The sequence below is a fragment of the Mixophyes fleayi genome, chromosome 7, assembly GCF_038048845.1.
Source record: "Mixophyes fleayi isolate aMixFle1 chromosome 7, aMixFle1.hap1, whole genome shotgun sequence".
NCBI classification, from domain to species: Eukaryota; Metazoa; Chordata; class Amphibia; order Anura; family Limnodynastidae; genus Mixophyes; species Mixophyes fleayi.
This window is the reverse complement of record NC_134408.1, coordinates 15,668,027-15,811,197: the sequence shown is the minus strand read 5'-3', so window position 1 is coordinate 15,811,197 and position 143,171 is coordinate 15,668,027. Positions and strand designations below refer to the sequence as shown.

The 143,171-nt window shown below is 43.6% G+C and overlaps 6 protein-coding genes across 14 annotated transcripts in view; 4 read left to right on the top strand and 2 right to left on the bottom strand.

The window, feature by feature from the left end:
- The window catches only part of WDR90 (WD repeat domain 90), a 28,653-nt gene extending 12,547 nt beyond the window's left edge, over positions 1 to 16,106 (top strand). For both annotated transcript variants that reach the window (XM_075179128.1, XM_075179129.1), the window contains exons 13-43: positions 380 to 525; positions 1,086 to 1,143; positions 1,241 to 1,359; positions 1,922 to 2,083; positions 2,196 to 2,326; positions 2,830 to 2,946; positions 3,112 to 3,347; positions 4,311 to 4,450; positions 4,676 to 4,806; positions 5,248 to 5,378; positions 5,647 to 5,808; positions 6,037 to 6,165; positions 6,323 to 6,456; positions 6,634 to 6,704; positions 6,779 to 6,907; positions 7,014 to 7,208; positions 7,453 to 7,529; positions 8,141 to 8,243; positions 8,875 to 8,996; positions 9,123 to 9,282; positions 9,961 to 10,151; positions 10,805 to 10,973; positions 11,057 to 11,168; positions 11,255 to 11,426; positions 11,508 to 11,630; positions 11,708 to 11,873; positions 11,956 to 12,086; positions 13,254 to 13,397; positions 13,860 to 13,979; positions 14,581 to 14,665; positions 15,604 to 16,106. In XM_075179128.1, the coding sequence (XP_075035229.1) occupies positions 380 to 525; positions 1,086 to 1,143; positions 1,241 to 1,359; positions 1,922 to 2,083; positions 2,196 to 2,326; positions 2,830 to 2,946; positions 3,112 to 3,347; positions 4,311 to 4,450; positions 4,676 to 4,806; positions 5,248 to 5,378; positions 5,647 to 5,808; positions 6,037 to 6,165; positions 6,323 to 6,456; positions 6,634 to 6,704; positions 6,779 to 6,907; positions 7,014 to 7,208; positions 7,453 to 7,529; positions 8,141 to 8,243; positions 8,875 to 8,996; positions 9,123 to 9,282; positions 9,961 to 10,151; positions 10,805 to 10,973; positions 11,057 to 11,168; positions 11,255 to 11,426; positions 11,508 to 11,630; positions 11,708 to 11,873; positions 11,956 to 12,086; positions 13,254 to 13,397; positions 13,860 to 13,979; positions 14,581 to 14,665; positions 15,604 to 15,758 (4,221 nt within the window). In that variant the 3' untranslated portion in view covers positions 15,759 to 16,106. The remainder of the gene's footprint in view (positions 1 to 379; positions 526 to 1,085; positions 1,144 to 1,240; positions 1,360 to 1,921; positions 2,084 to 2,195; positions 2,327 to 2,829; positions 2,947 to 3,111; positions 3,348 to 4,310; positions 4,451 to 4,675; positions 4,807 to 5,247; positions 5,379 to 5,646; positions 5,809 to 6,036; positions 6,166 to 6,322; positions 6,457 to 6,633; positions 6,705 to 6,778; positions 6,908 to 7,013; positions 7,209 to 7,452; positions 7,530 to 8,140; positions 8,244 to 8,874; positions 8,997 to 9,122; positions 9,283 to 9,960; positions 10,152 to 10,804; positions 10,974 to 11,056; positions 11,169 to 11,254; positions 11,427 to 11,507; positions 11,631 to 11,707; positions 11,874 to 11,955; positions 12,087 to 13,253; positions 13,398 to 13,859; positions 13,980 to 14,580; positions 14,666 to 15,603) is intronic.
- Positions 16,107 to 20,240: 4,134 nt separating this feature from the next.
- On the top strand, positions 20,241 to 43,005 carry RHOT2 (ras homolog family member T2). Of its 4 annotated transcripts, none has more exons than XM_075179124.1 (19): positions 20,241 to 20,365; positions 24,259 to 24,317; positions 24,768 to 24,849; positions 26,014 to 26,057; positions 26,530 to 26,583; positions 27,332 to 27,384; positions 27,467 to 27,575; positions 28,631 to 28,732; positions 28,923 to 29,021; positions 29,394 to 29,502; positions 32,314 to 32,434; positions 32,998 to 33,082; positions 33,261 to 33,406; positions 34,237 to 34,337; positions 35,579 to 35,709; positions 36,341 to 36,421; positions 38,744 to 38,866; positions 39,412 to 39,608; positions 41,713 to 43,005. In XM_075179124.1, the coding sequence occupies exons 1-19, from the start codon at positions 20,329 to 20,331 to the stop codon at positions 41,828 to 41,830; spliced, it is 1,851 nt and encodes a 616-aa protein (XP_075035225.1). In that variant the 5' UTR covers positions 20,241 to 20,328; the 3' UTR covers positions 41,831 to 43,005. The 4 variants fall into 4 exon arrangements, with proteins under 4 accessions (XP_075035225.1, XP_075035227.1, XP_075035228.1 ...); XM_075179126.1 differs by lacking the exon at positions 20,241 to 20,365 and adding an exon at positions 20,412 to 20,434; XM_075179127.1 differs by lacking the exon at positions 20,241 to 20,365 and adding an exon at positions 20,440 to 20,462.
- Positions 43,006 to 66,755: 23,750 nt separating this feature from the next.
- Positions 66,756 to 112,576, top strand: RHBDL1 (rhomboid like 1). The gene is made up of 8 exons (XM_075179118.1): positions 66,756 to 67,415; positions 82,378 to 82,536; positions 85,369 to 85,593; positions 88,630 to 88,778; positions 106,945 to 107,057; positions 108,568 to 108,668; positions 110,280 to 110,340; positions 111,764 to 112,576. The coding sequence occupies exons 1-8, from the start codon at positions 67,377 to 67,379 to the stop codon at positions 112,033 to 112,035; spliced, it is 1,119 nt and encodes a 372-aa protein (XP_075035219.1). The 5' UTR covers positions 66,756 to 67,376; the 3' UTR covers positions 112,036 to 112,576.
- A 1,842-nt stretch (positions 112,577 to 114,418) lies between these two features.
- Positions 114,419 to 120,726, bottom strand: LOC142097362 (uncharacterized). 4 transcript variants are annotated; one of them, XM_075179121.1, is made up of 6 exons: positions 120,404 to 120,726; positions 118,962 to 119,111; positions 118,033 to 118,126; positions 117,735 to 117,894; positions 116,876 to 117,028; positions 114,419 to 116,076 (listed from the first exon to the last, which is right to left on the bottom strand). In XM_075179121.1, exons 2-6 carry the CDS (start codon positions 119,087 to 119,089, stop codon positions 115,934 to 115,936), a joined length of 678 nt encoding a protein of 225 aa, XP_075035222.1. In that variant the 5' UTR covers positions 119,090 to 119,111; positions 120,404 to 120,726; the 3' UTR covers positions 114,419 to 115,933. The 4 variants fall into 4 exon arrangements, with proteins under 4 accessions (XP_075035222.1, XP_075035221.1, XP_075035223.1 ...); XM_075179120.1 differs by having other exon boundaries at positions 120,376 to 120,410; XM_075179122.1 differs by lacking the exon at positions 120,404 to 120,726 and adding an exon at positions 120,380 to 120,399.
- STUB1 (STIP1 homology and U-box containing protein 1) lies at positions 120,648 to 131,954 on the top strand. The gene is made up of 7 exons (XM_075179119.1): positions 120,648 to 121,720; positions 123,218 to 123,416; positions 126,046 to 126,211; positions 126,533 to 126,623; positions 127,511 to 127,567; positions 129,118 to 129,234; positions 130,672 to 131,954. The coding sequence occupies exons 1-7, from the start codon at positions 121,550 to 121,552 to the stop codon at positions 130,795 to 130,797; spliced, it is 927 nt and encodes a 308-aa protein (XP_075035220.1). The 5' UTR covers positions 120,648 to 121,549; the 3' UTR covers positions 130,798 to 131,954.
- Positions 131,955 to 133,564: 1,610 nt separating this feature from the next.
- JMJD8 (jumonji domain containing 8) lies at positions 133,565 to 139,917 on the bottom strand. 2 transcript variants are annotated; one of them, XM_075179116.1, is made up of 10 exons: positions 139,815 to 139,917; positions 139,021 to 139,165; positions 138,621 to 138,713; positions 137,612 to 137,660; positions 137,424 to 137,520; positions 137,193 to 137,261; positions 135,944 to 136,063; positions 135,402 to 135,469; positions 134,997 to 135,131; positions 133,565 to 133,895 (listed from the first exon to the last, which is right to left on the bottom strand). In XM_075179116.1, exons 2-10 carry the CDS (start codon positions 139,110 to 139,112, stop codon positions 133,815 to 133,817), a joined length of 804 nt encoding a protein of 267 aa, XP_075035217.1. In that variant the 5' UTR covers positions 139,113 to 139,165; positions 139,815 to 139,917; the 3' UTR covers positions 133,565 to 133,814. The 2 variants fall into 2 exon arrangements, with proteins under 2 accessions (XP_075035217.1, XP_075035218.1); XM_075179117.1 differs by lacking the exon at positions 139,815 to 139,917 and adding an exon at positions 139,735 to 139,752.
- Positions 139,918 to 143,171: the final 3,254 nt, after the last annotated feature.

The following is a 143,171-nucleotide window of genomic DNA, read 5'->3' as shown; positions in this document are numbered from 1 at the left end:
CTTCAGTCCATGTTCTGTCCTGCTTAGTGACACCTACTGGTAAATATATGTATTGCACTGACAGGTGCTACCGATAGAGTAATGGGGCCTGTGATGTGGAGTGATGGATCATTGGATCAGCGCTGTCTGTACCATCACTACTCCTGATACCTCCAGCATATACCACCTAGTTACACATCTCGTGCTGTCTCTGAGGGATGCATTGTAATGACTTTTCTATGCAGCTAGGTGGTAAGACCCCGTCTTGGTTTACTTCCTGCACAGCTCAGTATGATGTGAAAATTATACAACCTTGTAAAATTTACTGCGGCTGTCGCTTGTTCAACAGGCTGAGGCCGCTGACTGGGGATGACTCCTTCTCGCTGTGCTATTCTTACAGGTATCTGCCCTGGCATTTAATGGCAGCTGCACCCTCTTGGCATCTGCACAGACTGGCACACTGAGCATGGTGCGGCTTTGGCACTTCCAGAAAGGCAGCTGTCTCGCCATGTTCAAGACTCATGCTCACTCTGTGTCGTACCTGAGGTAAGAACTGGCGCTCTCGTGGAAGGAACACTTCCTAATACCTAGTTCTGGAACTACACTCAAATGAATAAAAATATTGGAGTAAGAGTCTTTGATTTACTGCTTTAAAAGTGGTGGACAGGTTATATAGGTTTACATCATTGCTAGAATCCCAATCCTAGTGTGATCTGTCTTACAATGGGTGAACATTAGCTGATATTAAGAAGTGTGTGTGTATATATATAAACTGGTAAATAAGGCACAGAAAGTCTGCAGTATATTTATGATCCATATCAGAGTCTTGGGGTAGACTTGCACAGAAATATGGCCGCGTAGAGAGAGCAACTCCTAAATCCACTATGGAAGTGTAAAGAGAGCAACTTCTAAATCCTTTTTAACTAAACAAAATATCTTGCATCCAAATAATGGCAAGACCGTTCAGTTCACCCTTCTCTAAAATATATAATGCTACTTAAGCATATAATGTCACTAAGTGGTCATTTCTTCAACCAATGTTTCCTGGAGTTTTCTAGTGTTTGCATTATACTGTCAGACTCATGTTCATATGACGTCTCTTCCAGTTTCTCACACACCGGCTCTATTCTGTGTGGCGTCGGGAAGGACGGACATGGGAAAACGGTGAGTATTTTTCCGATCTCGTAGACTGGACGTAGGTTAAGGTGATGGTTCTCTGGGACGGGGTCTACAGTCGCTTGCTCTTGGTTGTCCTCTGCAGATGGTGGTTGTGTGGAACACATCTCAGGCCAGCCGCGGTGGAGAGGTCGTGGTCCTGGCGAAGGCTCATACGGACGTGGACATCCACACCATGAAGATTGCCTTTTTTGACGACACCAGGTATTTAGTATTTCAGATACATAAAGGCGGAGGAATGATTGTTGTTATCGCAGCTTGTTGACGTACGGTGAGATGGTGTTAGAGAACTGTAGCTTTGTCACACAGCTGTCGTAACAGAAAAATACTTATAGATATACCAAAAGTAATATACAAATGTCTAGTTAATGTCGGCATGTTAACTCAACAAACACAAGCCTATATTACAGAATGGAAGACCATTTGTTGTACTCTACCTGTTGTTGAGCTGAGCATGCTGGGAGATATAGCAAATGCACCTACATCCGTTTCGAATCTTGTCTGGGGGGGTCTGTTATCTTTATATTAAACGTAGACACATCTGTTGCTCTACAGGGAAACACCTGACTCGCTAACAAAGAGGATTCTAGTCCCCACAGATCATTTGTGTGATATCTTCCAGGAACGTGTTTATAGCCAGCCTATATATACCTTTATTGGCATGTAGAGGCTGACACTGTGACTACTGGGTTGTTCTAGTTCTCCTGGCATGTTGTTATTAGGGATCCTACAGGACTAACCTAAGCACTGTCTGCTCACTCTGCAGGATGGTATCGTGCGGGAGGGACAATGTTCGCCTGTGGCGGGTGCGCGGTGGGTCACTACGGTCCTGCCCAGTTAATTTGGGGGAGTTCCACAATTTGGAGTTTACAGACCTGGCGTTTGAAGTTGGACACAGTCCCGATAGGGAGCCAGAAGATCGGACTCTGTAAGTAGCGCTATGTAGAGAGAACAGGCTGATCGCGTATCAGAGCCGGCTGTTGCTCACCTGTTCTCGAGTCCTGACCGCTTGCAAGTTACTCCCTCCTTTATTTCCTCAGCTACGTGTGCAGCCGCAGCGGGCACATCCTGGAAATAGACTACAAGAACGTGGTGCTGTGTAATGTGCGCCGTCTGCAGCCGAATCCGCTCCAGCACAGCGAGCGCCGGGAGAAACAGACCTTCAGTTCCGGTGAGAACACTTTGCTGTTGTGGATCTCTCTAATGCATTATGGGACTGTGTCCGTGAGAGTGGCCCTTAATGTACAGTCTTGCTGCATGTAGTTGACCGACTAGTATTTTTCACTCCACTCTGTGGAAGAGTGCTTTATTGATGAATATATACATCATCCAATCGACTGTTGTCTTCTACACCCCTTTGACATCCTACTTTCTCATGGCCGAGTTGCCAAATCTGCCTAGGTCTCTAGTGGTTCAATGGCTGTATGGTGGGGCCACCTTCCTCCTCGCATACAGAAGCACAGCTCATGGGAGTTGTATCTCTGTCTGTTAGACGTGTATATTGTGCCTGGTGTTCTATAGTCCCTCTATCATTACAATCCACCAGCCGTTCTGTGGCACTTTCTCTCTGTCTGGTTACGATGTCCTCTCACCCAGTGCCTCTGATGGAGGTGACACATACGCAATATAGAGTGTGTAATACCATCATTATCACCATCTTTCTTCTGCTCTCAGGTCCTGGCATTGCAATAAACAGCCTCTGTGTTTCTGCCACCTACTGTGCTACCGGATCAGAAGACGGCTACTTGCGTCTGTGGCCCTTAGACTTTTCTGCTGTCTTCCTGGAGGCTGGTGAGTTGTTGCTTTGGTGAACATCAGCGTTTCTCACCTTCAGTGTATTTATAGTACCTAATTATATATCAGAAAGGGCTGCAGCGATGACTGAGGATGTGAGAAGTGTGTGATAGTTACTGTGTTACAGTCTAGTCTCTACATAACCATTCACTTCCCCTGCAGAACATGAGGGTCCGGTGAGCTGTGTGTCCATCAGTCCGGAAGGTCTGCGTGTCCTATCCTGTACTAGGAGTGGAGAGCTGGGGGTCCTGGATGTCCCCTCCCGGGGTTACCAGACTCTAATGCGCTCACACACAGACTCTGTCCTGGCCTTCTCTGCCCACCCATCCCAGCCTCATCTTGCCACTGTGTCCACCGACAACACCATCCGAATCTGGGACTTGTGTTCCCTACAGCAGGTAATGTGACGCTCCGCACGGATCTGTTCGCGTTGTGAGACTTTTTACTGCATTGATTTTTCATGATCAGTATTGATTGGAAGTGTTAGGTTATGGCAGCGACGTTACTTATATGTTGTTTATACCACTGCAATTAGGTTTTAATGTCCCAGCAGGATAGCCATTGGCACTGAGACGTTAATGCCAGTGACCTCAGGCGCTGTATGACCAGACATGATGTGAGCCTCACATACATATCAGAGTGTATTAAGTCATGTCACAACATAACTCCTGGAGATTATGGGACAGAGACATAAACAATGGCCATCTAGGCAGCTAAACTCTGCAGGCAGACTTAGTATCCCCTTTATAGAGGCAAGAAATGTTTCTGCAACATGAATATAGTTCTATGTTTATTGTTATTGCCATTAGAAAACTAAAAGGGATAATAAACATTAGTCGATGTACTTGTCACACTTTTGTGTATTAATAATGATCGTCATATACACTTATACGTTTTAGTTTGTGGAAACCTCTTAGTTCAGCACTGCTTTCTACATGGTAAAGGGGGTGGGTATCTCGTAAGCGTGATCTGAACTGTCAGTCCAAATAAACATTTTCTGTTCTTCATCTGGCTTTTAGTATCCAATGAGGTCAATTTATGTCATCAAACTTCATTGACACAAAACGCGTTTGAGTGAGTTGTAGTAAAACACCGCTCCCTCTGGATTTAGCACAAAGCCTAATAATTTGTCACTGAAAGGGTTAAACCCGTAAACGGCTTGTTGTTGACATTCGCTATGTAGTGAGGTTATTGGAGCAGTCGGCCCCTGTCACCCGGGCCCTGCACAGATAAGGTGGTGCCCAGGAGGTGCACACTAGTGTGCCCCAGTGATGTCACTAGTTCCAGGTGAATTCATAGCCCACAGTCTGTCTCTATGTATAGGCGAGGGTGTACCACTTATTGTTTCTGTGTCTTTGCAGTTGTATGACTTCACAGCCAATGAGGAGACTCCGTGCACCGTGACCTTTCACCCCACCCGGCAGGCCCTGGCCTGTGGCTTCAGCAGTGGGGTGGTCAGGTATTTTGATGTCACCACTACAAGCCTGCAATCTGAACACAAGTAAGCACAATGTACTCTCATCCTGGGGGTAGTATCAGTGGATGGAAGAGACTGGGGTACTGGGATTCTCATCACCCGTCTATATGTGTAGGAACATCCATCTCATGTTGTTTGCAGTTTAGGTTTAGTGGCTCATTAAATAGTCCTGTAGCAGAACAGAGAGTGGGCAGCTGTCAGTGACTCCATCATTCTATTGTTCTGTACGACTGACGTGTCTCCTAACAGGCAGCACCGAGGCTCCATCACCGGCCTCCTCTTCTCTCCTGATGGAGGCCTCATGTACAGTGCGTGCTCTCTGGGATCCCTGGCCCTGTACAGCATCGGACACAAAGAACAGCACGTTGTGCGGGTGCTCGGTGAGTGAAGACATGTAATCCTGGCTGGATTAATCATTTTATTTATTATTGTTTATTTACATAGTGCCACCATATTAGGAATCAGTCCCTGCCCCATTGGAGCCTACAATGTAAATCCTCTAACATATACACACACATACACTAAGATCCATTTTTGTCACAAGCCGATTAACTTCCCTGTATATCTGTGGACTGTGGAAGGTAACCGGAGAACATACAAACGCCATACATATAGAGCCATGCTCTGAATTGAACCAATGACCCCAGTGCTGTGAGGCAACCAGGCTATTATTGGAGACAGATGATTTTCATTTTACCCTTCATCTGTTAAATCCATATTCTAAATTATTACCCTACCCTTATGTTCCCTTCCTGGTCTTTTCTTTACTCAAATCAATTGCCCAGGTCGTAAACTCTGAACCCGTTTAATCTCCTGTGCAGGTAATGTGGTGTGCAAGGACACTGAGCGGGGACCTCAGGCTTTATCACTGAGCAGGGATGGTTGTCTCTTGGCCTTTGTTGGACCCAACGAGTACACCGTGACCGTCATGCATGGCCGGTCATTAGATGAGGTAATGCGGTAATATTCGATGTTCAGAAAAGTGCGCTCCTGAGCGGATATCTTGTGGAGGCAATAGTGGGAAACAAACATCATAATATAGATTATTCTGGGATTTTATACCTAGCTTAGATCACCTGGGAGAAAGCTAATAAAAACCAAAGTGTGTGTCACCTTTTTTCTGCCTTACACCTCATCATCTTCGGTGACTACCTCAGGAACTCTCCTGGATCTGATTTCTTTTACTTCTACTCACTCTCCCTCATCACTTGTTCCTTCAGCTCTTGCGCATTGATGTCAGCATACTGGATCTAGAGAGCACTAAGCTAGACTGTGCCGTGAGCCTCACGTTCAGCCCTCATCGCCCTTATCACTTGCTGGTGTCTACCTCCGGCAACAAGATCCTGTGGCTGGACTCCAAGACCGGGCGTCTGACTAGAGAGGTGAGGCTCTATACACATTACTAGACATGTCAATACAGCAGCTTACATCTTTCACCAATAGATAGGGTGAATATCTCCTAAGCTGCAGATTGAGGGGGCATCTCTATCTTTCAGCGTTTTGATTGGTAAATTGAGAACTAGATTTACTGGTGGTTGGTGACACCATTGTTTACCACGTCATTGTCGCAGATGTGTCAGTTTTGTAGTGACGCATCTGATCTTCCTCAGGTGACACAAGTACACAAACCCTACTGCTGCTCACTAGGCGTGAGTGACGATAACCGCTACCTGCTGACAGCTGGAGACCGAATCATCAAAGTGTGGGACAATGGCCTGGCTGGAATCGCCCGCCCACAGGTAATGTTGAAGGGTTCGATGACCAAGTCCCAATGACTGGTTTCTCCTTTCCTTCCATTTCTGGGACATTTTAAGTGGCTCATTCAGTTTGTCTTATTTTACGTGACTGTGTCTTTCTGCATTCACGTTGCAGTATTCTGGCTCCTCCTACTTTCAGGTGTTCATCGGACACTCCGAACCTGTGCAACAAGTGGACTTCTCCCCAGATCAGCAGAGTGTGATCACTGCCGGAGACGCTGTTTTTATTTGGGACTTTGAAGCAGCTCCAGACCCCGATGCTCTAAGTGTCAGGTGGATTGTGTTTTTAGCTCCTTTTACTTATTCAGTTCCTTTACGTGCTCCTTTTTTATTTTGTATGTTTAGAAATGTTGCTACTAATTTATTATTTTTGTTACTTTTGTCAGCCTGCTGTTTCCTTTACTCTTATAGACTAACAGAGCCAATTTTTTTTTTTTCCCCTGTCTTCAGCCTTGCGGGGGGTCTACCCTCTGTCCGTCAGTCCGGCTCAACTGGGCCATCCATGGTCCGTTCCAGCTCTGGTAAGTGGGATCATTACGGTGGTAATAGGTGATTTGGTTGAATATCATGAACCTAAACTTGTCTCGCATAACAGATCCCGTAGATCAGAGGAGAGATTCCACATTCATCTCTAGTGGGATGCCACGAGGCACAGCGCCTCGCCCCTGTATCTCCTCCCCTCCTCGTCTGGATATAAGCCCTGTGCAGCATGCAGTTGGTGCAGGTGGGAGGATCATTCAGTATCCTATGGCAAGGTGTGATCTAGAAAGCACAGTGAGGTCTTATTATTCCGTTCTTTCATGGTTGTCCTGCGTACTTGCTTCTTGCAGGCCTCCTTTCAGAGTCGGATGATGGAGATGTGGTGGTGGGCACATCTGGTCACGTAGAGTCCGTGGTGGAAGAGGTTGACTTACAGGATCCACTGGAAAGTGATGGGCAGTCCTCTCTGGTCATTATAGAGAGCCAGCCCAACAGGACCAAGCTGTCCTGGGCCACCAGGAACATCAACACCAGTCTAGGAGATGGTAAATGTCAACCCAAAATTTCCATAATGAACTTAACCCAGCGCAGCCAGGATGAAGATTAGTTTTCCTGCCTCCTTATGTATTTGTCACTCATGGAGCTCCAGGAAGTCGTTTGTTCTAAACACCCGTCAGAAGTAGCTGATCACTGGTGGGGGCTTCTGATCGGATCTGCAACATACCTTTCCATACATTTTAATTTGTGTGTTCATACCATATGACTTACTAACTCCTACATTTATTTTAGATGTGAAGCAGGTCCCACCACGTCCCGATGCCTACACACATTTCAACCCTCGATTCAAATCCCCCTGCTTGGCTAAGGTACGGAGACCCCAAAATTGAGTGATAAAGAGAAGATGTGACTCCAACATCTTGTTGTTTTGCAAAACTGTCAGTCTGTTTTAGATTGGATTACTTTAATGAACTCTAAGAATGCCTGTCTTTATTTGATCTTATTTTTACAGTTTAACTTTGTGTAAATTATCACTAATTATTTTCTTCTCTCGTTTTCTGGTTCTTTGAAGATCATTCTTGGTTCATTCACTTTGATATGTTACTTAAAATATATGATTGTGTCTTACAAATGGATCAAGGAAATAGTTTGATTATCTAGTAATCAAGTTAATCAAACAAGTTAATCCCACAGATATTATGGTTTTGTGTCTTTGGGAAATATTTATGTCATGTTGTGTATTTATTTAATAGTATAAGTTTCTTTTCGCACAATCCATGAACCTGGGACTATTTAAACACGGCTGGGAAAAGAGAAATAGTTACTTATCTATTTATATGTCATTTATTCGTTGTTCTTGTTTTTAGACTTTTATTGTACTTGCTTTCTGGGTATTTAAATGTCCTATAAGTTAATAAAATGAAATATAGAAGATTTAGATCTTTCGGAGAGTCCTGAACGTGTTCCTTGTGTTGTACAGGGGATGTGCCAGCCTTCAGCCAGCCAGGAAATGTTGCATCTAAAAGCAGTGATTGGGTACAATGGTAACGGCAGAGGGAACATGGTGTGGAACCCAGATACAGGTAAATGTCTGTAGTAAATATAATGGCTTCATGCCAGGACTATTCACTATTTCAATCTGTGCTGCACACTTATACACCTTCATTATGTAGTAGTTAGAGCAAAGCAAGCTGAAATATGACATTAATGTGTATTACTGAGATGAACAGTATGAGCCTGATTCATTAAGGAAAGTAATGTAAAATAGTCCCTTTGCACCTTGGCAAAACCATGTCATATTGGAGGGGGAGGTAAACTTTTAAATTTGGGGACATATACTTATATAATTGGGGTAGGGCATGTCCTAGATCAGCTTTACATGTCAGTGTACAAATAAGCTATCAAGTATTTGTGTGCTACATGAAAAAACAGCCAGTATTTTCCTTATGTGCAAAATAATAAACTCATTTGCACCCCTTGCATTGTAATGTGGTTTTGCCAAGGTTCAAAGTTACTCTTTTTCTTGCTTTACTTTCCGTAATGAATCAGGCCCTATGTCTATAGAGGAAATACTTTTTAACAGAGCTTAGATGGAAAGTTGGGTTATTAATTTCTTCTTAAAAACATTTCTGTTTTAGGGTTTAGTGATCCTTTACTTAAGTAATCAGTTCTTATATAGTTGAGGATTGTCACTGACCCCAACGTATTGCACAGGGTTCTTTGCATACACTTGCGGCTGTGTGATTGTGGTGGAGGATCTGCATTCTGGGATGCAGCACCACTATCTGGGACATCCTGAGGAGATCTCTACCCTGGCACTCGCCCATGATGCTATGGTGAGTAGGTGCCATCCACTCGTATTCTCATCTTCTCTTCGTATTTGTTTCACACTTCTTGTCCATCATAGTTGTGTTACCCCAATACTCCCCCCTACTGTAGCATTGTGTGTGATCTATGTCTAGATCCTGGCCTCATCCTCTGGTTCTGGAGACGGACTCTCTATGTGTCAGATTAGAATCTGGGACACACAAGAAGGTTCCTGTATGAAGATCCTGCAGTATCATCACACGGAGGTCCAGGCCATGAGCTTCTCCCGAGATGACCGACTTCTTGTCACCGTTGGTCAGTATGCCACTCGTGTTATTGTTGAGGAGAGCAGAAGACCTGATCTTTCTAAACAACTAAACCGCAAACAATAAATACAGCTTAGACTCTCAATGTTGCATCTTTTCCCTGTATTGCTCATACACGTTCATGAGCTTATTTCCTTACATTCATACAGAATTAAATGGACACCATTTATTTTGGAGCACAGATCATTTCTGTAGTATTGCTTTACTATAGGTGCAGACTACATGGAACCGTGGATATATACTTACCTTGGTGGGAAGGATTCTTCTTTCAGAGAACATAAAAGTGAACACACAAATATTATGACTTTTTGAATGGTCACTCCAGAATATATTAAACTTAATTGTCTCTAGTCCACCATTCTTCCCTTCTGGTGGGTCCACCAATGATTATTCGCTCTGAACAGAAGATCCTCTCTCCTGCTTGGGGTGGGTGGTTTTCAGAATCTTAGCACTGTTTTCAGTATCCTCCCATGTGCGCTCCCCATTTATCCAAAAGGGAGTTGAGGTGACAACACAGCTAGGAAAAACAGCCACATTAGCAGGAGAAGTTACAGCCGTCAGTGAAGCAGGTGTAAGCCAATTTATTTATCTTGACAACCTTTACCCAATTTCTGTGGTTTTTGGTGTTGTATTCTGTAAATCATGTGACTGATTTGTCGGCTGCCAGGTGATTACAGAGACGGGAAGCTTGCCTTGTGGAGCACCAGGACGTATGAGATGTTGGCGAGCAGCAAGTTCAGCCAGCCCATGCACGCCGTCACCTTCAACCCTACAAACGCTGACACCTTTTCCTGCGTGGGCACCGGAGCTGTGAATTTCTGCCGAATAGATGAAAACGGCACATCCACTCAGTTGAAGGTAAGTGACCTCGTGTTTGTCAAGCTTAGTGTAATGCATGTGGCCTTAATCACAAGTATATACGTGGTCTTCTACTAATGGCTTGGTGGCTGAACTGTATTGTGGTCTGTTTCTAGCCTGTTACTGTTTGCCGATAACTTTCCATATCTGTGTTGGGATAATCTTAGCTCTAGTAAACCCAGAATTGGAATAAGTAAATAGCTTAAATCTTGAAACCAAATCAGGAGAGAAAGCTACTATATCACATGGACAGCGCGACGTCAGAATTTAATAGACAGCGGGATCCGAAAGGCCAATTGGACATAGCTATTATTATATATTTAAAAAAAAAAAAAAAGTTGGAAAATCGCCATTTAGTAGATAACCCCCTTAATATTCAGATGCGAAAAATGGTTCTTTACAGTAAGAGCAGTGGTACTAGGAATGCTTTGCCATGAATTGTTATTGAGAGATACTGACCAAGAAGGGATTGGACACCTTTACAAAACAGAATATACAGAGTTGTGGGCAGTTTGCCATTATCTAGTCGTCATCTGGATAAACTGCTGCAGCTTGAGGATGGAGTGTTGCACTTGTTCAACAAATGTCTTTTTCCCCAACCTAACGAACTATAACGCTGCGCTCCCCTCTGATTACTCCTTCCTGCACCACAGGTATACAGAGCCTCTGTCCCAGATGAGGTTGGCTCGGCAGAGCTGACATCCCTCACCTATAACCCGACCTCTCTGCTGTATACGGGCTGCAGCACAGGGCAGGTATGTGTGTGGGACGCTCAGACTCATCGCTGCTTTATGACGTGGGAAGCGGACCAGGGCGAGATTGGTGAGTGTCAGCTCTTCTGCCATCCTACAAGAACTACAACCCAATTATATGGAAGGCAATGTATTACTTTAATCTCCCCTAAGGTGTTCTGCTGTGCCGAGGTAACAGACTGGTGACTGGTAGTAACACTCGCAGGATAAGACTGTGGTCCGTGGCTGCTGTACAAGAGCTGAGAGAAAAGGGCTCTGAGGCCAGGTAGGTCCCCCGTCCCATGTACTTTGTGCAAAGAAATTCTGTCCGTAAATGATGCCTTGATGGTAAACTGGATGGTTTCCCTTTAGCTCCTCTTCTGTCCTGATGGAACACGAGATGACACTAGATGGCGCTGTTGTCAGTGCAACCTTTGACGATGCCTTAGAGATGGGCATTGTGGGTACCACGGCCAGCACGTTATGGTACATCAACTGGGTGGAGAATACCAGCATCCGTCTCATCAGCGGGCACAGGAACAAGGTGCGAGCAGATTATTCTGGGGCAGCAGATGATATATTGGTAACTACTTGTAATTAATCAGAATCCTTTATGTTTCTATAGGTGACTGATTTGGTAGTGGGTCCAGGGGAGACTCACTGTGCAACATGTGGGGAAGATGGCAGCGTACGGGTCTGGTCCCTTCACAGCTGCGAGCTGCTCCTTCAATTCCAAGTCCTCAACCAGGTAATACCAGACTCATCATGTGTGTTGTAGCGGCTCCTGTCCATCACGTCCTTCTGTAACCTGGTAATATGTCACAGAGCTGCCTATGTCTGGACTGGAGCCTCCAGCCCACCTCGGGGCAGAAGATTGCTGCAGGTTACAGTGACGGGACCATCCGACTCTTCAGTGTGTCTAAAACAGAGATGGAGATGAAGATTCACCCGCACCCTTGTGCAGTGACCGCCATCGCCTTCTCCCTGACCGGTTAGTGACTCTGCCGGGCAGAGACGTGTAACTCTGGCTGTGGTTGCTGTGTCGGTGATTGTCATGTTTTATAATAACACAGGTGACGTGCTGCTGTCCGGAGGGAAGGACGGTCTGATGGCAATCAGCAGCCCACGTACAGGGATGACTGTCCGAGTACTGAGTGACCACAAGGGGTCCCCCATCACTACCATCCAGTGCTCACGCAGAAAGGTAATAGATCATCATCATCATTTATTTATATAGCGCCAGCAAATTCGGTAGCGCTTTACAATTGGGAACAAACATTAATAAAACAATACTGGGTAATACATACAGACAGACAGAGAGGAAAGAGAGCCCTGCTCACAAACTTACAATCTATGGGACAATGGGAGTATGAAACACAAGGGCACGTGCTACATCATATTGCACATTGGACCAGCTAAATATATATATATATATAGGGCTGTGTGTCGGGACATCACCAAAGCTCAGAGATTTATACTTTCCTCACGGTTCAGAGGTTAATGATGATCAGATTCATCCAGAATTAACACTAGTTGTTTCTTTCTGTAATATCTTGGTTCCCGCTCCACCTCAAAAGCTGAATCCTTCCCGAAGTTGTTACCCTGATCCAGAACTAGATGACTGTGGTGTTTAATTATTAGCCCCTAGTATTGTATAATGTGGAGTATTTAATCCACAGATATCCAATATCTATTGTCCTTTACTGAAAGGAATTTTACTTATTTAAAGATTTTAAATGTTTGTATTTGTTCTTCTACAGAATTAATCCTCAGACCAGTTGTTTTACTGCAGTTTTGCAGTGCATAAAAGAGGATTTTTTACTTTAAATCCATTTCTCAGTTTCCATCCGAAGGACACAGCGTTACCCTTTGTGCTCATCGGTTCAGTTTTCTGTTGGTCCTTTTTTACCCCATGCTTTGGGGCTTTGTAAGCTATGAACTAGAGATCGGGTAATAAGGACTTATACAGGTGAGGAGCTTCATACTTTAATTTGTGAACCCCTAAGTGCCCAGCTCATGTGAACCAGCTCTACACCTATTGGTAGCAGTGTCCTTCAGATGGAATCGGAGATACTGATTTAACATAAGTACAGACATTTTTAAGATTGTGGGAGGACCCTGTGTTTTAAGTTGGAGGCAACTTACAACACAAGTGTGACTGTTCTGGGACCCCAAATAGGTGATTACTTATAGAATGTATTGCATACTTGGCAATTGGGAACTCAAACAGATTCCGGGGGCCTGATTCAGAAGTTCTGTGCCTCTGTATTATGTGACCCGCCTCTCTGACCTTAAAGTTGGATGGGGCAGTAATTTCAGCGTCAGACATGGCTTTGTATCTGATTTAAATATTATTTTTCTATTTTTACAGGCTGAGGAACTAGGCCTGCAGGGAGGAGAAATCTGGTTGGCTGCCAGTATGGACAGACGTGTAAGTGTCTGGGCCTCTGATTGGCTAAAGGATAAGTGCGAGCTCTTGGATTGGTTGAGCTTCCCAGCTCCAGACAGTGAAAAGGTAAGTACTGAGACTGCGGCAGTGACTGTAATTATACAGACACCTTGTCCTATCGCACTGCATTGTACAAATGTATTCTACAGCAAGAGGACTGACCTTTACAATAACGTAATGTGATAACCTCTGGCACATTTATTATGTGGCTGAATCACAAATAAACCCCTATACAAAACACACAGATCTTATAATATGCATATATACTGTGCTAGGGAGCAGACCCATTGAACATATACCCACAATACAGTCACACATGTATTGTCAGGCTCCTGTATTGTACACATTGCCTGTGCTACTATATGTTGGTGTGATATGGAATTGGTACGGCTCATGTTCTCACATAGTACCAATAAAGGTTATGTTATACTTAGACCCAAGTGGTCTTATATTGAGAAACACCACAGTCGTGGCTTGAAATGAAAGTCGTGCTGTACACAGTAACCTAAACTTTATTTCCTATTGCAGGAAGCAGAATCCCCCATTCCTACCCTGGCAGCGTTCTGCCCATGGCAGCCAGGCACGGTGGTGTATACCGGATTCGGGATGGAGAAAGAAGCTCTGTTTTATAGCCTGGCACAGAAGCAGGTACCATGTCTCATCAGCTGTTTGTGTAACTGCTCTCTTACATACTGCCCCCAGCTACTCTTGTAGCCCCAACCACATGCTCTGATTACCCTCCTCCTTGGGGTTCCTGTAAACTGGCCAAGCTTTGGCTGTTCTTATCTCTCTTTCAATCTGACCATTGGCGGATCAGCACTGCTGAGAACCAGGAATAGTGGGTTCCGATGCCCAGATCGTGTAACACTTTCAGATTCATCCTCGAAGCCCCCAAATGTCATCACTGACCATGTTAGTAACATTGGTGGTCAATGGACCGTCCCCCTGATGACTGACACATGACTTCTGAAGTGTTATTACCAGCCCCCTTCAGTGTAAGATGCAGTGATCTCTGGGGGAACAGAGAGGGATTGTCAGCAGAACATCCCTGGCCTCAGGCTTGTGCACATCTATCACCGGGGCTCAAGGTACCCACTGGCTCCTTTTCCTACCATTAGTTACATATATTAGATATTACAGATATTTCCCATCTGTAAATAACCTGTGTGTGTGTCTGTTTCCTTGTACTCTGCTTACTATGTCTCTCACGTAGCCGTTATGGAGGATTATATCTGTCTGTCTCATGCAGGTACTGCTGAGGATCCCACTAGCGCATTTCGCCACCTCTCTCTCCATGTCTCCAGCGGCTTCACTCCTTGCCCTGGGTAGCAGCGGTAAGTCCTGTGCGGTCATAGGAATTATCCTGGATGCTGCATGTTATATGGAGAAAAATAATGTTCACTTCACCCTTCTCTCACCTTACTATAAACCCCCTAATTCCACTTCATACTCAGTTCACACCAAACAGAGTAAATCAGCACTTAAACAAAAAATTAGATTTGGTGATACAAATAGAAGTGTTCAAGGTGGAATAAGCAGACCAAATCCTAATAATAATTGTACAATGCAGTCTGATGATACACTAACCATAATGGAACATAATACAAATTCATAGTATCCTTTAATCTATACAGAGGAAAAAGAAAATAAAAACATGATGCAATAGAACAAAATTAAGAAAAAACACAAAAAATGCAAATGGGGTGTGTAAAATTCTATATATCATGGACTCACTTGAAAACAAAATATCAAATCAAATAAACAGCAATTCATTATGTAAATGTCACATCAATTGAGGATATAAGCTAGCAATCAATTTATTAATAGTAAAACTGATGCGTTTCACCATGCTGAGTAGTTTCTGCAAAGAAGCACGACCTGCAATCTGTTAGTTCACCCTTTCTTAATTGGGCAATAAGCAATGCAATCCTATTTTATCCTACACTTAACATATGTTTACCCTTGCGAGTATAAACGGTGTCATCATTATCAAGCCATTCAGTGTATTACCTCCATAGTACTCCTTGGATAGATAAAGTGTTACATCAGTTTATTACAGAAATTATTAATTTAACACCATGTATAAATAAATATAATAGCAACTGTGAGTTTCCAGCAAGACAACAATGTAATATAAATCCATCTAATTAAAATTAACTACTATTTATCAACGATATAAACTAAAATATGATTGTAATAATAAAAAAAAAACTTAACTTTTTTTATGTTCCTTGTTCTCCCTCTGACTCTAACCTGCGTTTCTTCTCCACAGAGCGATTCCTGCGCGTTATCGACTCCTCCACGGGCACACAACAAGACTTCTCAGCTCACGACGACTGTGTACACCTCTGCCGAGTATCACCATCCGGCAACCTTCTCTTCACCGCATCCTACAACCAAGTGCTTGTCTGGGACATACAGAATTAATAATCCAGGGCCCATGGCTAATCTCGCAACAGTCCAAACAGTTGCTCCAATTACTGGCCTCTAATGCCTGAGCTAGATAATAAAGTGCCTGTTGTACATATAGGTTGTAAAATATCAGTCTGTTACTTTACCAGAATGTCAGCTTTTATTTGAAATCTGAATTTAGTTTTAATAAAAAAAAAAAAAAAAAAAAGTTTAACGGTCACATAATGCCCATTACATATGGGGGCAATAACAAGCTGCATTTTATGTACAGTTTTTTTTTAAATTTTTGTAAACATTTTAAAAAGTGTTATTTTTATGGCCTTTTTGATAAAATATTTTAATAAATTGTTGTCATTGTTTTCAGTAAGTGTTGGTGTTTGTGCTATGAGACTGTTGTGCTTGGAGCTCCACTCGTTGTTTTACGATCAGGTCTTTTCTACCTGTTCCTGTCGACACTAAATACTGTGCAGGATCAATGTGACTATATAATTGGAGGTAACAAAAATTCAATACACACTCAGGCGCATACCAACAAGTAGAAATAAAACACAACATAAGAGTTCTTAAAAGATTATTAACAATATATAATTGGAGGTGTCTAGATGCATTCATAAATGTAAAGGATATATGTTTATACCAAAAACCACCTGTGGACACCTTTTTTATAGGAATGTTTATTTCAAAATAAGATCACACAGTAGGTATTCTGTGTGGTACACAAACCCAGAAGATCGTAACAGGGGGTGTCTTTGGGCAAACCCCCTTCCCTCGGCATGGGTGGGACCTCTTTCCACAGTAGGAAGACGTAGACATGTGCCTATGTTCCATCGCATAGGTGCCAGGTAACACCGCTCACACTGACACTAAGGTTGGGGACACGGGATGCCCACTGGAGACTTCTGTCTGAAAGGTGAAGGACCAATTGGTTCCTGTACTGAACAATTGATCTTGTGCTTTCAGGAGTCCATCCTGCTCTAGATATGGTCACTGAATCCTGCACTTCATGGACCACCTATATTTCAGGGAAGTGCTTCTTTTCTTACTAGGCTCTGCTTTATCTTGTTGGCCTAGAGTGTAGTTCTGCAGTTCACCGCTAGTGCTTTACTTTTTGTCTACTCTGCTGCGTTCTGTAAAGTGTTCATATCCCACTTTTAAGGCCCTCTTGGGTCAGAATTCCAGAAGTCAGAGCCTAAAATGATGGGTGCTGAATTGCTCACCTTTTGGTGATTAAACATTTACATTTGTGCAAAATGCCAGACTAGATTACCTGCAGGAAATCCAGGCTTCCTGTTTCATCTGCCTGACCCTGCAACTCCTGACAAGACCCTCAAACGAGAGACACTGCAGTCCACGTAGAGCCCATGTGGGTCCTATCACAGTGCTTGGTTTTCTTTTCAGATCGCCCAATTCCAGCATGGAAGGACCCAGCACATTCTGTGTTCCCAACTTAATCTAATGATCTATTTCTGACCTTTCTAGGATGAGGCCTTCAGAGCCCAGGCTCCCTAACTCCATGTGTTGTCCTTCCTTGCTGCTTATGGTAGATGGACAAATGTGTAGTAGACCTTTCCTCAGAGAATGAGGATGTGTTGCAGCCCAACACATTTTGACTGCCTTCAGACAGACTATGATTCCACTCCCTTCTCAATCTCTACAAAAAAAGCTTTTAAAAAGCCATTTTCTACCTTTCGTTTTGCACTTGTGCCACATTTTGTTGACCATTCAATTGCAAAGTGACTTTCAAATAAGCAGTTTCCAGAGGTGGAGGAGGACTTTCCGAGTTGATAGCACCTAGAGTCTAGCAAGTGGTCTCTTAATCCAGATATCTCTAGATCCAGATGATCAACTAGACTTACGACTAAATTACAGACTTTACCTTAATGGCACAAGATCCTGGGTACTGGAGCAAATCGTACGGACACAATGATGGTAGTTCCAGTTTATCTACCAGTGTCCCTGATGCCTTGATCTTAATCTCACTGTATAGATAGTAGTAGAATAAGTGCATACAGGTAGCAGTGCTGTAGCCCATTACCACCAGTTAGCAATGTGGTGTAGATCATTACCATATCAGTCAGTCCTAATTTCCACAAGAGGCCGTGTACTGTATAGTGAAAATGAGTGTCAGATTAGTGGGTGGGGGTCAGGTGAGAGGGGGGGATGGTGAGTGGATGGGGGACAGGTATCTGCATGTCAGGTGAGAGGGTGGGACAGGTATCTGGGAAACAGGTATTTGGGTGTCAGGTGAGAGGGTGGGACAGGTATCTGGGTGTCAGGTGGGGACAGGTATCTAGGTGTCAGGTGAGAGGGGGGGACAGGTATCTGGGTGTCAGGTGAGAGGGGGGGACACAGGTATCTGGGTGTCAGGTAAGAGGGGGGGACAGGTATCTGGGTGTCAGTTGAGAGAGGGGGACAGGTATCTGGGTGTCAGTTGAGAGAGGGGGACAGGTATCTGCGTGTCAGGTGAGAGAGGGGGACAGGTATCTGGGTGTCAGATGAGAGAGGTGGGGACAGGTATCTGGGTGTCAGATGAGAGAGGTGGGGACAGGTATCTGGGTGTCAGGTAAGGGGGGGGGGACAGGTATCTGTGTGTCAGGTAAGGGGGGGGACAGGTATCTGGGTGTCAGGTAAGAGGGGGGGACAGGTATCTGGGTGTCAGGTAAGAGGGGGGACAGGTATCTGGGTGTCAGGTGAGAGGGGGGGCAGGTATCTGGGTGTCAGGTGAGAGAGGGGGGGCAGGTATCTGGGTGTCAGGTGAGAGGGGGGGGCAGGTATCTGGGTGTCAGGTGAGAGGGGGGGACAGGTATCTGGGTGTCAGGTGAGAGGGGGGGGCAGGTATCTGGGTGTCAGGTGAGAGAGGGGGGGCAGGTATCTGGGTGTCAGGTGAGAGGGGGAGGGACATGTATCTGGGTGTCAGGTGAGGGGGGGGGACATGTATCTGGGTGTCAGGTGAGAGGGGGGGACAGGTATCTGGGTGTCAGGTGAGAGGGGGGGGCAGGTATCTGGGTGTCAGGTGAGAGAGGGGGGGCAGGTATCTGGGTGTCAGGTGAGAGAGGGGGGGGCAGGTATCTGGGTGTCAGGTGAGAGAGGGGGGGCAGGTATCTGGGTGTCAGGTGAGAGGGGGAGGGACATGTATCTGGGTGTCAGGTGAGGGGGGGGGGACAGGTATCTGGGTGTCAGGTGAGGGGGGGGGGACAGGTATCTGGGTGTCAGGTGAGAGGGGGGGCAGGTATCTGGGTGTCAGGTGAGAGAGGGGGGGCAGGTATCTGGGTGTCAGGTGAGAGGGGGAGGGACAGGTATCTGGGTGTCAGGTGAGAGGGGGGGACAGGTATCTGGGTGTCAGGTGAGAGGGGGGGGGGCAGGTATCTGGGTGTCAGGTGAGAGAGGGGGGGCAGGTATCTGGGTGTCAGGTGAGAGGGGGAGGGACATGTATCTGGGTGTCAGGTGAGAGGGGGAGGGACAGGTATCTGGGTGTCAGGTGAGAGGGGGGGGGACATGTATCTGGGTGTCAGGTGAGGGGGGGGCAGGTATCTGGGTGTCAGGTGAGAGGGGGAGGGACAGGTATCTGGGTGTCAGGTGAGAGGGGGGGGACATGTATCTGGGTGTCAGGTGAGGGGGGGGGACAGGTATCTGGGTGTCAGGTGAGAGGGGGAGGGACAGGTATCTGGGTGTCAGGTGAGAGGGGGGGGGACATGTATCTGGGTGTCAGGTGAGGGGGGGCAGGTATCGGTGTCAGGTGAGAGGGGGGGGGACATGTATCTGGGTGAGAGAGGGGGGGCAGGTATCTGGGTGTCAGGTGAGAGGGGGAGGGACATGTATCTGGGTGTCAGGTGAGAGGGGGGGACAGGTATCTGGGTGTCAGGTGAGAGGGGGGGGCAGGTATCTGGGTGTCAGGTGAGAGAGGGGGGGCAGGTATCTGGGTGTCAGGTGAGAGAGGGGGGGGCAGGTATCTGGGTGTCAGGTGAGAGAGGGGGGGCAGGTATCTGGGTGTCAGGTGAGAGGGGGAGGGACAGGTATCTGGGTGTCAGGTGAGAGGGGGAGGGACAGGTATCTGGGTGTCAGGTGAGAGAGGGGGGGGCAGGTATCTGGGTGTCAGGTGAGAGGGGGAGGGACAGGTATCTGGGTGTCAGGTGAGAGGGGGGGGACAGGTATCTGGGTGTCAGGTGAGAGAGGGGGGGCAGGTATCTGGGTGTCAGGTGAGAGAGGGGGGGCAGGTATCTGGGTGTCAGGTGAGAGGGGGAGGGACAGGTATCTGGGTGTCAGGTGAGAGGGGGAGGGACAGGTATCTGGGTGTCAGGTGAGAGGGGGAGGGACAGGTATCTGGGTGTCAGGTGAGAGGGGGGGGCAGGTATCTGGGTGTCAGGCTATCACACTGCTATGTGGGTGTCGCAGGTCACGTGATAGGGTGTACGTGCTACTTACCAGGTGCCAGCTCCGCCCCTCCCTCTCGTCACTATGGAAACATGAAGCTTCTTGCATGGACCGGAAGTGACGTATGTACTGGCAATGGGACGCCGGAAGTGGAGGATCTGTCACCTGTGGTCCGTCTATACACCCGGAAGTTGGTGTTGGCGGCACCGGTGCCATGAAGCAAGACGTGAGGATCCTCCTCCTGGGGGAGGGTGAGATAAGGGTCACATGGGACGGGTGTTATGGGGGACACACAGAAGGGGGCGTCTATTCTGCGAGAGGTCGGGCAGTCCTGTCAGTGACATCTATGTAATAATACAAGATGTGTATCAGCTCTGTGCGTGACACAGGGGGCTCACACTGCCTGCATGACTGTAAGGGGTCCCCCTGCCTGCATGACTATAAGGGGGCTCACAGTCCCTCAAACTGCTGCATGACTATAAGGGGTCCCACTGCCTGCATGACTATAAGGGGGCACACACCTGTATGGAATATAAGGGGCCCCCCTGCCTGTGTGACAATATGGGGTCCCACTGTCTGCATGGTTATAAGGGGGCTCACAGTCCCTCACACTGCCTGCATGACTATAAGGGATCCCACTGCCTGCATGACTATAAGGGGTCCCCCTGCCTGCATGGTTATAAGGGGTCCCCCTGCCTGTGTGACAATATGGGGTCCCACTGTCTGCATGGTTATAAGGGGGCTCACAGTCCCTCACACTGCCTGCATGACTATAGGGTCCCACTGTCTGTATGACTATAACGGGTCCCACTGCCTGCATGGCTATAAGGGGTCCCACTGCATGCATGACAATAAGGGGGCACACACTGCCTTCATGGTTATAAGGGGTCCCCCTGCCTGACAATACGGGGGCAAACACTTCATGACTATAAGGGGGCACACACTGCCTGTCTGAAAATATTGGGTTACACAGCCTGCATGGTAATAAGGGGGCACTATGTCTGCCTAATAATAATGTGTATCATGGAGATTACTGTCTGAAATCATTTCAACAGAGTGAAAGCCTGATTTATACTCTAGTTATGTTAATATGGACATTTAAAGTATATTTATATTATGCAGTGCTTATATAGTGCGCTGACCTACGCTTCAGTTGTAGTAAATGGTTTGTTTGCATATGGCATAAGTGATACACAAGTTTGTACAACTGTGTCTAAAGTAAAATTGTAGAAATGTATAAAGTTTAACGTTTACTTAGTGCAAGCTGCTCAAGGTTGTTAAGATGCATTTCTGAAAATTGTTGCACAGGGAAACCTTTGTTTTTTTCACTACCAACCAATCAGATGTTTTCTTTCATATAGTAACATGAGCTACAAAAACAATTATTAGAATCTGATTGGTTGGTAAGTCAGGGCAATGCTGTGGTTTTCCTGTGCGCTCATTTTCATCAAAAGTAATTAAATGTCCTTATTTGTTAAATAGAAGAAATAAGAGAAAAAACTTTCAGGACATTCTGGTACCAATGTATCACGCACAGCTAAAAACATACTTTCTTGTATACAAGCAAGCAGTGCTGTGAGCCTTCTATTTATTGCATTAAATCCATAGCCAGATATTTCTCTGATTTGATACACAGTTGCAGGAGGTAACAGTGCTAAGAGTTATAGCCTCAGGAACAGTAACTTTGAAAAATCTGAGACATATGAAATTCTAATTTTTATGGTTTCCCATTATTGCTGTATTTATAATATCACAAATAAAACAATTTCATTGTATGAAAAGCATATGAGTAACAGCTTCTTATTTCAGAATGTGTAACATTATACACTGACGTGGGACGACACAAACAACAAACTGTACCCTATACACCGATCAGCCACAACATTGATACCACTGACAAGTTTAGTGTAGGGATGTGCACCGGCCACTTTTGGTGTCTCGTGTTTTGTGTTTTGTATTCGGATTTGCTTGAGGTTTTGGGTTTGGATTTGTTTTGCAAAACACCTGACGAAAGGTTTTGGTTCGGATTTAAGGTTTTGGATTCGGATTTATTTACGCTAATATTAACCTCAATAACATTCAATAACAATCATTTCCACTAATTCCCAGTCTATTCTGCAAAATCAGTGAACTTTGTAATATTGCAGTACCAATGGACTTATACTGCAGGATTGTTTTTGGATATTTTTTTTTTATTTATTTTTTTTATAATTATTTTTTTTTTTTTTTTTTCGTGCTGTGTTCTGCTCAGTCCAGTGGTGCTGTGTCCTGTGGTCTGTCCTTCTGAGTTCAGTGGTGCTGCTGGGTCCTGGGCATTGTTATTTCCCCAGCACAGCACAGCACAGCACGAGATATAGCAGGACAGAGGACCACCTAACACAACCTCCGTCTACCCTGATCAATGCCCGAGTGAAGATGGCGGCAGCTAGCGGGGAATTTATAGGATCCGAGTATCGCGAGATCCGACAGCGGGATTATGACTCAGAGCCTCGGTTTCAGTTTTGCAATTGGCGGGAATACCCGGATCTGTCTCGGATCGGCAACGTTCGGGTGGGCTCGGATTTCAGATATCCGAGCCCGCTCATCTCTAGTTTAGTGAATAACATTATCTCGTTACAATGGCACCTGTGAAGAGGTGGGATATATTAAGCAGCGCGTGAACAGTCAGTTGTTGAAGTTGATGTGTTGGAAGCAGGAAAAATGGGCAAGTGTAGGGATCTGAGCGACTTTGACAAGAGCCAGATTGTGATGGCTAGACGGGGTCAGAGCATCTCCAAAACGGCAGGTCTTGTGGGGTGTTCCTGGTATGCAGTGGTTAGTACCTACCAAAAATGGTCTAAGGAAGGACAACCGGTGAAGCGGCGACAGGGTCATGGGCGCCCAAGGCTCATTGATGCGGGCGGGGAGCGAAGGCGCCCGTCTGGTCCAATCCCACAGTAGAGCTACTGTAGAACAAACTGCTGAAAAAGTTAATGCTGGCTATGATACGCTGTGTGTTTGGACACCTTTCTATCATAGCTTGCTGCATATGGGTCTGCGTAGCTGCAGACTGGTCAGAGTGCCCATGCTGACTCCTGTCCACCATTGAAAGCACCTACAATGGGCACATGAGTGCCAGAAGGTGGCCTGGTCTGATGAATCATGTTTTTATTTTTACATCAGGTCTCCAGCTGAGTGCGTGTGCATCGTTTTCCTGAGATGGCACCAGGATGCACTATGGGAAGAAGGCAAGCTGGCAGAGGCAGTGTGATGCTCTGGACAATGTACTGCTGAGAAAACCTGGGTCCTGGCATTCATGTAGATGTTACTTTGACACGTACCACCTACCTAAACATTGTTGCAGACCAAGTACACCCCTTCATGGCAACGGTATTCCCTGATCGCAGTGGGCTCTTTCAGCAAGATAATGCACCTGCCGCACTGCAAAAGTTGTTCAGGAATGGTTTGAGGAACATGACAGAGGGATCAACGTGTTGACTTGGCCTCCAAATTCCCCAGATCTCAATCTCGAGCATCTGTGGAATGTTCTGGAAAAACAAGTCTGAGCCATGGAGGCCTCACCTCACAGCTTACAGGACTTAAAGACTCTGCTGCCAACATCTTGGTGCCAGATACCACAGGACACCTTCAGAGGTGTTGTGGGGTCCACGCCTCGATGGGTCAGAGCTGTTTTGGCGGCACGAGGGGGACCTACACAATAATAGGTAGGAGGTGTTAATGTTGTGGCTGATCAGTGTATACTGTGGGTGCAGTCTGCCAGGAGTTTATTTTTGAGGCCCACTCATATTGTCCTTGTAGCCCAGTCCATTCTAAGCATCACTCTTTAAGGAATAAGGAAAGGAATCCTCTTCTGTGTGCTGACCAATGAACAGTTAGTGAGGTGCTCAGGTTAGCTAGTGCTGGTTAGTGGGCGATGGGTTTCACTACACCATAGCGGGCTGTGGAAGCTGGCCGAGCTCTATGGCCAGCATACATCAGTTTAAAATCTGTGATAACTTGTGACCAATCGTTAATAAGTTAAGTTGTCAATAGCTTGGGACATTCAAGGTCTCAAAAAAGAAAAATGGTGGCATTCACTGCAATTAACTATACTCCATCTATAGATGTCCATTATTAACGCACTAATTTCACTTTCTTCCTGCAGCCCAAGTGGGGAAGACGTCTCTTATAATGGCTCTGGTGGGAGAGGAATTCCCAGATGAGGTATGTGGATAAGGGTATATGGCCATCTTCCATGGAATGGAAGACTTTGGCTTTTGCAAAGGGTTCTGGGAAATTCAGAAGAGCAGCACATGTGATGAGAGTTACCTGTCTATTATTTCCTGTTTTCGACCCATTCATCTTTTCTGTAATAACACCCACACTGATACAGTGAATGCATAACATGTGCTAAATAATACAGCATCTCACTAGGTCACTGACTAGTGTCTCGCCATCATTTTCTTCCAGTATATTTAATTTGTATTTATGTCCCACACATCCATTCATTTACACTGTGCTTTACAGCAAAACACTGATGACGATGAACTTAATACATAGCTTATTCCACCTAGGCCTGTGCTTGTATTAGTTTTACTTTTCAATTAAACCTACATAAGATCTGTAACCAATAGCTTGTGTTTTTTATAAATGATTGTCTTAAACATCTCCTAGGTACCAGCTCGTGCGGAGGAAATCACAATACCGGCTGATGTCACGCCAGAGCGAGTCCCCACTCACATTGTGGATTATTCAGGTCTTTGTCTTTTTGTCTCTGGTTTAGCACTTGATAGAGCTAATAAAACAGCCAAAGGATGACCACAGAGATAGCGTTCCCCCCGCATGGTATTGATCCCAGTGCAGTGCCGCATACTGCAATGAAATACACGGCATGACATTGATATACTAGTGTCTAGTGCATCAGTCTTGAAGAGCAGCAGAGGCAGACGTTTAGTGGGCCAAAGCAATATTTATAAAAATGTAGCCTATGAGTTCACGCTGAGCCCATGATTGAGGCTCTACATACCTCTTTGTTGTCACTAGCTCCTAGTGAATGGCTGGCTGCCTTCACTGTATGTAGATGGTAGCTGCATTTTAAAGGTTTATGTAAGAGTTCACACTTTAAAGCAGAAATTAAAAGGCTTAAAACGGTTGGGTTTCATGATTTCGCCTTGCCGGTTAAATCATAGGTACTCCCATCTCTATGGGAGGTTTTGTTCCAACCGTCAATCAATTTTGACCACTAGAAGGCGCTGCTATGTAATATTATTTAGCGTTCTCAATTCATCTTAAACAAACAATCAATATCACAGCTCAGACTCACATCAATAACTGCAAATAATCTCGGTTCTTTCACGCAGCCAGTGTGACATGTGAAAAGGAGCCTGGCTTACATAAAGGGCTAGATTTACTAAGCTGCGGGTTTGAAAAAGTGGGGATGTTGCCTATAGCAACCAATCAGAGTCCAGCTTTCATTTATTTAGTACCTTCTACAAAATGACAGCTAGAATCTGATTGGTTGCTATAGGCAACATCCCCACTTTTTCAAACCCACAGCTTAGTAAATCTAGCCCAAAGTGTGTTTTATATTCGTGGTGTTTGCACTGTATATGCTGGAGTTATCGAAATAAGAGTTGACTATTGTACTCTATAATATATTCATTTTAGACAATGAGTTGTTCCCTGCTACTTATTACTGCAGGATTATTAACATCTAGCCTTATATGCATAAAGAAACAAAATCCTACAACTTTTTCTCAAAATGTTTATTTGCAGCAATATAGTGAAACATTTGTGAATGTTACTTGTAGCTCTTATATAAAGTATCTTGTATCCTTAACGCCACATTGTTTCTCCATGCTTTATCTTGTGCATGCATAGTGATACCTGCTCTCTGACTCTCTTATATCTCTGTCGATAGAACTGGAGCAGACAGAGGAGGAGCTCATGGAAGAGATTGCAAAGGTGAGTTTCGGTGACAAAGGGACAAGCAGAACCTCACCATAGTGGGTTATTTGTCAGTTCTGCCCACACGGTGGTGGATTCTGCCGCTGGGCTAGAGCGCCATGCAAAGTAGGTGGCCAAATTGGTGATATACGGCCATTCTGCACTCAGGTAGTGCGGCAGAATCTCTTCCGGTCTCTCTGGGTCACTATGGTTGGAATATGGCCATACGCACCGGCCGATAGTGTCTTCCAGCCACATTTACCAACGTGTCTGAGAATGCTCCAATCAAATTCTATTTAATTATTATTGTCCATGAAGGTCATTGCAGTAATATCGGATCAGCTTAATGATATCATCTGTGTATCGCAGTGGGTGTGGCCAGCTTAGCCCAAATCAAATGTCTATTAATTCTTAGCAACCAATCTACTGAAAGTCATGGCTTTTGCAGAGGGCTAATAATTCACCCACGTTTCCACATTTATCCCCCCAGGCGAACGTTGCCTGCATCGTGTACGACGTCACAGAATCCGCCACCATAGAGAAGGTAAGAACAGCCTGGTCTGAGCTGTGCGCCGTCTGCCTGTTTGTAATGTCTGTGTTTTAAATATTGATATAGAGAAGCTAGATGAAAATCGGATAATGTTTTAGACACAGTATAGTGGCACACAACTAAAGAGTATTCAGACATAATTAGTTGCCTTATTAAAGAAGCATCTCCGAATCTGATACATTGTTTTCACAAATCGCTCTGATGACCCCACGTAGGTAATTAGGCACTTTACCTTCTGCTCAGACGTTTATTTTTTCTATTTTAGGTTGCGTTCTTAGTCTGTTGTGTATGATTAAAACCATTCCCTGAGTATTATACGTTTTGCCAGATATCTAAAGTCTGTTTGTGGCCCAGTTGTATTGCCTTGTCTCTGTATATAAGCAGAACAATTAGGAAGTGGATGAGAGGATGTTACAATACATTTAGAGTGGCTGCTTTCTGAGATTGTGTTCACCCTTTTGCAGCCAGATAATATAAGCATTGGCGGTGAGCTAAATGGAACCAAAAAGCCTTTCACTGTAAATACAATACTATGTTCACATGCCCCGGTTATAATGTAGTATTCTCACAAAGCAAAGAATAAGAATTTAACCGTCACTCTAATGAACTATGGACAGAGACAGGCAAGTCGCTCCGTATGTGTCCCCGTGGTGGCTGTATCTCTTTTCACTTGTCCTCAAACACCTGCAGCATTACAGGATACATAACAAGTTATACCTCTAAATAAGGCTTCTCTCTCTAGATCTCCTCAAAGTGGATTCCCATGGTGAATGGTCATGTTGACCGAAACTCGAGGTAAAGCTGTGTATTCTGACATGTTCCCTAATCCGAATAATGCGTGTGCATAGATCTAATACAGCCAATATCTCCTGCTCAGACTTCCCATAATCCTCGTGGGGAACAAGTCAGACTTGCAGTGCGGCAGTTCCATGGAATCTATCCTACCCATTATGAACCAGTTCTCTGAGATTGAGACCTGCGTAGAGGTAAGCATCTTCTTTCTGTCATCATAGACAAATTGGTAGATCGATGTAAGCTGGAGACACAAATATGGTTGATCAGTTTGGTTATCTGTAAAACAAATTGGCTTGCCGTCACATATGTGGTCTGCAACAGATCAAGTCTGCCCGCTCAAAATGTGATTGCGATCTGGTCGGCCGATGACAGCGTGTGCTGGGTCAGCAGCCTGAATGAACAGTTCCATAATTGTTTTGGAACTAATTAGGAATATAAGCTTTGAAAAGTGTATTCATGCTGCCAAGACATAAAAACAACAACATAAAATTATCACCATTTAACCAGCACATACAAAAAATGCAAATTAGGTAATTAAGGGCTGGTTCACACCTATCCACTGCTATCGTGCGTTGCAGTTGCCGATTTAAAATTCTAACGCCATGTTTAAAGCTTTAGAACCAGAACACAGCACAATTTATTTCTTTTGTGTTAAAAGTTCAATGCATGAAAAGCACACTGAAAATACATAAAAGTGCATTAAAAACACATCACTAAACCATGTCTATATGTTGTGTGTGAACGAGCCGCAGTAAAATATAATTGTATTGGAGTTTCTGAAGCAAAACTGGAATTTGAGGTGTAGCATATGTAAATGAGGTATTTTAGCTGTGTAGGAGAGGCACGGGGGTAAATCAAGCTGCTGGATTGAAAAATTGGAGTTGTTGCCTATAGCAACCAATCAGATTCTAGCTGTCATTTTGTTGAATGTACTAAATAAATGATAGCTAGATTCTGATTGGTTGCTATAGGCAACATCTCCACTTTTCAGCTTCAGGAACTTAATAGAAACGATGATAAATGAAATAAAACGATTTCTGGAGGAAGCCCGTTGTCTAGACAGAGCACATACCATGTCTACAGTCCTGGCAAGGTTGCTGAATTATTAAGCACTATAGACGGAGTAACGTGTGCTGTTTGCATGAAATATGCTGCACATTTAAAGAATCATTTACAGTAGTGGAAAGATGCAGACATGGCCATTGGGGTTTGAGTGAGAGTTATATGCGTATTTTTCCCTCTCCAGTGTTCTGCTAAAAACCTCAAGAATATATCTGAAGTCTTCTACTATGCCCAAAAAGCTGTGCTACACCCCACCGCACCACTGTACGACCCAGAGGAGAAACAGGTAATGGAAGAGGGCTGCACGCCAGGTCTGCCAGACATATAGTTATAATGTGACCTTGGCCTGTGAAGACGGATGTTGTGTTGTGTCTATCAGGGGGAGGCCTTAGATTATGGGTTATTGTGTGTGTGGGTAATACTGGGCCACTGAGGGCCTATTCCAGGGGGTTTCCTATTAAACGTTTTCTTTCTAGCTGAGGCCGCAGTGCAGGAAAGCTCTGACCAGAATATTTACCATCTCGGACCAGGACAACAACCAGATTTTAAGCGATGAAGAGCTGAACAATTTCCAGGTAGATTGTTGAAAGCCAATTATTGACCCCTCTCTTTATCTGACCATGTCTCCTGTGTACACCTGTTGTCACTCATTCGTGCCTCGTCTCCTACCCACCCCCCTGATTTGCTCAATGATTTCACAGTTCTGCTAATTTTTTTCTCTCTTTGTTTTTTTTTTTGTTTCATTCCAACACTTAAAAATTGTGTCCACCTTCAGACTTTCATGGTTTGCACATTCGTTTGCTTTCTAAGCAATGGCTCCTAGATATCCTGGAGCACAATAATCTTCCTGTCAGTTCTGTGTTTCACCGCTATTTTATTAAATGCCCGTTTTCAGTTGAATTATTTGCACTGCGTCTCTGACCTCTCGTCTGTCTCTCGGGAGGTAGCAGTCCTGTTTTGGGAATCCGTTGGCTCCCCAGGCCCTGGAGGACGTGAAGATGGTTGTAAGAAAGAACACGGCGGATGGAGTGCGGGAGAACGGACTGACGCTAAGTGGTGAGAACGGGTGTTGTGGCATGAGTACTAATACATGTATATCGTCAGAACAGCTATGTCCTAGGAAAATAATTTAGAAGTTGACGTATTTCTGTTAAAGTCCATTCTTATAACTTAATGAGCAGATAAAGCGCCCTCGTTTTGTTACAGCGTACTACACTACGTCTTATTAAGTGACTAGTCAGCACTTGCAGAGCAGGTCCTTCCTGCCTTGTTGTTGCTCTCCATGCAGCACATAGTAGATGAGAGTTGTGTTAGGACTCCATTGCCTGTCCGCAGCTCTCTGCACTGTGATAGGGCTCCGGTTCGCAGACAGCACCTGCTCGTTGCGGCTGTTGTCTGGAGGAAGCCATGTGATGTGTTGAATTCTCATCCGTAACGTCTAAGGATGATCTTCTGCCATAGTTTTCCTGCTGAACACCATTGCTGCCGACATCAGCAGTGGGCAGGCTCTCTATCTTTCTTCCCATACACACCTAAAGTTCGCACAGGACCACAGTAGCCCTACAGGCAGCAGCAATGGGGTTCCACCTCTTGGAGAACCTACGGGCTCCTTCACACTCCCTTCTATTTTATATATTTATTTCTTGTTACACCAGATGACTATAAATTCTTGACCTTACTGTGCTCTGTCCACACTGGAAATCCTGCTGATACTTTTCTAACTTAGTCGACAGCTTTATGAGTACGGTCCTGTACATGTTAAACCTTCAGCATCTGTCAGATTCTGATTCTCCGACAACCTCCCTTTTTTGTTTGCAGTCTTCTCGGCCCTACTTATTCCTGAAGAACGAGGATCTACGCAAGGTAGAAGCTGTCTAATAAACATTTTCAAATGAACCTCTGATTTTCAGACTTTCCTAGTGCTGATTGTCCAGGTTTCCTTACACAGCTTGAGTGGCTATGACTATGGAGGAACCAGCTGTAAGATGCTATCCGAGTGTCTGCCCATTCTGTCGCAGCCCGCAGTGTAGTGTAGTTGCGGGATTGAGCAGCAGATTCTAATTCCAGAAAACTCTTTGTTACATTTCAGTTCACACAGAATTCCCTTTTTGGGTAGAGCAAAGGGAAAGTTCTTTCCCAGGCAGCAGATCGTAAAAGTCCTTCGACAGAACAGGGCCAAGAAGCCCGGGACTCCTCTGCACCCTTATTGGGCCTCCTTGCAGAAGCAGAATTTGAACCAAGGTCTTTTAATTGGATCTTTAGAGACTGTACGAGTGTCCCTTTAATCCCTGATGTTTCAAGATCTTTGCAGTGTAATGAAACTTTATGACCTCTATAGACATCAAGGATTCCTACCTCCAAATCTCGGAGTGGAGGAACAGTTTCTGCACTTTGCATTGGGCAAATCTTAATGACAATTTTTTACACTTTCCTTTTGGCCTGTCCAAGTATTGGCAGCTCACCTTCTTCTACCAGGGATCACCTCCTACTCTGATGATCTTCTGATCAAGGCCCTCTCCAGGGGTAGCTCATGTGTATTTCATCTTGTATGAGCTGGAGAGGTGCAGCTGGATTTTTAACTTTCACAATACTCCATGTGAGTACTGGGATAATGTTTCCACGTCTCGTCTTCCACTAAGTCTTCCTTCTGCTCAAAATGCTCCAGCCTCTCCAGATTCTAGTCAGTCGCCTCTTAGCATCCTCTTTGGTTTTGGGTAAGTTTTGCATGAATGTTCCTGTCTCCATGTTTTTTATTATAGTGATTTATCTGTTCTTGCTCCTATCCTTCTTCTGGTGGTTGAACATCCTTTACCTTTCCCAGGATACTAATGTTGAGACCTCAGTGGCAAGTGGCAACCTGATACGGCGGGCAAAGGGTTTGGGAAGCAGATTTTTTGGAATCTTGGACTTCCGGAACTTTGGTTTCCTCAGGAGTGTGTGGTATTCTTTGCCCTTTAGTGGTGGAATCATCTCTTGAAAGGCAAAGTGGTACAGGTTCAGTTCAGCAATGTTGCCACGGTAGCATATCTAAATCATTAGGGGACTGATTCATTAAGGATCTTAACTTGAGAAACTTCTTATTTCAGTCTCCTGGACAAAACCATGTTACAATGTAAGGGGTGCAAATTAGTATTCTGTTTTGCACATAAGTTAAATACTGACTGTTTTTTCATGTAGCACACAAATATCAACTTTAAATTTCAGTGTACAAATAAGCTATCAAGTATTTGTGTGCTACATGAAAATACAGCCAGTATTTAATTTATGTGCAAAACAGAAAACTAATTTGCACCCCTGGCATTGTAACATGGTTTTGTCTAGGAGACTGAAATAAGAAGTCTCTCAAGTAAGATCCTTAATGAATCAGGCCCTAGGATCCCACCAAAAGCAGCCTTGCAATGGCAGAAATGAAAAAGGTCATGAGCTGAGCCGAGGGCTTGGTCACGTATCGTTTACATTCCAGATGTAGACAATAAGGAAGTCCGCTTTCCCAGTCGGCAAATTCTGGATCCTTTTGGAGTAGTCCCTCCATCCAGAGGTCTTTGCTCAACTACTAAAGTCGACCTCATGGCCTCTTGACTAAATAGGTTAATTTGGTCAGATTCCTCAGACGTGCTTGTCTATGTCACATTGTTACATGGATGATAACTCTTTAATATAACAATATAACCATCCTACAGATGATCTAGAAGTGCACCCCTTCCTTAGGGTGTGACTTAACCCTACATCTGTAATGTTGCCCCCTCCCCCGCATTAGCCTCAGTGCAGAGTAACTTGTGTTCATCCATGGCTAGTAGAAGAGAAGAAAGCAGCTTATACGTGAGACATGTTTACTCTTTTATGACCAAAGTCATTTCTCTTAAACAGGCTTCCTCTTCCTCAACACCCTCTTCATCCAGCGGGGGCGGCACGAGACCACATGGACCATCCTACGACGTTTCGGATATGACGATGCACTAGAGCTCACTGACGACTACCTCTACCCACAGTGAGTAAGACGTGCTGGGAAGGAAGAGGGAGTGTGTCTTCAGGAATGGGCCTGGGTCCTACCAGTGATCTTCATGTTTAGTACATAACTGATGTCTCAGATATGCTGAGTTTTACTGAATCAGCATAATAGGTGTTACTAAATGCAGCATCTGCGTCCAAAATCTGCTCACACAAATATACAGACTTTCTGCACCTGCTTGGAGAGCAGATAGTATTGCTTAATTGTGATTGTTCACCACCAGATGGCGCTGTTCTGTTGTGCACCAGGCGTGATATTTAATGCAATCTCTCTGCATTGCAACGTCTTTATAAATGCTAAATATATATATATTGATAAGTTATATCTGTCATTGAACTTTTATTGAAGCTTTTGGGAGCAGGTTTAGTCCTTCAGTACCATAATCCTTGACAGTCCTTGCTGTGTTCCACCTCCTTAGCTTTAATACTTCTGAGAATAGTTGTTTCCACCTCCCCCACATTCGCCTCTATTGCTGATTACGTTCTAATTAGTTCTCCTGTCACCCGTACATTACATGACGCCAGCTCTCCCTTCTCCCTCAGGCTGCGTGTACCCCATGATTCATCTACTGAGCTTAACCATTTTGGCTACCAGTTCCTGCAGAAGATTTTTGAGAAGCACGACATGGTGAGGCGCCCCCTACAGACAGATATGTATTTTATATAGAGTCCCCATCATCCGGAGAGTCCCAGTGCTTGCAAATGTTGACTACATTTGTGTAGCATTGGTTACAAATTGAGTGGATGCCGTTTGCACTCACTGTAATTGATAGAGTTTAAACTGTTGTTCCCTCTTTTTTCCACAGGATGGCGATGGTGCCCTAAGTCCTTCAGAGCTTCAAAGCTTTTTCAGTGTCTTCCCGTATACACCCTGGGGTCCTGAGCTACCGAGCACAGTGTGTATGCCAGATAAAGCTCTGCTGCCCCTCCATGGGTTTCTGTGCCAATGGACGTGAGTCAAAAGACTTATCAGTTTATTATTGTTAGGACATTAACAACTTTCATTGTAAGACACTAACATTTAGGTGTTGGGTGTTACTTAGCTACCTACACCTTTACCAAAAGAGATTTTTTTAATGTTTTTTAGTCATTTGTGTTTTCATGGGTTATATACAATGTATCCAGTGGTTCTGTTATTGTTGTTGAGGTGCCATGATGCTCCTCAGCACCTCACAGTGGGGAGAACAGAACATGCATGGGCAGCACGGTGGCTCAGTGGTTAGCACTTCTGCCTCACAGCACTGGGGTCATGAGTTCGATTCCCGACCATGGCCTTATCTGTGTGGAGTTTGTATGTTCTCACTGTGTGTGCGCGTGGGTTTCCTCCGGGTGCTCCGGTTTCCTCCCACATTGCAAAAACATATTGGTAGGTTAATTGGCTGCTATTAAATTGCCCTTAGTCTCTCTCGGTCTGGACTGATGTGAGCGAGTTCTCTGTACAGCCCTGCGGAATCAGTGGCGCTATATAAATAAATAGATGATGATGATGATGTATAATAGGGGGCATACAAGGTAGACAAAGTAAATGTACTTGTGATAAACAAGAGCAGGAAGAGCCCTGGTGTAACAGCTTACAGTCTAACGGAATAGGGAGTTCAGGTGAATAAAATACCAGTTTAGCACACGGTACATTAGACAGATCATGTGACCTGTGCTCACGATGTGAGGGAACATTGTACACAAGATTGTCCATCTACAGTGGGAACATGACTCTACTATCTGCAATGTACTATAAATAGGGCATTTCCACTCACCCGCTGAATTGTTCGTCTTCCCCGTCAGGTTGGTGGCCTATCTAGACGTACATCGGTGCCTTGAATATCTGGGGTATCTGGGATATCCCATCCTGTGCGAGCAGGACAGCCAGACACGAGCGATCACAGGTGGGTGCCGCCTACACGTACCCCTCACTGTTACAGAATACCATTGCTGGCAAAGCTTCTTATACTGTAAGACCTGACAGGTGCTTATACAAGGCGGTGACTGATTTAAAGGGTTTTTCCACTTTGATCACATTTGGCGCTGTCCGGCTCTCCCTGTTGTAGGGTAGATCCGACAAAGATACTTACAGCCTTACAGCTGCTGTGTCCGATATCCCCAGCGATGGAGAGAGTGCCCGATATGACCCACAGAGGTCCTGGCTATATGTGAGTGGTAATGGTGGTGGTCTTAGAGGGGAAACTACTATTTTTAGGAAGGGAGAGGATATAGTAATGGGGTTATTTAAAGTAGAACAGCCCTTTTAAATCCCTGAACCTTGACCTCTGCTTCTCTGAAGATGGGGGCAGTTCTTTACTGTCCCAAACCCACTATTAGAGGATTAATCATAAGGGGCAAGTCACACAAGCTGTCTTTTATAGCGGTGCTTCGGTTTCCAGGGTTTATATCTGATTTAATGCCTTGATTTGCTGAAATATATTTATAATACTTCAACAATGAGCTCACTGAGACTGTTTACTGCCGCCATCTCCTGCCCAGATAACTGGGTCGTAATTTAGACAGCAATTTAGGTGTGTTGTTCTATTCGTAGAGATGGTGTCATATAACTGCTGAGTTTTCTCTTGGCGCTGACTGCGTGATGTCATTGGGCGCTCGTCACGTGACAACGCCTGTACCAGCATTACTACATGGCATAGCAGCATGTGACTTAGTGTGGGCAACTATCTTGTCTGCTTAGTTTACATATTGCCTGTCTATGTATAACAAAGGGTTAGGGTTCTTTACTGCAGCCACCCGCACTGTATAATTTATACTCGCACTTATGGTAGGTACAACTTTTAGACTTTAGACGTCACTGACTATTTTCTTTGTTGAGGTTGAACTACAGATTACTCGAATGCTTGTTCCCAGCATCATCTCTGCCTTATATAATACTCTTTTACTTTCACAAACAGTAAAGTTTCATTACTTGATAGAATATTTATAATTCTATCCCCTGGTTCCCCCTAGTCGCACTTTTTAGGTTTCCAACAAGTGTCTTCTCCCCTGAGTGATCTTTGATAAGTGTTAATGGCTTCATGTAGTGACGAAGCCAAATAGAAAGGTGTCTGCTGTTTCTTTGTCGCTTAAGTGATTAAATGTCTTGTTGCCTAATACTGAATGTTTAAATCCACCCTCCCACTAGTGACCCGGGAAAAGAGGATAGACCTGGAAAAGGGGCAGACGCAGAGAATCGTCTTCCTGTGCAAAGTGATCGGCCCCCGCGGGACGGGTAAATCTGCTTTCCTGAGAGCGTTCCTGGGGCAGAGCCTTGAGGTGAGAGGCGTCTGGCGTCCGTACCTTCTCCCTGTGCCTTTACCCCTTATGTCATTGGGAGGTATTCAGACATCATATAGTGCGTATTTTATAATACACACCTGTCGTCTACACACAGCTCAGCGATGTCATTTGTTCCTGGTGACGGCTGCCTCCACTGTGTGCAGGTGACAGGTGCCCTTTAACTGAGTCAGTAGCATGTCGTGAGTTGTGGATTCACCTATAGCTGAGCATGTACATAGGTATCTGACCTGTAGCCCTAGAGATCTCATGGATCTCAGCTGACCTGTGACTGTCAGGAGATCAAAGTTGATGCAACTTAAAGAACCGAGAGCATTGAAGTTTCCAGCCACTGACACAATGAGTTTCATGCCTCTCATCCGCTTTCTGTTGTGTCATTCACTGCACAGATACAATTAACGCTGCAACGGTCACTTTTAGCAATTATCGAAAAAGCTGCTGGCTTAGTACCTGATGCTTATTTTATGTGGGTTTTGTTAGTCTCCCTTTGGGTATTTTTTACCCTCTGTTTCCCTTTTCTCTTCCAATTAAACATATTTTCCTTCCTAGATGTCATTTTCTTGTTTTGGTATCTCCCCTCTTGTGACATTCTCATCTCCTCGTCCCTCAGGAGCAGCTGCAGAGTCACAGGGAGCCCTCTTTCTACTCCGTCAACACAGTTCTCGTTGGGGGGCAAGAGAAATATCTCATTGTAAGTACAATAAACTGGGTGCTCTAAAAGGGACTCGCTAATTCATTGTCTGCTACAATGGTTTCCTAGGACAAAACTTGACCGTATGATTTAAGTATTCCAAACCTCTTTAATGCAGTGTCTTCAAATTAACACAGGCACTGCACCCGAGCTATTTCAGTGTTTAGTGGCCAGATGGTGGAATTTCCTGTAGTTCTTTCATTGTTTATTGGTGCCTGGAACACCTAGATAAAAAGTCACTTGATCATATTCACCAAGATCTTACCCTTACAAACCAGCGTGTCTCAGTGCGACTGCCAGCGCCCTTAACCGCTGAGCTTGTCTTGCCAGCGCCCTTAACCACTGAGCTTGTACTGCCTGTATCCTTAACCACTGAGCTTGTACTGCCTGCATCCTTAACCGCTGAGCTTGTACTGCCTGCATCCTTAACCGCTGAGCTTGTACTGCCAGTGCCCTTAACCGCTGAGCTTGTACTGCCTGCATCCTTAACCGCTGAGCTTGTACTGCCTGCATCCTTAACCGCTGAGCTTGTACTGCCTGTATCCTTAACCGCTGAGCTTGTACTGCCTGTATCCTTAACCACTGAGCTTGTACTGCCTGTATCCTTAACCGCTGAGCTTGTACTGCCTGTATCCTTAACCACTGAGCTTGTACTGCCAGTGCCCTTAACCGCTGAGCTTGTACTGCCTGTATCCTTAACCGCTGAGCTTGTACTGCCTGTATCCTTAACCACTGAGCTTGTACTGCCTGTATCCTTAACCGCTGAGCTTGTACTGCCTGTATCCTTAACCACTGAGCTTGTACTGCCAGTGCCCTTAACCGCTGAGCTTGTACTGCCTGTATCCTTAACCACTGAGCCTGCATTGTCTGCGCCCTTAATCACTGAGCTGGTATTGTCTGTGTACTTAACCACTCACCCACTCCTTCTCACTGATGTTACTGAACAACAACATTTGTTTCTGGGAGTTTCTTCTCTGTTTGCAGTTTGTGTGAGACCAGGTGTAAATATTATATAAATCATTATGGAAGCAGCTTTTTGGTTTTAAAGAGGAAATGTCAAGCCTATTTTTACTTAGTGAAAATCAATAGCCTCTCTCCCAAATCCCTCTGCTACAATGTATTTTACACATTCCTTAATTGTGTCATCCCACAGAGGAACGGTCTGACCTAAAACTGTGCACCGTGGTTTGAACAGACTCCGTCTACATGATAGATTCACCTTAATGTAACTGAACACAATGCTGTGCTCCTCATCAAATCGTTTATTAAATGTTGTGCAACGTGTAATATACTTAAATATTTTAGTTAATTTATATTTTATTTAACACATATTTATTTATTTTATTTATATAAATAATATCTGTATAACTGGTGAGTTCTGAGGTCATTGTTTATAATTGGTGAGCTCTGATGTCATCATTATTATTACTATTATTATTTCTCCATCTGCAGTAGGGGACACACAGTGGGTTATGTTTCACCCCATGGAAGCGGGCACTGATGAAAGAGCGGACTCTTCCATCTCTTCTTTATAACTCCCCTCCCATGTTTTGTACAGTGCCTTGAGTAGAACGTGGGTCTTATGCCTTTGCTTCTAGATAGTATTTTATTGGATTACTAGTTGCTTACACTCCTCCCATCCACCCACTCCCATCACTGGATAAGGCCTCGGCCCCGGATGAACAGATTGACAGGGATGGTGACCACGAGGCAGAAGAGGGAGATGTTTGGACATGGTGGACACACTGGGTTATGTGCCCATTGTCCATCTATTTGGGGGCAGAGTTTTCCGGGGGAACTTGGCTTCTTGGGTTATTCCAGTTGTTCTGTCCTATTTTGCTACAGAGGGTGCAAGGGGGGTACAGATTCAGCTCTTTACCTTTTCGTTTTGGACCAATTCTCAGGAATTCATGTTCAAGACGAGGTGTTTGATATATCTAGGGGTGAGGAGGGTCCTCTAGACCTGCAGAGATGGGTCTTACTCTCAATGTAAGGGTGGACAGAGGGGATTAAGAACAGAGATGAGACTGTCCCTCAAAGTATACATTAGAAATTGTCCTGTGTCCGCCGACTCTGCCGGTCACAGGGAGAGACCTGAGGAAGGAGCAGCGGAGTTATTGGGAGGAGGAGTCAGGTCTTGTGGGGTGTTTTTTCCAGTGCTTTGCGTCCTTGGGATAAACCTAGTCCACTACCTATGTCCCGCTACTGCTGAACGGCGAATGCATTAAGAAATGCGGTAATAGTAAATAATATATTTGAACTGGACCTTTTGGGTTTGATAACTATACGACTGGCCCTTGTAATCTCCTTTGTTCCCCTCAGCTCTATGAAGTGGACGTGGACACTGATTTCCTGAAACAGTCGGACGCGGCCTGTGATGTCGCCTGTTTGATGTACGATGTCACCGACCCAAAGTCCTTCAACTACTGCGCCAGTATCTACAAGGTGACACCTGGCCTGCGGGGCTAGTTCTGTGAAACTGGGGAAGGGCACAGACCAATGTCTGGCAACCTCATACAGTTTGGGGGCTGCATTGGGCAGACCTTTAGCCTTCAAAAGGACATTACCCTTAATCTCAGTAATAAGTTTGAACAATACATTTACTCAAAGAAAGAGACATCTATATGCAATAACATATTAGCAGATATTTAAAACAAATGTTACAGGACATAATAAACACATTTGGCAATAAAGAAGAAAGGAGCCTGTGCCGCAGGTCAAGGCTCAGAGGGCCGTATGTGGCCCTGGTGCCCATCACCAGCTTAGATGTTGTTTATTGGATCTAAAACTGATTGGACCAATGCCGATTTCACCGCACCTTTATTATAACCACATGGCCCAATCACAGTACCAGTGGTCTTTCTGTGAGATGGGCCAGTAGCTATAGACCTCTGACCTTGTTCCAGTGATTGACATGTCTGGGACTTAGACGCATCCTCCTTGCGGTCTCCTTGTGTCCAGTAATCACACTTGTCTCTCCTCCCTTACAGCAACATTACATGGAGAGCCAGACCCCCTGTTTGTTTGTGGGGTGTAAATGGGACCTGGGGGAGGTAAAGCAGCAGCACGGAATCTCACCAGCCGAATTCTGCCACAAACACCGGCTGCCGGCCCCCTACCACTTCTCCTGCCAGGGGACTGCGGACAAAGCCATCTACAGCAAGCTAGCATCAGCCGCTGCCTTCCCGTGAGTATCCTGGGCCGTGACGGTATAATATATACGCAGAACTGAAAATCAGGTTCTTTTTTTTTTTTTTGTTCTCATTGCAGTTGATTTATTGAAGCCACCAGGGAGTAATAATAATGCTGATTTTGCATTGATTTATCCGTAAGGGACAAGCAGGGCTATTGTACAGTGAAATATGCATACAAAGGGCAGACTCAATAGATCAGTTTACTTCTCAGAAGAGTGTTCAGCATCAGACTCTGTGAAGCTGTCCCTAAGAGCTTACACCCGCTGACGTTTATTACAATTGTATTACCAGCTTTTATCCAGCTTTGTAGTGTATTGTATGTCTGCCAAGAATGATCACTGAGGAATGTTAGGTGCATATATCACTCAGTACATGTTTCATTCTCGATTGTTACTGTATTAGCAAGTAGTTTCCTCCCAGATCTCAAATGCTATCATAAATAACATACTACATGTGTGTTCTGAACTCTATAATGGTCTGTTAGGTATTTTAATATCCAGGCTTCTCATAAAACATCTTTATGCCAGTGACACTCTTGTGTTATAGCTATATTAAGGTTATATTATTTAAGTTGATGTAATATTACTTTATTGGTGCATTAAGCCCCTCTAGAGTCCAGGATACAAGTGGTATTTCTGAAGTGGTAGTCTTTACACCTGTGGCACATTGCCTGATCTCAGCTAACACAGTACGATTCTTTGGGCTATAGCCAGTGAAGGATCGTATCGCTGTATGTATGTGTGATGACCACATCTTCTGGGTAGTCTACTGGTGGTTGCTGATTGGAGTATAAGAATGTACGAGCCGGAGCAATAGATAACACGTTGCATGTGGCTCTTAGCTTGGCTGGATTCACTGGAGAGTGGAGAATTCCCTTTGTTTCATTGCCACGTGACAGGAGAAATCTTGGAATACTATAAGTTTGTCTCCGTAATACTTAGGTTGGGTGTTTCCGTAAAGGTTCCATTTGCTTCACTTTACCTGCAAAGTTTAAGCATTTCCTAATGACCCATGTAGATCACTGTTGATCATCCTTCTCTCCGTTAGCCGTCTCTACACTCAGTATTTCTCAAAGTCTCACGGTCACATTCAGCACATTATTCAGTCAATGCACTGTCTCAGACAACGAGTAGTATACTTTAGAATTAGTTTTGTGCAGTATTTTGGGACAGTTTGTCTTTGTGTCTGTAACTCTCAGCTGTTGTGGATCTGTACATCACAAGGCATGCTGGATAGTGTAGTTCTACAACAGCTGAAAAACCACCGCTGACCCCAACCTGGTATAAAACACATTCCCCCTCTCCACTATGTGTGAGTCAAATCCCCTTGGCCCCCCCACCACGTCAGTCTTTATCTGGAAGGTAAACTGAGCAAAATCCATTGGATTCATGATTGGTTTTCCTCTGATTTTATGCTGTGGTGGCTCCCATGGATTAAGTTGCCTTCTCTCGTTCTGACCCTAGGAGATACTAACCTTCCTCTTTCTCTTACCCTGTATCTGCCGTGGCTCTCAACTTATCGCCGTTAGCAGCTGGCTGTGAAACTCGCCAGAGTACTGTTCATTTTTGTCTTGTCGAACTGTATTTGTTGCCATTATAATAGTTCTTTCCAAGCTGTTTCTCTGGGAATCGTTCACACAAGGCCATGTTTTTGTTTGTATGTTTTGTTTAAATTATTTTGGCAGAAGTTCAATAAAATGAAATTAACAAGAAAAAAAAAGCAACCTTTGCGACTGCAGGGTACATTGTTGCATTAATTGAAGCACAATAGTTTGTAAGCGTACGTACAGGTCCTTCTTATCTCTTTTTTTGGTAATACCCAGTCTTGTTAAATTACTGTGTTTGTTCCCAATTGTAAAACGCGTTGGGTATGCTGCCGCTATTTAAATAAATGTTAATAAGAAATAAATTCTGTGACACTGTTAGTCTTTAGCACTACAGAGAAGCTGTTGACTTTGATATTTTTCTACCATTACACAGTTAGAATGGATAGCGATGTTTGGCACGTCAGTGATCATATAGAATGGATGTCAATGTTGCACCATATTTCCCCTCCCAGAATCCTTAGCAGTAACGCCCTTCTCTTCTCTTTCTGTAGCCACCTGCATGACACGGAGCTCAGCACGGCTTCCTTCTGGCTGCGCGTGGCGCTGGGAGCCACGGTGGCGGCCGTCGTGGGATTTACTCTCTACAAAGCCCTTCTGCGCAGCAAATAACTCACAATACTTCCACCTACCCAAATAAAGACCAACGTATAGACTCTTAACTCAAGTACTAACCACCGTGACTGACTGTAGAGAGCCGGCTGCATTTTATGTCACTATTTGGTTATACACCCCCCTACACCGGGGTATCGCCCTTCTGCAAATTCATTTGAAGGAAACACCAGTCTTTTAACCCCTCTGCTTTCCATTCTCCGCACAGAGACACTCTGACGAGTGACCGTTCTCTCGGGTCCTGTGTTTTAGCCGTTCCTCTCTGGTAGCATAATTTCATTTCCGTCAATTGGTCGAGAGCTTTCAATTAAGTGAACCCGTGACCTTAAAGTATTCTCTGGGGTTTATGTCTGTCTGCTCTGCTTTTTCTAAAGTGTTCCTTTGTTGGCAAATAAATCTACCAATAATGGACTGGGGGCATCTCTGTTTGGCTGCTGTACCAATACTGGAGAAGAGACACAAATCTCCGGTGTGGAGAAGTGGTCCCATCTTTTGTTCTAAGACATAAATTATTGGAGCAATCTTTTGGCAGTAAGGGACATTTTCAAAGGTTTTCTGCAATCCAAGCTTCAAAGTATTAAAAAGAATCTGTTCAGTTGGACCTCTTACCATGAATGGACAATTGCTGATTCAATAGAACATTCAAAGTCTACCTCTATATAATGCAGTTTTAAAGAAGTACATTTTGTCATTAGCATGACCTGTCTGTATGTCTATGTGTACTCAAACACACTACACACAATAGGTTTAAATACAATCATCACTCTCACCCCAACTATCTGGTGCCTGAGGTGCGTTGGGTAAGTATCTCGTGAACCCGGGCGAAGGACCCACCTGGCGTAAAATTAATTCGTGGTAGATATCTCCTTTAATTACAGTATGTAACGAGAAGGCAGAAACAGATTACGCAGGTATTCTGATAATCTAACAAGAAACAGTCTGTGCCACTGAAGCTTTGGCCAAAGAAATTAAAATGTCTTTTTTTTTAACACAATCAACTAGTAACAAATCCGTATTTTTAAATTTAAAAAACATAGAGGTTTATGTGAGGGTGTCGACTTTGAAGTTGTGTCATTCGAGGCCCAAACCGAAGCAATCTGTCCTCAATTTTCATTATAAGTGGCTGCCGGGTTTTTGATGATATAACCCATATGTTATATAAATAAATATATATATAAATAAATGGTGATGATGAATGGTGATGATGATGATATGTTAGACTTGGGCAACGTATGCCTCTCCAGGTACTGTGGAACTATAAGTTACAGCATGCAGTGGGAATTGTAGTTCCACCGTACCTGAACAGCCACAGCTCAGCCAAACCTCACAACCATCCCCTCTCACTTCCAAGTCAGCTGAGGACTCTTTCACTAGCAGGCGTTCATAGAGGAACCACAAGCTCCAGGATGATTTCTAAAAACATGATGATTCTGGTTGTGGGATGGAAATAAATATATTTGATGACACTGAAATACCAGTTGATTTCACCGACAAAGCGTTTTATTTGATCATCCTGAGGATATATTTTTAAAGATGTAATGGCATCATGAGGATTCTGAACTGGAAAATCAGACCTTTGGTGGTGAAATTACCAGTCTCGATGCCGCCATAATTTTACTGGTGTTTCACAAAAAATAAAGGTGTTTTATTAAATGATAAAAATCGTCTTGTAATAATTTTTTCCAAGTGTTGAGAAAAGCTGCAAAGCCTTCTAGTGAAGGGTGGCCTTATTCATTTTTAATTGTGATTATGCTGGAGTAGTATGTAAAGTAATGTTATGTGTATACCGTAAATCAAATCCTTGCTGCAATCTGAATGGTTGCTAGGGGTTACAGAATCTTGTCCCTGCACACTGGCTGACACAATCCCTCTTTTATGATGTCAGAAATAGATGGAATGTTGACAATCTGCAGATAATCAGACAGGCTCGTGCCACACCGAAAATCCACTGAAACGGATCACACAGTATTTTGGGCTATAGCATATAACAATTATGTAACTGGATTTGCCCAGAACAGGCATGACATTGAGTCGTACATTTTCACTGAGATTTATTAGTGTAATTGCTGTCTGAACTCGGACTAAGATTTACAACAGGGGAACAAACTTGTAAAGTTAATTCTCACATCATACTGCCTGTAAGTCCTTCGTCTCCACCGTCCCTGACAACCTCATCAAGCTGTACTATCTAACAGCGTTATATCCCTAGTATTGGGCCCGGAATTGGCTATTACGTATATGCAGCCATCTCATGTAAATACTTGGACAGTGCTGGTCTAGTCTCTGAAATATATTGTGTAATTGTCTTACTGCACTTCAGTTCAATGGATCTTGTACAGGATTTGACTAGCTGGCAACAAGAGTGGGGGTCTCTCTGTTCAGAATTCCTAACCATGCCCCCCCTCCCCTCCCAAATGTAATCGTTTTTCTTCTCCGGGTGGCGCCGGTCACCTAATCATACACTGGCACTTTTACTAGTTTGGGGGAATGGATTTTATTAGAAAAATATTAACATAAGTAAAATATTTATTTTTTACATAATATATTTTATTTGGATTTCACGTAATTAATCAGGGAGTAGAGGTGCGGAAGATAAATAGAGGTACGGGTACAAATCTTGAAATGACGCACAGATTTGACTTGGAAACATAAATGGCTTAAAAACAATACAATAAGAAGAACAATCAGAAAAGTAAATGGAACAAATGTCAACAACACACTATTTCAATTAGGGCTGGTGGGGGGGAAGGGTATTGGTGCAGGAAGAGAGGGGAGGGGATTAGGTGGAAGCTGAACTTGCATAATCAGGTTGGGGAATTCTTGCCAGAAGCTCTCTATTGTAGGGCAGCTCCACCAAATGTGGGGAAGAGGACTGTCTATGACGCAATCTCGCCAGCTGAGGTTTGAAGAGGTTGGATAAATGGACCAGTATGGAACCGAGTACATCTGAAATTGGAGTTTATAAGATTCTCTTTAACCCGTGTACAAATAGAGCTTTTAGCTATCTCTTCCCTCTAGTTCAAAGGTTTCACCCATGTTCACTTCCCAGCGAAGTTCGTGTGATTCCTGGACCACATTTAAGGGAGGTTATAAGAAGTGAAAATCAGGGACTGGAGGAAGACCTGAGCAGACAGAAAGTCTCCAGAGCGGATGGTTGGGAAATGAATCCCGACTTGATTCTGCTGTTATAATGGTGACCGATCTATTGATATTGATAGAAGGAGCCGGGAGTCAGGCTGGGTACACACTACAGGGCGTTCAGTCGATTTTTCAGGCCAATCACACGATAAGCAAACATTCGTCCCGATATCACATTAATGTGTACACTTAAACAATGAACGATTATCGTTCCGAAGCTCATCGTATCGTTTGATTTTTTAAACCAGACTAAAAATCTTGTTCAACGATGGAACAATGTTGTTTCAATCCTGCAGTGTGTGTGCACTCAGGACCGGCAGTGTCCATAGATCTCTATGGAGTGTACAGAGTCTTTTCAGCCGATGGTTATGACAGATGAGGAGCACAGATCTGAAGGTAAAATGTGTATAGTGTGTACACAAGAATCGGCAGGCTGATCAGGACTTTGTCTTTGGTAAAATCCTTAAAGATATTGCATCGGGAGAAATTTTCTATAATGTGTATCCAGCCTAAGGCTCATAGAATTCAATGAAGGAGCACAAGGGCACAATATCATACAGTAATATTGTGATTTTGTCCAGTCTTTGAATGCCTTGGGATGCAAACCTGTAGGCAAAGCCGGATTCTTCCATAACCATTCTGTTGGTATTATCTATAAATGTACAAGTGCATGTGTACAAAAGTTATAGATTAGAAGCAAGAAGCTCAGAGTAGGAGGCAAGTAAATATGTTCTTTACTGTTGGCTCTATGTACAGCTAGGCCTGGGGAAATGCCCCTTTTGCCCTATCAATCACTTTAGTCCTGAAAATTTCCCTCTAACGCCCTGGCAAGAAGCCAGGCAGGCAGAATTTAAATACCTTCAAAAAGCCGAGGCGGCCATATTGTGAACTAAACCGACATACCGCCTGCCAGCTCACTAGGGAATAATCACTGAGGTATGAGGTACTTTGTGCTTAATGCCTCAGTAGCATCATTTGATCCTAGTAAATTGATTGACTAAATATTGGTTCAACCCACAAAATGTCTGCCTCCACTGTATGTAAGTGATAGGTTCACTTTAAGGTTCTAGTCAGTTTCAGAGATGTTTACTATTAAACGTGTGATTGCTATCAGCGGCTCATGTAGATAAATCAACTTGCATTTTCGACTTAGTCGTCATGTGTTATGAGCATAATTATTCATTTATAAAGGAACCCACAGCTTGCTAGCAGAGGTAAAGGCAGTCATCAATCATTCATCTAATGAGGTCTGGGAATAATCTGGGATTATGTAACTAGATCTCATTGACCTGCGTGTAACATCATATAATTCCCTGCCTAGTGAATAGCCGTATCAACTGTGAACTTTGATATCAGCAATAACTGCCAGAGAAAAGCAAAGTCCAGGCTGTGTTATGCGAGGACCGTCCTGGTGCAGGAGCCAACAGAGGCTGGCATTTTATATCAAAATAAACACAAACCAAGCTCTGGCCAGGAGGGGCCTTGACGGTGCCAAGTGAGCTGAAAAGGTACCGGTTCAGGAGATGGAGCAAGTCATCCAGAAGGAGGTCTCTGGCGTCCTGGAGAAGAGGCGGCAAACCTTGGTGAGTGGAATGGGCAGCTGGGGAGCACTATATTGTCCTTGGGACACAGCTTACATCTATTTATATTTTTTTTTTGTAGTCCGTAGGCTTAGAGCTATATCATTGTGGTCTTAATTCTTATTTTCCAGGAAAATTGTACTTTATGCAGCTATGTTATTGTTGTTGAGATATTATTAGGGATTTGTGAACTTTATCCATGCACCATTCTGCTCATCTCCTGGTGTTTGATATCTCCACCAGGCAGACGGCAGCCATCTTGTAGACCTCATCTGAGGCATCATGTTGGCAAAAAAACAACTGATGGGCTTCATATCTCTGTTTATATAATTGGTTGCAAGGAAATGTTTTAGCAGATGAAAGTCGTATACAGCTCTGTACATGAAGATAAACCAAGTTTCTCATAATAAAGATATATCATAATGTTTAACTTAGAACTAAGTATGAAAAAGAATATGCTGATATCTTGAAGTGGAGCAATACATATACTGTTTTTGTTTGAATATTACAAGAGTTTTGTTTGCTCAGAAATTAGTAGAAATGTTGGTCAGTGGACGTAGCCATATTTCTCTGAAAGTCCATTCGACACCCCGAGTCAACGATTTAATCAGTCGATAATCTTGGACGCTGGACCAATGCGGTTTCCAAGGCGGGATAGTAAAGGGACCTCAATGCTGATAACTATGGGTGGAGGATTCAGCAATGGACAGAAGGTGTGTGAGCGAATGCATAACCTGATTGGATGGCTGCGGCACCTGTCCAATGAATCTCCAGGGTTCCGGGAGTTCTCATGTGCTGAATTCTTTCTTCTCACCTCCCTTATTGATCTTGGCTTCACAGAGAAAGTGGATGGTGGTGTCTTTACCAGTGACCAGAGATATCAACCAAACCCAGATTAGCCCATGCCTAAACTGACTGGGCCCACCAGAAGAGCTTGTTTTATCTATCTCCTCACAGAAGTACGGGTGGATGTACAAACAGGTGAAAGCCGTGATTAGGTCACCTGTACGCCATTGATTATACAGTATGCACGAATCATGGACCGCTAGACCTTGGTATCGCTGCACCTTTGCTGTTGCAGAACCTCATTGGGGTTCATACGTCCTGCGGTCAATGTAATGTGATCTCCAAATGGATGGAGGTACCAGTCACAGAACAAAATGGAGGCCAGCAACATCGGTGCTCTCACAACTAGCTGTAGCATGGCCTATGAAAGAGGTATTCCATATCTGCTCTCAAAATCACCGAAACGATAGAGCTGATCTAAAACCAGTTTGCATTTGATTAAATTAAATTACTTATTAGGAGGTGATGTTGTGTAAATATTTAAACTAATATAATCCAAGAGCTGCAACCATAGAGCACCATACCCAGGCCAGCCTTTTATCAGTGTATGTCCCATCAGTGGTACGTAGACAGTAACCATTGTCCTTAATCTTCATGTCTATGCAGAAGTTCCAGTGGAAGAAATATCAGTTCGTTCTCAAGGGGAGGAACCTGTCCTATTACAAGATGCGAGGAAATAGCGACAAAGAGGTATAGGATAAGAGCCTGTCCCACCTGTCTATGAGTTGGCTGCAGAGGTCTCCATCCTGTGTCGTTATATTCCCAGGGTTGGTCACTTGGCTGAGTAGAAGATTGTAGAGGTTCTAGTGAACCAGGAGATGTGTAGAGGTCCTTGTGATCCAGGGGATGTGTAGAGGTCCTTGTGATCCAGGGGATGTGTAGAGGTTCTTATGAATCAGGAGATGTGTAGAGGTTTTTGTGAACTAGGAGATGTGTAAAGGTCCTTGTGAACCAGGAGATGTGTAGAGGTCCTTGTGAACCAGGAGATGTGTAAAGGTCCTTGTGAACCAGGAGATGTGTAGAGGTCCTTGTGAACCAGGAGATGTGTAGAGGTCCTTGTGAACCAGGAGATGTGTAGAGGTCCTTGTGAACCAGGAGATGTGTAGAGGTCCTTGTGAACCAGGAGATGTGTAGAGGTCCTTGTGAACCAGGAGATGTGTAGAGGTCCTTGTGATCCAGGAGATGTGTAGAGGTCCTTGTGATCCAGGGGATGTGTAGAGGTTCTTGTGAATCAGGAGATGTGTAGAGGTTTTTGTGAACCAGGAGATGTGTAGAGGTTCTTGTGAACCAGGAGATGTGTAGAGGTTCTTGTGAACCAGGAGATGTGTAGAGGTTCTTGTGAACCAGGAGATGTGTAGAGGTTCTTGTGAACCAGGAGATGTGTAAAGGTCCTTGTGAACCAGGAGATGTGTAGAGGTCCTTGTGAACCAGGAGATGTGTAGAGGTTCTTGTGAACCAGGAAATGTGTAGAGGTTCTTGTGAACCAGGAGATGTGTAAAGGTCCTTGTGAACCAGGAGATGTGTAGAGGTCCTTGTGAACCAGGAGATGTGTAGAGGTTCTTGTGAACCAGGAAATGTGTAGAGGTCCTTGTGGATATGAAGGAGATGTGTGTACTTATTTCAGCATTGGTGTCTGGCTGGGAAACATGTAATGTGAGTGTGTGAGACAGTGTCATGTGTCGCTTTGGGAAACAGAGGATTGTTGGTTTGGAGTGACTTTAGCAGTGGAATGGAGATGCAAAGTTGCCTGTATTACATTTTGATTTAGGGTCCATTAACTTCTAGTTATACCACTGATGTAAACATAATACCACATCATGTGATGTTTTTTCTTTTCTAGGGGGAGCTCTGGGGCAGCATAGACATCCGAGATGTGAGTAACAACACAAATAATTGTGGTGGGCATTGTATATCTATTGTCATGAGTCAACTAACTGACTAACCTCCTGTACCCCGACCAGGTGCTGTCATTAATTAGTGTGGATATTATGGGGGCACGGTACCCTATGGAGGTGACGTTGAAGAATGGAAAAGTCATCTTACTGGTAAATACGTACAGTCCACTCATATATTAAACCTTAGACCTTCCATCTGGTGTACATAATTGGTCATAAGTGCAACACCAGGTGGAACGATTTCAAGCTTTTTGCAAAACAACAGCCGCACCCCACTGCACAGAGAGGTATCATCTCACAACAAGGTGACGCTGATCACCCGTCTAGGCTTGATTATGCGAATTGTGTTGTCGAAGCCCCACCTGACCTATTTAAAAGAAGGAGAAGCGGGATCAGGGAGAGTGTTTTACTGTCCTGAAGATTAGGAAGGTTTGAAATAATTGAATAGAATAGTTTTGGACAGTGGCGGAACTATCATTGTTGCAGCAGGTGTGGTGTACCGGGGCCCATGGAGATAATGGGGCCCGCTGCATGGCAGATGCAGAGAGTCAGGGCCCCCTGTTCCCCCCACCCTGCACTGGGGCCCACAGCTGGCTAGTTACGCCTCTGGGTTTTGGAGTATTTCTTTATGCTAGAACACTGATAGAGGGTACAGTGGAAAGGTTGGCGGTACCGTTATATATTTTATATACAGTCCTGAACTTCGCTGCTGGGTCATTCTTTGCCTTTTCAGGCTGCAGACTGCAATGCAGAGAGGACGAGGTGGCTGCAGGCGTTGCATGAACAGATGTTGTCAATAAGGAAAAGGTATTTCTGTCTGCTGCTTTCTATATTACCTGTGCTCTTATGTCATTGGTGACTCTCCCATTGTATATATACCTCTCTGTTCCTGTACGCAGTCCTCTGCTCCTGTATATAAATATCTGAGCCCTAATACACCAGTCACCACTTTTTCTTTAAATGGACCCATAAAAGTTTCCATTCGTTTATGAAATATCAGGAAGTGTCTTGTCTTACTTTTAATTGTTGTCATACGTTCAAGTATACATTCAGATTAATACTGGTAGTGGTTGTTCCAGGATATAGATGAATTCTACAGTAATATGTTGTTTCATTTTAGTTCTTTTACATTTGTATACAATGGAATAACATTGTTTATGGTGAGGATGATAATTATATAAAGAACTAATGAGTAGAAAACCAGGTACTTGCACATGAATTATATTAATTTAATTTAATGTTAGAACTCAGTAGTTTGAAAATAAAAAAAGTAAAAAAAAAAGTAACTGTTTTCCATTTTACAGCCGGCGTGCCTCTGATACTCCCGTGGTCCGGGAACGGTCGGCAGACTTAAATCGAGGAATCAGGGATTGGATGAGTAAGGTAACTACAGTATAATTGCCTTTTAGTTAATGTGTGATGTTACAATATGAGAACTCAGCACTCTGGAAATGGTGACGTTACAGAATTGCTCACAATTCATGCAGACAGTGATTCTGAAAGGCAGAAACGTTCTTCCCCCTGTAACCGCATACGTGTTACATGTGCTCAAGAACCTGGTACTTACACATTATACACTCTATCAATGCTGCATGCAGCACGCATGCACTGTCTGAACGCTGCATGCAGCATTTACGGAGCGTATTACACATGAAACTCAGTACTTACTGTGCCTGTCTTGTGCAGGATAACGCAGAGTTCTATATCACCGGAACAGTGACCTCACTATTAGATTGTGAGCAGAGAGATAGTGAAACGAGTGCCACTGTCTATTTTACAGGACAACTAAGGTTTCTCTTTATCAAATAGGGAAAAGCCTTCAATCAGGCAAAAAATTGGTGGCGTCAGCAGATTTAAGGTTTCTCCCTATTTAAGAAGCCATTCCTCTGGATGAGAGCTTTCACTGAATATTGCTGGGTCTGTACTAAATGAAATGTCCTAATCAATATGAACAGCAGCAGTACCGCCATTTTCCTGCTGTAGCTATCGCCATCTCAGTATGGTCATAGCTGGGGTTTCGGAGAATAAAAAAATGCTTTGTTGGTTTTTTTTTCTTTTCTTGTTTATAAAGCGAATTTGGAACTGGAAGCCCATGTTCTGAACGAGTCCTCTTACTGCTGAATTGCTCGACTGTCCCCAGGGCTTGATTAAGGGTTCTGCCCGCCCTAGTCTAATACACCTGTAGCGCATTACCTCCCATCCCTGCAGCCATTTTCATTACCTCACCCCCCCTGCAGCCACTTTTATTAACCCCCTCCCACCCAGACTTGCTTACCTCAGTCTTCATCTCCTGCTTGCTGTTATCTGCCTGTCGCAGATTTAATAATCTCGCGAGCCCAAACTAAGGACTGCAGCTGCACTGACAGTCAGCTAAGAGCAAGCGGATTTGCTGCCAGGCTGTTACCTTCAATAGTTATTGTCTGGGCCGCTCCCTTTAGACGAGGGGTGGCCCCAATTATTCCAGTCCTAGGAGCGCCTGACACCTAGAATGAAAAATGGTTAAAAAAAAATTAAATGCCAAGGTGCCGCTCCCCTAGATATGAGATTCCTATACCGTGCCGCATTCCCGGTTGCCAGAGGGTGAAATGGGTGTGGCATATTAGATTGGGGGTGTTGTCAATGTGGATTTTGCTGTTTATGTGTGGCTGGTAGATAGAGATTGGCAGCATGACCAATTTTGGCTGTGTATATCATTTTGTTTGTGTCTTATGCTTATTATTAAGGAAATACCCAATCAACTGATAGAAATGCATAATTTGTTGATCTGAATTGTTATAGTCTAACCCTGGCCTCGACGATGGAAGCCCGGACTTCATTAAAGGTAAGATTTACAATACTCCAGTGTGTGATGGATCTAACACTAAGCAAGATTAACAAGCGTCAATGCTATTTCAATTTACTGAGATCTTTAAAGCACTTAGTGGTATTATAATAGACCCTGGGACCCATAGATTGTAAGCTTGCGAGCAGGGCCCTCTTACCTCTCTGTCTGTATGTATTACCCAGTATTGTCTTAGAAATGTTTGTTCCCAATTGTAAAGCGCTACGGAATTTGCTGGCGCTACATAAATAAATGTTGATGATGATGATAATAGACTCTGGGACTCATGGAAACACTTAGTGGTATTATTATAGACTCTGGGACTCATGGAAACACTTAGTGGTATTATTATAGACTCTGGGACTCATGAAAAGACTTAGTGGTCTTAATATAGACTCTGAGACTCATGGAAAGACTTAGTGGTATTATAATAGACTCTGAGACTCATGGTAAGACTTAGTGGTATTATAATAGACCCTGGGACTCATGGAAAGACTTAGTGGTATTATAATAGACTCTTAGACTCATGGAAAGACTTAGTGGTATTATAATAGACCCTGGGACTCATGGAAACACTTAGTGGTATTATTATAGACTCTGGGACTCATGAAAAGACTTAGTGGTCTTAATATAGACTCTGAGACTCATGGAAAGACTTAGTGGTATTATAATAGACTCTGAGACTCATGGTAAGACTTAGTGGTATTATAATAGACCCTGGGACTCATGGAAAGACTTAGTGGTATTATAATAGACTCTTAGACTCATGGAAAGACTTAGTGGTATTATAATAGACCCTGGGACTCATGGAAACACTTAGTGGTATTATAATAGACCCTGGGACTCATGGAAACACTTAGTGGTATTATAATAGACCCTGGGACTCATGGAAAGACTTAGTGGTATTATAATAGACCCTGGGACTCATGGAAAGACTTAGTGGTATTATAATAGACCCTGGGACTCATGGAAACACTTAGTGGTATTATAATAGACCCTGGGACTCATGGAAAGACTTAGTGGTATTATTATAGACTCTGGGAGTCATGGAAAGACTTAGTGGTATAGAGATGGACTCTGAGACTTGTGGAGAGACTTTGGGGTATAGATTGCGGGATACGCTGTATGTATTGCACACTTTGAATACAGTGGGAATGACTGAGAGTGAGGGGCAGCAAGGGATATTATATTATTAATGACGGCATCCAAATACTTTAGAGGAAAATTCTGGATTAGTTGGTCGCTGATGTCCATATTTCGTTATTTAATAAAACACACTTTTTCTCTCTCTAACATTCTCAGCCCGCACATACTAGTAGTAAATGATCCTCCAGCACCTGAGATGGACATGATCTCGTTCCATTCACATAATTTCCTAACCAGCTTTCACCTTTCTTCAGTGCCCAATGACTTGTGAAGGTCAGTCCTTATAACCCATTCTTACCATTACAGATTCTGATGACCCGCAGGACATTGATTCATTCATAGACTGTACGTTTAATGGAATCACATTTAACAGACAGTCCCAGGTAAAGAAGTCGGCGCCAGAAGTCAGTCAGGGCAGTAGTAAGTATGGCGGCAAAAATCAGGACTGTCTTTGTCACATGTGTCACTGTTCTCTGTTTTGAATGTTTTATTAGTGCTTGAAGTGGGCCTAGGATGGTGCAGTTGGGCGTGTGCAGTATATATTCCATGGTAATGATAGGATGAGACCCGATCTCCAGCAGGGGGAGAAGGAGCTGGGCACCCTCCTGCAGAGCCGGGAACACCCCTCTAAATGTTAGGGCCACCAAGAGATATTTCAGACCCCAGTACAGCTACACTATATGGACAAAAGTATTTGGCCACACCTGCTAATTATTGAATTGAGGTGTTTCAATCAGACCCGTTGACAGAGGTGTATAAAATCAAGCATCTAGCCATGCAGTCTCATTCGCAAACATTTGTGATACACAATGGGTCGTTCTGATGAGCTCAGTGACTTCAAGCGTGGTACTGTGATAGGATGCGTGGTACTGTGATAGGATGTGTGGTACTGTGATAGGATGCCACTTTTGCAATAAGACGGTTTGCGAAATTTCATCCCTGTTGGATATTCCACGGTCAACTGTAAGTGATGTTATTAGAAAGCAGAAGTGTTTAGGAACAACAGCAACTCAGCCACGAAGCGGAACACAACGTAAAATCACAGAGTGGGGGCAACAACTGCTAAGGTGCATGGTGCGTAAAAGTCACAGACGCTCTGCTGAATCCGTAGCTGAAGAGTTACGAACTTCCACTGGCATTAATGTAAGCACAAAAGGCAGAGCTTAATGGAATGGGTTTTCATGGCCGAGCAGCTGCATGCAAGTCTCACATCACCAAGTCTAATGCCAAGCGTCAGATGGAGTGGTGTAAAGCACACCGACACTGCACTGGAGAAACGTGTTCTGCAGAGTGATGAATCACGCTTCCCTGTTTGGCAGTCAGATGGGAGAGTCTGTGTTTGGCGGATGCCGGGATAATGTTACCTGCCTGACTGCATTATGCCAACTGTGAAGTTTGGTGGAGGAGGGATAATGGTATGAGGCTGTTTTTCAGGGTTTGGGCTAGACCCCTTATCTCTAGTGAAGGGCAATCTTAATGCTTCAGCATACCAAGTCATTTTGGACAATGCTATGCTTCCAACTTTGTGGCAACAGTTTGGGGAAGGCCCTTTTCTATTCCAACATGACTGTGCCCCAGTGCACAAAGCAAGGACTGCAAAGACGTGGTTTGATGAGTTCTGACCTCAACCTCATCGAACGCCTTTGGGATGAACTGGAACGGCGATTATGAGCCAGACATTCTCATCCAACATCAGTGTCTGACCTCATAAACGCTCTATAGAATGAATGGGCACAAATTCCCTCAGAAACACTCCAACATCTTGTGGAAAGCCTTCCAAGAAGAGTGGAAGCTGTTATCTTTGCAAAAAGGGGACCAACTCCATATTAAAGTATATGTATTTGGATACAATGTCATTACAATCCTTGTTGGTGTAATGGTGGAGCGTCCGAATACTTTTGTCCATATAGTGAACTTCTCGGGGCCCCTTCCATAGCCACTGAAGGGGACGGGACCACACCAGGTTGGTGGTTCCTCCCACTACACTTAGTACCTGCTCCGCCCACCTCTCAGCGCCCCTGCTAAGTGTGCCCTCACCACTACATTACATCATTTCATTAATCTCGGCCTTAATAGAAAAAATAAGTCTCCTTTTTCCACGTGGGAAAAAAGTGGGCAAACTAATTTTCTCTTGGCAAGGAATGCCCCCAGATCCACCCAGCTCCTCCCGTCGGATGGGTCAGACATTTTCACTCTCGCGGATACCCCCCTCTTTGCCCACAAATCCACGTGATGACTTTATAGATGACACAGAACAGCATTGTATGTGTGTTTGCTCTTTCATAAATGAGCGTTACTGATTTAAACAACACATTTTTGGATTTATAATTTCCTGCTTTCTTAACATATATGTTGTGTTAAACGTCAAACATATATATTCATAATAAGTATAGAAACAAATTATACAGTGGGAACAAACAAATATAGTTGCTTCTGCTGATTCCTGCGTTGAAAATGAACCTTTAATAAAGTGAGACTCGGGCGACTTCCGCTCAATATATATTTATAGGAAGCTCTTGAGTTCAGGCTGTCCTGTCTCCCGTTTGATGAATTGAAGTGTAGGCAGCAGCTCCGGGCTTCCCTGTGGGGCTTCTCTCCAGCTTCAGTCAAGAGCCCAAGTATAATTATAATAATGCACAAACAGATCTAACTTTCCTACTGAACTGGGGTTAGCAGGGAAGGTTCTTGAAATGAAAACTTAAAGGGCCACTAATGATGAAGTTCATCTACTATGAAAAGGTAACTTATAGCGTTTCTAAATATATATGTCGTCAGACGCGTGACATTATGTTTACATTTGCTATGCAGCTGTGTACAAGCTATTGTTTCCTGTTATCAGCCCTTTGAGATGTCGAGAGGCAGTGTCCTGCAAAAGGGTTACAGACAGGGGCCTTATTCATGGTCAGCTGTAACCTGCACACATCTTGCATTTAAAAAACGAGCATGGAACTTTAGCGTAGTTCCGACAATATTCAAATCCAAGCGGATCTCAATATATACGTTTCCATTTCAAACTGGGTGTAAGTACGCTCCACCAAAGCGTTACTTGCCGTATGTAGACAGACAGAACGGAGTGCAGGATACGCACACGCATATGTGCAATATAAAGTCCTCATGCAAAAAAGAATAAATTATAAAATAAACAACTTTTAATACTATAATCGTTAATAAAAATATTTGTAAACATTTTTTTTCCATAGTAAATAGGCTAGATAAATTAAGATGCAAATGTTCTTCGCTATCTAGTGGCACGCATACATGTAGTTTTTAATACAAATACTATACAGTTACAGTCACCAATATCAGTCGGCATCTACACCTGCCCTGAAGCTGATGCAAATGATATGTCTAACAAACACCTACTCTGTATGTTGCTTACCTTCATCCGTCCCTTCCCACCCCCCGTTCTGCCCGTCACGTCGTATGCAGTCGTAAGTATCATGAATTGCGTTCATTGGCGCAACCTCCGTTCCTGAGCATGCAGAGAGCTATTTCACGCAAGATACGGCATGCAAATAGACTTACGTCTGAACATGAATCAGGGCCTGGATATCCAATATGAATAGAAAATATAAATTTGGAGTTTGAACTTAGTTTCATATAAAGGCGCCTCACAATCTCCTTGCATCACTGTGACAGGTTCCTCTGTGCTGCTGTTAACGTTTAGATGCCCGGATTGGCTAGAGGTTCTTCTAGCCCCTCCCATCCCATCTCCTGCTCACCCGTGGAACCAACTAATGATTAATGAATACAGTAGGCCCACAGAAGGCTGCATATCTCCTTTAATGCCATTAGATATCATCTGAATATAATATTTAAGCAAATCTGGCTGTTATGCCTACATAGCAACACTAACAATGTATCGCATGCATAGTGTATTTAGTAAGGATGGGTAAGTGGGACTGTGTGATAGAACTCGCTGTCAGTGTGGTATGGTACGAGCAGGAAAGGGGGGGGGGACCGCGCTGTGGGCCTTCTCTGGGGGCGATACGAGCGTTGGCTGAATGCCTAGACGCAGACAGCTACATGTGGGCTGATTCTGAGGAAGGTGAAAAGATAATATTTATATGTTCTATTAATAATATACCATTTGCTGCTAGTATGATGAATGTATTCTGCACCCTGAGCTATAATCACTCCCCTTCCCCCACTGCCTGTAAAGTGATAAAATACTGTACATCTTTGATCTCTGCAGTCAAAAAACTCTTTGAAATATTTTTCTGGGCGAGGATGAATGGAGAAGAAATTATATGTCACATTTTCCTCCCGTACTATAAAATCACTGCACCAATCACCAGCCAGAAGTGACAGTCTGACATAGTATTACTCTGGGACTGTGTACATCTCCTTGTAGCAGCATTGTCACCCGCTCAGTAAAGGAATGCAGCCAGTCTGTTCACTAGGAACTAATTGTCTTACTTGGAATTTCCACCTTCAGATGAGTTTAATCTCCTGGCTTTAGATACCTTCCTGCAGCATTTACTCTCTTCATTGATTTTTATTCTATATTTTCTTATTTGTATCCGTAGCAGAGAGCGTGGCAGAGCTGGATAGATCTCAAGGCAACCAAACTAACCAACTGTCCCTGATGATACAAATATGTGGTTGAAAAGCATAGAGGAGCTTGAAATAAAATGCATGTCCTGTGTTTGGTAAAAGTTGCGGGAAAGCATGTATGACCAGTTACATCAAAGTCATCTGAAGGAAATGTCCTGTACACAGTGCACCTGTGGGGTATGAAAGTTGTCCCAATGTATAGGCCACGGCCTGGTGTCACCTTCTCCAAGGACATAGGAAAAACAAGTCCCTTTGTTGGGAGAAAAAGGCTCTGCAGCCGGTAGAGGAATGGCAGGGACATGGGGCCTGGAGATGAATGGACCCTGCAATGCCCTCCCCCTTCCCCTCTAAGGCCCTCTCTCGGCTCTCAAAAGCGGGGGTGTAACTAGCCTGGGTGCAGGGCACGCCACGGCTACGGGGCCCAGAGATGAGGGAGAGCCTGTCAACGGGCTCCCTCTGGGGCCTCCACTTTCCCACGGTCAACCCCACTGCCCATTCCCACTCTCCATAGAGCAGAGGCCTCTTCTGGTAATTCGGCCCCTGATGGGTGTATGCGCTAGATCGCACATACTCTGAAGAGGCCACTGTTGAAAGTAGAAAAGGGTCCCTCGGGAATGTGGCGTGGCTTTGCTGGGCCCCCCCCACACATTTTGCTATGAGCACTGCACTGTTCCGCCCAGGCCCCTAAGTGCACGTTCTCCAGCTCTCCAGGCTGCAAGTAATCTCGTCCCAAAATCCCATGTGCCCAGGTGGGTAGACTCCCACGTCTGGCCCAACTCAGCAAACCATTCCCATCTCTCCTCTTCACAAGGTGCACAATATTGGAAACCCGCAGGTACCACCATTTGCAAAATCTACGTGCGTTGCACAAAATCTGGTGCATTTGCATAAACAACGGCACATTTATAAATAACCCCTTCTAATTTCTTCCTGCTGCTCTCTTCAATAAGCCTCATTCTACCTGATCCACCATTAGGACGTAGGGTCAGTTACTGTCCTGCAGAGTCAGTGATATAGCAAGTATGTGGCTTGGCAGGAGAGTCTATCCAGTCTGGAAAGCAATATGGCAATCCTGGCATTTGCCGGAAGATATCCGTTAACTGATCTAGTTCCCAAAGGTTTTTTAGAATCAATTTCTTTAGCTTCAGTCGGCCTCCAAGGCTGCTTTAATAAAATAGAGGCTGCTTTACGTAAAATAAAGACTTTAGCAAGATCCTTGACCAGCCCAAGGGGCATATGGCAACCGTCGTGTCCAAGGACAGATGCATCATGGAAATCACAAATCCTTTCTTAGTTCAATAGTTTTAGTTCATTACAAACGTTTTGTCCTTGACTGCAATATTCTCTCCGTCCTTTATTACAGAGCGCAGTGGGAATAATACATGAAATCTGGAGTGAGCCCAGCGAGAGAAACATGACATGTGGTGAGTGGTTACAGTTTTCATATATTTGCAAGCACTTACCAGGTGTTACATCCAGATAGAGAAATATGTTGTATGTAGCAGTAAGGGCTGAAAACCCATGTTTGGTAAAAATCTGTAATAGTTTCCAAAATTCAGCCCGCAGAATCCTGCATCTATGAATGAATCAAACACAGTGAAAGTCATTAACCAGATAAAATTTGGTTGAGCGGAGGGGTTTTTTCTTGGCCTCGTTTTGGCTTATTGAAATGCATCTGTGTAGACACTTTGCACAACCGATCGTGGGGTTACGGTTCTTGTCTTTTATAACATTCTGTAAAATACAATATAATCCTTTTTTATCATAAAATCCTGCAAATTTTGAGCCTCTTTTGTCTCTTAAATAAGCCCCAAGAGTAACAATTGTCTATTTTAATATTTTTGTATTGTATTGGTTGTTTTACGAATTTAAACGCACTTTCCCAAATGGCTGAATGGCACAAAGGACATCCCACTGTAGTTACTGGTTGACATCCGATAACCTCAAAGGATGTGACCATGTAATAGCTGAATACGGATAAAGAGGCCCAAAGGTTACTAAACCAGGAACGCCCCCACTAAATGTACAGTCTCCACCACTTAAAGCTCATTGTAATATCTTATCCCACAGCACTAAATCTCATTTGACATCTGGCCACAGAAAAAGCCACATGACGGTAGCCACCCTGCACTCGGCAAGGAACCAACTAGCTTCATCTCCTAAAAACAGACATAAACTTTTTCCAAATTTTGTCAAATTTGGGAGAGATCCCTTTCTCCAACCACAGACACCTGCAACTTCCTGCCACAATCTGTAAAAAAAAAATAATTGGGTATTTGAGACAGACGGACGCTAAAGATGTTCGACAACCTCTGCAGAGACTGATATCCTGAATAAAGTCAGTGATGATCCTTGAAGACATCATGTTACTAAGGAAACGGAAAAGAAAAAGCTTCAGGATTGACATTTAACGTAGCAACAGAAGCAGATTTTAATTGTTGCGCTCTTTAAATTTGTTTGTAAAGTTATCGAACAAAATGATGGATGCAAATGAGTTACGCAAATAAATTAATTTTCCTGTAACATGTTCATGTTCATTGTAAAGTTTGTGCACTATCAAAAGAAAATAATGTGTTTAGCACAAGGCTATCAAAGGTTGTACTGTGGGCCTCCTAGTATCCTTGTGGTGAACGCGTACATTCATTTGGAAGCAATGTGTCATTTTCTAAATGAGTCGATTTCAGAACAAGAGGATAGTATCTTAAAGTTATGGGGATAAAGTTTAAGAATTGCTGTTTAGGATTGTTGTTCATAGCTAAATGAACAACAGTCAAGGAATTTAAACCAGCTTAGGAAAAACATAAATCTACCCTAATAATTAGCCAGTAATTTAAGGGACTGAGGAGATAGGCCAAATGGTATTTTTTTCCAACATTATATGGTTCTTGTTACTTCTGTGCTGTTGTCTCTGAAGGGGGTGAGGAGATTTACAACTTCCTTCACATACATTCTCCTGTGCTCCCTGACCAGCCGTTCCTCCCAGTTAATATTCATAATCATCTTTTGATTGTCCAGTCAGGGTTACAGAAGCAACAAAAGTTGTTGGGAGGAGGCGGGAGAGGCATAGCAGGAACATCTCTTGGCAGAGATCTAATGCACAGGTAAAACTTTGTGAACTGTGCTCAAAATTCTATTTCATTGCACATGTTCAATTTTTGCCTTTATACTTAAGGTTGAACAGTAATATCAGCATACTATACATGTTTTTATATGTTATATTGTAAAGTTACAATTTATAATGTAGTCCTAGATGGGAGGGATAAATTCTACCATCAAAAAGCAGAATAAGCCATTCATATAACCACATACACTTTCCAATTTACTTAAGCAAATACACAATGTCTACTACATTGTTGGACACAACACTCATTATTATTATTATTATTATTATTATTATTATTATTATATTTGACTTAAAAGGCACCACAAAGGGTCCGCAGCGCCGTACATTACATATACAGAGAACCAAGACACAACATGATGCAAAAATGTATACAAACACAGGTGACAGGGTAAAGCAAATCAGATTATTTCTGGGACAGTGAAAGGGAAGGTAGAAATCAGCGAGAAGAAAGCCAAAGCTTAAGAAAACAGGGAAACCAGGGCTAGGGAAGCAGGTCAAGAGGTACAGAGGGTGATGGAATAGTAGAAGGAGCACACAAGGAAAGAGGGCCCTGCTCATGAGAGCTTATATCCTAAAGGGAAGTGGGAGACACAAATAGGGTGGTACTGACTGGGGAAGAGAGCCTGGACAAGGAAGTTATGAGGAGGACTGATAGACTTGAATAAAGAAATTAGTCTTAAGGGCATGCTTAAAGCCTTTGAGAGTAGATGTTAACCTGATGGAACGTGAACTCATCATCGTTATCAGATAAAAAGACATAAATACTATCAATCACTATATATACAAAATGAAAGCAAATACTTTGTCTGTGTGTTAGTATATAAAGCAGATTCCACATCCGGTGCCTGGTATACAATTAGTCCTTCAGTCTGGAACTTAGCGCCGACACTAGCTAAACCACCACCACTGGGAGCTGGCATTAACAACTAGCTGAGTACTCCCACAGCAATTATTAATAAGACCCAGGCAGGAAACTGCTTGCAAAATGGACTTTGAATGGCTGCAGGTTCAAAATTAGCTGTTTCCTGGCACTGTTAACAAATCAGGATGCCAGGAGAGGTCTACTAGTTGCAAGTGGCAGCTACCAATGACATCTGTCTCCGACATGATCGCTGCCAGTTATATCAGCTCTGTGCCCTACCTCCCACTTAATCATCATCCCACAAACATATATGTGCAGGCAGAGTAAAGAGACACGGTGATGCCAAGGACAAGGTTGTTTAGGAGGTCTATTGAATATCATTTCAGTTCAGCCGTTGGACCCAGAGTTAAACTGCGCTGTTGCCATCTCTGTGGTGCGTTTCACCGTCTCCCTAGTCATGGCATCTTCTGCCGGACATGGGGAACAACTGTCATGACTCTGTTTACAGCAGTGTGCTTGAGTGAAAGTCTGTCTGTTGTTGCTGGGAACCGGCTGGGCTTACTGTGCTACCGTACCCTTTATCCCAAATGCGCCCTTTAACCGCAGTAGGAGCGGCTTAAGCTGCTGCCACCACTGGACTCCTTAACGGCATCCAGAATCGGGTTCCTTCTGGGTAACTGTCGCTGCTAGTGTACCCCGTTGCTGGTACACCTGGGCTGGTACCCCTGACCTTGTCCTATGGATCATGGTTGCTGTGGATGGATCCCCCCTGGCCTATCACATTGGCCAGAGCTACTGGGTAGCGGGCAGAGCGGTGGTACTGGATGCTGGATCCAAATCTCAGTACAGCCGGGAACGGATTAGGGTTTTGTCTAATCTGTAGGTCACAGGAATTTCAGCGTGGAAGTAAGTTGTCAAGAAGGTCTTTGAAGCAAGTGATGTTTATTTGCTCAAGTGACCTGATAAGGACAGTTCACACTGGTTTAAGGTACCAGTGATCAGTGGTCAGAAGAAACAAGAATGATACATTTCAGTACAAACCAGTGCTGTTTTATACAGTTTTGGACACAGCCTCACAGGGGGTAAGCCAGCCCCCTGACGTCTGAGTTATGTTTAGTATCAGGATGCAATATGTTTCCCCAAACATGGATTTAAATGCAATTTATACTTAACAAAAGTTGCAGTAATCTGTGGTAGCCTAAATCACATTGATCAGAGATTTCCTTTCAGAATACAGATAATGGCTCCCTGCTGAGCTTTCAGGCCAGAGCAGGCATTTGACAGCAAAAGACTTAGTTAGCATTTACTGCTATCAGCAAAGCAGACTCCCTTCCCACATATGCCTAATTGGAGATTTCCTCTAGCAAAGTTACAAAACCCCAAACAGGACATTTCATATACCAAAATACACACAATATCAAAAATAAGTACATTTGCAATGCTATATAATAAGCGCCCTGCGCTACTTCCTTTAAATAAATTTATACCATGAGTTATTTATAAGTGATCCAGCCACATTGGACTACACAGAGATCATCCAAGTTAGCAGATAGCCTCGAGAGCGCCCGTGCAGCTTGAAAGTGACAGCCGTCTCTAGAACCAGGAGAGGAAGGAGGTCCAGTTAAAACAATGTTGAAGGACAGTTATGTTAAAGCTGACTGATTTAACATTTCTAAAATGGCTAGTTCCACAGACAGCAATTCCTTTTAATTTTTCACTGACATAAGTGGAACTTGCTTTGGTTGCTGGCTGCTATTCCCCATCTGTGACAAGGCACAATATACCTCTTTCAGCACCACTGTTGTATTTCACTGTAACATAACTGACTGTATTCCACTGAAAATCCCAGAAGTGCTGATGCATTCATGTGAGTGTGCCAAGTGCCCACTACCGTGCCACATTCAAGGCCATAAATCTTTTGTCTTGTTCTTTGAATTGCATCCACAATCAATCCCTTGGTGACTGTTTAGATGCCTTAAATAGCATTTTCTGCCCATACGATGCCAATCACTGATTTACCAACCATTTGCTTGTAAAGGACAGATGAACCAAGTCAATTGGTCGCTCAGTGTACATACATGTGTGATTCTCTGGGGGATAAAATACTTTGATTGCTGACAGTTACAGATGTTTGTGATAATACTTGATAAATGCAGCAGCCCCATATTATTATAAATTATAATATAGAGATGTCAGCCTAACCCCCACCCCCCTTCCCCACAAGATAGGTCATCCCGGAGTTTGCACCCATTTTAGTTAACCTGGACACAAATAATTGACTGCTATAAAGCAAGCTTTTTTACATCACTTAATTAACTGTACAATGCTATTGTCTCTCATACATTAAAAATAACTTCTCATTACTTACTAAGTGGATGGTTGATAAGCTTTGGTGAGTTTTAAGTGCCCGTTTGAAGGAGCACAGATTGGGAGCGAGACGGAATTAACGAGGGAGGTCATTCCAGTGCAGGGGGGCAGCTCGGGCAAAGTCTTGAATTCTGGACTGGGAAGTGGTAATTAGAGTGGAGGAGAGGCGACGGTCATTAGCAGAGCGCAGGGACCGGGCAGGAGTGTGAATGGTGAGGAGGTTGGAGATATAGGGAGCAGTAGACAGGGAGAGAGCCTTGTAAGTGGTGATAAGGAGTTTGAAGAGGATTCTGTAGGGGATGGGGAGCCAGTGTAAGGCATGGCAGAGAGGGGAGGCAGAGGAGGAGCGGCGTGAGAGAAAGTTGAGTCTAGCAGCCGCATTGAGTGCAGAGCGGAGGGGGGCGAGATGTGAGTGGGGGAGGCTAGTGAGGAGAAGGTTGCAATAGTCGAGGCGGGAGATGATGAGTGCATGGATGATGATTTTGGTGGCGTCTTGTGAGAGGAAGGGTCGGATGCGGGCGATGTTGCGCAGTTGGAAGCGATAGGCTTGAGCAAGGGATTGGACATGGGGGGGGCAAAAGAGAGAGAGAGGAGTCGAGGGTGACACCCAAGCAGCGGAGTTGGGTGACATACATACATACATACATACGCTGCGCTCTGATGGATCCAGCTACAGTCCTTCAGTCCTGAAGACTGTTTTCAGTGTGACTGCCTAGTTGATTCCAGGGAGCAGTATATATATATATATACACGTTTGGTGTTACAGTAAATACAATACAGGTGACTTGGCAAGTTTCCATAGGTTTAGGCTTCAGAAAGGTCCAGTGTAATGCAGTCCATAGGTCAGTTTAAACAACCCCCTCCAAGGGTGGAGTTCAGCTTTCCAATGGTGGGGGTCAGCTCTCCAGATAATGAATACTAATGTTCCCACCAAGAACTAGTTTAAACTGGTCTATTAGCATTACACAGACAATATCATTCTAATAATTTATTCCCTATCATCGATAACTAGCGCACGCAATGTGCGATCCTTTCGGCGAATGAACCGGACAACTTCGGCTAAATAGGGGATTAGAATGATACCAAACATGACATGCTTCCCGTGAACTGAACTTTAAATATCACTAAAGTGTACATATAACCTTATAATATATAACTATAAACCAAATAACATCTGCTCATAAACGACTGTGGAGCGGAACCATTATAAATATGAAATATATATATATATATATATATATATATATATATATATGTGTAAGTGCAAGTGTATGCGTGCGTGCTTATCGTGCAATTGCGCCATGACACGTGGTGTACTGATCGCAATCGCACGGTAAAACAATATTAATCAATATACTTTCTATTATCCAATTATACGACTTTGACAAGAGGTTGTATATTACTAAGCTAAATAATATTTAATTGTTAAATGGGATGTTTATACATAGCTAAATATGTCCACTACACACTTTTCTACTCCTCTACAGCAGGTTCCCAGGTTAGGAGGAAAGAGCTCGTCTAACTGAGCAGGCAGAGTGTGGAATACAGCTTTGCAGTCTTGCTGTGCAGAAATGCACTGTGTGGATTGGTTATTTATACAAAAGCGTGTGGCCAGTGTTGTCACAGTATCTCAGATGACTGCATTCTCGCTTTTTGACCTGTATGTGATCCCATAAGTACCTTGTCATAAAGACGCTGAGGAAGCGTCATCTGTATGTTATGGTGTGGGGGGCAGGGCAGGGTTGGCAAATTTTAGTCTGGGGGTGGGGGGGGGGAGACTCATTAGGCAGCCTATTAAGAACATTTTAGAAGAAAAAAAGAATATAGGTGGTCCAGTGACCCATCCAAAGGTAGCCCACCATGGGACTGGCCCGGGGGGGCAGATACTCCCCCCCCCCCCCCCCCCCGCCTACCAGCCAAGCCTGCCCCTGTGTGGGATAGGTAGTACTATAGTTTTTAACAGCTGCAATGGAAGGGCAGGGTAACACTAAACAGTGTATTTTATCTCCAGGATTCATATCTGAAAAATGTAATTTTAGGGTTTGGTTTTCCTTTACTATTAAGTCTACAGTCTTCAGATTCAACAGCTTCACTGTTAACTTATTTTACACTTTATACATAATATACAAAGGTGTATATGCCTTTATATTTGTTAAAGATGCATGAACCACATTGTAAAATGTTCCTATATAAATGTAAGGTGCGTCTAACATACTACTTAGGTTCAGCAGATGCTTTTTACATCAGACAAAACCTGCAGTTCTGGGAGACAACACAGATAAACAAGAGCATGCATGAGGGTCGCCATGATAAGTGATGCTGAATGTAGAAGAGGCAGGCTCTCCATGCAGGGCGCACAGAGTGCTAGCTCTTGTGTACAACACGGACCAGATGCAGAAGGGGATACTGAGGTGATGAAGGGGGAGAGAGGGGGACACACACCTGACACCCTATATACACAAGGATGATGTTGTGTTTGGGGTTCTCCAAGCTCAGGTGATGAGGGGGCTGCATCTCTCCCCTCCCCCGGCACGCCCCCAGACCCCCGGTCTCTGATTGGCTACTGGCTGCCACACACCCCCGTTCCGTCTCATTGGCATTCGCGGGCGGTCCCCGGGCCTGTGGGTGACAGAGGAGGACGGGGGGGGAGGGATGTGACAGCTCTCACCCGTGTGTGGCAGCGTGCATTGGGTGTCACCTGGCTGTACCACTCTGCCTGCAGCCCATATCAGCAGCACAGCTCAGGATCCCTCTGCCCATTCCCATGCATCCTCCATAATCCCTATTCTCTGCACCTGTCCATCATCCCGGCCATTCCTCTCCACTTCTCTGGTCCTCCTCCCCCCCCCCCCCCCCTGTTCACCTGCACTCGCTGTGATTGAGCTGTCTCTTTCTCCGTACAGTCTCTCTAGTTTTGGGGAGGGGGCTCCTGTCATCTTATCCTGCCCCCTTTATCTCACGTCCCCGGTGAGGGGGTCTCCGTCATCTCTCCATCCTCTGCCCACCCTCACTCATCTCTCCATTGCAAGCCCTTGGTCTCAGGCGGTGTAAAGCATTGGGTCCCATGATCCCTGCTTCATCCTAACATCCCCTGTCTGTCTGCAGGCTGCGGGGGGCTGCGGGGGGCTGCAGGTGCTGCATGGGAGTAGCCGCAGGTAGACATCGCCTTCCACATTGCAGCGTCCCACACAACAGCCCCTCTGCGGGTATATGGACAGGAGCTCCTTGCTGCGGCTCATCCAGGGGCAGGTAGGAGAGGGGGGGGGGGGGTGAGAGGCATGAGTAGGGGGTTAATGGGCATGGTGAGTGTGTGTGAGAGAGAGAGAGAGAGGATGAGAGTGACAGCCATCCACTGAGTGTGTAAGACAGAGGGAGGATGAGAGTGACAGCCATTCACTGAGTGTGTGTGTGTGTGTGAGAGAGAGAGAGAGAGAGGATGAGAGTGACAGCCATCCACTGAGTGTGTGAGACAGAGGGAGGATGTGAGTGACAGCCATCCACTGAGTGTGTGAGACAGAGGGAGGATGTGAGTGACAGCCATTCACTGAGTGTGTGTCTGCAGGAGAGAGTATGAGAGTGACAGCCATCCACTGAGTGTATGTGAGACAGAGAGAGGATGAGTGACAGCCATCCACTGAGTGTGTGAGACAGAGGGAGGATGAGAGTGACAGCCATCCACTGAGTGTGTGTGAGACAGAGAGAGGATGAGAGTGACAGCCATCCACTGAGTGTGTGTGTGTGTGTGTGTGTGTGAGAGAGAGAGAGAGAGTATGAGAGTGACAGCCATCCACTGAGTGTGTGTGTGCAGGAGAGGGTATGAGAGTGACAGAAAGAGGATGAGAGTGACAGCCATCCACTGAGTGTGTGTGAGACAGAGAGAGGATGAGAGTGACAGCCATCCACTGAGTGTGTGTGAGACAGAGAGAGGATGAGAGTGACAGCCATTCACTGAGTGTGTGTGTGTGTGTGTGTGTGTGAGAGAGAGAGAGAGAGGATGAGAGTGACAGCCATCCACTGAGTGTGTGAGACAGAGGGAGGATGTGAGTGACAGCCATCCACTGAGTGTGTGAGACAGAGGGAGGATGTGAGTGACAGCCATTCACTGAGTGTGTGTCTGCAGGAGAGAGTATGAGAGTGACAGCCATCCACTGAGTGTATGTGAGACAGAGAGAGGATGAGTGACAGCCATCCACTGAGTGTGTGAGACAGAGGGAGGATGAGAGTGACAGCCATCCACTGAGTGTGTGAGACAGAGAGAGGATGAGAGTGACAGCCATCCACTGAGTGTGTGTGTGTGTGTGTGTGTGTGTGAGAGAGAGAGAGAGAGTATGAGAGTGACAGCCATCCACTGAGTGTGTGTGTGCAGGAGAGGGTATGAGAGTGACAGAAAGAGGATGAGAGTGACAGCCATCCACTGAGTGTGTGTGAGACAGAGAGAGGATGAGAGTGACAGCCATCCACTGAGTGTGTGTGAGACAGAGAGAGGATGAGAGTGACAGCCATTCACTGAGTGTGTGTGTGTGTGTGTGTGTGAGAGAGAGAGAGAGAGGATGAGAGTGACAGCCATCCACTGAGTGTGTGAGACAGAGGGAGGATGTGAGTGACAGCCATCCACTGAGTGTGTGAGACAGAGGGAGGATGTGAGTGACAGCCATTCACTGAGTGTGTGTCTGCAGGAGAGAGTATGAGAGTGACAGCCATCCACTGAGTGTATGTGAGACAGAGAGAGGATGAGTGACAGCCATCCACTGAGTGTGTGAGACAGAGGGAGGATGAGAGTGACAGCCATCCACTGAGTGTGTGTGAGACAGAGAGAGGATGAGAGTGACAGCCATCCACTGAGTGTGTGTGTGTGTGTGTGTGTGTGAGAGAGAGAGAGAGAGTATGAGAGTGACAGCCATCCACTGAGTGTGTGTGTGCAGGAGAGGGTATGAGAGTGACAGAAAGAGGATGAGAGTGACAGCCATCCACTGAGTGTGTGTGAGACAGAGAGAGGATGAGAGTGACAGCCATCCACTGAGTGTGTGTGAGACAGAGGGAAGATGTGAGTGACAGCCATCCACTGAGTGTGTGTGTGCAGGAGAGAGTATGAGAGTGACAGCCATCCACTAATTGTGTGTGAGAGACAGAAAGATAATGAGAGTGACAGCCCTTCACTGAGTGTCTGAGACAGAGAGAGGATGAGAGTGACAGCCATTCACTGAGTGTGTGTGAGACAGAGAGAGGATGAGAGTGACAACCATCCACTGAGTGTGTGTGAGACAGAGAGAGGATGAGAGTGACAGCCATCCACTTAGTGTGTGTGACACAGAGGGAGGATGAGAGTGACAGCCATCCACTGAGTGTGTGTGAGACAGAGAGAGGATGAGAGTGACAGCCCCCCACTGAGTGTGTGTGTGTGTGTGTGTGAGAGAGAGTATGAGAGTGACAGCCCCCCACTGAGTGTGTGTGAGACAGAGGGAGGATGTGAGTGACAGCCATTCACTGAGTGTGTGTGTGCAGGAGAGAGTATGAGAGTGACAGCCATCCACTGAGTGTATGTGAGACAGAGAGAGGATGAGTGACAGCCATCCACTGAGTGTGTGAGACAGAGGGAGGATGAGAGTGACAGCCATCCACTGAGTGTGTGTGAGACAGAGAGAGGATGAGTGACATCCATCCACTGAGTGTGTGTGTGCAGGAGAGAGTATGAGAGTGACAGAAAGAGGATGAGAGTGACAGCCATCCACTGAGTGTGTGTGAGACAGAGAGAGGATGAGTGACAGCCATCCACTGAGTGTGTGTGAGACAGAGGGAAGATGTGAGTGACAGCCATCCACTGAGTGTGTGTGTGCAGGAGAGAGTATGAGAGTGACAGCCATCCACTAATTGTGTGTGAGAGACAGAAAGATAATGAGAGTGACAGCCCTTCACTGAGTGTCTGAGACAGAGAGAGGATGAGAGTGACAGCCCTTCACTGAGTGTCTGAGACAGAGAGAGGATAAGAGTGACAGCCATTCACTGAGTGTGTGTGAGACAGAGAGAGGATGAGAGTGACAACCATCCACTGAGTGTGTGTGAGACAGAGAGAGGATGAGAGTGACAGCCATCCACTGAGTGTGTGTGACACAGAGGGAGGATGAGAGTGACAGCCATCCACTGAGTGTGTGTGACACAGAGAGAGGATGAGAGTGACAGCCATCCACTGAGTGTGTGTGAGACAGAAAGAGGATAAGAGTGACAGCCATCCACTGAGTGTGTGTGTGTGAGAGAGAGTATGAGAGTGACAGCCATCCACTGAGTGTGTGTGAGACAGAGGGAGGATGAGAGTGACAGCCATCCACTAAGTGTGTGTGAGACAGAGAGAGGATGAGTGACAGCCATCCACTGAGTGTGTGTGAGACAGAGGGAAGATGTGAGTGACAGCCATTCACTGAGTGTGTGTGTGTGCAGGAGAGAGTATGAGAGTGACAGCCATCCACTAATTGTGTGTGAGAGACAGAAAGAGGATGAGAGTGACAGCCCTTCACTGAGTGTCTGAGACAGAGAGAGGACGAGAGTGACAGCCATCCACTGAGTGTGTGTGAGACAGAGAGAGGATGAGAGTGACAGCCATCCACTGAGTGTGTGTGAGACAGAGAGAGGATGAGAGTGACAACCATCCACTGAGTGTGTGTGAGACAGAGAGAGGATGAGAGTGACAGCCATCCACTGAGTGTGTGTGACACAGAGGGAGGATGAGAGTGACAGCCATCCACTGAGTGTGTGTGAGACAGAGAGAGGATAAGAGTGACAGTCATCCACTGAGTGTGTGTGAGACAGAGGGAGGATGAGAGTGACAGCCATCCACTGAGTGTGTGTGAGACAGAGAGAGGATGAGAGTGACAGCCATCCACTGAGTGTGTGTGAGACAGAGGGAGGATGAGAGTGACAGCCATCCACTAAGTGTGTGTGAGACAGAGAGAGGATGAGTGACAGCCATCCACTGAGTGTGTGTGAGACAGAAGGAGGATGTGAGTGACAGCCATCCACTGAGTGTGTGTGTGAGAGAGAGAATGTGAGTGGCAGCCATCCACTGAGTGTGTGTGAGACAGAGAGAGGATGAGTGACAGCCATCCACTGAGTGTGTGTGAGACAGAGGGAAGATGTGAGTGACAGCCATTCACTGAGTGTGTGTGTGCAGGAGAGAGTATGAGAGTGACAGCCATCCACTAATTGTGTGTGAGAGACAGAAAGAGGATGAGAGTGACAGCCCTTCACTGAGTGTCTGAGACAGAGAGAGGATGAGAGTGACAGCCATCCACTGAGTGTGTGTGAGACAGAGAGAGGATGAGAGTGACAACCATCCACTGAGTGTGTATGAGACAGAGAGAGGATGAGAGTGACAGCCATCCACTGAGTGTGTGTGTGTGTGTGTGAGAGAGAGTATGAGAGTGACAGCCATCCACTGAGTGTGTGTGAGACAGAGAGAGGATGAGAGTGACAGCCAACCACTGAGTGTGTGTGTGTGTGTGTGAGAGAGAGTATGAGAGTGACAGCCATCCACTGAGTGTGTGTGTGTGTGAGAGAGAGTATGAGAGTGACAGCCATCCACTGAGTGTGTGTGAGACAGAGAGAGGATGAGAGTGACAGCCAACCACTGAGTGTGTGTGAGACAGAGAGAGGATGAGAGTGACAGCCATCCACTGAGTGTGTGTGTGTGTGTGTGAGAGAGAGGATGAGAGTGACAGCCATCCACTGAGTGTGTGAGACAGAGGGAGGATGTGAGTGACAGCCATTCACTGAGTGTGTGTGTGCAGGAGAGAGTATGAGAGTGACAGCCATCCACTGAGTGTATGTGAGACAGAGAGAGGATGAGTGACAGCCATCCACTGAGTGTGTGAGACAGAGGGAGGATGAGAGTGACAGCCATCCACTGAGTGTGTGTGTGTGTGAGAGAGAGTATGAGAGTGACAGCCATCCACTGAGTGTGTGTGAGTCAGAGAGAGGATGAGTGACAGCCATTCACTGAGTGTGTGTGTGCAGGAGAGGGTATGAGAGTGACAGAAAGAGGATGAGAGTGACAGCCATCCACTGAGTGTGTGTGAGACAGAGAGAGGATGAGTGACAGCCATCCACTGAGTGTGTGTGAGACAGAGGGAAGATGTGAGTGACAGCCATCCACTGAGTGTGTGTGTGCAGGAGAGAGTATGAGAGTGACAGCCATCCACTAATTGTGTGTGAGAGACAGAAAGATAATGAGAGTGACAGCCCTTCACTGAGTGTCTGAGACAGAGAGAGGATGAGAGTGACAGCCATCCACTGAGTGTGTGTGAGACAGCGAGAGGATGAGAGTGACAGCCCTTCACTGAGTGTCTGAGACAGAGAGAGGATGAGAGTGACAGCCCTTCACTGAGTGTCTGAGATAGAGAGAGGATAAGAGTGACAGCCATTCACTGAGTGTGTGTGAGACAGAGAGAGGATGAGAGTGACAGCCATCCACTGAGTGTGTGTGACACAGAGAGAGGATGAGTGACAGCCATCCACTGAGTGTGTGTGAGACAGAGGGAGGATGAGAGTGACAGCCATTCACTGAGTGTGTGTGAGACAGAGAGAGGATGAGAGTGACAGCCATCCACTGAGTGTGTGTGTGTGAGAGAGAGTATGAGAGTGACAGCCATCCACTAAGTGTGTGTGAGACAGAGAGAGGATGAGTGACAGCCATCCACTGAGTGTGTGTGAGACAGAGAGAGGATAAGAGTGACAGCCATCCACTGAGTGTGTGTGTGTGAGAGAGAGTATGAGAGTGACAGCCATCCACTGAGTGTGTGTGAGACAGAGAGAGGATGAGTGACAGCCATCCACTGAGTGTGTGTGTGCAGGAGAGAGTATGAGAGTGACAGCCATCCACTAATTGTGTGTGAGAGACAGAAAGATAATGAGAGTGACAGCCCTTCACTGAGTGTCTGAGACAGAGAGAGGATGAGAGTGACAGCCATCCACTGAGTGTCTGAGACAGAGAGAGGATAAGAGTGACAGCCATTCACTGAGTGTGTGTGAGACAGAGAGAGGATGAGAGTGACAACCATCCACTGAGTGTGTGTGAGACAGAGAGAGGATGAGAGTGACAGCCATCCACTGAGTGTGTGTGACACAGAGGGAGGATGAGAGTGACAGCCATCCACTGAGTGTGTGTGAGACAGAAAGAGGATAAGAGTGACAGCCATCCACTGAGTATGTGTGTGTGAGAGAGAGTATGAGAGTGACAGCCATCCACTGAGTGTGTGTGAGACAGAGGGAGGATGAGAGTGACAGCCATCCACTAAGTGTGTGTGAGACAGAGAGAGGATGAGTGACAGCCATCCACTGAGTGTGTGTGAGACAGAGGGAAGATGTGAGTGACAGCCATTCACTGAGTGTGTGTGTGCAGGAGAGAGTATGAGAGTGACAGCCATCCACTAATTGTGTGGGAGAGACAGAAAGAGGATGAGAGTGACAGCCCTTCACTGAGTGTCTGAAACAGAGAGAGGACGAGAGTGACAGCCATCCACTGAGTGTGTGTGAGACAGAGAGAGGATGAGAGTGACAGCCATCCACTGAGTGTGTGTGAGACAGAGAGAGGATGAGAGTGACAACCATCCACTGAGTGTGTGTGAGACAGAGAGAGGATGAGAGTGACAGCCATCCACTGAGTGTGTGTGACACAGAGGGAGGATGAGAGTGACAGCCATCCACTGAGTGTGTGTGAGACAGAGAGAGGATAAGAGTGACAGTCATCCACTGAGTGTGTGTGAGACAGAGGGAGGATGAGAGTGACAGCCATCCACTGAGTGTGTGTGAAACAGAGGGAGGATGAGAGTGACAGCCATCCACTAAGTGTGTGTGAGACAGAGAGAGGATGAGTGACAGCCATCCACTGAGTGTGTGTGAGACAGAAGGAGGATGTGAGTGACAGCCATCCACTGAGTCAGTGTGTGAGAGAAAGAATGTGAGTGGCAGCCATCCACTGAGTGTGTGTGAGACAGAGAGAGGATGAGTGACAGCCATCCACTGAGTGTGTGTGTGAGACAGAGGGAAGATGTGAGTGACAGCCATTCACTGAGTGTGTGTGTGCAGGAGAGAGTATAAGAGTGACAGCCATCCACTAATTGTGTGTGAGAGATAGAAAGAGGATGAGAGTGACAGCCCTTCACTGAGTGTCTGAGACAGAGAGAGGATGAGAGTGACAGCCATCCACTGAGTGTGTGTGAGACAGAGAGAGGATGAGAGTGACAGCCAACCACTGAGTGTGTGTGTGTGTGTGTGAGAGAGAGTATGAGAGTGACAGCCATCCACTGAGTGTGTGTGTGTGTGTGAGAGAGAGTATGAGAGTGACAGCCATCCACTGAGTGTGTGTGAGACAGAGAGAGGATGAGAGTGACAGCCAACCACTGAGTTTGTGTGAGACAGAGAGAGGATGAGAGTGACAGCCATCCACTGAGTGTGTGTGTGAGACAGAGGGAGGATGAGAGTGACAGCCATCCACTGAGTGTGTAAGACAGAGGGAGGATGAGAGTGACAGCTATTCACTGAGTGTGTGTGTGTGTGTGTGTGTGAGAGAGAGGATGAGAGTGACAGCCATCCACTGAGTGTGTGTGTGCAGGAGAGAGTATGAGAGTGACAGCCATCCACTGAGTGTATGTGAGACAGAGAGAGGATGAGTGACAGCCATCCACTGAGTGTGTGAGACAGAGGGAGGATGAGAGTGACAGCCATCCACTGAGTGTGTGTGTGTGTGAGAGAGAGTATGAGAGTGACAGCCATCCACTGAGTGTGTGTGAGTCAGAGAGAGGATGAGTGACAGCCATTCACTGAGTGTGTGTGTGCAGGAGAGGGTATGAGAGTGACAGAAAGAGGATGAGAGTGACAGCCATCCACTGAGTGTGTGTGAGACAGAGAGAGGATGAGTGACAGCCATCCACTGAGTGTGTGTGAGACAGAGGGAAGATGTGAGTGACAGCCATCCACTGAGTGTGTGTGTGCAGGAGAGAGTATGAGAGTGACAGCCATCCACTAATTGTGTGTGAGAGACAGAAAGATAATGAGAGTGACAGCCCTTCACTGAGTGTCTGAGACAGAGAGAGGATGAGAGTGACAGCCATCCACTGAGTGTGTGTGAGACAGCGAGAGGATGAGAGTGACAGCCCTTCACTGAGTGTCTGAGACAGAGAGAGGATGAGAGTGACAGCTATCCACTGAGTGTCTGAGACAGAGAGAGGATGAGAGTGACAACCATCCACTGAGTGTGTGTGAGACAGAGAGAGGATGAGAGTGACAGCCATCCACTGAGTGTGTGTGACACAGAGAGAGGATGAGTGACAGCCATCCACTGAGTGTGTGTGAGACAGAGGGAGGATGAGAGTGACAGCCATCCACTGAGTGTGTGTGTGTGAGAGAGAGTATGAGAGTGACAGCCATCCACTAAGTGTGTGTGAGACAGAGAGAGGATGAGTGACAGCCATTCACTGAGTGTGTGTGAGACAGAGAGAGGATGAGAGTGACAGCCATCCACTGAGTGTGTGTGTGTGAGAGAGAGTATGAGAGTGACAGCCATCCACTAAGTGTGTGTGAGACAGAGAGAGGATGAGTGACAGCCATCCACTGAGTGTGTGTGAGACAGAGAGAGGATAAGAGTGACAGCCATCCACTGAGTGTGTGTGTGTGTGAGAGAGAGTATGAGAGTGACAGCCATCCACTAAGTGTGTGTGAGACAGAGAGAGGATGAGTGACAGCCATCCACTGAGTGTGTGTGAGACAGAGGGAAGATGTGAGTGACAGCCATTCACTAAGTGTGTGTGTGCAGGAGAGAGTATGAGAGTGACAGCCATCCACTAATTGAGTGTGAGAGACAGAAAGAGGATGAGAGTGACAGCCCTTCACTGAGTGTCTGAGACAGAGAGAGGACGAGAGTGACAGCCATCCACTGAGTGTGTGTGAGACAGAGAGAGGACGAGAGTGACAACCATCCACTGAGTGTGTGTGAGACAGAGAGAGGATGAGAGTGACAGCCATCCACTGAGTGTGTGTGACACAGAGGGAGGATGAGAGTGACAGCCATCCACTGAGTGTGTGTGAGACAGAGAGAGGATAAAAGTGACAGTCATCCACTGAGTGTGTGTGAGACAGAGGGAGGATGAGAGTGACAGCCATCCACTGAGTGTGTGTGAGACAGAGAGAGTATGAGAGTGACAGCCATCCACTGGGTGTGTGTGAGACAGAGAGAGTATGAGAGTGACAGCCATCCACTGAGTGTGTGTGAGACAGAGGGAGGATGAGAGTGACAGCCATCCACTAAGTGTGTGTGAGACAGAGAGAGGATGAGAGTGACAGCCATCCACTGAGTGTGTGTGAGACAGAGGGAGGATGAGAGTGACAGCCATCCACTGAGTGTGTGTGAGACAGAGAGAGGATGAGAGTGACAGCCATCCACTGAGTGTGTGTGTGAGAGAGAGTATGTGAGTGGCAGCCATCCACTGAGTGTGTGTGAGACAGAGAGAGGATGAGTGACAGCCATCCACTGAGTGTGTGTGAGACAGAGGGAAGATGTGAGTGACAGCCATTCACTGAGTGTGTGTGTGCAGGAGAGAGTATGAGAGTGACAGCCATCCACTAATTGTGTGTGAGAGACAGAAAGAGGATGAGAGTGACAGCCCTTCACTGAGTGTCTGAGACAGAGAGAGGACGAGAGTGACAGCCATCCACTGAGTGTGTGTGAGACAGAGAGAGGACGAGAGTGACAGCCATCCACTGAGTGTGTGTGAGACAGAGAGAGGATGAGAGTGACAGCCATCCACTGAGTGTGTGTGAGACAGAGGGAGGATGAGAGTGACAGCCATCCACTGTGTGTGTGAGACAGAAGGAGGATGTGAGTGACAGCCATCCACTGAGTGTGTGTGAGACAGAGGGAGGATGTGAGTGACAGCCATCCACTGAGTGTGTGTGAGACAGAGGGAGGATGTGAGTGACAGCCATTCACTGAGTATGTGTGAGACAGGGAGAGGATGAGAGTGACAGCCCTTCACTTAGTGTCTGAGACAGAGAGAGGATGAGAGTGACAGCCATCCACTGAGTATGTGTGAGACAGAGAGAGGATAAGAGTGACAGCCCTTCACTTAGTGTCTGAGACAGAGAGAGAATGAGAGTGACAGCCATCCACTAAGTGTGTGTGAGACAGAGAGAGGATGAGAGTGACCGCTATCCACTGAGTGTGTGTGAGCCAGAGGGAGGATGAGAGTGACAGCCATCAACTAAGTGTGTGTGAGCCAGAGGGAGGATGAGAGTGACAGCCATCCACTGATTGTGTGTGTGAGAGAGAGAGAGTTGAAATAAGGAGAGAAATACAGAATCAGGATACTGTAAAACCATCTTTAAATGATGAGTATAGAGAGCGTTGATGGACTCACAGTGACAACTATGACGTGAGACATGTACAAGATGTGTGTGGGGACGGAGAGAGACAACTGAAATCATTTTAAAACTGTATCTTCTTTATTTTTTAATATGTGTCCTGAAATTTTATAGGAAACTTGTTGTGATCTCTATTACTCCCGGGACATGTGACTTATAAAGAAATCTACCTTGCAATTAAACTCTGCTTTTCGCTGGTAACAGATAACTGCACCCAGATTTTATTTTCCATTTTAGGCGGAGACATCTCTTGTCCTACTGCTCCCATTCACTTGAATGTTAAGTACTTGTGGGAGTGTCTTCGACAACTCCTGTAGCACACAAGTGATTATTGGAGGGAGGAGAGAATTGCTGGTCATTTACAGACACCAGAGGGTCCTGCCGAATCAGGGGGCGTTCAGTATCAGTCAATATAATTGTATAGTGTTATAATTTCATGCTCCTGGTACAAATGTGTTTACAAGAATTATTGAAAGATAGATACACAGATGATGTACATGAATGTTAAGAGAGGAGCGAGAGATTGTGTGTTAACCAGACTGACGGGAGGAGGGTTTGAGCTTCCTTACAAGTTCAGGGACGTCGTTGAGAATGTCAGGAAAGCGATAAAATACAGGAAATATTATACAATGTGTACAATACAAAGGACATGTGGGCGCAGAATGAATAGAGGATGGTGAAGGTATTAGAGTGGGTGGGAATGCACAGAACTCTCTGAGGTCTGATACAAAACTAGAGGTTTCTATCGCAGGTCGCAGTGTTGGAGATACGCGTGGGAGTCAGAATACGAAAATAAACAGTCAATAGAAAATGTGATAAGTGAAAACAAGGGCAGAAGGTCCACAATACGGAAATGGAGATAGGCAGAATATATCTGATCACTGCATATGGCAAAGTAGGGTCCGGAGAGGCATTTTCTAGGCAATGCTGATGTATATTAAAACAGATTGTGCTGGATCTTGTGGTTGTGGGGCTTTTAAGTATATGTTCCGTGCAGTAGAAAGCGTTTCATGTGTACAGGAGTCTCGTCTATACTGTCAGTGCTGAAATAGTGGCACATCAGCCTGTACAGTAAAAACAGGCTCCTGGCTACACCAGATATCGCCCAAAGAGCCCAAATATCGTGTAATCCATAGACAATGAATCCGAAAACATGCACAGTGGCTCAGTAGTTAGCATTTCATCCTCACAGCACTGGGGTCATGAGTTCAATTACTGACCATGGCCTTATCTGTGTGGAGTTTGTATGTTCTCCCTATGTTTGCGTTGGTTTCCTCAAGGTGCTCCGGTTTCCTCCAGCACCCCAAAAAAACAAACTAGTAGGTTAATTGGCTGCTAATAAAATTAACACTAGTTTGTGTGTATGTTAGGGAATTTAGACTGTAAGCCCCAATGGGTCAGGGACTGATGTGAGTGAGTTCTCTGTACAGCGCTGCGAAATTGGTGGTGTTATACAAATAAATGATGATGGTTATATTCTTATAATTTTTATTTTATCAGGAGTCGATACAACATATAAAAATAATAAGAATAATAAAGTACAATTTAACAGGATCAGATATTTTATAATAATAATAAATAATCAGGAAGGAAACAAAGACAGAAAATCAAGAAGTGGACCAGGAGTAGGACAGGAAAGGTGGGGAGGGGATAGGGCCGGAGGGAAGTCACCATGATGATTATGTAATTGCGGGTGCAGGAGAGCATAAAAGAAGGATAATCAAATACAATATCTAGTAACTTGTGCACTAGGAAAAAGCATTTGATGGATCGACATCAGAGTTTTGTGTACAGGATTAAATTGAAATGTGAGGTCATGTGGATGGACTTGGTGGAGATAGCCAAGGAGCCAAAGCGTTCTATGAAGCATATGTAGGACGTAAGCGAAGAAACTTGGGTGGATCACGCTGTTTCCAGGACTTGGCAATGAGCCATTTGGGAGGCCAATGTGACAAAGTGCTTGTCCATGTCTTGAAGTGGATAAAGTAAGAAGGTCCAAGGTTCCTTAGTAACATGACATGGTAAAAGCAGGGCTAGAAGGTCTCAGACTTTGTTCCAGTAGACTGAAATTTTTGGACATGTCCACCAGCTATTGTGGACTGTGCCTCAGGTGTAGGGAAGCATAAGTGAAAGCTTGTCAGGGGTGTAATACCACCTATAACATACTTTGTAGGCATTATCTTTAATGAAGTTGAGCAACCTGCTACCTTTTCTCTGTTTCCCAGCAGTCATCCTCAGGAGGTGGGCCTAGGTCCCTTTCCCATTCCCTCTCGTGCCTGGATTGAGACCCCTGGACCATGTCAAAAAAGTAATTCATGGAGTGAGGAGGTCATGCCTCCCTTCAAAGTGGAAGTAATACAGAGACCTTCAAGCTCAGAAGGGTTTCTGAAAGGTCGTCTGATAGAAGGGTCCTCAGATAGTGTCTCGTTGTGTAAAGTTGAAGAATGTATGTGAGAGTTCAAGGTTCTTATTTTGGAAAGTCTCAGAGGTCATCCAAGTCTCCTTGTCAGAGAAAACATAGGCAAAGCCAATGTTTGCAATCAGTCAAGGATGGGAATATTGACGTTTAAGGCCCAGGGGGAAATCAGGATTATGCCATGATGGGACAAGGGTCAGGTAACTGGAGTGTGAGGTGAGTTGGGATTTACACATATCCAAGATTGTTGCTGAGAGATGTAGAGTCGGTAATAACTTGATAAAGTTAGATCAGTTTTGCTTAGAGAGTCACCATAAGCTAGAGGCAGAGATGAGTTTGAGGTCGTTGGCCTTTATATTTAGCCATGACAGGGTGGTGGGAGATCCAAAAGAGACTGATTTGGTTAAGGTGGACAGCTCAATAATAGAGTTTAATGTCTGGGAAACCCCTACTGTGGTATTTTTATTAAGCATGGTTAGGCAGAATCTTGGCGTTTTGTTGTTCCAGTTAAACCTGGAGACACGTTTTTCTATATTTATGACTTCTGAAAAGGGGACCTTAACCGGGACTGTCTGGAAACGATAAAGAAATTTGGGAAGGATATTCTTTGTTATCGTAATGATCCTGCCCAGCCACAAGATCATTAAGGGTTTCCAGGAGAGGAGATCACAGTTGACCCTGGAGAAGAGACCCTGGCAATCTTCAGAATGTAGAGAGTCGTAGGAATGTCTAATATTTCATCCCCTTCTTTTTCCATTTAAAATCAAAGTGGAAGTCGGGGTTCAAAACGTTCATGGGAGAGGGACATTCAGAAGCATCGCCTCAGACTTTGAGCAGTTAATTTTAGAACCATACAAAGTCCAAGACCTTGAAAAGGTTGAAAAGGGATATTTTAGGGTGCTAGAGGGTCAGGAGGACATCTTTCTAGATCTCCCACCTCCAGTCCTCGTATGTCCAAAGAGGTTCTAATGGTTGCCACCAAAGGCTGGATTGCTATGGCAACGACCAGGGGGGACAACGGAGAGCCCTGTCTTGTGCCGTTTCTTATAGTAAAAGAGCCCAAAGGAGATCCTTAAGAGAAATATGCTTTTATTGATTCCATCTTTGCAACTTGGAAATTGTGCATGCTGCTGAATGGAAGGGCATACATTACAGTGGGAGAGCCAACGTTATCTGATACAAGCCACCAGGAGTTGATCTTGCTTTAGGTATTGTGAGTAAATATGCCCTAAATCAATAAATGTGCTCCCAAACAATCCCCATGCCAATTGCTGGTAAATAGCAAAGTATAAAAAACACATTATTTAATTCCATTTCCCTGCTGCTCCATGAAGCGCGTTGCCCATAGGCATGTGCATAGTTTGTGTATATAGTAAAAACAGCGCTGGTCTTGACCGCACTTTTTGACAGGAGAAGGAGCAGAGAACTGATGGGCAGAATCACTCCTTGAGATTCATGCTGCATTGGCATGAGGGTGAGCTGAATGGGGCACCGCACTGGGTGACAGTGTCTCTTGTCCATTCTGATTCTACTCCTCCTCTTGTCAATCATTGCTGTGTGGTGATGGGTATCAGGTAACGATGGGGGTACTCACCAGAGGGACCCTCACTGGGAATTAGTCATCCAAAATTAAGGGGGTCCTAAGAGCCATGATCCTTTTAAGGTGATTATCTGACTGATTGCTGTTGCTTACAGCCCGTTTGTTCTAGTGGCACTATGTTATTGAATAAGGCATTTGTGCTTGCGGTTTATGAGAGTAAGAATATTAATAGGTTGGAGCCAAGTAACAAAATCAGCAATTTCGGGGATTAGAATTTATGCATTGTGTTGTGGACGTTTCACATAGCAGGGAACGAGAGCTGTATGTTAAAGCTGTGTCAGTATAAATCTGACACATTGTCCTATTAAAGGGTATCACAATTTGTTTTATAAATTAAATATCATAACTCAAACGCATCTGACATATCTTTGCAGTGTTTTCATTTTTATAACCTTTAAATCAAAGTGGACTTGTAGGGGTTTTACGCAGAGGCTGCCTGGTATAACGGCCCATATATACATAGAATGGTTCTCTTTAAATCGATCCGTGTCAAAATATTAATATAAAAGAGCTGTTTGTCTGGGTTAGGAGACGCTTTCTATCTATATTATAAGAACATCCTGTCCGCGCTAATGGAGATTGCTGTCTGTATACATCACAAGAGCAATATAATCATTTTATGAGCGTGCTGTCTGTATTGTCTAATACCATAATTGTTAGAAAGCGATGCACCCAAAGTATGATCAGAGAAAAGAGGCAGCCGCTCCCTTGTTGTACACACCGGCGATAAGTGGGGATGGATATTCCCACGTACCCTGTATATTATAGTAACACCGACTTTCTTTCTTCAGCTTGACCCAGAGAACACGGGTTTTGTATGTGCTGAAACCTTCGCCTCTCTGGTGAGCAACAATGAGCTGCCCCTGGATCCTGCCAAGCTGGAGATGTTATTTGCCCTCTCACAGGGCAATGAAGAGGGACAAATCTGCTACTCCCAGCTGGTGGACCTGGTGAGTAATGGAAAGGAGAGAAAAATAAACCATTGGGTCCAAAGTATGGGATCTAAGGGGGTAGATATATGGAACCTTCTAAAAAGGAACAGTGGAGGTGTTGCCCATAGCAACCAATCAGATTCTAGCTATCATATTCTAGAATGTACTAGATAAATGATAACTAGAATCTGATTGGTTGCTGGGGGCAACGCCTCCACTCTTCCTTTTTAGAATGTTCGTTAAATCTACCCCTAAGTTTAAAAATGTAATAGACCTCTGCTGTAGTGATGCAGTGAAGAGTTACAGACATCCCTTCAAACTCCTACCTAATACCACTTCGGAGCCAGCCCCTTCATTCATCGCCACTTTTCCTTTATTTCTGCTTATATACCACTAACTTTATCCTCATTTATGTGTTACATTATTCATATGTGTCACTGTCATGTGTTATTATTCCATTGGTCTAGGAATACAGGTTCCTATATGAAGTGCACTTGGAATTTGTACATAGCGGCCTTGCTGACCCGGGTCCCCATCTCTGCCATTTGAACGTGTGAAAATCAAGTCCCTCTGTAAGGAGAAAACGGCTCTGTGGCCTCTCTCTAAACACGGAACTCTCCATATATGTGCTCTCTACATGCATAGTCTGTCATTTAAGTGTCTTGTCCAGCCAAACGCGATCTTGTTTTTGCTTGTGGGTACAAGACGAGGCACCTAATTGCACCTAGACAGCGTTTAGCAACAAAAACGGCCTGTCCTCGCCCGTCGGAAGATGCAATCTTTTGTACACCCACAGACTCCGCGGTCTTAACACCCGAAATCCGGGCACTTCCTATAACATATTGGCACAATTGCACATAAAAAGTTCTATAACGTTACAGAATATCATTTCGCTGCGTGGGTTCGCAGTTTTGCAGCTGTCTATGTAACTTTTATGATTTTATGTCCCATTTGTTTTGAGTCCAACAACTCAGAGTTTGCAACAGCAGATTTCGTCCCCATTTGTATACATATTTAACGACAATAAAACAAATGAAATCTATTTCCCTGGAAGCATTTGCTCTTTGTTATAAAGCATATTATTACCCTACTCTTTGCAAGAGATAATAGAGTAGCATCTCCAGTCTATGAATGCTGATTTTATCAAATGGATGAAATGAAGTAATACTTTAAGAGCCAAACTTGTAACATGCAGTTTTAGTACAAATATCCTCAGTTTTTATAAATAGCTTCAATTTGTAATGGCTCTCATTCATAATTACGAAACCTCAGCTAATACAACTCCTTACTGATTGTGATTTTATTTTTAATTTTATTAACATGAAAAGTGGATATATGAATAAGTAATTCCACTATTTGCTATTAAGGGATATTTCAAAGTCTATGTATTAACTGGAGTGTTTATACATATATATGGCCACTATGCTCTCTGCCACTGCTCTGTTGCCATGTTAGGAGGGAGGGGCTTCTCTAACCGGGCAGCTGCAGAGTGACAGCTCTGCAGTTTTGTTTTGCAGAAATGCATGATGTGGATTGGTTGCTTCATAAGCAGGGGGTGGAGTGATTGATGTCACAGTGGCTCAAATGACTGCAGTCTCAGCTTTTTTACCTGTGTCAGACACTGTTCTAAAGATGTAGGAGGAGCTTTAGATGGTATTTCACGGAGCGGGATGAGGGGTATTACTTTTTTATAGAACTGCAGAGAAATGTCACCTTAACACTGAGGAATGTATTTTACCTCTATGGTTCATATCTGAAAATGTCGGAGATTTAAAGTGGCTCTTACCTCAAAAATCACCTTTTGTCTGTTTTATGCAGGACAGTTAATGTGGAAATACAGTGGATTTTCTTCCCTGCTCCTTATCCTTCTCTCCTTCCCCAGCAACAAATATCTGATAAGAAAGAAGAACGCACTTTTGGAAGGGGAGTGACCGAGATGTGGGTGGAGGGGGCGGAAATGTTTAGCACACACATATCATCATATATAGAGAAGGTCTTATCTTAAAAGACAACAAGAAAATGGTGGTTATTCAGATGTAAACCTGTTATCTTGCTGTTTGTAGCAGACACTGCCACAGAGCGCACACAAATCCTTTCTGGTCATGCATTGTTACACAAAACCATTTACTTATAACTGAGCTAGATCATATAGGAATGCTTTACAACCTAGGGTTAGGGTACTTTGACTTTTATTCCAATCATGCAAAATACCCCATGAAATGTCCCAGTATAGGTATAATGAGGAATTTGTATGTTACTCTCCCTTGTGTAGTCCTGAAGAAAAAGAACACTCTAAAAACAGAAGCGGTGAAATTAATTAATAATATTAGGTATTTTTACATTGCATACATAGTATATGAAGAGCCCTGGAAGCAGAATTACCAGCATTATCATAATAGGAAAGTCCTACAACAAGAATACTTTTATATATCTTTCCTTAGTATTTATATCAGACAAATATAAAGTGAGAATAAAAAATATCATGCAAACTCTAAATCAACTTTGATATTTGCATTTTGCTGCTTGTCTGCTCCATGTTATATATTTTTATGCAATGTGAGTGATGATGTAGCTGTGTCTATTGCATCTGATAGAAATATGTATTCTCAGCAATTAATATAATTATTCTACTGTACATTCCGTCACATGGAATGTGTGACCCAATCCCCATGCAAGGTCCGGCTTTCCATCACTTCATTATCACCGGTCTTTATCATGTTGGCCATTGATGTCTATGCACTCAGCATGTCTCCAGACATGGTACCTGTGTGTCTGGTGATAAAAGTTATGATACGTAATGAGAGTTTAGTTCTAGCTTATACTGAATAACTGTTACTGTCACTACTACAGATAAGCAGCAAGCGATCCAGTAGCTTTCGGAGGGCCATCACCAGCGGTCAGAGAGCTCTCCCCCGCGATGTTCTGCTGGACCAGGCGGGGCTGGGCGTCTACAAGAGATTTGTCCGCTATGTGGCATATGAGATCTTACCCGGGGAGATGGAGAGACGCTGGTACTTTTACCAACATCGGCCATGCCCACCGCCCATTTTCATGGCAGCTGTTACTCTAACACAGGCAAGTAATCAGTCAAATTGTCAACATGTCAATTCTATCTATGTATCTATCTCATATCTATCTATGTATCTATCTCATATCTATCTATCTATCTATCTCATATCTATCTATGTATCTATCTCATATATATCTATCTATCTCATATCTATCTATCTCATATCTATCTCATATCTATCTATTTATCTATCTCATATCTATCTATATATCTCATATCTATCTAATATCTATCTATCTCATATCTATCTATTTATCTATCTCATATCTATCTATTTATCTATCTCATATCTATCTATCTATATATCTCATATCTATCTAATATCTATCTATCTATCTCATATCTATCTATTTATCTATCTCATATCTATCTATCTCATATCTATCTATCTCAAATCTATCTATTTATCTATCTTATATCTATCTATCTCATATCTATCTATCTATTTATCTATCTATCTCGTATCTATCTTTTTATCTATCTCATATCTATCTATCTATCTATCTATCTCATATCTATCTATCTCATATCTATCTATTTATTTATCTCATATCTATCTATTTATCTATCTCATATCTATCTATCTATATATCTCATATCTATCTAATATCTATCTATCTAATATCTATCTATCTATCTCATATCTATCTATTTATCTATCTCATATCTATCTATCTCATATCTATCTATCTATCTATCTATCTCAAATCTATCTATTTATCTATCTTATATCTATCTATCTCATATCTATCTATCTATCTATCTCATATCTATCTATCTATTTATCTATCTATCTCGTATCTATCTTTTTATCTATCTCATATCTATCTATCTATATATCTATCTATCTCATATCTATCTATTTATCTATCTCATATCTATCTACTTATCTATCTCATATCTATCTAGCTAATATCTATCTATCTATCTATCTCATATCTATCTATCTATCTATCTATCTACCTCATATCTATCTATTTATCTATCTCATATCTATCTATCTATCTATCTCATATCTATCTATCTATCTATATATCTATCTCATATCTATCTATCTATCTCATATCTATCTATCTATCTATCTATCTATATATCTATCTCATATCTATCTATCTATCTATCTCATATCTATCTATCTATCTCATATCTATCTATCTATATATCTATCTATTTATCTATCTCATATCTATCTATCTATCTATCTCATATCTATCTATCTATCTCATATCTATCTATCTCATATCTATCTATCTACCTCATATCTATCTATATATCTATCTCATATCTATCTATCTATCTATCTATCTATATATCTATCTCATATCTATCTATCTATCTCATATCTATCTATCTATCTATATATCTATCTCATATCTATCTATATATCTATCTCATATCTATCTATCTATCTATCTATCTATCTACCTCATATCTATCTATTTATCTATCTCATATCTATCTATCTATCTATCTCATATCTATCTATCTATCTATCTATATATCTATCTATCTATCTATATATCTATCTCATATCTATCTATCTATCTAATATCTATCTATCTATCTATCTATCTCATATCTATCTATCTATCTATCTCATATCTATCTATTTATCTATCTCATATCTATCTACTTATCTATCTCATATCTATCTATCTATCTATCTCATATCTATCTATCTATCTCATATCTATCTATCTATCTATATATCTATCTCATATCTATCTATCTATCTCATATCTATCTATCTATCTATCTCATATCTATCTCATATCTATCTATCTATATATCTATCTATTTATCTATCTCATATCTATCTATCTATCTATCTCATATCTATCTATCTATCTCATATCTATCTATCTACCTCATATCTATCTATATATCTATCTCATATCTATCTATCTATCTATATATCTATCTCATATCTATCTATCTATCTCATATCTATCTATCTATCTATATATCTATCTATATATCTATCTCATATCTATCTATCTATCTACCTCATATCTATCTATTTATCTATCTCATATCTATCTATCTATCTATCTCATATCTATCTATCTATCTATCTATCTATCTATCTATATATCTATCTATATATCTATCTCATATCTATCTATCTCATATCTATCTATCTATCTATCTCATATCTATCTCATATCTATCTATCTCATATCTATCTATTTATCTATCTCATATCTATCTACTTATCTATCTCATATCTATCTATCTATCTATCTCATATCTATCTATCTATCTATCTATCTATCTATCTCATATCTATCTATCTATCTATCTATCTATCTCATATCTATCTCCCATATATATCTCATCTCCCTCTCTCATATCTTTCTATACCTCACATACCCATATCAATCTATTACATATAATCAGATAAGTAATTATATTCGGATACTGCTACTGGGTTTAGCAGTAATTTAACAAACAGCATTCTGGGACATCACAAGATATTGTCACAGTAACACAATTGCAAGTTGCACATAAACACAAATACATTTTACTTCTTTTGAAGCCAGAAAACTCAATTTGTGTTACATTGGATAACACCCTGTTCCCGTGAAATATTATGCATCTGTGTTTTTATCCATGCCGTAATGTTGGCCAAATACAATCAACCATTGTGGCAGCTTTCGACTAAATTGGCCCAACACTAGATGCTGGTAGGCAAACAATCAGTTCTGCTCATTCGACTCATGACCAGATTCTATCGGCAGGTCTAAAATTTGATTGGCTGTTGGTTATGTTTACCTGTGCATGGAATCATTGGGCAACCAGACAGAATTAGGCCCTAATCTTGTGTTTCCTTTGCTTGCGTCCAAGATAAGATCTTGTGGGGTCTTTTTTTTTTTTTGTTAAAGATATCCCATGAGAACAGGGCTTAGGGTCAAACAGTCTTTAATATGGGCTGTTTAGGCCTTCAAATATATTGCATCTCTGCTAGGCTCTGTTACCTAAGGGGTTAATAGTCCACTGGCCTTCTTCTACTGTTCTTAGGTCTGTCTCATCCACTCTAGATCATCGTGTTCCTGTGTTATGGGGTCAGACTGAACAAGTGGGTTTTACAGACATACCACCCTGAATACATGAAGAGCCCCCTTGTTTACCATCCGGGACATCGTGCACGGGCTTGGCGCTTCCTCACCTACATGTTCATGCATGTTGGGTAAGTGTGGGTTAATTATGAGTTAAGCTAGGTTTGAACTTGGCCACAGATGTTGTAACTGATACGGGGCACTGGGACAGATAATGCAGGGTGTGTGGCCCCCAAAATGACCGCATTGCCAGATAATTATCCAATTGAAATTGGTAGGATTGTTTTTGAACATTGTAGACTATTAAGTCCTAAGATGACCGGTATCCTCCTTAAACTGTACGAACAGGCTGCAATGAAGCAGGAATTTGGAGGACGTTAGAGAATGGAGGTGATTAATCAGACCAGGGTTCAGGAGCTAGGACAGGAATAATGCAGTGGGTAAATATTTGCAATTTGTTCAGGCTTCAAGTACAGGAGCAAAGGTAGGGGTGATTAGCCAAATCAGGATTAAACACAAGTGTCACGAACAGGCTGACCTCATCCATGATTTGGTTGTTACTGCAAGGGGTTAAACAGGATTTCAGCACCCAATCTTAGATTAATAAATGCCTCCGCCTATTGTATTAGCAGTAGGACCCTAAAACTCTGTTACACAAAGGTACATGCTGGCACACTCTATGTGCTTTGTTAGCCAAAGAGGTTAACACTTCCTATCCTTGCATTTGAAGGGTTAATACAGTCAAGCAATAAAAGGGTTAACACAGTCAAACATAGTTAGACAATAAATTAAAAAAGAGCAGAAAACAGAGCACTTAAATAGATCTTATAGTCTGTATGCCGCAGAATGGCAGAATGAAATGGACGGCACTCAATTGGATTGATTCAACAAAACTGACAATTTCCCATAACACACAGGTGTTTCTAACCATGTTGACCTGTTAAGTTACTTAGTGGGGCAGTGTATATGCTGATATGGGGGAGGAAATTCCCACATTGATGTGAATCATAGTCTATCCAGAAATAGCCCAAAATTATACCTGTCATATCTTTTCTCTGACACATCACAGAGACAAAATTCACCATTCAATAAAATAATCGTAATTTCCCACACAATTGCATATCAAATATGGCATTATTAGGCCCCATATCCAGGAAAATACATGATTATGATAGTTTCCCATTACAGCTGTTATCTATCTATAAGTGGCACACTTTTTGTAGATTCTGTCCCCAAGTTTAGATTGGCACAGAGATGTCTCATGAAATATGAAGAAGATTGTTTTGAAGTTTAATGTTTTCTATAAAAATACATGGACCATGTGTCAGCGATGCTAACAACTGTGTTCTTTGAATCTGCCTGGAGCACCTGTGTCTGGCAAACTCATGGATACCCCTAAGTCACACCTACTTGTTAATTAACAATACTAACACCTTTCAATACCAATGTCTCTCTGTCTTAAAAAAAAACCCCTTTATCTGGAATGTTATCCTAAATGGATGCTAGACGGAATTGGATTATCATATGGAAGCAGATCTGTGACATGCATGTGCTAAACTGGCTTCCTGAGAAGATGTGTGTGCCCTTTGAAGCATTTAACCTAGTTAGTCCCCCACTGAGGTTACTAGCCAAATTCCTAAGAAATTTATCTGTGTAAAATTCATATATTGACAGTTATATTATTATAGTCAAATTATTTTAATTTTTAATTAAACTTCCACCGTGACAACTCATATTTTATTTTAACTCTTCAACAACAAAAGGATCAGGGAATCATGAGAGAGCCAGCAAGCAGGATGAGGATAACAGGAGTAGCTCACTAAATGTGGAAAATGGACAAGGGATTAGAGGCTAGATATAATTCCTGTGGGAAGAGACCATAATCTTTAACTCCTTTCTACCAGGCTGCTCGAATGGCCAGATCTCATTTGATTTGGTCATGGTCAAGCATCAGAATGAACTCTCCCAAGACAGTGAAACACAAGTAGCAGGCTCTCCCGCACTATTGTCTTTGCATAGGAACATGCACAGTTGTTGTCTGTTAATCAGGCTGTTACCTGAACTGGTAGTCAGAAAACTCTCATCTATTCACTCCAGGGACCCTGTAAACCAGCTTTTACATAAGTTTAAAAAGTAGATATAGCTTTCAAATATTCCCTGTAGTGTAAAACACATATTTTAGAAACATAAGTCGTGTAGGCATAATCAACCAGTTTCTCAGTGTGTCTTTTGCAATGTTTACTATCAGTACTATGTAATACAGAATATGGATAATGAAATGAGGAATTAATTTCCTACGTTAAGAATACTTTCTGCCGTTTTATAAAGGTGGTCTTTGTTTGGTAAAATAATTCATCTTAAACAATAACAATAAGAACATAATATGTATTAAAATGTCAATGTATAATCCTGGTGTACAATTATACTAGATTCTCCTCATGGCTCAGTATAGAGCTATATCTATCATACAAATCCTCTCCTATCCTCACATATAGAGCAATGCTATTATACTGTACATTGTTCCTGTCAGTTTTCTTTTCTTAGTGAATGAGAATACTTTAAAAGAATCTCTTATATAAAAAATGGATAATCCATTAGCTTTATCTACAGTATCTATAACAATTATACTGACTTCATTAGTAGAATCCGTGACATTAAATAGATCTGCTTTTACTTCTCCCTTGAAAGTACAGCTATTATTTTTTGAATATGTATTCTCAATTGCTATGGTAACCAGGTACTTGAGACTGTGCATAGAGACTGCAGAGATGTTTTTGAAGTAGTTCACTTGCATTATACATTTATTACATTTTATAAATAAATGTATTTGGTTGGTAAATATTAAATAATAGGCATCTATTCAGTGGGAAATCTTTAAAACTTGGTATTGTCGAGGGGTGGTTATGGAAGTACTTATTTTGGAACCTATGGATTGAAAGTAAGTTAACCTGTCCCCATGCCAACGCAAGGGAGGCAGCCATTTTGTAGATTGAACCAATATTCAGCCTATTAATTCACTAGAAACTAGGCATTACTGAGTCATGAGGCATCTTGTGCCTCGAGTCTCAGTGATGACAACAGTTTTGAATGAATTGATAGGCTGCATTCTCATGAATTATGTCCATACAATTGCTGCCTCCACTGTACAAGTGCAGTAACGCAAAGCAGCCAATCAGCAAAAAGCTTTGTTCGATCTAATGCAAGTTATCCAATGACAAGTTATTGCTGATTGGTTGATTGGTTAATGCACATTTGCAACTTTAGCCCTGTTAGTGAATAAGCCCCAATCTAGTGTTTACTTATATTTTCTGGATTAATCACATGAAGATGCAGAAAGCATATTTCATTAAATTGTTTGAAAGGAATGCTTTTGTGGTGCACGCTTGAGCAAAACTACTTTCTCTGTACTTTAACCTATTTGTGTAGGAGCTATTGATATATTCCTGACAATGCTAGCAGAAGAGTCAGCATCTGGATGAGGCACTGATAGTGCTGTAGCTCCTCGGTTCTTATGGAACCTAAGGACCGCAGAGCTACACGCTATCTGTGCATATGCATATCGCCCAACTCTCATTTGGGGAATTGGGACAGCATATGCTTCGTACCAACAAAGATGTCCTCCAGCCACAGCAAGCTTTGTTGCCAGATCCTGGAGCACACCAGGACGGCAGCGAAAAGAGTAACCAGGGAACTCTACAAACCTGGGGATAAAGTTAAGCGCTTACAAATACTAGATCAATTCTAGAGAGTGAGCTATGGTATTATTATTTATCTTTATTTATAGGGCGCCACAAAATTTTCGCAGCGCCGTACAGAAACAGACAGTGGATCATACAGGGTAGTACAGTACAGAACACTGAACAAAAATACCAGTACTTGAAGAGCTCCAAACATAGCTAGCATAGCGGAGTTGGAAGAGAAGAAAAGGTAGAGAGACAGGAGGGAAGAGGGCCCTGCTCATAACAGCTTAAATCCTTAAGGGAGGGTAAACAGACAGGAGGCATAATGGGAAGTCAGAGGAGATTAATCACAAGAAGAGCGAGTAGCGGGACAGGGGAAGAGAGAGGTGAGGAGATCAGGCATGGAGAGAAGGTTAGGTGTAAGGGTGGTATGCTTTGAGGAACAAATGAGTTTTAAGTGCTTGTTTGAAGGTGCACAAATTAGAGGACAGTCTAATGGAGCGTGGGAGGTCATTCCGGTGGAGGGATTGTGGATACAGTAAGTGTCAGCTCCTTCCTGCTTGATTGTCAGATTTGCTTGGTATAGCTTGTAACACTTTTTTAAAATGTCTACTGATATGTAATTCAAGATCCACCCTAACATGACTACACAAAACAGATTCGCCTCAACCCTAACATGACTACGCAAAACAGATTAGCCTCAACCCTAACATGACTACACAAAACAGATTAGCCTCAACCGTAACATGACTACACCAAACAATGAGTGAACTAAACGCTACACATTGACAGTCTATAAATGGCAACTGTGGAGCAGTCTAATGGGTTCTCCAGGGAAACAAAAACCAGGAGTGGTAAATGCACAATATGCCACCTCGTAAAACCACTTCTCTTTTAGGAACAAATGCACATGTAGCACTTATCTGGAAGGAGAAGCATATGCACTGAATCTGGAGCATAGAACAACTAAAAGTCAAGATAATGGGTCATTTATGTCCTTTGCCTCATCAAGAGTAATGAAGAATCTGGTGGTTTCATATCATGTGTTTTATGTATGTTCTGTTTTCCCTACTGTATGACGCTGCGGAGCACTGTGGTTTGTTACTTCTATGATAATAATAATAATGTACCCGGAATTTAGATGGGAAAAGCAGGAAATATTTAACATCTTTCTCTCATGGCCTTTTATTGACTTCTTTAAAGGAGCAATATTATCATTATTATTATTATTCTTACAATGGGGGTTAGAGCAAACTACAAAATTATGTAATGAACAAACAGAAGTGCATTAAATTGTAGGGGAGAAACAACTACAGTTTAAATTAAGAGCAGAAGGTTGAAGAGTACAGGAGGGGAATACAGAGGTGGGATGGGGACAAATCAGGGAGTAGAGTATATCAATATGAATCAAGCCTGTGCCCGGAAGTGTGGGCACGAGAAACAGGGCTGGAACTTAGAGACCAGGCAGACGGTGCTGGAAAGTAGCATTGTGTAGGCAGGAAATCAGGTAAGAGAGCCCTGATCGTGAGAGCTTACAATCTAAAGAGGAGTGGGGGGACAAAAAGAGGGTGACAGTGAGTGGGGGCGTAAGTGTTGGGTTGTCTCTGAATCGCGGGAAGATATAGACAGACTCAGAACATTAATAATTTTATTAGACAAAAAATTGGAGCACTACTCTTGTGCATTATATTAGGGCAAGTGTCACCTGCTCAGAACTATGTTTAGAGAGATCATCTCTCTAAAGCCTTTAGCTAACAGGACATGCTGAGACTTGTGGTTCCCCAGAATTTGAAGCAAAATCTGTCTCTTCACCTCTTGTGGAACTGCCAGCCTCCTAAATCTTGTAGTTCCACAACAGCTGAAGGCTGAATTTTACTACATTTAGTTCTGATTGGAAAGCTTGAAGCCTACACTGACTACAAAACATAATTTGTATCCATCTCTGTATTTATTCAGTGTCCTATATGTGCTCTTATTCCCATCATCCTCTTCTGCTTCTTATTGAACCTCCCAGGGACGATTTCTTGCATTGATCCCTAGGCTGTAGTGGTTGTTGTCATGGTAACATAAGTGCGTAGCTGTGACATCCTAATTACAGGCCTCTCAGTAGTTCATCATCTGAGAACAGCACCTCTGTGTCGTCTGCGCCAGCAGTCTGCACGCTGACCAGCCTAATTTTACTAGTTATTTTTAATACCATGATCACCCGAAGACAAATACTATAGTGGTGCTGGCCTGACACGTGCTGGTTGCCATGCTCCCTCAGATATGACTAGTTTTTAGGCATGGAGGAGGGCTGTGCATTTGGCTAGTAATGAAGAAATCGAAGCACTGACGATGTGCAGAGTAAACCATAATCAGTGCAGAAAATATATTTTCTTACTTTTAAATGTAAATATCATGAACTTTGCAAGCTTTTAAAAGGGACATTATCGATAAAAAAAAAAAAAAAAGTGATTTTTGCTTTTAAATACGAGGTGCTGCCTGCTAGCATTAGTAATTTCATTTCAGTAACATGACGTTCTCTGGGACCCCCATGTGCAGCAAGGGTCCATAAAGGATGGCCCAATTTTGAGTAGGCCACAAGGTGTGTCCTAGTGCCAGGAAACCCCCCTCCGAGCTTGGGGCACTGTATAATTGAGGTGGCTGGACCCTACCCCTGCTTCACACGGCTCTGCTTGAAAATGGAGAGCTGCGTGCACCTAACAGTAGTGCACACAGCATTGCCCATGTATATTATAGGGATAGGAAGAGTTGGAGAGCAGCCAAGTGATGTAATATTATAGCCACACCCCCATACATGCTGGTCACGCCCACTGGTGGCGTGGTGTGGAAACCCCCCTCTACAAATCCTGCGTTTGCCCCTGAATTTGGTCCCATCGTTACGCCGCTTTTAGCCACTAACCAAATTGTCCCATGAGATAACTATTGGTTGCTGGGAATCTGAATGGAAATAGGATGTGGGGCCAACGTCCGACGTCCTGATTATCCCCCCAACTGGGCACTAATGGGGAATATGTCCCACTGAGTGATGCCCCCTCACTGCCATGTATACCAGCGTCAGGGATGTGTGATATTAAAGAAGTGTTTTTAGCATAGGACAGTGTTGGCTAACCTGTGACACTCCAGGTGTTGTGAAACTACAAGTCCCAGCATGCTTTGACAATATATAGCAGCTTTTTGCTGGAAGGGTATGCTGGGACTTGTAGTTTCACAACACCTGGAGTGTCACAGGTTAGCCAACACTGGCTTAGCGGAAAACATAGGGACAACCAGAGCTCCCCACATCATGCACACTCTGTCTTGAATATTCAACCAATCCAATCAATAATGTAGGGATGAATGATATATGTCTGTGGTTCCCAAACTTTTGCAGTTTGTGGCACCCTTAGAGTCTTCATAATTTTTTCAAGGCACCCCTCCAAAATAATTACAGAGCAGTCCCATTTTATAAGTAGCTGGGTCAAAAAATGTAATAATTTTCTAGTCAGGACAGAAATACTTATTTAGTTGTATGCAAAAATAATACACATAAATCCAAGGGAAAATAATATTTTTATATATTGTTTTTAATTATATTTCTGTAAAAAAATAATTTACAGCTAACTCACTCTGTGCCCCTGCATCATCTCCACACTCTGTGCCCCTCTGCATCCACACACTCTCTGTGCCCCCTTTGCATCCACACACTCTGTGCCCCCAGCATCCACTCACTCTGGGCCCTCTGCATCCTTTATGCCCCCTCTGCATCCACGCTCTCTGTGCCCACTCTGCATCCTCTCTCTGTACCCCCTCTGCATCCACACTCTCTGTGCCCCCTCTGCATCCACACTCTCTGTGCCCCCTCTGCATCCACACTCTCTGTGCCCCCTCTGCATCCACACACTCTGTGCCCCCTCTGCATCCACACACTCTGGGCCCCCTCTGCATCCACACACTCTGTGCCCCCAGTGCACAGTTTGGGAACCTAGGGTCTAAGCGATGCATAAGGCATTCCATTGATAATAATGGCTGTTGCCCGATGACTACCTCCCATACTTCCCAATTTTCCTACCTCACTTTCGGGAGATTCAAAGATTAGGTAGTCTAAATTGAGGTGGGCGGAGCTTGGTGACATGTCATCTAGTGGGTGTCGCAGGCGTGGAAAGCTCCACTCCCTACAGATAAGGTCTTTCAGGATTCCGGGACTTTGCGGACATTCCGAATTCTGCATGCACCTGCTAAATCCATAACTTCTGACATACAGTTCAATATCTAGCCCTGAAAAATATTTTTTTTTTTGCATGTAGATGCAGAATCAATTTCTGCATCTAGTATGAATACACCCACATGGTCGTACATAATCATGTTTGTAAAAATGTACTGCGCGGTGTGTCCATAAATTTACATGTTTTACGGAGAATATTTTATCATTCACATCAGTCCCTGCACCAGTGGAGCTTACAGTCTACATTCCCTACCGCATGAATACACACGCAGAAAAATCGGAGCACCAGGAGGGAACCCACACGAACACGAGGACAACATACAAACTCCACACAGATAGGGCTTTCCAAGTGTGGATCTGTTGTGTTTTTATATACATATATATATATATATATATGATGGACAGCCGCATAGTGCCACTCCTCTAGCATTTGTGCAAACGTTATATTTATAGCTAAGCTTCCAATGCCTTGGGGGGCATAGCATGGTTAAATTGGACAATAGCATGCTGAAGAGGGGGTCCAGAATGCCAGAAATCCGAGTTCCGCCTTTGCTGGAGAAGATAAAAGAAGTCCAAATTTATGCTCCCTGCAGCAGTCCATTTTGATGACGCTGCCATTAAATATCCGCAGAATAAGTAACACATAAAACTGTAGGCGGAATAGAGGCCTGAAATTAAGCTGAATTTCCTGGATATAATTTGCTCGTAATTTTCTTGGGACACTGCTGGTGCTTTCTCAAACACGCTGGAACACACTTAAAAGCCGCTATTGAAATGTAAAGCCGTTTGTTACGTCGTGTAGTGAATGCAAATAAAGCTGGCTTATTTTAGAAATACAACATGGCAAAGAGAAGGTATATTTCTGAGAGAGTGACGATGACTGTTCTGGGCTCTGAGCCAGGAAATAGGATTACTCTCATGCTTGGCGGCAACGCCAAGAGTGATTTTAATGGTGTACACTAGCAAAACTTATAAGCCCTAAAAGGCTTTCCTCAGCAAGTGCTTGCAGTTCACATAGGATCAAATAAGTGCATGTAAGCAGATTAATAGGCATTTCTGTGACCAGGGGTAAAATCACTGACTGACTCCAATGCTTTCAATGAATTTTTTCCCTGGATGTTTATTCTAGAAGGAGAAATGTAGTTCATCTAGAAAACGTATCGCTGTGTTATAGACATTTCTAATTTGGGCTAGTCGCTATTTGGAATATTGCATTATTTGTCAATTCTCTCTAAGTTTCCAGGGACCTACATACTGTTTTCTATATGACAATGGTTATGATTGGACCTGTCAATCAAATACCTCAGTAACAAAGAAAAATGTTTTTTAGCAACAGATGTTTAGTGAGCTTGACACTAATAATATGTACGTATGTTGCGTCCACACACAGCTACTTTGTGTGTTGAACCCATGAATGTAGCCTGAGGCATGGGACAAGAATATGCTCTTGCCTACTAAGTGTCCCAATATAGGTGGGACAATCCCACCCCAAAAGCTATTCTCCCATATCCTGCCCCCTTCCTAGTGATTTGGACAGGATACGAGCCTCCATGACGTGTTTTGTGGTGAATCGTGTTATTTTGCCCCCCCCCCCCTGTGGGGGTTGGGGCAAAATGAGGCAAATCCCCACAAAATGCATCACGGAGGCTCGTATCCTGCCCACTTCACTACTAAGGGTAAGTCTTGGCAGGAATACATTAGTGGAACTGAAAATCCAAATGTTGCCTTTCAATTCCAATGCGCATGTGCGAGTGGCAGGAATTCACAGAAATACGAGAAGATGTTAATATGGAGTTTATTGCAGTTCACTGCATATAAAGCAGTGATAAAAAAAAAAGACATGTGAAAACACAGACTCTGAGGAGGTAGTGCAGGGATGAGTCTCAGCCAAAAGACAGTGCATGAATATAATCTGCATTGCAGATCTCGGTGGCAATGCAGGAATACAACACGTTTTTTTGTGGCAATGCAGAAATATAACACAGCCTTTGTGGCAAATGCAGGAATATAACAGTCTCTGTGTCAATGTAGGAATATAACACGGTCTCTGTGGAAATGCAGGAATATAACATCGCCTTTGTGACAATGCAGAAATATAACACAGTATCTGTGGCAATGCAGGAATATAACAGTCTTTGTGGCAATGCAGAAATATTACAGTCTTTGTGGCAATGCAGGAATATAACTCAATCTTCACTGTGAATGCTCTGCAGAGTGAGCAATGATAACTAGAGCAGTCTGTGCCTGAGTATACGAATAGCATGCAGATACAAGGCCAGTTATCAGCAACCAGAAGACCGCTGAATGCAGAACCAGGCACTGCTTTGTGCAAGGTCAGAATCACACAGGAACCAGGAAGCTAGAGTGTAACACTGTCACTGCAAGGAGTGCAGGACAGGCAAGAGCTTATAATATGCAGCCTTCCAATCAGCACTCAGATGCAGACTCACAAACTACATAGCAGATCTAAGTAACAAGCAGAAAGCAAAGCAGATGAAAACATAACAGCGAGTTCTCAATCCTGCCCATTCTCTTTGCTTGCGATCTGATTGAACCAACCACCGTCTAATATTAAGTATAGCGTTGTCAGGTCCATTATCTCATTAAAACACTGGTGATACTTTTCATCAGAAAGGAAATTGGGCCAATAAAAGTATTACTCAAATTCAAATTTGTAATACAAGTATTTTAAATAAATCTATTTATGCATGTTTCAACATCCTCATCCACTGTGATCATATCATATCATACAGCATCACCGATTGTGATTTAGGGTTCAGGGAAACATCTTGAGGTAACAGTCCTTGTTGCTAGATTTAGCTTGGCTATGCTGGCCACACACAAGACTATCCTCCTGTTTGCCTTGAGTTGTCAGGCAACAGGTGCAATGTTCAATTTGGCCCCACATGTAGGGACTCGCTTGTTGGATCTTATGTTAAGCAGTCAAGCCATTGCCTGCACATCTGCTTGTACGGTCAGATAAGGCACACAAAGGTGATCTACAGTCATCTTCTAACCAAATTTACCAACAAGCCCAATAACGACCGAAATAATTTAGATCTACACTAGTCCTCTGGAGACAAACCGGCTCCTTGAATAAGATGGTGCATGGTGTGTACATGATTTTTAGGCACAATACATTGTGTATCAATACCTATTGTAATTGTTTTCAGCTCAGCAGGGTCTGTGTGTTACCACCTTTGAGTTGTGCATGTGCCGAGACTTGCGTTTTCCACACATTAAACCATTCCTTTAATGAAATTGACCCCCCGCAAGTGTCTCCTTCACTCTGTGAACTTGGTATCATATACTCTAATAATACATATACGTAACATCTCTATAGCGTGTGAAGTTCATACATCCAAGTGTAACAGATTCTGGATACTATATTACTAATCTTGATTAGCGCTGGCTTACCTGAGGTGCGGAGTCTAACGATCTCCCCGGTGTTCACCAAGAACCGCCGCAAGGCGGGGTGGGCTTCGCTGCCAGGAGTCGCAGGTCGCGGTCCCCAGGTTCGCCTCAAGATGTAGTACAGCGGAGTGAAGCGGTGGTAGCGGAGTCAACAAGCCGGTTCGGTACACAGGACTGGAGTCAGGCAGAATTAGAAGGCAACTCGGAGTCAACAAGCCAGGTTCGGTACACGGGTCACAAGAATAGGAGAATGGTCAGCAAGCCGGGTCGGTACACAGGGATTAGAGAGCCAGGGAAGTCAAACAGGCAGAGATCAGCACACAGGAGACACTGGAAACAGGAAGACACTGCAATCTACGAAGAGCAGGAGCCAGGAACAGGTAAGTGTTGCTCTGACACTCAGCGAGTGTCAGAGTGAGGTTTTTATACAGACGGGGATTCAAAATCCCCGCCTCTAGGTTGTGGTCATGTGACCGCCTCCGGGTGCGGTCACATGGTCCTGAATGCGGAAGTGCGGCTGGACGGAGCGGCGGGGATAAGGTAAGTCCGTAACAGTACCCCCTGCCATAAAGGTGGACTCCGAACACCTAATAGGGTTTCAAAGGAAATTTTTTATGGAAGGATCTAAGTAGACGGGGAGCATGTAGGTCAATGGCTCTTACCCATGAGCGCTCCTCAGGACCGTAACCCTTCCAATCCACCAAGAACTGTATGGCACCTTGAACTTTACGAGAATCTAGGATAGTTTTAATCTCGTATTCAACTTGATCCCGATCCACAGCAGGAGGAGGAGTTCTGGATGAGGTGGAGAATCTGTTGGTTACCATCGGTTTTAACAAGGAGACATGGAAGACATTGGGTATGCGTAAGGAGGGAGGCAGACTCAATCTAAAGGCTACGGGATTAATAATCTCAGATATAGCAAATGGGCCAATAAACTTGGGAGCAAATTTTTTACTGGGAACCTTTAAACGAATGTTCTGGGTGGATAGCCACACCCTGTCACCAACTGCAAAACTTGGAGTCATTCTTCTCCTTTTATCGTAGAATTTTTTGGAACGAGTAGTTGCTTGTTTTAAGTTTGTCTTGGTTTGTTCCCAAATATCAGAGAAGTTACGAACCAGAGAGTCCACTGCTGGAACTTCAGAAGATGAGACTTGAGAGAAGGTGGGTAGTCTAGGATGGCAGCCATACAGAACAAAAAAGGGGGAGTTAGAGATGGCCTCATGAAAATGGTTGTTATGGGCGAACTCGGCCCAAGGGAGAAGGTCCACCCAGTTGTCTTGGTTACTAGAGATAAATATTCTTAGAAACTTCTCTAATTCTTGGTTGGTTCTCTCAGTAGCCCCATTGGACTGGGGATGATATGCGGAAGAGAAGTCAAGCTTAATCCCGGATTTATTGCAAAAAGACCGCCAAAATTTTGATATGAATTGTGATCCCCTATCGGAGACAATATGTTGAGGACAGCCATGGAGGCGAAATATTTCTTTAATAAAAATATCGGCTAAGGAGGAGGAAGAAGGAAGGCCTTTGAGAGCAATAAAGTGAGCTGTTTTAGAGAAGCGATCCGTGACCACAAGCACTACAGTACAGGATTTGGAAGGGGGAAGGTCCGTGATAAAATCCATGGAGATCTGTGACCAAGGGTAATCAGGAATGGGTAATGGGAGCAAGCATCCATAAGGCTTCTTCCTAGAGGTCTTGTGTTGAGCACATTTGGAACAAGCAGCAACAAATTTCTTCACATCCTCCAGCAAGGAAGGCCACCAGTAGCTTCGGGACAATAAGTCCCAGGTCTTGCGAATGCCGGCATGCCCAGAGAAGAGTGAGTGATGAGCCCAGTGAAGGAGCCGGGTGCGTAGATGTGGCAAGATGAATGTTTTGCCTGGAGGGCAGCCCTTTTTCAGGTGTGTAGCTGCCAATACTTGACATGGATTTACAATGAATTTCTTATCCTCCGAGGATTCCATGTCAGCTGGATCAAAAGAGCGAGATAAGGCGTCTGCCTTCGTGTTCTTAGATCCTGAGTGAAAAGTGATGTTGAAATCAAAGCGTGAGAAGAATAAGGACCACCTTGCTTGTCGAGGATTTAGACATCGGGCAGTGCGTAAGTACAGCAAATTCTTATGGTCGGTATATATGGTGATAGGGAATTGTGCTCCTTCTAGTAAATGTCTCCATTCGGAGAGAGCCAATTTGATGGCCAGGAGCTCTTTGTCGCCAATCCCATAATTCCTCTCAGCAGGTAAAAAGCGACGGGAAAAGAATCCGCAGGGATGAAGTTTTCCAGAAGGACCTCGCTGTGATAGTACGGCTCCTGTGCCAACAGAAGAGGCATCTACCTCCAGGACAAAGGGACGAGAACAATCTGGCTGTTGAAGAATGGGTGCGGATGAAAAGAGAGACTTTAATAATATAAAGGCTTGGATAGCCTCAGAGGACCAAATACCAGCGTTAGCAGATTTGCGGGTCAATGCTGTGATGGGAGCCACGAGAGAGGAGTACCCCTTGATAAATTGACGATAATAGTTGGAGAATCCTAGGAAGCGTTGAGTGGCTTTAAGGCCTGAAGGTTGGGGCCAGTCAAGTATGGCTTTCAATTTTGTGGGATCCATCTGTAGACCGGTGCCCGAAATAATATATCCCAGGAAGGGAATTTGTCTCTGCTCGAAGGTGCATTTCTCCAATTTGCAAAATAACTGATTTTTTCGGATACGAGAGAGGACCTCCAATACATGAGTACGATGAGATGCTAGATCTTGAGAAAAGATGAGAATGTCGTCCAAGTAGATGACTACAGATTGGTACAAGAGGTCTTGAAACAGCTCATTCATAAAGCTCTGAAATATGGCTGGGGCATTGCATAGCCCGAAAGGCATGACTAGATATTCAAAGTGGCCGTCTCGGGTGTTAAACGCCGTCTTCCATTCATCCCCCTCCTTAATGCGTATAAGGTTATACGCTCCTCTGAGGTCAAGTTTAGAAAAGATGGTGGCACCCTTGATCCGGTCAAATAGTTCAGAAATCAGTGGCAGAGGATACCGATTTTTAACGGTAATGGCATTCAGGCCTCTGTAATCAATGCAAGGGCGGAGGCCCCATCTTTCTTTTTTACGAAGAAGAAGCCAGCCCCAGCTGGGGAGGCAGACTTGCGGATGAAGCCCCTGCTTAGATTTTCTTGGATGTACTCCTCCATAGCCTTAGATTCCGGGAGGGAAAGGGGGTAAACACGGCCCCTGGGAATGGGTTTACCAGGTATCAGATCAATGCCACAGTCCCAGATTCTGTGAGGAGGAAGTCTAGTGGCCTCTTGTTGACAGAAAACATCAGAGAAGGTTTGGTATGGCTCAGGCAGGAGAGTCACAGGAAATTCTTGGGTACGTCTGGGACTATTCGGGGGAACCACTCTCTGTAGGCAGCGAGAGAAGCAGGACTGTCCCCAGGACAATATGTGACCAGATTTCCAGTCCAAGGTGGGAGAGTGGGCACGAAACCAAGGAAGTCCTAGGATGACTGGGTTGGTAGATCTTTGTATTACTAGAAAAGAAATCTTCTCCCGATGAAGTGCTCCTATCTGAAGTAGAAGAGGAATAGTGCGTACCAAGATGGACCCCTCAGGGATTCTTCCCCCATCAATGGCCATCAGAGAAATGGGTTGTTCCAAGGCTTGTGTGGGAATAGCGAATTGTTTTACTACTGTGGCAGAAATGAAATTTCCTGCGGCCCCGGAATCTAGAAGAGCCGACTGCGGGAAGGTCTTTTGTCCTAACTGAAGGGAAATGGGAATAGACAGGCAATCATTACTATTGGGAACTGACTGACACTGAGAAAAGAGGCCCAACGACACAGCTCCAGAACTCGTTAGGCCCTGTCGTTTCCCGAGCGTTTGGGACAAGAACTCAGAAGATGGCCACTCTCTCCACAATATAAACACAACTTGTTCCGAAATCTCCTCTCCCTCTCTTCGGCTGATAGGCGGGTCCTCCCAAGTTGCATGGGCTCTTCAGGGGGAAGAACAGGGGTTTGGAAGTTGGGGGCCAAGCGAATCATGCTACGCCGCGACTGTTCCTTCTCGGAATTACGTTCCTTGAAACGCAAATCAACTTTGACACAGAGGGAGATAATGTCGTCCAAAGATGTAGGGAGTTCCTGGGATACCAACTCGTCTTTGATTCGGTCTGAAAGGCCCTGCCAGAATGTAGCTACTAGAGCCTCATCATTCCAGCGAAGTTCAGAGGCCATGGTTCTGAAGTGGACCGCATACTGCCCCACAGACTGGTTTCCCTGGCGGAGTCGTAGTAAGCCGGAAGCGGCATTGGACACCCTTCCTGGCTCATCAAATATTTTCTTGAAGGTGGACAAGAAGAGGTTGAAGTTATGTAGAATGGGGTCGTCCCTCTCCCATAAGGGGGAAGCCCATGCTAAAGCTTGACCGGACAATAACGAAATCACATAGGCCACTTTCGTTTTTCCGGAGGGGAAGTTCCCAGGTAGAAGCTCGAATTGTATAGAGCATTGATTTAAGAATCCTCTGCAATTTTTAGGGTCTCCATCGAACTTAGGTGGGTTAGGTAACCGTAGCTGCGAGGAAGAAGCTGCTGCTGCTGCCTGAGGTACAGGGGCCACTGCCGGCCCAGGTGATCCACCAGCCACTAGGGTGTTCTGGACAACATCCAAGCGAGTGGATAGACTATTGAGGAATTTTAAAAGTTGCTCTTGGTTAGCTTCTTGTTTATCCATCCTTCCTACTAAATGCTCCAACAGATCTTTAGCTGTGGTATCCATGGTCAGAGCAAACTGTAACAGATTCTGGATACTATATTACTAATCTTGATTAGCGCTGGCTTACCTGAGGTGCGGAGTCTAACGATCTCCCCGGTGTTCACCAAGAACCGCCGCAAGGCGGGGTGGGCTTCGCTGCCAGGAGTCGCAGGTCGCGGTCCCCAGGTTCGCCTCAAGATGTAGTACAGCGGAGTGAAGCGGTGGTAGCGGAGTCAACAAGCCGGTTCGGTACACAGGACTGGAGTCAGGCAGAATCAGAAGGCAACTCGGAGTCAACAAGCCAGGTTCGGTACACGGGTCACAAGAATAGGAGAATGGTCAGCAAGCCGGGTCGGTACACAGGGATTAGAGAGCCAGGGAAGTCAAACAGGCAGAGATCAGCACACAGGAGACACTGGAAACAGGAAGACACTGCAATCTACGAAGAGCAGGAGCCAGGAACAGGTAAGTGTTGCTCTGACACTCAGCGAGTGTCAGAGTGAGGTTTTTATACAGACGGGGATTCAAAATCCCCGCCTCTAGGTTGTGGTCATGTGACCGCCTCCGGGTGCGGTCACATGGTCCTGAATGCGGAAGTGCGGCTGGACGGAGCGGCGGGGATAAGGTAAGTCCGTAACACCAAGTTGTTTATTATTCACACGATGCTAATTAGTCATGGGACATGATCATATGTCTGGTGATAAACAAATAATATTAAATGTAGTCCTGCTTTTTTTTGTCAACTCACGATTTTTGGATTCCTATTGTGAAGGGGCGTGGCTTCAGGAAAATAGTTCATGGTTGGATGCGTTAAAGCTGTGGTTGGGAGGATTATGTGGTTAGGGCTTATATCATTCCTTCAGCACTGTGTACTAGTCAGTAGATCAGGTGATTTCCTTACTTATGTGTTATCAGGACTATCCACAGAATATGGTCTGGCGTTGCTTCCTGCTGTGTTTTTCAGTCATGTATCTATATAATTAAGCAGCACTGCTAATTTTACATTGTCCTGAGATGCAGCGGGGCCCTGCCGTTCTTTCTGCATTGGATACAATTGTCTCTTGAGAGCAGCTTGCTGTTGCAGGACAATGACAATGAGCAACTCTGCCTGGTGATATAAAGACATGGCTGAAAAACACAAATTTGCTGCTTCAAATAACGTCCTTTGCTCTGAGAGACCCTTCAATATAGAGCACGAAGGACCAAACAACAGAACAGAACCTCAACCTGTGGTATATAATGGCACCATAAGATCCTACTCTGTTCTTTCTGTGTGGTTATTATATATTAAATCCAAGTAATCTAAGAAGTAGATTTACGCTGCATATATATTACCCCCAAGAAGATAGTTTCAATGGTTTCCCCAGGCAATGTAATTGGTATCATTTATGGATATAAGGGATACTTAGTAAATATCTATATACACGGGGGGGTGGACTTGGTAACGATCTTAATACACAAGGGGTACTTGGGAAAGATATATAGGCATGATGGGTTACCTAGCAAACATTTATAGACATATTGAGGACTTGGTAGGAAAAAGGTTGAATAATCCCGTGCAGTGTAAATGTTTCGAACTTGCAGGTAATATAAATATTTGCATAATTAGCAATTTTCATTTTTGTTTATTAACTAAATGTTGTATAAATAACAACTGAACCTCATTAAACAACATACAGAATATTGACGTTATTGTGTGTTTAGTTTGAAAAAGTGGAGATGTTGCCTATGGCAACCAGATTCTAGCTGTCATTTTTGTAGAATGCCCTAAATAAATAACTAGAATCTGATTGGTTGCTATAGGCAACATCTCCCCTTTTTCAAACCTGCAGCTTAATAAATTTAACCCCTGATGTTTCCCATCGTTAGTGTGTTGCTAGCTGCAGAGACTATAGTCATAGTTTAAGCTGGAGAGTTACTAAAGCCACATACACATCGGATGCAGTTTTCAGATTCAAAATGCAGGTTTTACTAGCCTGCTGTATGGAGGTTGATAAGTAAAAAAAACATCACACGTGTTGCGATTTGCAAACACCCAAACTGCATGGTAAAAACGGACGTGAGAGTAGACTTAACACAAGCGACAGTCTGTATACCTCCCATACAGTATATTACAAATGTTGGTGATCATTTCTTTAAACTCCATTTCCTCCCATAGATAATAATACTTCTCTGTGTAGAATGTTCTATGTGCACTTTCTGTTCATCATGCGACATCTGTGCTTCTTACAGCCTGGAACAATTGGGATTTAACACCCTGCTACAGCTGATGATTGGCGTACCTTTAGAGATGGTTCATGGGGTGCTGCGGATCAGCTTCCTGTATTTAGCTGGGGTGCTGGCAGGTGAGCCCACGCTTTTGTCACTAGGATTCAGGGGCTGGCTGGCAAATTTTAGCCTTGGGGGGAGACTCGGCTCGGCAGCCTATTAAGAACATTTTAAAGGAAAAAAAAATGTTTCACAGCATTCACAGGAATCCGACACAGGTATGCTGAACCATTTAACTGTATATTAGCAGTTGTCAGGATGGTAAAACAGTTCCAACGCTGGTTCAGCAATCATATCAGAAACAGTACACAAAAATCCCCACCACCTACATCTGGCTAGACATTACTTCCCTGTCTGCAAGCCGGCCACTTACTGACATCGGTGGTCCCACCCACACATACAGACAGTGTCTTTAGCCTCCACCCCAAGCACTACAACAAATCACAGCAAACCAATCACACCCATGTGGAACACCTCTGTGTGTGTGTGTGTGTGTGTGCTAAAAGAGGATCCCCGGGAACCTTTAACCCAGTCTGCAGCCTGCTGCTGCAGACTAGCTGAGTGTTTATCAGATCCCTTATAGGGGAACTGTGGCAAAGAGGCATATTTGCCGCTATATATATATATATATATATATATATATATATATATATGTGCAAACTGCACACAAGTATGAATTTAAATTATCTGCATTGCCACTTTCTTAGCATTATTTTACAATATTTCTGGATTCAAGGCACCTCTAATGCCTCCTACGTGAGATTGACACCTTTTAGCAAGTGCAATATCTTTGCGTCATGTCTTTCTCATATTTAAGTACAATGTCACTTACCATACTCACCATTATTATCCCCATCGAAAGCTCTGGTACAATAGAGTCCAAGTGCCTGGAGGTACCTATAGAAATACTGTAGATATTGTCGGAGGCTGGTAGGTGATGGCCTCTCCTGATTGGGTAGGTGCCACATAAATCCAATCAGGTGTCTCCATCGCTTACATCCCTCCTACAAAATCTTTTCAATTTCTCTGTCTACTCCAGTCCTCCAGGAACTTGGTGATCTTACAGGAGATTAATACGGCAACATCATATAGGCTGAGAAGATCCAAAGTGAAATTAATCAAAGGGGATTCTCCTGGGACCTTTTTTCCTGCGCTATCAGGGTCCATGTTCGTACCAGGCTGTCAAACAGAGGGCCTAGTAGCGATTGGGCTGTTGAATACTATATTGGTTCCTGATCTCGTCATCTTGTAGCTTCAGGGCGCCAATGCAGTGGTCCCAATACAATAGCTATTGGTGCTGGAACCTCGAATGTCATCAGCCTGAAGCGGCAAAATGACAATGGGACGAGATGGGGCCGACATAAGTCTCCGTTTGCAACTTACTTGCATACTGGGCCCTGTGTTGTGAGCGTCTGGTGTAATCATGGACCTTGAAAGCACAGAGAAACGTTGGCTAGAGGAGATACCCCTCTAATTAAGGTGAGTGTAAGGAGAGGGTACTTTTGAAAATGTGCAGTATAAAGATGAAATTGGCCATTAATATCACCGTACTTGTAGTTTTATCCTCCTCCTCTCGTCTCTTCCCAGGATCGCTTGCAGTTTCTGTCACAGACATGAGAGCGCCTTTGGTTGGCGGTTCAGGGGGGGTGTACGCCCTCTGTTCTGCCCATCTCGCTAATGTTGTTATGGTAAGTGTTATACTGGTGAATGGCAGTGTTACCAGCTCCGCAATATAAATAGGGGACACATTCCAAAAGCATAAGTCCCAACAATACTAAATTTAAAAGAGAAAAAAATTTACCAAGCCGTTAAAATTCACATCCCATTTTGATACACCCACGCCTATAGATTTCAGAATACAGTACAATGCACTTTAAAAATGGAAATTATTTGGGTAAGTGAGAATTTCTATGAAGGCGTTGACTTACTTAGTTACTCAGGAGTTATGTTTTAACACTGATATTAAGAATTGTCACACAGAATAGCCACCTAGGCTTCATATACTGTCAGAGACATCCAATAATGGTCTAACATTTGTTTTCATGCTACCGTCTGACAGAATATGGAGCCTCCAGGCAAATCAGTCCCATAATCTCAGCATAATGAGCGACCTCCACACTGTGTGCATATTACAGGGGTATGTTTTTTTTTTTTAATGAGAAATGTTGGCCGTCGTTACACAAAAATTCGAAATGTAAAATGATTAAAAGGATTCTCTGTCTCTGCTGCCATCAAATGGCCCGTGTCACCCTCTCCGACATACATGACATGAGAGGAGGTGACAGCTCGATGGCAGAGAGACGGAGCGCCCTGAATGGATTTGACAGCGCACATAACTGAGCCAAGGTTTCCATCACTGGAGAGTACCGCAGAATTATTATATTGTATGCGACCAGACTGGGAGCATAAGGATGAAAGTCATGTTATTGTGAGAAAGATATTCATGCTCCCCGGGCTCAGAACACTAAGAGGGTCAAATAACAGGACTGATAACGAGAGTAAACTGCGGCCTATTCAGTTGCCATAGCAACCGCATCCTGGGGTAAAGAAAATATGCCTAATGCCAACGCTGACCGAATGTGTCATCTTTGGCATCTCAGATACTGGAATACAGATCTGCAGATGTAGCTAGAGGGGTTCGATATACAATATTTAGGCCAATAAATTCAGTGTCTGCAGAAAAATGTACATGGATTTAACCATAAGACAAATAGCACATTGCATTCATATGTACAGGTTTCAGAAGTCAGTATTGCATAACTTGGGGCTTTAGAATGTCCTTCCTTTAGTACAATGTATTGCTTCAGCCTATAAAATAGCATCCACAAAATGCATCCACGTAGACAAGAAATGCACTTTAAAAGAGCTTTAGCGCCACCTTTCCACAGACCTGTGCTACTACAGGCTCACAGTGTGAAGGAGATGCAAAATTGAAAATAAATGTCAAAAAACGCTTTAAACTACAAGGGGTCTATTTATCAAAGGGAGATAAGCTCTAAATCCTGCAAAACCGGGAGATATCACAGGATTTGATTATCATCTTAGGATGGCAATAGCAGGGGATATTCAATGTAATAATTATTTATTATTGAAACACAGCATATTTTCAACTGTGAATTTTTGAAAATAAAATCAAAATAAACAGCAGTAGAAATCCATCCCTACTGCCACTTTTTAATAAATAGACCTGTTAAGCTTGTATCTCAACATGTGGTAGATGTATCACGCGCTCTTTAACTGATAATATGTCATATATGTCTGTTACCCGCTGCAGTAACGTCTCACACTTTCTCTCACAGAACTGGGCTGGAATGCGCTGCCCTTATAAGGTCCTTCGAATGGTCCTTGCGTTGGTCTGCAGTAAGTACCTACAAAGACATCACGATGCTGGCGACATAATATTCAGACAATTTGAATTTGATTGACCTCTTTCTACAAATTAATATCCTTTTAGGAGTATTAGACTTTAACTTTCGTATCATATATAGTAGTATCACAATCGGGTATCAGGGCCTAATGTAATCACTTTTATAGGACTAGACCAACCTGTAGCCAATCAGAGCATTAGAACACACACAGGGCTAGACCAACCTGTAGCCAATCAGAGCATTAGAACACTCACAGAGCTAGACCAACCTGTAACCAATCAGAGTATTAGAACACTCGCTGGACTAGACCAACCTGTAGCCAATCAAAGCATTAGAACGCGCACAGGGCTAGACCAACCTGTAGCCAATCAGAGCATTAGAGCCCTAAAGTAGAGGTTAAAATAAAAACAAGACCAAAACGTGAGCAGTTTATCAAGGTCCCGATGGCTGTAACATTTTGCAGATACACCAGGATGCCCGGTGGCATTGGGTCCCATGCCTAAGTGCAACATTTTAATTTTGGGGGGAGTTCATCAAACGCCCCTCTGTATGAAACAACCATCTTATTCCTGTATTATTTATAATCAGAGAAACTCATTTTAACAGAAATGTGTAAGAATATTGTTATAAGTATAATTTTTGTAACTGGTGTTTATCAAAACATGTAAACAGTTCCTATGTTCCTCCTCTATTTCTGCATTTCACATACTTTACCCTATCAGTGCCAGCGGTGTTAGGATGTATAGTGCAGGATAGACAGGATTTATATGCAGAATTCCCCGTCAGAGAGCTTAGGAACTTTGTTATTGTTCACAGCCTGACGCATATAAATAAATCTCCTATAAAAGGACGGTGAACTCAAAAATATCTGTGTTTAATGGTGTCAGCCCAGAGGTATGTATACAGCACACATAGTTTTATGTTATCCCTCTGTGCAGGCTCTGAGCAAACTAGGAAGTTGTGAGGAGCACTGTTACATAAAGTAATGGGGAGGGTATGTCATACACATGGACATAATCATCTAGTGTCTTCTCCTACAGTCACTATGAGGAGCACTGCTACACAAGGTAATGAGCGGAATATCATACACATGATTACTGAGCTCCTCCAACAATCACTGTCAGGAGCACTGCTAGACAAGGTATTGAGGAGCACTATCTCATACATACAGATATGGTAACTGACCACCTCCTACAATCAGAGGAGCACTGCTATACAAAATAGCTATGAAGGAAATAGGGAATATCATACACATAGATTAGATAGCCATCTCCTGCAGTCACTGTGAGGAGCACTGCTACGTAACTCTCAAGTATTCCGGATTATAAATTCCATATCTGTACATTAAAAACCAAGATTATTTTGCTTATCATCCCCCATTGGCTATCAAGTGACGACCTTCTCTCTACACACAGTGAGCTCGGAAGTGGGCCGCGCCGTTTGGCTCCGTTTCTCCCCGCCGTTGCCAGCTGCTGGCCCCCAGCCCAGTTTCATGGCCCACCTGGCAGGGGCGGCCGTTGGGGTCAGCATGGGATTGACCATCCTGCGCAGCTACGAGGAGAACCTTCAGGACCAGTGCGGTTGGTGGGTCATCCTGCTGTGCTACGCCACCTTCCTGGCTTTCGCTATCTTCTGGAATGTGTTCGCTTATGACCTGCTCGGTGTGCAGATCCCGCATCCTCCCTGACCTTTGACCCTGATTGTCTCAAACCCTTTAAGGATTCTTTGGTGCTGAAGCGGACCTATTCTTTAACCCCCAGCAAAAGAACTCGCTTCTTGACACTGTGCTGGAGCCTTCGGCAGCATGGGGACCGAGAAGTGTACACTGGAGCCAGATTATGGGGTGCAAGGACGCCCCTTTCCATCTCCCTCCAGTAAAGCAGAGTGATGTGATGCTGTTTGCTATGTATATATGTGGTCAGGTGATTTTATAATCTGATTTTTGTTCCCTCTAAGTTATTACTGCCTGTGCGTTGAGTTCTCTAGGAGTTGGGTTATCACCAGGTACCTCCATTAATTCTCCTCTCCATGATCAAACGGCTTCATCTGCATTTCAATCACACATCCTTGTGTTTTATATTTATAAAAATACAGCCTCTATTTATCTGCCTTTAATAAGCTAACAAATGCCTTACATTTCCTATATCTATGAACCATCTTACCTCACACAGGCCCCAAAGGGACACGGTCTTATATTTATAAAAAAAACAAACAAAAAAACGCTTAAATTATTGAGGATTCTGTGTTAATCCGCCCGTTTGATTGCAAGCTCACGTCGCTCACTTTTATTCAGTACTGCCATTTTCAATCAGACAATAGTCAGGGTCATGTGCCAAGTATTCATTGTACAAAAGGACGAAATAGTACTTTTAAAAAAGTGAGTTTAATAAAGGTTCTATTTATTTAACTTTTAAGGCATCGATTACAAAACAGCCACAGAAAGAGTATAAGAGTTTGAAAATTATTTATAGAAATGTATAACAGTAAAAAGAGATTATAATTACACAGTCATGGAATGTAACTGAGGAAGTATTTAAGAAATGACAGATTTTGTACCCCAATAGTCTCTCGACATCTAACCCTTCATACACTTCCGTAGTGACAAAAGGCCATTTTTAAATAAAAACAATAATATTTTAGAAATCTTAAAATAATTCTCGCATTTTATAAAATTACCCCATAATCACCATAATGCCTCGAACATTATTTGTGGGGAGAAGCTTTGAAAGAGCATGGTGTCCATAAAATAAGTTTTGGCAGGACCTGCTGAAGCAGAGGTAGGTGACAAGTGGCGTGGCAGCTATTGTGGAACTACAAATCCCAGCATCCGCAACAGATGTCTAGCCGCAGTTTGCCAATGCCTGCTCTAATGTAAACTCATCATACTAATTTTGAAGGTGCGATGCCCCCTATATAATAAACTACAACTGTGCCCACATCATCGTCGTGCCATCCACCTATATTATCTCCAGCGTGGGTGGAGCCAAGCGGACCACGAATACCATCTGCGCCGTTTATGGTTCAATATGCCAGTGGGCGGGGCAATAGAGCATTAGATCGGTGGATAATTGAGGAGGAGGGGCCAAGAGAGACATATTTGTGGGGGCAATGAGGGGTAGAGGAGCTTAGATTTGCAATTAAACCCCCAGTTTAAAATTACCTGATGAAAATCCATCTCCAAAACTTTATCTATACTCACAAAGTTGCCTCTCATTAACATGTCTGACATTTTTTTTTAGCCGGCATTTCAGTTGTTCATTTGGAGTTTACCGGCTCGGACGTCCCACCCACACACCGTCATTCAAAAACTCTTTAATGCCTTTTGAATAATCTTTAAATTCACACTATATATTGTGCTAGTAAAACTGGTGCTGCAAAGTTGCTGTAACCCGTAGCAATTAGATTCTGTCGTTTACCTTGTCCAGTTTAGCCAATGAGAGCCGAGGTCTGATTGGTTGCTGTGGGTTACGGTTTCCTGTGCACCAATTTTCATAACCGTCCCCAAGGTGTATTTTATTTATTGCTGTCTACGATTTTTTAGTCTCCAAGCAGCCATTGATGAAAACTGGTGCAAAGGAAAATGCAGCGGTTGCTCACAGCAACCAATCGCATTCTGTCATAACTGCACTAGAACAATGACGGAATTCTATTGGTTGCTATGGGCAACGCCGCCTATTCCAGTGTTGATAAATGTTCAATGTTCTTTTCTATGATTCCAAATTCCATATTTGCTTGACAGGTGCACTGAATGCTAACGGGCTCATTAAATTTTCAGGTTCCTGTCACAGAGTAAAGCTTTCTTTTCCCCCTATCAGCCCACAACATGGATGAAAAACAAATTTAGTAAAATATTCAAAATTTTCATGATATATACATATATTTTATATATGTCAGTAGTAATGCCCCCAAGCATACAGTGTACCGTACATGTTCAATGTCCTGATTTTCTTACTTATTCTGATATCACCTCAGATTAACTGGCAGCCATTTTGAATCAGACAGTAGCCAGGGTCATGTGCCAAGTGTCCATCGTACACAGGACGAAATTGTGGTTTTAAATAAAGCAAAAGTTCATACAATAAAGGTTTTATTTATTTAAATTTGTAGGCATCGAGTACAAAAAAAGAGCCACATACAAAAGTGTTTGAAAATTATGCAGAGAAATATATAACAGTAAAAAGATTATAATTACACTATAGTTTGAAAAAGTCTTGGAATGTAACTGAGGTAGTATTTAAGAAATGGCAGATTTTGTAACCCAACGGTCTCTCGTCATCTAACCCTCAATACACTTCAATAGTGCCAAAATCAATCCCTATATATAACACGACACAGATTCAACCTCAAAACTGCTGTACGAGGGAAGAAATCCTTAAGAGAATTTATTTTCTATAAATTTGGTGATGTTGGTTATTTTTTAACCACTCATGTTTGTTCGGGGGTGGGCGGGCGGGTGGGTTGGAGGATTGTAAGAGAAAACAACGATTGCTTAAATAAAGAGTCAATAAAATCTACATGCTGTACAAAACTAACCTGTTGTTTATTTTTTACGTTTCAAAACCTTCATGAAGAGGGCAGGACCACTACACATACAATTACATTTCTTGCAGTCAACTTGCATACCATTTTGTTCTTAGAAAAACCTCAAATTCTGCAAGTGGAACTTAACTGGATTGTCTGTCGCCTCTCCTTGAATGTTAATACAGAGCAGAACATTAATCAGAAGTTGCTCTCTCCATGCTTCCATATTGCTGGGCAAGTCTGTCTCATGTGCCAAATGGCATATGAGATGAATTAAAACATACATTACCCTATTAGAACACAATAGCTGACTGTTTTTTTAACCTACTGTAATGATTTACAAATCAGAGATCATGACTAAAAAAACATTCTTGCTAGGATTTTCTTTGGCCCAATTGCTTTAAACACAATTCAACCCATAATTAAGAGTTTATCAAAGTGTTTCCCATCAGCTTAAACGGAGATTGCACCACTGATATAAAGTCAATAGAAAACATGAACAGATTTCCTCTTACATGTTTTAAAACCTCACACGTACACACAGATTATAAACACATATGACCTTTGTTCAACCAAGTACATACTATTATTCAATGTCTGGTTTCACTTTATTTATTCATCAGGTGGAGCGGTCTATGTTTGTAGTTCTGCTGTATGACAGCTTGCCTCCGCTCTCTGCATTGAATATATATTGTAACCTGGGAACAGCTTTGTATAACTGTAATAAACAAGTTACCCTGATGATATAAAGCATCAACCTCGACAGACCTCGACATCAAATTATTCAGCACGTGAGCACATAGGACAAAACAGAGGCTCAGTTCTTGGGCGCAGGCGGACAGGACTGATCTAAAGACATGGCTGAGAAACACAGATAAAGAAATGTACTTAGTTAAGGTCGCAGGAGGGTACGTACAAGCCAATACAGGTGGAAAACCCTATAGAGTTGCGGTGGAAACTGTAGTAAGATGGAATAGAACATGTCATAAGGAATTTCTGCCGTGAAAAACTTGGCAAATTGGTGAGCAGTGATGGTTGCACTCCTCCTCCTCCACCTCCTTTACTCATTTCTTGGTCTTCAGTTTTTTGGGAGGTCTTTCTTCCGCATCATCCAGGGATGCCAGGAGGTCGGGGCAAACCTTCTGTGCCACTTTCCAGGTCCACAGACAGAGCTCCACCCGGTGCGGTGTCCACGTCTCCCCTGATGCTGCAAGGGGAATAGAATCTCAGCGAAGGGTCTTTGGGTGATGACGGGTTACCGCTTTACAGAACGGCACAAATACATAAATCAAGGGGCGGGGGCCTCTGGGAATTATAGGGTTAAAGGGGATATGTATTGGACATACCTGTTCTATTTATTTATTTTAAAGTGAGGGATAGTTGATAAAGTTGTTCTGTCTCCCCTCTCACCGCCCACTAGTCTTCCATAAGAGGCTCACAAAATAAGAACGTACAGTGTGCAAACTGTAACACGTCCCTCCTCTAGCAGTGCCCAGTCCCCTCCGCACGTCGTAGTTCTGAGCTCTAGAGCAGTCACATTGAGATGTGCAGGAGAGGAGCCGCTCCGGAGGGCTCTGCCCGGCAATGACCCTTATGTGATAATCACTGTTTAATCTTTACGGGCTGCGTCTCCCTTCCTGTAAGTCACAGTTCCTGCTGTAGAGGGCAGGAGGGGAGGTAGCACTGGAGAGGTGGACCGAGGCCCAGCGTAGCAGTCAGTAACATTGGTGAGCTTGTTTCAGGAGACTCTCCTGGGAAAACAGGAGTGGGAATGGGATCTTACGTGACAATTATTATTTTTATTTTTTTGCAGAGCCCCAGAATCATACAGGTTAAATAAAGAGACCTGCTCGTCCTATAGAGGACAACACTTCAATTATTTGCTCTCTGTTACATCCTGCAGTTCCATTCCCAGTGTGTCTCTAGGGTGCATCGCGCGCGCGCGCACACACACACACACACACACTTTCATCCCGCGCTGAACTGCTCCCTTCTTCCCGACTCACCTGTGTTCAGAGCCTCAGACTTCCGGCATAACTGCTCCAGGTACGTCAGGTAGTGTTTCAGGTTGTACTGGATGGGAGAGAGACCGGGGACACTCTCCACGGCTTCGTCTGCCATAAACGCCGTCAACTCCGGAGCGCCAGCAGAGAGAACCGCTATACAGGAACACACGACAGGGGACAGCGCTGGGTCACATATATATATATATATATATATATATATATATATATATAGGCAAATTGTTTGACACTATACGCCGTAGTCTTGTATACAACTTACTACATATTATCGCCCATTCTTATCAGACAACTCATGCTCTCAAAGACTCCGTGTGGTGTCCTTTATACAGGAAATCAGGTGTGCGCGTTAAAATGTACAATCACAGCTTAGCTCAAATACCTCAGGTCCTGAAATGTTTCTTCATAAATGCATATTAGGTTTAGTGGCCCTTTAAACACATGCGCTCAGACCTGTACCTGCCACCTATACATGGCAGAGGGAGCCATTTTGTGTGCTGAACCGGTATTCATGAAGTCTACTCACTAGTGACATCACTGAGGCACGAGGCACAAAATTCCTCACGCCTCAGTGATGCCTAGTTACTAGTGAATTAAAAAATGGAATGATGGTTGAAAACACAAAATGCCCATTTCTTGTTATTTTTCCATTGCAATAGCCAGGCTTAATTTCTTAATTGATGTTAAAAAAAAGAAACACCTTTAGTGTTGATTATTAAATTAGAAACTAAGCAGGAAAATCCTGAGCGATGTATTAGCTCACTGTGAAAAAGCTCAATAAGGCAGCTATGCGGTACATATAGTATATAACCCTTGTTTCAGCCCATCTTTGGCTCACACTCACCAGAGGCAGTGGCAGGGCCGATGCCCTTCAGCTGGCAGAGCTCAGTAATGGCAGCGGACACATCGGGCAGGAGCTGAAAGGCCTTCCTGGTGCAGTTCTCTACCAGGCTTGCAGAATTCGAAGACACCATTTGATGCAAGCGTGGGCGGAACTTCCCTCTCTGACCAATCAAAAAAATAAAGAAAAGTCAGCTGACTCAGATCCAGTTACCTGTGGCCAGGACGGGTGCTAATATCACACGGATAATCTATATATTCTTCCAGAAATATCAGAGAATTCTGTATAATCAATCACTAACCTGCAACTTCCACTCCATCAGCTTCACCAGCTCATCCAGTGTTAATGATTTCTGAGGCCGAGCGCTAATGCAGGACGGCAGTTCCTTCTGATACCTGTATAGTGCATTATGTATTTTCAATATTAAATTATGGCAATCGATTTGCAACAAATCCCCCCCCCCACCAACCCCGAACCAGTGAAATATTGTATTAATTCAAAATGTAACTATAAACTGTACCACTATTTACTAGTAAATTCATTTATTCAGTCTGTCTGTCTGCAACATCTAGCTGAGTTTGCTTACTAAATACAATATAGTTCCTGAGGAGGGACAAGAAGTAACATATATATGAGGTACACAAAACATGTGATAAAATGTAAAAAAGACAAAAACATTTTATCTGTATACTTTAAAAACATTCAATAGCTCAAGGTCCATAAACATATTGTTGAACAGCAAAATAACATACAGATATGGTGGGGAATTCAACTCCCCCCAGAGTATCGCCGCAATAAACCTATTACCATTATTACGGAAAATTTAACCCGGATCCCTGCTCACAGCTCCCAAAAAGCCGGCATTGAAACTGCCGTAATAACGGTATTTGAGCGCACTATTACCGTAATAATGGTAATAGTGCGCAGGCCGGTTTACTTTTTACAGTAACGCGGCCAATTGAATATTCCCCCCCCCTCAGTGACAGAGAATATGATATGCTATACGCAATTGCAGAATACAGGGCTGTACTATATGTTATTGTGCTGTCACATAAAACTGAGGCAGGGGTAGCCAGACAGCACCTTGGAGACATAAGTGACCAAATCCATTTAATGCTTGTTAGCAGCGGAAAGCGTATTGTTATGAATACTGGTTCGGCAAACAAAATGGCTGCCTCCACTGTCAGGTAGACTTTCACTGGTTCTGTGTCTTGATGTAACCCAACTCACCATTTGTCCAGCTCTAATAATCGGCTTTGCTTGGCTCCCTTTGATGCAACTACATCCCAGTAAATATCTGAGACTTGCTGCCACTTTTTTGGATCGCTGCACTGAAAGAGACCGGACGCCAGCGCCATTTTCCTGGACCAATTATTTTAGCTGTGAATAGAGGAGGTGGAGTTTAGTTATGTTTTGTATGTAACACGTGAAAAGCTGGCATCTAAATGGGCATCAACAACATATTAACTTCCAACTGATAGCTACTGAAATGTTACATATGAATTGTTTGTTTACCTCAGTAAAGTCACTGGTTCCTCATGAAACAATAGGCTGCGTACTCATAAATATTGCAGGTGACAGGTGCCCTTTAAACCTGACATTTATAAAAGACACATGTGCAATTTCATTGTAGATACTAATGTAAATATGTAACATGCATCTTAACTAGCTCTAGCCCTGTAACATGTATATATGTGCTAACTTGCAATAACAGGTATCTAGATGTGCTGCATAATTTACTGTACCCATTCATATGTCACTCGTAATACACCTATATTATACTGGATAATAATCCTCCTCTTACACAACAATGTAAACCTAAGACAAGTAAGAATTGGCCTTTAAAAGGTTGTCATCTGTGAGAACATTTTTGGACAATCAAATAAGTAAATGTGAGTGTGCTATCTGCAGTATTATCTAGTAAGACCTTAATGCACTATAATTCCTGTCATAAAAGGTTTCGTTATAATATCTATTTTTTCTGTTTTAAATAATCCACTAAATATTAATGTAGAGGGTCCAGATAATAACAAGAAATAGTGAATAGTAATTTGGTACGCAGAATAGAGAAAGTGTATTGTACAGAGTGGGTGAATATTGAAAATGAAGGCCATTTGTAAACAACAAAATAAAAACCCTAAAAATTACTAAAAAGGAGAAAACAATAACAAGATATTTACACTAATGTTACATTAGTGGTCTAGGCGCATCCAAGGTTATTACCCATTGTTTATAATTGCAATTGAGCCCCTAGAATTGCTCAGAATGTCCTTTCACATATATTTTTTATTAAATAAAATAATGTTATACAGAATACACCATTAGCACTGTTGCAATATTTACATAAATAATTTCAGTCTTGTTTATTGACTAGGACATATTAACTTTTTTTTTTTTTTTAAACAGAAAACTAGCCACCCCTATAGATTTACCAGACCAGTTATTTCAAAGTGGACATATATGAAATGCACGTTGCTGGCTGCATTGCAATGAGTCCAGATACAAGATGCATGCCTGCACAGCCAGATATGAATGCATGCCTGCATCTAATGATCACACAGCATTGCACAGTGTAGAACAGCCTCCCCTGCAGTTTCTGGGGTGCACAGTACAGTTGGGTCACACACACAAGAGCTGCCCTCACCCACATCCACATTTGTCAGTCAAAATACCTGTCAGGTCACGTGGTGCGTGCGTGCGTTCCACCGTCCCTCTGCCAGGCCAGCTCAATCCGCAATTTGATTGGCCCAGCCGATGCTCGATCCGACGTCTGACCAATGACTGCTCACGAAGGCTGTGAAACGCTAGAGAGAAAACTCTGCGTCATTACCGTCTCCATTCCAAGGACCCATTTTCGTGGAGACATTTTACCTTCACCTCGGTACATTTCGGTCTCTGGTAAAATGTCCTCAATCCCGTCAAGTCAGCACACTACACCGGAGACCAAACTGTGAATCACCTCCTCGGGTCGCCCTGAGATGGTAACTTCTGTCATAGTACGGAGTAGACGGGGCCGGAAGTTCCGGTAGGGGGGTTAAACCGTTGGGGGCTGTGTCAGTGCGGGAGGCAGTAACGGTCTATCCCCGGCGGAGGGATCTATGAGTGCTCGGGCCTGGAGTGCCCGTATGTTCCGTTACTGTTTGTGATTTTGGGGGGGGGTCCGAGTCCTGTCCCTGCTGAATGTGAAAGGGGCAGGGGAGGGCACCTACTTGCTGAGATCTGCCCTACACCTGGTTATATAGTGCTGCTAATATATATATATATATATATATATATACTGTATTTACTGTAGTGAACATTATTAATTCTATTTATTAATGTACAGCCAGGGACATCCAGTAATGCAGGTATAGTGCATTGAGGTACCTGAGCTGCTCAACATTATACATAGGGGATTATTTGTTGTAATATTATATTTCTGTGTTTATTCCTCAGGTTATTGGTTTTTATTTTGATTGTTTGCACTTGGTGGACTGGAAGCAGGTAACAGAGGGGTTAATTTTGTATATTAATGACTCAGTTCATAGAAACATAAACATTAGTGTGCTTTGGTGTGGTATTGTGGTTTTTTAAGGGATTACAGGAGCAGAAGGGATTTTATTTTGGGGTTGCTGAATGTTGATTGAAGGGTCTCTATTAGATTTATATAGGGGTATAGACTATATTGTGGTGGAAGAACAAAGTTCTTGGAAGGTTGGAAGAGTTTTATATACATATAAGGGGTCCCCTAAAGATATAGGGGCCCCTTGTCAACTGTGAAATTGGGGGTGACGCCGAGCATACCGCGGTTTGGAGGGGTGACTTCCGGAGGCCCCGGGATGAAAGGGAAGGAGGAGAGCGGTGGAGGGCGCCCGTCCGGCGGGGGCCAGGGTGGGATTGGGGGGAGCCCAGAGAAGAGTGTTAGTGCTCAGGAACTGAAGGAACAGGGCAACAGACTGTTTGTGGCTCGGAAATATCAAGAGGCCGTTTCCTGCTATAGCAAAGCCATTGTAAGTATTTGCAACCTTTCAAAAATTATACCCGGCCTACACCAACCTGAGGCTCTCCAGGTGTTGTGAAACTACAAGCCCCAGCATATTTTTGCCATGAGATAGCTGGCAGGGTATGCTGGGGCTTGTAGTTTCACCATAAATGTACGGGCCGCAGGTTGGCCAAGCCATTTATAGACTACAGCTTGTTTTATTTAGAATTGCATTCCACATAGCAGGTTTGGACAAACGAGAAGGTGTTGTTGATCCTAAAACCGTGGTGCTACTGCTTAAATTTTGGGTACATTTTATGGCTTTCAATATACGGGCTTTTTCTTTGGCTACTTATAAAGTCAATCTAGTGCCTAGATTGAACTGATTTGCTTCAGCAGTCTGCAACTTTTTGTCCATCCCTGGTATTACTATCTTTTATTTATAAAGTGTTGACATATTACATAGTGCTGTCGATACGGTAAAAATGAGGAGAGACATTGGAAGGTAGATACATGAAATTTCAACCAGTCATTGTAGAAACCTTATAACAGTCAGCTGCTGTCAACCATATCTACCATTCCTCTTTTGGTCCTAGATGAACTTTTGCTTTCACGCTGCACAGGTACTATTGTAGTTATGTGCCTTAGAGTACTCTGTGTAGCCGGTCTTATTCTTCACCATCTTTCCCGCTGCTGGAAATGGAGCCATGACTAGCGTAAGCTGCTGTCACCATGGAGTAAATATAGATATTCTCCCCTGCATAATTAAACTTTACCATTGTTAATTTACTGCAAACATTTCCTGTACTCTTCCACAATAGACTCTTAAGTAGCTACACCTAATATAGGACATCTGTCATGCATCACACGATGTCTGGTCGGCATAGAACAAAAAGCATCCTCCGTAGATCAGTCTTGTCTAAAATAGTTTCACTTCTGAAAAGTCCTCCAAATTTTTATTTACTTAGGGGAAAGTACTAACTCTTTTTTTTGCTTGTTTGTATGTTATTGTACTAGGAAATATTGTCAAGCAATTCAGTCTGTCTGGGCACATTTGTTAATGTTACCTTTATTCTTAGTTCTCTTCATTCTTGAGCTAGAACCCTATGTTTGTTACACAGTAGAAACGGCTCTAAACCTAATTGCATAAAGATAAATCCTTGGCAGTTTAATGGATGTCATAATTTTACTAGTTGATTTCTCCTTCCTATGTTTAAGATATGCAGATTAGTTTGTAGAACAGGCATGGTTCCAGATCATCTGTTGCTTGGCAGGGTGACCAAAGTTGCATCCAATCTAATTAAACATCCTCAATCTACTGCGTACCTTTATTCCTTTTGGGAAGAATCACATCATTTTCTATGGCTTTTCTGTGCAAACCTCCCACCCTTTTCCTGTCTCTGCAAGTCAGTGATTGCAGATCTCCTACTAAATAGGTGGCAGGGTATATGACCATTCCACATTACTTCTGATTGCTAAAGCATGTAAAGGAGAAGTAATAATGCATCTCTTTCCCACCCTCCAGACACGGAACCCCTCTATTGCTGTATATTACACTAACCGGGCACTCTGCTACCTGAAAATGCAGCAGCTAGACAAGGCTTTGGCCGACTGCAAGCACTCTCTAGAGCTGGACTGCCAGTCGGTGAAAGCCCACTTCTTCCTGGGGCAGTGCCAGATGGAGATGGAGAATTATGATGAAGCCATTGCCAATCTGCAGAGAGGTGAGTCTGTACTGAGTCCTTTAGAAGATGTGTTACAAAAGGTCATTGACTGTGTCTTTATCAGCACCAGCAATGCAACTTTGATTTGTGTCCTGGGTACAAAAGGAAGAAAAATGAAGCACAAGTCGGTTATATAAAGCAATCTTTATTTTTAGGTATGTTTTTTTGCTGAGCTGGGTATACTGACATCTGTTTGCAAAATAAGGCTGCTGTTTAGTGTTGTGCAGGCTGTTCTCTACAGTACATTTCTACAGAAGGATATTTAGGTTATGGTGCAAGACTGTGTTTTGTTTTGTTTTTTTTTTGTTTGTTTTTAAAGGAACACTCTTTCTTATTTATATTTGGCTGTAAATATTGGGATGACTCTATACAAATATTATTGATATAGGATATTTCCTAGTGGCAGTTATGGTGCTAAGAAGACTGTTTGCAGAGCTCACTGTTTAGTGCAGTCCCATTGTTTGCTTTCTCTTACCCAGAATCCCTTTATCTCAACTTAGAACTCTCCTGTCAGTCTAATCGATAGTCCTCTCACAATACAGTATTGGCCTAATGACCACTTGGCCTAATGACCAAATCATCATTGGGGGCGTGACCAAGTCTGGAAAGGTCCGAACATATGACAGTGGCCCGGCCGTCTGAGCTTGAAAGCTAAAACACAGGCACAGCAACCTTTTCTAATATATTAGGATTGAATAAAAAGCAACAAGCTGACAGTTGTGTATAATTGGTACCAATATATAATAAGTAAGGTGTTCACACCAGAGGCAGCGCTTCTGTCTCCTCTATCAGTCTTACAATGTCTGCAGTGATGGGTGTATAGGAGCTACTGATGTGTTTCCCATCCTCGCCTCATTATCGACTTTTCTGTGTGGTCCAGTCTGGGTTGTATGTTATATCTGTGTACACCTCGTTCCATTACACTGGAGGCTTTTTTTTTTTATTTTATGCATTTTTACTTAACACAACTATTCATTGTTAACCACTTATCTATTATTACAGATTATTTATTCATTAGTTTTGTATTTTGCAACTCGCTATGATCTACCACCAGTTTGTTATCTACTGATATTCCTTATGTATTAGTATTATTCATTCCCACAATTTATCTATTGCTAGGAAGCTCCTTGGTATTGACTCTCGCACACTTATTACTAAGCTTTCTCATTTCCTCTGTGCCTACTCCTATTGTAAAAGCCTCATAGCGGCAGCTTTCATTTCCCTACTTGCTGGTTCAGGCTTTATGGAGTCATTTCATTTCTTTTGTTCTTTGCGTTTTGTAATATTGATATTGGTTATGTTTTGTCATTAATTGAAGAGTCTAATTATGGGTCTAGCTTTGGCTTTGTCTGACTCCAGTCTTCTTTCTTGGCCCCTTCTTTTGGTTGCTTGACTTCTAGATGATGTATCTGAGTTGTCTCCTTTTAATATACATTATTTTTCAGATGCTACTAGGTCAAGAACAAGGTACTGTTTTCTCCAATTGATATGTAATACATTTTCCTAAAAGCCATTGTTGTACCCCATGCTTCACATGATGAATGATTCGTTTATGTAAACCACAGCAGCCAATCAAATTAATGTCTCTAGTATAATATCTATATAAGCTATATCACATACCACTGTAACAAACATATATATATCGCGTGCCCCCACTATTTGTGGGTGACTATCTCTCAGCAGTTAGACCCATTTACAAAGCATGATCTAACGTGGGGTAGGGCGCCAGTTAATTTTAGGACAGAGTAAGCTCTCGTCTCTGCCTGGCTGCTAAACCACTCTCTCTACGGGATCAGCACGTGTAACAAGGGTTTGGCTTTCTGCTTGCCTAGCAAAACTGCACAGTGCGCTTTGTAACTAAACAATACAATCCCTGCTATTCACATGTACGTCTGGGGGTTCGATATCCCAGACTAAGCCTCCCCGATGGCAGCAGCAGAGGAATGTTCCAGGATTCCTGGATAAGGAGACACAGAGCTGGTCTGACACTGTTTATATACTGTTGCCAACAACAAGCCGACAGGAGCTCTAATACCACTAACTCCGTGTCGCTGCTGAATCATTTATGCCAGGCTGCTGGCAAGACCTTAACATTTCTCCAGATTGCTTACAGGTTAACCCTTTATATACACAAATAAGGTACTGATTGATCACCGGTATTGGCAGTAGAATTACTTATTACAAAAGTGCCATTGTTTCTGTCTCTTCATGCGATTTTTTAGCAGTTTGGTAATTTTGCGATGTTGGGCAAATGAGGTTGGCAACGGGGGAACAAATCCTGTATGCATTAGATTTGGGCAGGTTGTGGATTAAAGGGAGACATCATAATCAATCACAACATCAAGTGTTAATGTGTACCTGTCGGCTACAAGTGTGGAGGCAGCTTTTATGTTGGTTGGGCCCCTATACGTGAGCATGCAGCCAGTTGGTTCACTAGGTAACATTAACATCATTGGTTCCTCATAAAACTTGTTCCATCCTGTAGTCCGGCCTTTGTACAAATCCCATACATGTAACTGTACCGTAGGGGTTATCTTACCTTTTATGCAAACTTGATTTAAAATGAAAAAAGTAAAAAAAAAAACAACTACCGAATGAATTCCAGCCATTCCCTTGGTTCTATCCCCAGCGTACAACCTGGCTAAGGAGCAGAGGCTGAACTTCGGAGACGATATCCCCAGTGCCCTGAGAATCGCCAAGAAGAAACGATGGAACAACATAGAGGAGAGACGGATCAACCAGGAGAACGAGCTGCACGCCTATCTCACCAAGCTCATCCTGGCTGAGAAAGAAAGGTGGGTGCTTCTCTCCTGAATGATCACTGGCTTCCACCTTCTGAAATATTTTTGCACTTTTCATAGATAGAAAGATTAAACAGTGTATTTAGGAAAAAGGTGCAGAAGGCCCATGCACAAGTCTGTAAAGTCATCTGATGGTGTAAAACCTATTTACTTTCTTATAAAAATGTCACCCCAATGAGATATACTGTGAATCTGCTGTTCAGAGCAACTCTGCTCCACATAGTTTCATTTTAAAGTCTATCCTTACCAGGGAGCGCAATTTAGAGGCAACAGTGGTGGCAGATAAATGTCTCACCTGTGATTACTAATTTACAGAGAGCTTGAAGAAACAAAGAGGAAACAGGAGGAGGAAAACATGGAGGAGAACCGGAGCCGGGCCCAGCTGTCCTGTACGGCCACCAAGCATGTAAGTACATAGTGTCATTGTGTGTGACTTCATGTCATGGCTTTCTTACTGCAAAAAAATAACAAAATATATATGTGTGTGTATATATATCTATAATATAAATGTTTAGTGGCGTGTGTTAGTCTGTCTGTGTGTGGAAAAAATAAAACCAAGCTGCAGCGCCACCTGCTGGGCGGAGTTATACACTGACCTACTAAATTCTTAGTGTGTGTGGAAAAAAAAATTCAGAAAGGGCTGAAATTTGGTATACTAAGATGTTTTTAATTTGTTAATTTAATTTGTTAATTGTTAAAAGTGTTTATAAAGATTTAAAAAAAAAAATATATATATTTCTTGAAGGAGAAGTGACAGTTGGGAGTGGTTGGTGGTTGCCGGGGGTGACAGTGGGGAGTTTTTAACACCTTAAGTAGCTTGATTTGACTAGAATGCATGAGTATCATGCACGGGTTAACTTGTGTGTGTGTGTGTGTATATATATATATATATCATTCACACACTCTATTTACAAGGGATATGGGGGTGAGAGCGAGCTCTTTGTTGGGCAAGGGGGGGCGAGGAAGCTCTTAACAAAGGGGCAGGAGGGGCGAACTTGTTAAAATGGGCAGGGGGGGGGGGGGGCGGGTGAGCAACAGCTCTTTACAAGACTCATGGGGGGGGGGGGGGGGCAGCAAAGCGCTGTACAAGTGACAGTGAGTGTATAAGTGTAATAACTAAGTACCGTAACACGCACATAAATTGGGAGAGAGAACTTTCACTCAATGGACACTATAGAGTTTACAGTTTGGGGGCCCTTGGCCTGTGTGACATCTTGCTACGGGTGGGTGGATGCGGTTAGTTGACTTCACATTTGGTTGGTGACTTAGACTGGATTTCTGTTGATTCTACAGGACAAGCATCTGGCAGAGATGGACGAACTCTTCTCACAAGTAGATGAAAAGCGCAAGGTGAGTGGCTTCTATTAGTATATAAACAGCGGCTCAGACTGCATTACAGCCTGAGCTGTGGTTTATAAATGATGCAGGAAGATAGCGTTGATTCGGTGGTCACTGTCCCAGTAACGCTTGTTCCAGGATCGGTGTGGAAGCCATATATCCAGGGAAAAGGGGAAGGGATCACTGGTACTTCCTGCAGCCTGGAAGTGGGGGGTAGCCCTGTAATAGTAGATCACTAATAACAAAATAACATATTTAAAAGAATAGAGTAGGAACATAAATGGTTGTAATCCACCTGTAGGTCCTAGTTTCCTGCACTGTCAGGGACACTGACACATTTTTCATGAATGTCACACAGAATACATTTGGTCCCTGGCTGATTCCCCACATATACCCTAAGGAATTGTGTACAGTGATTTTCATCCATGCAAAGTTACGATATACCTTCACGAATGTATACCTTATAACTGATCAGCAGGGTCTGATGTCTGGGATCTTAGCACTTCTGGTGAAAATCACCCCAACTTTGCTGGTACTAGTTACTTGTGTAGAACGGACACCCTGTGAATGCTCAGATAAACCCAATAGTCATAGCTGTCATCCAATCCACGTTATCTACGGATTGAGGTTTGTATACAACCTAACGTGTCCAGTGTGTCAGCCCTGAACAAGTGACTTATCTGTGCCGTCTCTGGAGGGGTCCCCGGGCTTGGAGGCTCCCTGCTGTCCAGCCATTTCGGGGCTAAGCTGTAATATAAAAACTTGAGTAGATGTTTTCTGTAAATACTGTGCATGGAGGTATGGTGTAGACCAGGCCTGTCCAACCTGCGGCCCTCCAGATGTTGTGAAACTACAAGTCCCAGCATGCCCTTCCAGCTATCAGCAGGTTGTCTACTGGCAAAGCATGCTGGGGCTTGTAGTTTCACAACACCTGGAGGGCCGCAGGTTGGACAGGCCTGGTGTAGACCTTGTAAGCGAGAAACCAGAGCTCCAAATAATATCAGCAATTCCACTTGTCACATGCTAAAGGCAGCAAGCAGCCTATGTAGACCACACCTTAGATGGACTGAAAGAAACTGTATGTCTCATTAAAGAGCACATATTATAGGAAGAGGAGCATGTACCTGTCCGTTCACTTGAAATTTGCAGCAATATTTGGCTTGTAAAGTGTGTTTATAATTATACAATTACTTCAGTGTTTCTAGCCCAAGACCACTGCTAAGACGTAATAAATTTTTTCTGGTTCACATTAATACTCCTGTCTAACTCTACAATGGCAAACCTCCTACCCTCTCTTTCTGCAAGGTTTGTTTGACTAACCTGTTTGAAGTGTTAAATGAACTCTAAGTTCAATCATTTACCATTCAGTAGCCAGAAACACATTCCAGAGCTACAGACCATGATTAGGAATAGCTGAAGCTGTATAAGAATTACTGTTACCTTTTCATTGATGTTCTTGGTGATTTGTATACTTGTTAATGTTCGCTGTGTTTGTGATTGTGCCGGTGTGGTGTTTACTTGCTGTGACTGCACTAACTGTAGCCGGTTCCTCCTGCCTGTAGAAGCGCGACATCCCGGATTACCTGTGTGGTAAGATCAGCTTTGAGCTCATGAGAGAACCCTGTATAACTCCAAGCGGGATCACCTACGACAGGAAGGACATTGAGGAGCACCTGCAGGTAATGTCTATGGCACACATTAGGGGAGACCGCTATGACAACTGGTGCGTGGAGTAAGTTGGTGTTGCCCATGGCAACGGATCAGATTCTAAATGTCCTATATCTAGTGAGCTGGCCATGTATGGCCCGATCCTCTTGTCAGAAGACAGACAGCTGTCATTTCCCCTTCCAACCACAAGTACCGACATGCCTGATCATGATCCGATCGATTTTCATGGGACTTTTGGGCATCTCGGTTGTTTTTGGGCCACACACTGCGACATGAACCAATTGTCTGCTAGCTGCGCTATGTGCGTGTGTGCATTAATTATAAACATAGAAAAACAGAAAACTTCTAGTTGGTACAGAGTTTCAGAATTTTCCCTGACTGATTTAGAAGCACCCAAAGCCCTGATCATTCATACAACATTGGCTGTACACTGATGATCAATCCCTTATGTAACATTGAGGGAACCTATCCACAGGTGCTTGTATATCCACCCATAGCCCATTGTGCTGCAGCATCAACAGACCTCAGTATAGTCCTCAATGGATCACTCTGTCCAGCGGCCATTGGTAGTTCTCATAATAATCTGTTGTTCTGCATTGTGATTGCAATACCGCTGGATGACTGCACAACTACCTGCAGTACGCACCCTTTGTATGACTGTAAGTAAGCCACTGCATTACACACCCTTTGTATGACTGTAAGTAAGCCACTGCATTACACACCCTTTGTATGACTGTAAGTAAGCCACTGCATTACACACCCTTTGTATGACTGTAAGTAAGCCACTGCATTACACACCCTTTGTATGACTGTAAGTAAGCCACTGCATTACACACAGTGCATCGGTCATCATTACTTGCACCACTGAAACATTTCTGATTTTCATATAAAACTCATAAAGGGAAACTATGGCAAAACAATTCAAATTAATTATTTCACAAAATATATTTTTCAATTTGTTCATTACCTGATGTCCCAGATGGGAAAACATGTTTTCACAGATATACTGCGACAATAGGTCTTTACAGTATACTTTGATTAAAATCTCTGTTTAATATATACAACAAAGATCACATTGAGAAAAAAAATATTATTTTGCTGTGACTTGATGTTAGGTGATGTCAGCTTCCAGGATCAGTGTGTTTACTAGGTTATTACACTGTGACATCACACAATGACACTGACTCTGTGTTATGTGCAGTAAAGGTGTTTGCACTACTTAGTGTACCAAGGTTGTCCCCATCACAGGTGGTATATAGATCACTGTGCGCATTGATCTGTGGCCAACAATCTCCATGTCTATTAAAAAACAAACAAACCCTAAAACGTTATCATATTGTAAATGTGATGGTGTTTTAATAACAATATCACACATGAGATTAACCTTGTCTATCCATAATATTTGCAGTACAATAGTCATTAACTACTTCTGCCCTTTTTTCCTCCAGAGAGTCGGACACTTTGATCCAGTGACTCGGAGTCCATTGACCCAAGATCAGCTGATCCCAAACCTAGCCATGAAAGAGGTAATCGATGCCTTCATATCAGAGAACGGCTGGGTGGAAGAATACTAAAATGATGGGAGGGTCCACCGGTCTGACGATGTGGTGTCTCAGTGCCAGACTGCTCCTCCCACCGCGTTACGTAACGTGCCTGTCCTGCCTCATGCCTTACTCATCTCTTCCCCGTGAAAAGGATTCTTGTGTTGTCCGCCACATATGGCATCCGGATATGACTCTGCTCTAGAGAACCAAATAGCCGGGCCGTTCCCTTCCCACTTCTAAGATTGTCAGAGAACGTAAGCTCCAATTCTGACCTACAGAACGGCTTTTGTCCCGTCCCTGAACACCGTCAATCTCTTCACGTAAACGCCAACAGCAGTTTTTATATCTAGTGCGGAGAATCCTACTGCTCACAGCCCCATAATTCATAGCTTGGGGAATGTCGAAAACTTGAACCTGCCCCCGTACATAATACTTTCTTGGACTGTACAGCTTAAGGATCAGAGGGCAATACTTTCATCTACAGATGCGGCCACCTCCTTTCCCAGCATGTTTCCTTCAACGGATCTTCTTTTCAGTGTTATGCTTTGAATAAAGTCTGAGGCTTCGTGGTGTGATCTCTGTGAACGTTCTGTAAGTGCACCAGCAGATGGTGCAGTAGATACATATTTATATACAGCTGCTGCTTTACCATACTGGAAGCGCCCTCCAAGAGAACAGGGGTAAATTACTCCACAACCACTGAATGTTCTACCAGATTATCACCATGTGGTGGGGACGCTCTCTCACACAGAGAGAAACACTCTTTCCAGTGATGCACCTTCTGAGTGAACTGTAATGGTCGTAGCTGGTTGATTGGCTCTTGATGTGGTCCACAAGCTGCATGACTGCATGCCGCCATGTTTTACAGGGACAAAATCCATTTTGTAACGGATTATCGCAAAATCCATTACCCGCCCTAGGGAATGGCGCAAAGACTAGCATAGACATTTGTTTCCCAGCCATTGTAATCGTTGTCTGCTTCGGTCAATATCATCAGTGAACAGGGGCAGATGTCCTGCAGAGAATTTGGATTTCTTGTGAACTTATCGCTTTCCCCTCTGTATATAGCTGATGTAAATATGATTTGTGTCTCCCGTGCTCACTAAACTTTTCCATCAGGAAACATGGGAGTGGTGTTAGCCTTCTGTGAATGCACAGTGCATATATTAAAGAGGTTCCCTGTTGCTCCCGGGCTTCAGTTGTGTATTTTTTTTTTGGTGTGCATAACCAAGATGTACATCAAGCAAAAAGTCTCCCTTTATTTTGCCATTTACTAGAAAAGAAATGATAGCTGTTCTGTTTTCTACGTGTCCACGGAGTTCTTTTGCCTTTTTTGGTAATCTTGGCGTTTGTATCTGAGCTATAAAGGAAAGAATTTCTCCATGAAGCACAGGATGGGGAATAACAAGGTAGAGAAAGGAGTTTTTAAATCTAGTGCAGAGTTTTTTTGTTTTTTTGGGAGGGGGGTTGTTTCTCTGGGTTTTCCACCTTTTTACAGGTTACACCCTGAACGGAAATACAGTTATAGGAGAACTGTGATAGTGCAGAATGGAGCTCGTGTCCGCTCTACTGTTCAGTCACATTCTGCTCCTGTAATCCATCTGTTGTATATAGCGATTCCAGGTTGTCTCAATAGGCACCAATGGTGATATGGTAAAGGTGAGCTTGATTTCATTGCTACACTGGGAGGCACTTTCTACTGAATGGGCAAAAGAGCTTTCCCACTAATCCAACAGAAAATTTTCACTGCCCGAGATCAATGCTGCAGATTAGAGGAGTATATAAAACAAAAATCACAAGGATAGTTTCAGTACTTATGTGCCACCTTCAGATGTTTTGTGCCGATCTCTAAACTGATAGGATATGAGCATCGTTCACAGAATTGTAATTTTGGAAGTGTAATACACTTGGCCCGACCAGCCTAGAAAATATAAAAGGCCAATACTTGCTCTCATTTTTCTGCAAAGCTTTACAGCTGACTGATATTCCAGTGTGGGCCAGGATTGTCTGCACTTGGTCCCATTGAAAAGTCAGTTCTAAAACAAAATCAGAAAAGCAACTGGCAAGGTCATAGTTACCTTAACCATAGAGCATGTTGTGGATCACTGGCTTTGTTATTAGACTTTTTTTTTCGTTGCCCATACACTATTTTATACTTATTTATTCTGACCCCAGGTTATCCTGCCACCCATGGGAACAGCAATGTCGGAGAATGTAATCGGTGAACCTAGTTCTTACCCTAGTTTCCTTACTTTATGATCCATCTGTTCATAGCATGATACTGTGCTTAGTATAATTTGGAAGAGACTAGATTTTAAGGGTAACCTATCAAATAATGTCACTGGCATGATTTATTTATTGGTTATAAGCAACCTCCTAATAGACTAAGGGCTGTCTTCTATGTGGAAACCAATTAACGGGGGCGATTAAACACCTAGGGATATATTTACTAAACTGCGGGTTTTTAAAAGTGGAGATGTTGCCTATAGCAACCAATCGGATTCTAGCTGTCATTTTGTAGAATGTACTAAATAAATGATAACTAGAATCCGATTGGTTGCTATAGGCAGCATCACCACTTTTCAAACCCGCAGTTTAGTAAATCTAGCCCCTAGAGGGAAAGCTATTGCAACTGCATATTATCATATATACAAAACCATTTGTAAGTAGATGCCTTTAAAACCAATTCGTAATATCCTGGCTTAGTGATTAAGTGAGTAACAAAATAAGGTCCGTTAAGCTGCCAACTTTAAAAACAAAACCAATTTGTATATTCAGTAACAAACAGATGCAACAATTTCCATATCTCAGAATAAATTTATGTATTAAAAAAACAACATTGCAAGTGTCTATTACAGTCATGAGGAACGTACAACTAAAACCTCACTTGCTATGTTACATAGAAACAACTCTCCATAGTGGTCCATAAATAGCAGTAAAGGGTCAGATGTGGACTCTATGAACGATCCAGCTGTTCACAGGTAATCCTGAGAATTGTCAGTCTGAGGTGTCAGGCGGTTGTGCAGTAGACATTGGGATATGTCCCCTTATCCCAGGAATGTGGAGATGAAGACGCTGGTATCGAGGTTCAGGGTGGCGTGCCACCACCGGTCTGGGAAGTACAGTACCTGGGGAGGGACAGGTGGCATCAGAAAACATGGCTCAATTTCTTGTCTTCAGACGTAGGTGGTTTACATGTATTGCATGGCATCCTTTCCTGCTCTCTTTATGCCTCTTACTCCCACAATGCACCCATCACCTCGTCGTCCTATAACCACAACGTAGTTGTCCTATCTCCTTCTTCCACAAATTGTCCATTGTTCCACCATCCTCCTGTCACACTATCTGGCACAACACTAAACCCCCTTATTCTGCCCTCCTTTCTTCAACAACACTGCATCCGCCTTCTCCATCCTATACCTCCTGCCCTCGCTCCACACGCCATTCTCTCATCCCACCCTTTCTCATCCCCTCCTCTTACTACACTGCACCCTTCTCGCTCCTAATACCACACTGCACTCCCTTCCTTCAGCCCTCCCTCCACACTGCACCCCCCTCATTCAGCTCTCACTCCACATAGCACCCCCTGCCCTCACTTCTCCCACCCCACTGCACCCCCCTCATTCTGCCCTCACTACACATAGCACCTCCTAAACCTTACTCCTCCCACCACACTGCACCCCTCATTCAGTCCTCACTACGCATAGCACCTCCTGCCCTCACTCCTCCCACCACACTGCACCCCTCATTCAGTCCTCACTATGCATAGCACCTCCTAAACTTCACTCCTCCCACCACACTGCACCCCCCTCATTCAGCTCTCACTCCACATAGCACCTCCTGCCCTCACTTCTCCCACCACACTGCACCCCCCCTCATTCTGCCCTCACTACACATAGCACCTCCTAAACCTCACTCCTCCCACCACACTGCACCCCTCATTCAGTCCTCACTACGCATAGCACCTCCTAACCTCGCTCCTCTCACTACACCCCCCTCACCCCACATAGCACCTCCTGCCCTTGCTCCTCCCATCACTCAGCTCCCCTCCACCACACTGTGCTGTCACCCTGCCCTCTTCCCATCTGCACTGTCACCCTGCCCTCTCTCAGCAGTACAACTGGCATTGAGCCTTGTACATCCTGCACCTCATTACAGAAGCCCGTTACACATCATAACGGCACCCAGACACCTGTACTCTGCAGGACACTGCTTCAAGCTCAACGTACCTCTCCAGGCCGGATGGTGCACTCTATAGGGCGTTCCCCCACCATGAGGAAGGGGTATGTGTCCATTATCCACGAGACCGTGGTCTCATTGGGATTGAATTCAGGAGTCTTGTCTGGAGGGTAAAGGAACCAGCGCTGGTTTGAAATAAATAAGTGGCAGAACACATTGTGTAAATTAAGCAGATCACAATGATGTGGTCATAACTGCACTTACAACGTGAGGTTAGGCTCTGGTTATTTAAATAACAATAACATTATGGCACACATATAGGAAAATGTTTAACGTCTCTGCAAGCCAAACCCCAGGGTACTCTGTCAGAAGCAGCAGAATATGTTAGGTCAGCCATGCATGCCGTATATAGCAAGGTACACACTTCCAGATCTGTCTATGTGTTTATGACTTACCTTCCTACCATATATGACCTCTGAGTATCCAGGTCCATGCCAGTGGAAAGGGACGCCTGTTCCTGAACCTGGGGAAGAAAGGGGTCATTTAATCAGTAAGTAAATAATAGGGTAATGTAGACTCCAACTGCCCCTAGCAACCAATCACATTCCAGCTTTCATTTACAATGCAGTTTAAAAAATGAAAGCAACCATCTGATTGGATGCTCTGGCCACTGACCCCATATTTATTTTTCACAAGTGTCCCTCTGCGAACATGGAGCCTGCTTGTAATAACATAACAGCCTAGAGGGCAAGGTGTGTATTTAGGGTTAAAGGAGTGGTTGGGCACCGGTTGCCTCTAGTTACTCCATGCTCATTTAGAACGTTACGTCTATCTGCAGGTGCTAACATGGAGCAGTCTATAGGAGTTACGTCAATCGGTCATCTCTGCAACCTACGACAAAGGATCAAGTTACGTCTATGTGTTATTATAGGACTCAAATGATCTATGGTGAGTAAATGACTTACCTGTGACGAGAGGTTTTAATGGCGCTACTTACCAGCTATCCCAAAACTGTATGCCCCGGTAGTGCCCGGTAGCTTGAAGGGAGGAGGGGTGTATTTCTGAAACAAAGACCCCCACTCTGTAAAGTTGTTGTCACCAAAGAAATACAAAGTATCTGCCGGTAAAGAGAGGGAGAAGTTTGTCACAACAAATTTACTCAATTATATTTTTCTTTATTAGTAGATTTTCATTAATCAGTGATATTGGCACCTAGAACAGAGGAACAAATCAAGAGAACAATCAATTACGCAATATAAAAAGTATAGAAAAATCAAACGGAGGTACCGTGCTCCTTTGCTCAATATACATAGACTTTAGATACACTTTATTTTATGATTAGGTGGTCACCAGGTGATAAGGCCTCCTAATCCAATCCTGGATGATTCTGCTAAACAGACAACGCAAATATGACTAAAACCAGAATCATTAAGATGAGGCTCTAAGCTGTTAAAGACCACACACTGATCTACAGCCATGCTATAATCTTACAATAAAGTCATTTAAAATGTATCTTTATGATCTGATGCAAATTAGCAGATATATTGCGCAAATAAACAGAGGAAAATTGTCAATGTGACCTTCAAAATGTGTGGCCTTTTATAATGTTATAGTGTGGGTACAGTGCATTGTTTCGGTAGGGATGTAGGCCGTCTCGGTAGATCCGTACGCCTTTCCTCCCAGTAGGTCCGCAGGCCTTCCCGTCCGGGTAGGAATGTAGGCTTTCTCAGTAGATACATAGGCCATCCCTCCCAGTAGGTCCGTAGGCCTTCCCGTCCCGGTAGGTAAGTAGGCCTTCCAGTCCCAGTAGGAATGTAGGCCTTCTCAGTAGATCCGTAGGCTTCCCGTCCCGGTAGGAATGGAGGCCTTCTCGATAACTTGACTACTCAGCCATAGGTTTCTCTACTCTCAGATCTCCGCTGATCTATTAATGTGATTTGATGCTTCTTTGACAAATGTAATGTGTAGCCCCTATATCAGAACATGCGACGCTTGTGCGGCTCCTGATAAACACAAATGCTGTAGCCAGCGTTGACCAATTATTTGAGAATTTATTGCTTCTTAGTCTTTATTTATTCTATTTGAAGCAATTATTCCCTTTACTCTACACTTATACCACTAGAAATAATGTGAATACAGCCTGGAGAGACATTGTGCTTTGCATGGACAATACAAACAGCAAAAGTAATGGAACTTTCTGTAAAGAGGTGTTTGTAATGGATAAGATATGTGACATCACAACTCACCACAGCCCAGTGAGTTCAAGTCCTGGGGTCTCAGCAAGTGGTCTAAATATTCTCTGAAGGGGACGTCCACTACAAAACAGACAAAGGAAATAGGATTTAACGTTTGTATCGTTCTCTGTCAATTTGTGAACAGTGGAGGAAGCTGGTTTCATATCAGTAACAGAGTTTTATCTCAGCTGTGATATCTCTACAATGGATTGCTGGTGAGTAATTGTGAGAGCAGAGACTCACCCTTCTCATAGGAATATGTGTTTGCAGTACTCAGCCGGACACTGCGATCACCGTACGCTTTCAGGAGGTGCTCCTTACTGCACAGTGAGCGGAATTCCTGGCGGAAGAGATGGAAAGGAGAAGGGCAGTCGTTAGAGAACATAGTCACGGACGTGTAAGGAAAGTAGCGATCTACAACCTCCACTCACCGAATTATCTGTGAGTCCTCGGAGAATAACTGGCCTCTTGTAGGCATATCTGTGGGGGAGAGAGTGGAAAGTGTTATCAGTAATATCCACAATGCAGCTGAGAGACTGGACACAAGTGTGACCGAGGGAAGTACAGAAAGAGAGGTGCAGAGAGTCTGTAAAACACTTATTTTTACCTCATTCCTTGTATGAAGAAAACATGGACTATGTATTCATTATTGTAGTAATAAAATGAAAGATTTTCTCTTTAAAACTATTGACATGCTTTATAAATATTGTTAACGTTTCCTCTCTGCTATTGACCTTGATTCACAAACAGTTCCAGAGATCTTGGCGTTATCAGTAATTTCATGAATGAAAGAAAAAAATAGTCCAGAAACGACCTTGACATTCCCACATCACTCATCCTAAAATGCCCCATGTGTCTCTCACTTGCTCCAGAATTCCAGAACACTGCACTCCCACCTCCTCTAGTATGCGGCGAGACCTCTCCGTGCTGTGAAGAGGAGGTCACGTGACAGAGAATCCGGCTTGTGACAAAGCAGAGAATAAGTCCGATGGAGACCAGGGGCAAGCGGAGGGGCAAAGTGAAGGCTTGCCGGCTGCCCGTTGCCCACCACTGTACTGGACAGTGTTTTGATTTTAAAATGTGTTTTTAAAAATATATTACAGCCTCCGCCCTCAAGAGTAATGTATATTTAAATATATATAAATTTAAGTGGGGTATCTACTTCTGAATGTTTTTTGTCTCCAGGCATCAGTAGACTGAGCTGCTTTCAGTCTACGGGGTAGATTTACTAAAACTTCTAAAAAGGAAAAGTGGAGGTGTTGCCCATAGCAACCAATCCAGGTCGCACCTAGCATTTTCTAGAATGTATTAGATAAATGATAGAATGTGATTATAAATGTTGCCCATAGCAACCACTTTTCTTTTTTTTTTAGAAACTTTAGTAAATCTACCCCTATATCTCTGACATTTGGATGGTGCAGACTATAATCGAACACTCACCGGTCAATAAATTCTGCATAAGTGATGGAAGAGTCTCTTCGCTCCACGGTACAGCTCTCTTCTTCCCGTAAAGGAGAGTAATTGTTCCATTGCCTGCAGACAGAATTAAAAGTAATATCATTGGCTCTCACTGCTCTTTGATGTCGGGGTGCCTCCTATTTTCATTAAACACGCAACATAGAAACAAACCATAGATGTAACAAACACTGTCTGTTATGTATAACCTTCCCCAGGTGCATCTCACTGTGCTTAGGAGAAACAGAGCTTGCTTTCCTTCTATACAAAGACTGGTATGTAGCATGGAATGCATGACATCATAATCACCTCTGATGGGGTCTGATGACATCACAGTCATGTAACAATAATACTCCTGTGTAATAGTGATCCTTACTATACATACCAGCCGCCGTCATGTTCTGAGTACTCTGCCTGTTCATCCAGTGCCAGCGCTAGAACAACAGGGAGGAGGATAATTTGGGCGATAAGTGCCATCACGATCTCCGCAACTCGGCTAGCGTCTGCTTCTTAAAGCCAGCACCCCACAGCTAGGAAAAGAAGATTTCAATGGTAAGTATGTATATATAATTACACAAATATATTTTGGTCTTAATAGACAGGTTAGATGCCTAAGAGCCAAACAGCAGGGCCGTAACTAGGGCTGTGCGAAAGGGGCGACCACCCAGGGCGCAATGCCGAAGGGGGGGCAATTTAGGAATATTTTAGGTTAATTTGGTTACAATTGAGGGCTAGGGGGGCGGCATATGTCTTTCTCACCCCAGGCGCTAGAATTCTAAGTTATGGCTCTGCCAAACAGACACCTTTGGGACACACTGGATGTTTTTGTCTATATATCAGACCCAGAAGACGGGCAGTTCTGGAGGAAACAGAAACAGAAGGATACATAAGTTTTGGGGTTTTTTAAAGCAATTTATTTGTTTTCCAGCAATACACAGAACTTCCTAATAATATGGTCTCATTTATATCATGCAACATACTTGATCTGGGTGTAGCTAGTACAGTACAAGCTCACACTAAGCCTTTGCAGAGCTATAATGCAGCATTAATCCCTTATCTCCCTACCACTGATAGCAAGCATGGAGCAGATGTCATGTACCTCATATATGTACAGTCTGTCACCACATGTTAGTCCCTAGCAGCGGACTACGGTGATGTGGACTAATCACAGCCATTTACCTGCACAATCCTGCATTCATATCCTATGCAGCCCCAACCATTCAGTACCGACCACACGTCCCGGGCCGCGCTGCCTTCTGGGAGATGTAGTCCGAAGATGCACGTGAAGGCTCACACGGTGCGCCGGGAGGAGGGGGAACAAGACTACATTATCCGGCATGCCTCGCTGCGTTCTTATGTCCTGCACAGATTTTCCACCCAATGTAGATGCTTTAACTCATTCACTGCCAAGGTTATTAGTAGCAATATCACATTCACACTCTTTCAGGCTACTTATTATTTATCTGCATATATTGTACTGTATTGTTATAGAAGTATGCAGATTTTTGTACAGACAAATCAGGGCTGGTGGAAATACCCTGCTGTTTGCAAAATTGGGGTATATAATACCCCTTGGAAGTTTCATTAGTGGGGTGGGTGGGATTATTTTTTTAAAAAAATAAAAAAAAATTTTTTGGGGACTTTTCCCTTAAAACTCCCTTTACTACAATGTAGGATGGGCCCCTCAATGCTGCGAAAAGCCGTATAGCTACACCAGCAGTATTGTGTCTATGGAGAAATAAATCTATTAGGACAGCGATACCTACTACACGCCTTTGGCCTTCAGTGTAAAACCATCTAACTCCATTCAATTACATCATACTTGCCCACGACTCCCAAATTCAGAGTGGGTCTCCAGGACTCCTGGGAGAGCAGGCAAGACTCCCGCATCATGCCCATTAGGTGACAAAATTTGCGTCATTTTGGACACACCCCCCCATGACAAAACAATAATATTGCAGAGGCGGGGCCAAAATGACACTAATTGCCCCTCCCGCCCTCCCACCATGCCCCCTCCCCAGGATCTCCCGGATGCTGGCTACATAAAGTTGGCAAGTACGACTTACATTCCCGTTACGTTTTCCATACCGCCACTTCTAAGTTTCCATATCACTAAATGTCCACTGGGTATAAATATATTTCTGATGCATGATGTTTATGTTTAACTAAGGAAGTCCAGCGTGCTTTCATTCCTCTGCCACAGGCCTAGATAGAAGGGTGGTGCTTCACTAACAAGGTAGGCACAGAGAGACTGACTTCTTGACTGTCTTGCTTTGTAGAAAATCACTGTGTGGATTGGGTGACTCATACACAGGGGCGGGGCTAGTGAGGTTACAGTAACTTAACTGATTGCAGTCTCAGCTTTTTGACCTGTGTCAGATCGCTTTAGTCCATAAGATATGTGAAGGGCTTCTACTGTGTTCAATGGAGTGAGAAGGTAAGCATTTACTTTTTCACATACTTACCAACTTTCTGAAGTTGGCTTCCGGGAGCCTGCCAGGGGAGGTGGGCATGAGGGTGACGGGGCGCCAAAAATCGCGTCATTTTTGGACCCGCCCCCTGTGACGCCTCATTTTACACCGGGGGCGGAGCCAAATTCTCCGGGAATCGCAGCATTTTTTGGACCAAATTCTGCCCACTTCACTAGGAAGATTGCCATACTCTCCCGGGAGTCCATGAGACTCACCCAAAATGCGGGAGTCTCCCGGACATTCCGGGAGAGTTGACAAGTAAGCTTTTTCATAGGGCTGCAGTGGAATGCCAGGTTATATTTAAACAATGAGTTTTACTTTCACCATTCAAATCTGAACGTTTCAATTTTGTAGTTTAACGGTCCTTTAATCTGTCTTGAGCAAATGGGCTCAATATCTAGTGCTCAGTGTCAAAAGCTCTGGAGGCGTCACAGGCCCTGAGCACGAACAAAGTGCAGATTATGCAAATTTATTTATATAAATAAATGATGATGATGATAAATTATGCCTTAGTAATAGGTTCAGCAATGATGGTGCACCTCTGAACTCTGACCAGTAGATGGCACCACTGAGCAGTGATACTAACCTCAGTAAATCTGTTGTTTATTATCTCGGGGCACATACAGATAAGTAATGAATTGGAAGCAACATCTCATGTGGGTAGTAATTAAGCCGGGAGAGGAAAATGCAGTGTCATCTACTGGGTGCACTAGTGCAAATTACGATCACAGCTGATATCGCATAACTTCCTCCCATAGACAATATTTGTGTGATGATCTTGTGATGTGCTTAGCATAGTGAAATAGAAGAACTGTAATTTTAAAGTGTAATAAAATATTTTGGCTCTACATGAATTCTCTCAATAAACAATACTAAAAATGCACAAAAACAGTTATTAAATCTCCAGCACTGGTAATAAGGTTCTCAAACACATTGCGCAGCAGGTGAGAATTAAAGGGTAATCCCCATCAAAAACAATTTTTCTCTCTTCTCCACAGTCTTTAGTTTCTTATGATAGAGGTCACTGTGCCACAATCCTTCCTGTGTAACCTATTCAGTGCTGACTGCGACGTGAAATCGCGTCATTTCGGCCCCGTCCCCCGCGTCAAAAACATCATTTTGTCGCGGTGGCGGGGCCAAAACGACGTGATTCAACGCGAATCGCGTCATTTTGAAGAGTAAGTTGCCATACACGGGATACTTGCCTGCACGGATTTCGGGAGTCTCCCGGACTTTCCGGGAGAGTTGGCAAGTATGGATCAACCTATATCTTCAGATCTTATTAGCTGTGCTTTCTGTGCGCACTGCCTACACTGAGTGTGACCCCAGAGCTGCTGATCACTATAAAACCTTATAGTAACAATTAACACAATGAGAAATCACTTCCACCTGAAATAATTCAACACGATATTAACAAAGGGAAAAAAATCACATTTGGCACCTCCCAGCCTTCATTCTGGAGAGAAATTATCACTCATGAACAAAAATCTGAGATCTGAATTACAGGATGTGACATTTTCAAAAACAAAACCACCATCTGCGCAGAGATTAAAGTGGGCCCAACACCATCACACACAGCGGAGGCAGCCATTTTCTGGGCATCACCGATACACATCAGAATAAGTGACATCGCAGAGATGTTATACGGGCCATGGCTTTCAAGGCAAGTTTTGCCTTAAAAGCCATTGCCGTTTTACACGATTTTTGGATGAATGGAATTCAATTCCATTTGCACGTATCTTAAGATAGCATTCAACTCAAAATACTACAACAGAACCGCAAGTGTACGGGTGGATTTCTTTGCCTACGCAAAAGTCGCAATTCTAAAATCGGCCCTTAGTTATTAGACCTCATAGTAATGAACATTTTTGCAGCATGAACATTTTTCTATTTCCATACATTCAGCTTCCCAAAATTTTGCTGCCTGAGATAGTTTGAGTGACATAAAATCAATGTATGTAAAAAAGGAAACTTTGCAAATGTTCCAATGAATATTTGGGCAAATTCCAAGTTCTTTTTTTTTTTGCTGAATGCACCCCCAAAAACCTTGCACCGTAGGCTTCAG

What these genes read in the sequence shown, in the direction of transcription:
- RHOT2 (XM_075179125.1), top strand. Translation starts at nt 23,770, where the DNA reads ATGGGTCAGAGCTGTTTTGGCGGCACGAGGGGGACCTACACAATAATA. An exon ending in TCACATTGTGGATTATTCAG is followed by an intron (nt 24,850 to 26,013) that starts GTCTTTGTCTTT and finishes CTCTGTCGATAG; the next exon opens with AACTGGAGCAGACAGAGGAG. An exon ending in ACTGCGCCAGTATCTACAAG is followed by an intron (nt 38,867 to 39,411) that starts GTGACACCTGGC and finishes CCTCCCTTACAG; the next exon opens with CAACATTACATGGAGAGCCA.
- RHBDL1 (XM_075179118.1), top strand. Translation starts at nt 67,377, where the DNA reads ATGGACAGGAGCTCCTTGCTGCGGCTCATCCAGGGGCAG. An exon ending in ACTCCCAGCTGGTGGACCTG is followed by an intron (nt 82,537 to 85,368) that starts GTGAGTAATGGA and finishes TCACTACTACAG; the next exon opens with ATAAGCAGCAAGCGATCCAG. An exon ending in TTTAGCTGGGGTGCTGGCAG is followed by an intron (nt 107,058 to 108,567) that starts GTGAGCCCACGC and finishes GTCTCTTCCCAG; the next exon opens with GATCGCTTGCAGTTTCTGTC.
- LOC142097362 (XM_075179121.1), bottom strand. Translation starts at nt 119,089, where the DNA reads ATGGCGCTGGCGTCCGGTCTCTTTCAGTGCAGCGATCCAAAAAAGTGG. An exon ending in TGATGGAGTGGAAGTTGCAG is followed by an intron (nt 117,895 to 118,032) that starts GTTAGTGATTGA and finishes TTGATTGGTCAG; the next exon opens with AGAGGGAAGTTCCGCCCACG. An exon ending in GTCTGAGGCTCTGAACACAG is followed by an intron (nt 116,077 to 116,875) that starts GTGAGTCGGGAA and finishes TTCCCCTTGCAG; the next exon opens with CATCAGGGGAGACGTGGACA.
- STUB1 (XM_075179119.1), top strand. Translation starts at nt 121,550, where the DNA reads ATGAAAGGGAAGGAGGAGAGCGGTGGAGGGCGCCCGTCCGGCGGGGGC. An exon ending in CATTGCCAATCTGCAGAGAG is followed by an intron (nt 123,417 to 126,045) that starts GTGAGTCTGTAC and finishes TTCTATCCCCAG; the next exon opens with CGTACAACCTGGCTAAGGAG. An exon ending in AAGTAGATGAAAAGCGCAAG is followed by an intron (nt 127,568 to 129,117) that starts GTGAGTGGCTTC and finishes TCCTGCCTGTAG; the next exon opens with AAGCGCGACATCCCGGATTA.
- JMJD8 (XM_075179116.1), bottom strand. Translation starts at nt 139,112, where the DNA reads ATGGCACTTATCGCCCAAATTATCCTCCTCCCTGTTGTTCTAGCGCTG. An exon ending in GAGGACTCACAGATAATTCG is followed by an intron (nt 137,521 to 137,611) that starts GTGAGTGGAGGT and finishes CTCTTCCGCCAG; the next exon opens with GAATTCCGCTCACTGTGCAG. An exon ending in CTTGAACTCACTGGGCTGTG is followed by an intron (nt 136,064 to 137,192) that starts GTGAGTTGTGAT and finishes CTTTACCGGCAG; the next exon opens with ATACTTTGTATTTCTTTGGT.